We start from the raw sequence: 144,179 nt of genomic DNA, 5'->3' as shown, positions 1-144,179 counted from the left end.
AGGGTAATACTGGTCTTCAGGGCAATGTTGGGTAGCTCAGACCTGAGCTCTATAGATGAGGGGTCCAGTTGGGTACCTCAAAGTAGAGACAGCCACAAAAGGAAGGATAGTCTGGTTGACATTAGTGCAAGAAGGATAATGTCAGTGAAGGGCAGACTTCACTGAAGAAAAGTTGGGTGTTGTAAAGGTTTAAAGGACCTACATGAACAGAGATTGGGAAGAAAAAGGGCCTAGTAAGCCCTGAGGTGAGAAAGAAGGGAAAGAAAATTAGGAGAGAGGAACAAGATGGGTGATTCTGGAATGCAGGGAGGTCCATCTTTTCTCCAGGGACTCAGCATACCAGTACTGCTGCATTGCTAGCTCCTCACTCCTCTCTCCTGGTTTAACAGGTCCCTGATTGTTGCTGTACATGGCAATCATTCTGAACATAGGGCCTGGGAGGAGGCAGCTGGGCCTTATACAGACAGAGGTTTTCTTCAGGCCAGAGAATGACGAAATCTTTCCTGTTTCATGCATCCCGGCACTTGGGCTTAAATATATGGTGCGTGTCAAGGATGCCGTAAGCAAGGAAATCTGCAAAGGTGATTTTGTCCCCTGAAAATTGTGGTCTCTTCTCTAGAAGCTGTGAGAAGAGCTTCATCTTTTTAGGGAGACCCTCCAAGCACTCACGCTTCCATTTCTCTAAGACAAGTTTGATTGGAGGTGTTTGTAACCTAGTTCTTCAAAATGTCCACACAAATCTTCTCTTCTGTTTTCCCTCATAGGTTGTGTTTGTGAGCAATGCAGTGAAGGAAGACGTGGCTCTGGGTGATCTCATGAGTTTTATCAATTAAGTAGGGCAGTTTGAGAAAGTCCATGCTCAACTTGAATGTTTCAGTCAGCCACTGACTTCAGTCAGAGTTGGGGCATCCTCCATCACACGTTTCTTGTCCTCACAGTTTTGAGTCTGTGTGTTTCAGAAGCAGGTGGATTGAATAAGCCAGCCCATGGATATCCCAGTAAGCCAAAGTCAGGGCCATACTTCAGCTTTCTGTGGACTCGGGGAATAGCCTTAGTGGAGCTGGGCTGGAGCTTCAACCTTATACTTTTTCTTTAGCCTAGAAATTATATCAAAATAAAAAGATTTAGGAAAGAAGAAATCCCCAAGAGTCAAAAATTAAAAGAAGACCTACTAAATATATAGACACTAGTGCTTTGGCTACTGTAAGGGCATTAGCTATATCAGTAAATAAAAGACTTGCATATTTTAACCACTTGAACAAACACCAAGATTTTGGCCACTTGTGAGGCCAATGGATGGAATTAAGATTCCTGAATAAAACATAGGCTGCTAAAACTGTGTACTCTGTTCAGAGGTATAGACAGGCTATAAATCCCCCAGCAAAGGTCAATGTCTGGATCTGGGATTTGGGTGAAAAAAAAAAGTCTCCCTTGAGAATTTAAAACTACAGGCTACCCTCATAGGGTACAAATTTACACTACCTGTGTGGCAGACATTACTTATGTTTTCCAATACTTAGTTTTCCTTCCTTTCCTTCCTAAGCAACTAAAAGACTGTACTTCCCCATCCCCTTGCAGTGTGGGGGCCATGTGACTAGCTTTTGTCCATGGTCACTTCTGGGCCGAGGAAGTCAAAAGTCCCTTCCATCTTTGAGGTCTTTCATCTCCTGCTGTAGAGACCTAGAAGCAATAACAACAGCATAAAATGGAAAGGAGCCTGGATCCGCCTAAATCCCTGCTTAGGGAGAGCTGCTCTGAGGAGATGCCCAGCTTGAAGCAGATTTTGTATGAGCCAGAAACAAACGTTTTTTGTCTGAAGCCACAGAAATTTCAGGACTGAATTAATTGCTTGCCTGCTCTCTCCCTACACACACACACACACACACACACACACACACACACACACACACACATTTATGAAGGAAAATATAAGAAAAGGAAATCCTAGACATCTCATGAAGTAAAATCCAGTAGTATACTGAAGACAAAGCAAAATAAAAATTAAAACACCTAAGATTTATCCAAGAAATACAACCCAGTAGGTTTTATCATAGAAATGCAATGATAATTCATTATCAGAAAATATACTAATGGGATACTAGAGTTATAATAAGAAATATCTATTTGGTCTTCATCCTGGACTCTGGCACAGAGCTCCTAAAATGCTTGGAATTTCCTGTGACCAGAGCAATAAAGATATCTTTTATTATGTTAATGAGGTAACCTTTGGAAGGCACCTAATGATGAAGCTGGTCACCAGTAGAACCAGCCATATGATTAGAGGACTGGAAATTTCAATCCCTTCTTCTTGATTTCTGAGGTGGGGAGAGGGTCTAAAGATTGAGTTCAATCACTAATGGCCAATGATTTAATCAACCGTACCTATGCAACAAGGCCTCCATAAAAACCCCAAAAGACAGGATTTGGAAAACAGATTGGTGACCACATGGAGATGTGGGGAGAATGGTGGGACCAGAGAGGGCATGGAAGCTCTGCATCATTTCCCCATACCTTGCCCAATGCATCTTCTCTGCCTGCCTGTTCCTGAGTTACGTTCTTTTATAATTAAACAGTAATCTAGTGAATAAATGGGTTTCCAGAGTTCTGTGAACCACTGAAGCAAATTTGTCAAACCCAAGGAGGGAGTTGTGGGAACTTCTGACTCATAACCAGTTGGTCAGAAGTGCAAGTGATAATCTACACTTGTGACGGGTACCCGAAGTGTGGGTGTGGTGGGGGGGAAGGGCAGTCTTGAGGGACTAAACATTTAATCTGTGATATCTGGTACTATCTCCAGGTAGATAGTGTCATAGCTGCATTGTAGGACACCCAGCTGGTGTCTGGAGAATTGCTTGGTGCTGTGGAGAAACCCATACACACACATATTGGAAATCTGATGATCAGATCCCATTTAGTGATATACGATACTAATAAATAAGATACTCCATCTTATCCTGACTAATGCACTGACTGATACAAGAAACTCCTGAGAAATCAGTATAAAAGTGGAAAAATGACCTGAAATTGATTATACTTCAAGAGGCCTAGAAGAGAAAATGCAAGACTCCACTGAAGGGACCCATCCTCCAGTTGGGCCACATAGGGTTTCCACACATAAATATTCCCTCCCCTTCCACTAAGCAAGATCTTACAATAAAAAAATATGTATATACAATCAATATATAAAACCAGCCACCATGAATGAAAATTAAAATTAAAAAACATGAAGACTATTATTCTCTTGAACTTCATATAATGGAATTATATTAAACTAAGAATATTAAATTGGTTTAAGAGATAAAATAAGAAATTGAAAATCATGAGGAGGAAAACACTATTATCAAGAAACCAAAGATTTCAAAATCAGCAGAATAAAATTTTCAGAAATAATATGTAGTTTTTGAAATTACCAATTAAATGAACATGTAAAAAAACACACTATACAGAATTGGACTTGAAGGGTGGTATAGAAAAATTACCCAAAATGGAGTACAAATGAAAAGGAAAAAAAATACACAAAAGCACAATTAAGAGACCTCAAAACTAGAACAAACACATTTACTACATGTCTAATAGAAGTTCTATAAGAGAACTGCAAAGCATGGAAGAGAAATGATATTTGAAAAAATAATGACATTGAGAATCATACTGAATCTCAAACTGGATAAATAAAAATAAATAAAAAAAACACATACAGACACATCATAGTGAAACTTCTGTGTATCAAAAACTAAAAGAATATTTTAACATCATATGTAGGAGGAAATTGGCAGATTAGAGACAGACTGACATCATACCCCTAATCCAAAAGATAAGGGAAGGTAATGGGGACTTGAGAGAAAATCACTCTATCCAGCTAAACCACCATAAAGATCAAAGTCAAAATAAAGAGGCTTCTGGGTGGTTTAGATGGTTAAGTGTCTGCCTTTGGCTCAGGTCATGATCCCAGGGGTCCTGAGATTGAGCCCCACATCCAGCTCACTGCTCAGCAGGGAGTTTGCTTCTCCCTCTCCCTCTATTCCTCCCCAGTTTATGGTTAGTCCCTCTCTCTCAAATAAATAAATAAAATATTTAAAAAAAAAACAAAGTCTAAATAAAGAGATGTGTGGACAACACTGAACTTACTACCAACTTACTTAACCATACGGGAAGAAATTTATACCTCACAGACACTAAAATCCTGGATGTCTTTTTCTACTTCTCAAAATGAAGCTCAACAAGTCCAATACCTACTACATTGTATGTCTGTTTCATTTTCTTATTTTCAGAGATGACAGTCTTTCTTGGTTTTCTTTTTTTTTTTTTTTTAAATTTTTTATTTTTTATAAACATATATTTTTATCCCCAGGGGTACAGGTCTGTGAATCACCAGGTTTACACACTTCACAGCACTCACCAAAGCACATACCCTCCCCAATGTCCATAATCCCACCCCCTTCTCCCAAACCCCCTCCCCCCAGCAACCCTCAGTTTGTTTGTTTTGTTTTGTTAAGAGTCACTTATGGTTTGTCTCCCTCTCAATCCCATCTTGTTTCATTGATTCTTCTCCTACCCACTTAAGCCCCCATGTTGCATCACCACTTCCTCATATCAGGGAGATCATATGATAGTTGTCTTTCTCTGCTTGACTTATTTCGCTAAGCATGATACGCTCTATTTCCATCCATGTTGTCGCAAATGGCAAGATTTCATTTCTTTTGATGGCTGCATAGTATTCCATTGTGTATATATACCACATCTTCTTGATCCATTCATCTGTTGATGGACATCTAGGTTCTTTCCATAGTTTGGCTATTGTAGACATTGCTGCTATAAACATTCGGGTGCACGTGCCCCTTTGGATCACTACGTTTGTATCTTTAGGGTAAATACCCAATAGTGCAATTACTGGATCATAGGGCAGTTCTATTTTCAACATTTTGAGGAACCTCCATGCTGCTTTCCAGAGTGGCTGCACCAGCTTGCATTCCCACCAACAGTGTAGGAGAGTTCCCCTTTCTCTGCATCCTCGCCAGCATCTGTCATTTCCTGACTTGTTGATTTTAGCCATTCTGACTGGTGTGAGGTGATATCTCATTGTGGTTTTGATTTGTATTTCCCTGATGCCGAGTGATATGGAGCACTTTTTCATGTGTCTGTTGGCCATCTGGATGTCTTCTTTGCAGAAATGTCTGCTCATGTCCTCTGCCCATTTCTTGATTAGATTATTTGTTCTCTGGGTGTTGAGTTTGCTAAGTTCTTTATAGATTCTGGACACTAGTCCTTTATCTGATATGTCGTTTGCAAATATCTTCTCCCATTCTGTCAGTTGTCTTTTGATTTTGTTAACTGTTTCCTTTGCTGTGCAAAAGCTTTTGATCTTGATGAAATCCCAATAGTTCATTTTTGCCCTTGCTTCCCTTGCCTTTTGCGTTGTTCCAAGGAAGATGTTGCTGCGGCAGAGGTCGAAGAGGTTGCTGCCTGTGTTCTCCTCAAGGATTTTGGTGGATTCCTTTCACACATTGAGGTCCTTCATCCATTTTGAGTCTATTTTTGTGTGTGGTGTAAGGAAATGGTCCAATTTCATTTTTCTGCATGTGGCTGTCCAATTTTCCCAGCACCATTTATTGAAGAGGCTGTCTTTTTTTCCATTGGACATTCTTTCCTGCTTTGTCGAAGATTAGTTGACCGTAGAGTTGAGGGTCTATTTCTGGGCTCTCTATTCTGTTCCATTGATCTATGTGTCTGTTTTTGTGCCAGTACCATGCTGTCTTGATGATGACAGCTTTGTAATAGAGCTTGAAGTCCGGAATTGTGATGCCACCAACGTTGGCTTTCTTTTTCAATATCCCTTTGGCTATTCGAGGTCTTTTCTGGTTCCATATAAATTTTAGCATTATTTGTTCCATTTCTTTGAAAAAGATGGATGGTACTTTGATAGGAATTGCATTAAATGTGTAGATTGCTTTAGGTAGCATAGACATTTTCACAATATTTATTCTTCCAATCCAGGAGCATGGAACATTTTTCCATTTCTTTGTGTCTTCCTCAATTTCTTTCATGAGTACTTTATAGTTTTCTGAGTATAGATTCTGTGCCTCTTTGGTTAGGTTTATTCCTAGGTATCTTATGGTTTTTGGTGCAATTGTAAATGGGATTGACTCCTTAATTTCTCTTTCTTCTGTCTTGCTGTTGGTGTAGAGAAATGCAACTGATTTCTGTGCATTGATTTTATATCCTGACACTTTACTGAATTCCTGTATAAGTTCTAGCAGCTTTGGAGTGGAGTCTTTTGGGTTTTCCACATATAGTATCATATCATCTGCGAAGAGTGATAATTTGACTTCTTCTTTGCCAATTTGGATGCCTTTAATTTCCTTTTGTTGTCTGATTGCTGAGGCTAGGACCTCTAGTACTATGTTGAATAGCAGTGGTGATAATGGCGATCCCTGCCGTGTTCCTGACCTTAGCGGAAAAGCTTTCAGTTTTTCTCCATTGAGAATGATATTTGCAGTGGGTTTTTCATAGATGGCTTTGATGATATTGAGGTATGTGCCCTCTATCCCTACACTTTGAAGAGTTTTGATCAGGAAGGGATGCTGTACTTTGTCAAATGCTTTTTCAGCATCTATGGAGAGTATCATATGGTTCTTGTTCTTTCTTTTATTGATGTGTTGTATCACATTGACTGATTTGCGGATGTTGAACCAACCTTGCAGCCCTGGAATAAATCCCACTTGGTCGTGGTGAATAATCCTTTTAATGTACTGTTGAATACTATTGGCTAGTATTTTGTTGAGTATTTTCGCATCTGTGTTCATCAAGGATATTGGTCTATAGCTCTCTTTTTTGGTGGGATCCTTGTCTGGTTTGGGGATCAAGGTGATGCTGGCCTCATAAAATGAGTTTGGAAGTTTTCCTTCCATTTCTATTTTTGGAACAGTTTCAGGAGAATAGGAATTAGTTCTTCTTTAAATGTTTGGTAGAATTCCCCTGGGAAGCCGTCTGGCCCTGGGCTTTTGTTTGTTTGGAGATTTTTAATGACTGTTTCAATCTCCTTACTGGTTATGGGTCTGTTCAGGCTTTCTATTTCTTCCTGGTTCAGTTGTGGTAGTTTATATGTTTCTAGGAATGCATCCACTTCTTCCAGATTGTCAAATTTGTTGGCGTAGAGTTGCTCATAGTATGTTCTTATAATAGCTTGTATTTCTTTGGTGTTAGTTGTGATCTCTCCTCTTTCATTCATGATTTTATTTATTTGGGTCCTTTCTCTTTTCTTTTTGATAAGTCGGGCCAGGGTTTTATCAATTTTATTAATTCTTTCAAAGAACCAGCTCCTAGTTTTGTGATTTGTTCTATTGTTTTTTTTTGGTTTCTATTTCATTGATTTCTGCCCTGATCTTTATGATTTCTCTTCTCCTGCTGGGCTTAGGGTTTCTTTCTTGTTCTTTCTCCAGCTCCTTTAGGTGTAGGGTTAGGTTGTGTACCTGAGACCTTTCTTGTTTCTTGAGAAAGGCTTGTACTGCCATATATTTTCCTCTCAGGACTGCCTTTGTTGTGTCCCACAGATTTTGAACCGTTGTATTTTCATTATCATTTGTTTCCATGATTTTTTTCAATTCTTCTTTAATTTCCCGGTTGACCCATTCATTCTTTAGAAGGATGTTGTTTAGTCTCCATGTATTTGGGTTCTTTCCAAACTTCCTTTTGTGGTTGAGTTCTAGCTTTAGAGCATTGTGGTCTGAAAATATGCAGGGAATGATCCCAATCTTTTGATACCGGTTGAGTCCTGATTTAGGACCGAGGATGTGATCTATTCTGGAGAATGTTCCATGTGCACTAGAGAAGAATGTGTATTCTGTTGCTTGGGGATGAAATATTCTTAATATATCTGTGATGTCCATCTGGTCCAGTGTGTCGTTTAAGGCCTTTATTTCCTTGCTGATCTTTTGCTTGGATGATCTGTCCATTTCAGTGAGGGGAGTGTTAAAGTCCCCTACTATTATTGTATTATTGTTGATGTGTTTCTTTGATTTTGTTATTAATTGGTTTATATAGTTGGCTGCTCCCACGTTGGGGGCATAGATATTTAAAATTGTTAAATCTTCTTGTTGCCAGACCCTTTGAGTATGATATAGTGTCCTTCCTCATCTCTTATTATAGTCTTTGGCTTAAAATCTAATTGATCTGATATAAGGATTGCCACTCCTGCTTTCTTCTGATGTCCATTAGCATGGTAAATTCTTTTCCACCCCCTCACTTTAAATCTGGAGGTGTCTTTGGGCTTAAAATGAGTTTCTTGGAGGCAACATATAGATGGGTTTTGTTTTTTTATCCATTCTGATACCCTGTGTCTTTTGACAGGGGCATTTAGCCCATTCACATTCAGGGTAACTATTGAGAGATATGAATTTAGTGCCATTGTATTGCCTGTAAGGTGACTGTTACTGTATATGGTCTCTGTTCCTTTCCGATCTACCACTTGTAGACTTTCTCTTTGCTTAGAGGACCCCTTTCAATATTTCCTGTAGAGCTGGTTTGGTGTTTGCAAATTCTTTCAGTTTTTGTTTGTCCTGGAAGCTTTTAATCTCTCCTTCTATTTTCAATGATAGCCTCGCTGGATATAGTATTCTTGGCTGCATGTTTTTCTCGTTTAGTGCTCTGAAAATATCATACCAGCTCTTTCTGGCCTGCCAGGTCTCTGTAGATAAGTCAGCTGCCAATCTAATATTTTTACCATTGTATGTTACAGACTTCTTTTCCTGGGCTGCATTCAGTATTTTCTCTTTGTCACTGAGACTTGTAAATTTTACTATTAGATGACGGGGTGTGGGCCTATTCTTATTGATTTTGAGGGGCGTTCTCTGAACCTCCTGAATTTTGATGCTCATTCCCTTTGCCATATTGGGGAAATTCTCCCCAATAATTCTCTCCAGTATACCTTCTGCTCCCCTCTCTCTTTCTTCTTCTTCTGGAATCCCAATTATTCTAATGTTGTTTCATCTTATGGTGTCACTTATCTCTCGAATTCTCCCCTTGTGGTCCAGTAGCTCTTTGTCCCTCTTTTGCTCAGCTTCTTTATTCTCTGTCATTTGGTCTTCTATATCCCTAATTCTTTCTTCTGCCTCATTTATCCTAGCAGTGTGAGCCTCCATTTTTTATTGCACCTTATTAATAGCTTTTTTGATTTCAACTTGGTTAGATTTTAGTTTTTTTATTTCTCCAGAAAGGGCTTTTATATCTCTCGAGAGGATTTCTCTCATATCTTCCATGCCTTTTTCGAGCCCGGCTAGAACTTGAGAATTTTCATTCCGAACTCTTGATCTGACATATTACCAATGTCTGTATTAATTAGGTCCCTAGCCTTTGGTACTGCCTCTTGTTCTTTTTTTTGTGTTGAATTTTTCCGTCTTGTCATTTTGTCCAGATAAGAGTATATGAAGGGGCAAGTAAAATACTAAAAGGTTGGCAACAACCCCAGGAAAGTATGCTTTAACCAAATTAGAAGAGATCCAAAATCGTGAGAGGGGAGAAAGGGGATAAAAAGAGGTTCAAAAAGGAAGAAAGAAAAAAAAAGAAAAAAGAAAAAAAAAAGAAAAGAATTTAAAAAAAGAAAACACTTAAGAAAAATGTAAAAAAGAAAAAATATATATATTAGATAAACTAGTAAAAAATCATTAAAAAAGAAAAAGGTAATAGTTAAAAAAAAAAATTAACCCGAAGGCAAGAAAAAAAAAAAAAACAACAAAAAATGAAAAAGAAAAAAATTAAATTAACTGCAAGACTAAAAAAAAATCACAGGTAAAAAGCCATGAGTTCCGTGCTTGGCTTTCTCCTCCTCTGGAATTCTGCTGCTCTCCTTGGTATTGAAACCGCACTCCTTGGTAGGTGAACTTGGTCTCGGCTGGATTTCTTGTTGATCTTCTGGGGGAGGGGCCTGTTGTAGTGATTCTCAAGTGTCTTTGCCCCAGGCGGAATTATACCGCCCTTACCCGGGGCCGGGGTGAGTAATCCGCTCGGGTTTGCTTTCAGGAGCTTTTGTTCCCTGAGTGCTTTCCGTAGAGTTCCGGAGGACGGGAATACAAATCGCGGCCTCCTGGTCTCCGCCCCGGAGGAGCCGAGTGCCCAGGGCCACACTCCTCAGTGCACCCTCAGAGAACAGCGCCCAGTTACTCCCGTCTGCCTGACCTCCGGCCGCGCTCCGAGTTCACCGAGCCTGCGACCGGTTCAAGGTAATACCGAGCTGCGAGCTTACTGTCGGCTCTGTCTCTGTAGCCGGCTTTCCCGTTCCAATACTCGCAAGCTCTGCGACACTCAGACACCCCCGATCCTTCTGTGACCCTGCGGGACCTGAGGCCACGCTGACCCCGCATGGGCTTCGCTCCGGTTTAGCCTCTGGAGCGATGTCCCTCAGCGGAACAGACTTTTAAAAGTCCTGATTTTGTGCGCGGTTGCTCCGCCGCTTGCCGGGAGCCGGCCCTTCCCCCCGGGGTCTGTCTTCCCGTCGCTTTGGATTCACTTTCCCGCCGGTCCTACCTTTCAGAAAGTGATTGTTTTTCTGTTTCCAGAATTGCTGTTCTTGTCTTCGATCTGCCGATGGATTTTCAGGTGTTTGCAATCTTTAGATAAGCTATCTAGCTGATCTCCGGCTAGCTGAAGTAGTCTCAGCCTGCTACTTCTCCGCCATCTTGACTCCTCCCTTTCTTGGTTTTCTATTTTTACATTTTTTAATTCTTTTTTTAAAATTTATTTATTTTCAGCATAACAGTATACATTGTTTTTGCACCACACCCAGTGCTCCATGCCATCCGTGCCCTCTCTAATACCCACCACCTGGTTCCCCCAACCTCCCACCCCTCGCCCCTTCAAAACTCTCAGATTGTTTTACAGAGTCCATAGTCTCTCATGGTTCACCTCCCCTTCCAATTTCCCCCAACTCCCTTCTCTCTAACTCCCCTTGTCCTCCACGCTATTTGTTGTGCTCCACAAATAAGTGAAACCATATGAAAATTGACCCTCTCTCCTTGACTTATTTCACTCAGCATAATTTCTTTTATGTGTTTGGACCAGAGGAATATACCTTCATTTCAATTTCTACATAATCACCAGAATAATCTAGCTCTGTGCTTCTCAAACTACCTATGGTGAAGGATCAGTGTGATTTTTCTTTCCTAATAGATGGCATACCAATATTTTACCAAAGTCAACTGATCACTCATTTGGATGTGGCAGCACTGTCCAATTACTATAAATTACTTAATCTGAATTTATGAATTTACCGGAGATTGATAATAGGTAGTTCTTGGAACAGGAAAGACATGTGGATCACAATTTGAATAGTACCGATCTAGTTAAAATTCAATTCTGGAAATTTCACTTAAAATTATGTAATGATCTCAATTACCTACATGACAACTTTCAAATTCCAAGTAATATGGCATACAAGGTCTTTTTTTTTATTGTGTTATGTTAGTCACCATACAGTACATCATTTGTTGTTGATGTAGTGTTCCCTGATTCATTGTTTGTGTATAATACCCAGTGCTGCAAGCAGTCCATGCCCTCCTTAATACCCACCACAATGCTCACCCATCCCCCCCATCCCCTCCCTCCTAAAACCCTCAGTTTGTTTCCCGGAGTCCTTTGTGATCTGTCTCTCCGATTTCATCTCCTACATTTGTTTGCCTCAAATTTTATACCCAGAAACAATTCAGGGCTTGCAGTTTCTTAATCACTAAAAATCACTGAAAAAGGTGAAGAAACAAACTGTGAGTTGAGATTCCTAGAGCAAATCCCAAAGCCAGACTGCAGAAAGGAAACCCACAAAGTAAGCTACATTTTCCTCTACATCAGGAAGTTTCTAACTCCAGAACCATATAGCTACTGCAATAATAATTTTTAAAAGGTGCTACAGTCAAAACAATCATCATTACCAGTGCCACTGCAGAACCACACCATACCTGCTATTATCTACACAAGGAAAATTGACATCCCACACACTGCCTCTCAACACCCAGAAAGCTAGTTGCTTGACATTGGGACCTCTGTTAATGCTGCCTTAGAAAAATTCTGTTTTCCATATCTTACATGAGTGCACCTGATTTGCTTAACCCTGTATAAGATGTAGAACCAGTTGCAAGTGAGTCTATGGAATGTACATTCTAATTTTCCAACCCCCATAGCAGAAAAGGGGACACTAGATCAGTGTTTTTCATAATCCATTAATGGTTTATAAAATTAATTTAGGAAATCAGGATTCATATTTTTTAATGAAATGAAATGGGATACAATAGACTAGAAAATATTGAAGGGCACATTCAAGGAAACTAATGTTTCATGAAAATTTTGTTTTAGTTATATAAATAAAGAAAAGGTAATACAGAAATGTACTGGGATACTACATAAGTGCATTTATTATTATAGGTTCTAATCCAAAAAGTTTTATTTTTTGTTTTATTTTATTTTTGAGAGGGGGGGAATGGGGGGAGGGAAGTAAAGGGAGAGAGAAACCTTAAGCCGTCTCTCCACTGAGTGAACAGCCTGAAGCAAACCTCAATCTCATGACCCTGAGATCATGACCTGAGCAAAAATCAAGAGTTGGATGCTCAACCGAGTCACCCAGGTGCCCCCAAAATCTTTTAAATGCATTATACTAGTGCAGTAGTTCTCAAACTTTAGCCTGCAACAGAATTCCCTGGAGATAGGGGTATTAAAGCACAGATGCTGGGCCCCATACCAAGTTTTTGATTCATGCCTGGTGTGAGGCCTGGGAATTTACATTTCTAACAAGTTCCTAGGTGATGTTGATGGTGTTGATCCAAAAAACACTCTGAGAACAACTGCTCTACAACAGTGGCTCTTAACATTGGCTACAGGTTAGAATCATCTGTGGAGCTTTTGAAAGTCCTGATGCCAGGCTGCACACCAGATCAATTACATGAGGCTCTCTGGGATGAGACTGGACCATCAGTTTTTTAAAGCCCCATCCACGTGAAGCCAGGAATGAGAATCAACATTCTAGAAGAATGATGTTTAGGGGTTGAGCATCTATCTATAATTTTTTTTATCATATTTATCTAAATCTATCATCCTTTAAGTTATCACCTTCAGGAACTGTAAAAACTCTTGATCTCCAGATCATGCCCCATCCCCTGGCAAGTAGCTTCATTCACTGAAACAAATGTTGGATTTGAAATCAAGCAGAGAGAGTCAATTATCATATGGGTTCACTTCTTTGTGGGGCATAAGGAATAACACAGAGGACATTGGGAGATGGAGAGGAGGAGTGAGTTGGGGGAAATCTCCCCCTTGGGGAGGGGGAGACAAACCATGAGGGACTGTGGACTCTGAGAAACAAACTGAGGGTTTTGGAGGGAAGAGGGGATGGGTTTGGGTGAGCCTGGTGGTGGGTATTAAAGAGGGCACGTATTGCATGGAGCACTGGGTGTGGTGCATAAACAATGAATTCTGGAACACTGAAAAAAAATTAAATTTTAAAAAAAGAAAGAAATCACAAAACTACCCTTTGAGTGCTGACTCTCTTTCTTACCAGGTATGTGACTTTGGGCAGGTCATGAGGCTCTGGGGGCACCTGGATGGCTGTCTGTTAAGCGCCTGCCTTTGGCTCAGGTCATGATCCCCAGGTACTGGCATCGAGCCCTACATCAGGCTCCTTGCTCAGTGGGAAGCCTGCTTCTTCCTCTACCTGCTTCTCCCCCTGCTTGTGTGTACTCCCTCTCTCTTTCTCTCTGTCAAATAAATAAATACAATTTAAAAAAAGAGGAGGTTCTGTTTCTTCCCCCACATAATACAGAAGAAAGCAAAACGCCTTATCAACCTCACAGGATGGATATGATAATACAATACAGGCAAAAAACCCAACTTAATAAATGATGAGGTTGGTGTGCCCAAAGTTCAGGGTGCATGCAGGGTGGAGTGTCCAGACATGAAGGAAGATATTTTGATTGGTGTTAGATGTTTAAGGTTCTTATGTGCTTGAATATCCTCTTGGAGTTTGGACAATATGTTGCACAGTGGAAATTTTTAAACAAGGAATTTATATGAATCATTTGTGCTATTTTTCAAACGAGAACTCTGGTGACCAAGTTTCTCTAATGGGAAACAGAAAGAAAGGCCCAGAAAGCAGTTACAAGCAGTCATATAAGAATAAGTAAGAGAGGATGACAGTCTGAAAAGAAGACATGGAAGACAGGACAGAGATTGTGTTGCTACTTCAAGATATCTCTTGGCAGAATAAACGGACTTAGGTGAAGCAATTAATAAGAAAATTCACTTGGGCTATGTTCACATGTGATATGAAAATATTCAGAGTTTTAAAATAGAATTTCAAGAGCCCCTGGGTGGCTCAGTGGGTTAAAGCCTCTGCGTTTGGCTCAGGTCATGATCCCGGAGTCCTGGGATCGAGCCCCACATCTGGGCTCTCTGTTCAGCAGGGAGCCTGCTTCCCTTCCTTACTCTCTGCCTGTCTCTTTGCCTACTTGTGATCTCTGTCTCTCAAATAAATACATAAAATCTTTTAAAAAATAAAATAGAATAGAATTTCATCCATAAACTATCTACATAGCGATCTCATTATTTGGTTAAATATTCAAATAAAGTGCTGAATATTTTGGTACTATTTTATTTTTTTAAGTTGTCATCTATTTATTTATTTATTTTTATTATGTTGTGTTGGTCACCACACAGTACATCTAAGTTATTATTTAAATTCCAGTTAGTTAACATACAGTGTCATATTAGTTTCAGGTATACAATATAGCGAGTCAATACTTCCATACAACATTGGGTGCCCATCCGGAAAAGCACACTTCTTAATCCCCATCATATTTTGGTATTCTTTTAGATTTATTATAGATCCATTTAAGGAAATTAATTAACACTTGCAATCTGGTCAGAATTTTCTTCATGGCCCAATACAGTTATACTTCTTTCACAAAAATAAAGTAATGTTGCTCTTTACTTATGATGAAGAAAGACATACTGGTAACTTGATGTTAGCAAGACATTACCAACAGAAAAGGAGCCAAATCTGGTATTTTTACCACAAATCTGACTACTATGAGGCACACAAACTGATCACAAAATGAGACTAACAAAGCTCTTCCAAGAACCGGAGCCTGGGGAATACTGCATACTGCTCCCCTTCTTGAAGAGTCATCATACATATTAGCATCTTAAAGACTCCAAAAAGTCATGAGCAAAGAAACATGTTCTTTTCTGCTTAATGCAACATTTCCTATTCTTATAAGACTATGAAACGCTTTATTTTTAAAATGTTTTCATAAAATCTATTTGCATTCTGTAAAAACAGTGTACACTTTTGGGTAATGTAAATTTAGAAAAATAGTCTCCCAACTAAATAATACTCCTGCAAGCACAATTATACTTATATATTAATTCTATTTTGCATGTTATACAATCACTATTTTACTTGGGTATTACATACATTGAAATACAAAACAGAAATTTAAAATGATATAATATAAAATAATCTTTTAAAAGTTCTTATTTATTTGTGGCATAGAAACTCTATGTTAACATTAGACAAAGTAGATTTAAAAGCAAGAAAAAATTACCAGGGATTAAAAAGCGACATTACATAATGTAAAAGGGTCAATTCACTAATGAGACATAAGTGTTCTATATGTATATGCACCAAAAAAGAGAGCTTCCAAATATGTGAAGCAAAATCTGATAGAAGTGAAAGGAGAGATGGGTAAATTTACAATTACAGATGGAAATTTTTCAACACTCTTCTTTTAATATTTGGTAAAGCAAGTATACAGAAATTCAGCAAGGATATAAAAGAACTGAACAAAATTATCAATCACATTGACCTAATGGACACTTATTTATAGAAAATTTCACTTAACAACAAAATTTTCATTTTCTCAAGTGCATGTAGAATCACTAATATACACTACACCCTGGGTAATAAGACAAACCTTATTAAACTTAAAAGAATTAAAGTGATGCAAAGTATATTCTCTGACAATAATGGAATTAAACTAGAAATTAGTATCAGAAAGACATCTTAAAAATTCCCAAACTCTTAGAAATTAAACAAAATACTTCTGAATAATCCATGGGTCAAAAAGGAAGTAATAAGAGAGATGAGAAAATATTTTGAACTGAGAGAAAAGGGAAAATATGACATAACAAAATTTGTGGGATACACAGTCAACACACCAATTAAAACACAATTGTCAGGTTGGATTAAAAAAAACAAGACCTGCCCATATGTTGTCTACAATTATTTATAATTACAGAGAAATATATAGCATGAAATGCCTGTATTGGTAAAAAATAGAGGTCTCAAATCAGTAATCTAAGCTTCCATATTAAGAAACTGGGGAAAGGGGCACCTGGGTGGCTCAGTGGGCTAAAGCCTCTGCCTTTGGCTCAGGTTATGATCCCAGGGTCCTGGGATCGAGCCCTGCATTGGGCTCTCTGCTCAGTGAGGAGCCTGCTTCCTCCTCTCTCTCTCTGCCTGCCTCTCCCCAAACTTGAGACTTCTGTCTGTCAAATAAATAAATAAGATCTATAAAAAAAAAGAAAGAAAGAAAGAAAGAAACTGGGGAAGAAAAACAAAATTAAGTTCAACAGCTCTTTTTCACATTTGGCCTTAGGATAGTCAGTGAACTTGTATGTGGTAGAAAAGATTTTTAAGGTCACTCATTTTATTTCAATATATAGTTTCAATGTATAGTTTCTACTTTAGGGGAAAATATAACCTCCCAGTCAAATCCACTTAGCCAGTCTCACATAATCTTCGATATCCTAAAAGAGAACCAAAAAACAGTGAGGGACCTCTGTCAACCTGTCTATATTTTATGGATTACCAGTTTTCTCTTAGGAAACCATGAACACTGGGCATATGACATACAAGAGCCTAGGCAGATGGACGGAATGAGGCCATCAGTGTTAGTCTGAATGTTAATTGCTGAAAAAGTTTCTTTCTTGTTTTTTTTTAAAGAAAAAATCCTACTATTTTCTTCCCATACCCAAATGGATTGTTCACGTACCCCAACACAGAAACTTCTAGACTAGAGAATAAAGAGGTGAAGGGGCCTAGTTATTAAGCAATTTCATCTCTGAAATGATCCCATGGAATTCACTCACAGCAGACAGAATATACCAACCCTAAAGTAAAACTATGGAAAAGGTAGCTATTGCTAAGGCTCAAATAATCCTTTGGAGAACACACTGCATTTTGTTAAGTTGTCAACCCGTGGGTTTCTATTTCTCCTTATATGTTGTGCTGTGACTATCTTCTAAATACCACATTCCACTGTCGGCTTGATATTTAAAACTAGTTGGCCGCACTCCACTGCCATCCATTATGTTGCATTGTTTTACAAGAAATATGACTTCTTTCACAGCAGACATGTTGATCCCAAGGAAACTGTTTTTCACATTTTACTGTGTGGATTTTAAAAATGTATTTATCCTAGACACAAAAGAAAGAAATGTGACACAATTGAACTTACTTAAACAGTTAATAGGTTTGTACATGCTGCTCCTTTCTCTCGAGATGAATGTTTTTTAATATCTTTAAATAAAGTTTAAAACCCAATCTTTCCTGGCTCAGATGCTTGCAGAGGAGTTGGCTCCTGATGCCTTCTCATTTGGGATCGTCTTCTGTTGCTAAGAGATTTGCATATGCTTAAGATGACTTAAGATCATTGGTATAAAATATACTCAGAAATTAATCCGTAAGGCATTTTTATACAAAGAATCTTGGTCAGGTAGACTTACTTTTCTTTTTTATTATGTTCAGTTAGCCACCATACAGTACATCATTAGTTTTTGCTGTTGTGTTCAATGATTCATTGGTTGCATATAACACCCAGTGCTCATCACAACACATGCCCTCCTTAATGCCCATCACCTGGCTACTCCATCCCCCCATCCCCCCACCCCTCTGAAACCCTCAGTTTTTTCCTCAGAGTCCATAGTCTCTGATGGTTGATCTCCCCGTCTGATTTTTTCCCATTTAGTTTTCTCTCCCTTTCCCTATGGTTCTCTGCACTATTCCTTATGTTTCACATATGAGCAAAACCATATGATAATTGTCTGTCTCTGCTTGACTTATTTCACTTAGCATAATCCCCTCCAGTTCCATGCATGTTGATGCAAAAGGGTATTCATCCTTTCTGATGGCTCAGTAATATTCCATTGTATATATGGACCATAACTTCTTTATCCATTCGTCCTTCGAAAATCATCTTCACTCCTTCCACAGTTTGACTATTGTGGACATTGCTGCTATGAACATTAGGGTGCATGTGCTCCTTCTTTTCACTACATCTGTATCTTTGGGGTAAATACCTAGTAGCACAATTGCTGGGTCACAGGGTAGCTCTATTTTTAACTTTTTGAGAAACCTCCATACTGTTTTCCAGAGTGGCTGTACCAGCTTGCATTCCCACCAAAAGTGTAAAAGGACTCTCCTTTCTCCACATCCTCGCCAATATTTGTTGCTTCCTGCCTTGTAAATTTTTGTCATTATAATTGGTGTAAGTGGTATCTCAATGTGATTTTGACTTGAATTTCCCTGATGGCTAATGATGTTGAACAATTTTTCATGTATCTGTTAACAATTTGTATGCAGACTTTCAAAGAAGCTATCTTTCTTTTCCTTTGACAACAGTGGGAGTGTGAGCCTGAAATTTAAGTATACGTCATCACTACTGTGGTCAATTTGATCCAGTGTTCAAGGTAATATCAACCCTGTTAGAAACTGAATTTTCCTACTAAATCCTAAATATTTAACCTAATATAGAATGAAAAAAAAGTGCAAATACTTAACAATTGCACATATTTACACATGCTTAGTATATTATTTATCTATTACTGCATAATAAAATACCACATAAATTTGTAATGTAAAAAACCCCACATTTATTATCTCACAGTTTCTGTGGATTAGGAATCTGAGCACAGCTTAACAGGCTTCTTTGCCTCAGGGTGTCCTATGAGGCTGTAATCAAGGTATCAGCCAGGGCTGGACTCTCATCTGAAAGCTCACTGAGGGGAGAATCTACTTCTAAGCCCACTGCATAATTTTGGATAGGATTCGGCTCCTTTTAAATTGCTGGACTGAAAATTCCAGTTCTTTGATGGCTGTTAGACAGAGGACACCCTAAGCTCCTTACCATGTGGACCCCCTAAACAAGATAGCTTGCTTCATTATTACAAGCAAAGGAGAGAGTCTGAATAGCAAGATGGCATGGGAACAACCTCTTATAACTTAATCAAAGAAGTGACATCTCCTCATAGTGGAGATAGGCCATTGAAACCAATTATTCAAGGGAAGGGTATTACACAAGGCTGTGAATGCCAAGAAAGAAATATTTAGTGTGGATCAAGAAGATGTGGTATATATACACAATGGAATACTATGCAGCCATCAAAAGAAATGAAATCTTGCCATTTGCGACAACATGGATGGAAATAGAGCGTATCATGCTTAGCGAAATAAGTCAAGCAGAGAAAGACAACTATCATATGATCTCCCTGATATGAGGAAGTGGTGATGCAACATGGGGGCTTAAGTGGGTAGGAGAAGAATCAATGAAACAAGATGGGATTGGGAGGGAGACAAACCATAAGTGACTCTTAATCTCACAAAACAAACTGAGGGTTGCTGGGGGGAGGGGGTTTGGGAGAAGGGGGTGGGATTATGGACATTGGGGAGGGTATGTGCTTGGGTGAGTGCTGTGAAGTGTGTAAACCTGGTGATTCACAGACCTGTACCCCTGGGGATAAAAATATATGTTTATAAAAAAAAAAAAAGAAAAGAAAAAGAAATATTTAGGGGCTATCTTAGAAAGTACACACCACACTGAGATACAAGATCCCACCTCCTTCAACTATGGCCACTTTCAGTCTTCTCCTTTCTTAATAACACATGCATGACTTGCAAACAATTAAAAAAAACTTTAAAAAACTTTTTTGCTTACGAGTAATAATGTACCAGTGAATTCAGCCAGATTCAAGTCAAAAGAAGATTGGCATGCAATATGTGCCCTCCATAATACCCAGCACATATTGCATGGAGCACTGGGTGTGGTGCATAAACAATGAATTCTGGAATGCTGAAAAGAAATAAATTTAAACAAAAAGAAATTAAAAGTAGAGCTACTGTATGACCCTGCAATTGCACTACTGGGTATTTATTCCAAAGATACAGATGAAGTGAAAAGAAGGGCCATATGTACCTCAATGTTCATAGCAGCAATGGCCACAATCGCCAAACTGTGGAAAGAGCCAAGATGCTCTTCAACAGTTGAATGGATGAAGAAGATGTGGTCCATATATATACAATGGAATATTATGCAGCCATCAGAAAAGATGAATACCCAACTTTTGTATCAACATGGATGGGACTGGAGGAGATTACATGGGGTGAAATAATTCAAGCAGAGGGAATCAATTATATGGTTTCGCTTACTTGTAGAGCATAAGGAATAACATGGAGGACATTAGGAGAAGGAAAGTAAAAGTGAATTGGGGGAAATTAGAATGGGAGATGAACCAGGAGAAACTGTGGACTCAGACTGTGGACTGACAAACAAACTGAGGGTTTTGGAAGGGAGGGATTTGGGGGAATGGGTGAGCCTGGTGGTGGGTGTTAAGGAGGGCACATAACGCATGGAGCACTAGGTGTGATGCATAAACAATGAATCTTGGAACACTGAAAAAAATTAAATTAAATTAAATTAAGAAAAAAGAAGATTGACAGGTAAGATTTTAGACCAAATGTTTGTATTTTTCAACTCCTGGTATCAATACATATTTTTCTTTCCTGACTTATAACCTCTACTACTAGTAGAGTCTGAATATATTTTCTCCCAAATTTAAAGTAACAAATTAAAAAGTTAGTATAACAGGGCGCCTGGGTGGCTCAGTGGGTTAAGCCGCTGCCTTCGGCTCAGGTCATGATCTCAGGGTCCTGGGATCGAGTCCCGCATCGGGCTCTCTGCTCAGCAGGGAGCCTGCTTCCCTCTCTCTCTCTCTCTCTGCCTGCCTTTCCATCTACTTGTGATTTCTCTCTGTCAAATAAATAAATAAAATCTTTAAAAAAAGTGTTAAAAAAAAGTTAGTATAACAATTTCCAAACAATTGATGCCATATGATAGGCACAAGTCAGGAAAGTGTTTCTGGCCTCCATTAGCAAATTTAAAGTCAAACTATATTAGAGTCACTGACTTGGTTTGGGCTTATCCAATAAGGAGACTTTAGACAAGTATTTAAGTGTAGGCATTTTGGGGGTGGGCAGGGAAGCAGCATTAGGAAACACCAGTAGGGGAGTGGAGAAAAAAGAATGGAAGTAACTACACGTCGATAAAGTGTGTGTTTTCAAGCTTGTTACCTTTGTGGTGACTAGGGGTCATTTACAGTGAGGAACTGTGGGAAAGAGGGAAGAACATATCTCAGCGTTATCCCAACTAAGAACAAAAAGTCTGGGGTATGTATTCACTCGCTCCTTATTGTCACTGGTTGTAGTTTGTTTCCAGAAGCATAACTCTCTGGCACTTTATACTAACTTACGTGTGAAGGTTGAGCCTATTCCCCTAGCCAGAAGGGTAAAAATCCCCTCTGGCAGAGTTACTAGCATTCACAGGAGGCAGTCTTCAGCATGTAGAGATGAGTGTGGAAGCAATACAGATGGGGCACAACTAACATCTTCTGTAGTGACCGTAACTGAAGAGCACTGGGAGACCACCCAGTTCTTTTCCTGCTTTCATCAAGGGTTATACCTAAAAACTTCCCTAAGGGGACAAGCAGTTCTTATTTCAGGTCAGGTTACATCATACATTCCTGATCATGGGCTGCAAGTGGTGAGATAAAACAAAGACATGAAATGTACAGGAAGTTCTGAAACTTTCCCAGAAAAGCCTGTGCCCCCAAAACAAAGTAATGGCTCTAAGTAGCAACAACTCTAATGCTTTATTGGACTGGGGATGTCCCCTGGAAGATCACTGATCATTTGACAGCTTGCCAAGTGCCCTTGGAAGTAGCAATAGGTCACAGAAGACTCAAGGTACTCTAGGAGGTTGAAACAGATCACATCAGCCCCTCAGTAACCTGGGAGGTAATAGTGAGCCAGGTTAGCCTCAGAATCCTCAGAAGTAGTACGGAGCCACATCAAGCCCAAAGCATCCCAGAGCTTTGGTATGGCCCACATCAGATCTGAGACAAAAGTATCTCTGATTTTCTAATTCCAAGACATCTTTCAACAGGGAACAGTGGGAAATGTAATGGACAACAGGCACACTCTGATAGTCATGCATTTTTCCAGCCAGCAGAATAATAACTGACCTCAAGTTATAACTGAACTAAGACTCCTAAACAAAACAGAGCTTTTTCCAAATTTAAATTAAATCACCTTTGAAGTCATTGGTAAAATGATTAATAGCTCCCCAAAGACATGGGCTTAATTTTTTTCATTTTTTAAAAAGATTTATTTAGGTTTTAAAAAAATATATTTTAGGGAGCCTGGGTGGCTCAGTGGGTTAAGCCGCTGCCTTCAGCTCGGGTCATGATCTCAGGGTCCTGGGATCGAGTCCCGCATCGGGCTCTCTGCTCGGCAGGGAGTCTGCTTCCTCCTCTCTCTCTCTCTGCCTGCCTCTCTGCCTACTTGTGATCTCTCTCTGTCAAATAAATAAATAAAATTTAAAAAAAATAAAATAAAAAAATATATTTTATTTATTTATTTTAGAGAGAGCAGGAGCAGGGGCAGGGGGGAAGGAGAGGGACAAGCAGACTCTGCACTCAGTGAGGAGCCTGATCTGGGGATGGATCCCATGACCCTGAGATCATGACCCAAGCCAAAACCAAGAGTCTTACACTCAACAGACTAAGTTACCCAGGCGCCTCAAGGCATGGTCTTATTTTCCTTCTTTTTGTGTCGCCAGTCCATTCTTTGGGATAATAAATAGGTATTAAGTAAATGGATGAATGTCATAGTTTAACTGTCCTTTAAGGCAGAAACTATTAATAAACACTTCTTTGGAATAAAAAGAGTGAGGTGTCTATTTTCTTTCTCTTTTTTAAAGATTTTATTTATTTATTTGACAGACAGAGATCACAAGTAGGCAGAGAGGCAGGCAGAGGCGGGGGGAAGCAGGCTCCCTACTGAGCAGACAGCAGAGCCACAGAGCCACCCGAGAGCCTCATCTATTTTCAAATATATATGGGAACCAGTGAGTTAAAGTTAGACTTAGATGAAGTGCTCAAATATTAGCTAATTGAACATAAAAAAGAATACCATGCAAATAAGAAAAATGTTTAAGTATACAGTTCGAAAAAAATTAAACAGACTTTTTTGCTATGGGAATTCTCAGAGCCTTTAATATGCAAAGGTGGATTTTAAGTCATCAGGCTAGGAACATGGCATATTCACCATTTCCTGAATTTATTTAACCACTAAACTCCTTTTCTCTCCCATGGAACATTTCAAAATTCTAAAGAAGTTTGAGATGCTCTAACTCTTAAAGGTGGTTTAATGATTGAAAATCATAAGTCATAGCAAAATTGAATGTTGTGGGGGGGATTTTGAGGGAAGGGTGTGGTTGAGATAAGAGAAGAGAGATGGGACCATAATGATTTAGGGTCTCACATTAACTGTGGACACTGGTAAAAATGATGTGTCATAACACAAGACAGAACTATAAGGGGCCTGGGGTAATTTCTGCATCATGACACATCGTTTCTGACAATTAGATCTTCTCCAACATTGGATCCCATGACCAGTACTACCTTTTGACCTGGGCAACAAGGGCCCCTCACCTACAGGGAGGCCCATGCTTTAAAGTTTAGGAGACCCTGCTTTAGATTTCCTCCAGCAGTACCCTCCTTATGAAGCAAGTAATCCACAGAGCCAAGGAAATGTGTTCATTCAAACTCCACAGCCCCTCTTTTAGGTCAAGATCAAGATACTAAAACTCTCTACCCAAAGGTACCCAAGCCACTTCCAGGGCCCATGCAGGCCTGTTTCCTATGCCCATTCTCTTGAGAACAGACTGTGTGTGCTAAGGGATGACTGGTGAATTAAAAGACAGTATGGGACTAGATGGAACATAGTTACATGGACTAAAATACCTACTAAAGGCCCCTCATGGTTCAGAATAAAGCCAGAGGTGGAAGGAAAAGGGGAGTGGAAGCTGTATGTCAGGGATTTCCATTGACACTCTTGCCTAACGCCCTACAAATAGTAGGGGTGGGCCTACCTTCACAAGTACATTATTCCTGCTCAGTGGGCCCATGTGGGGAGCCAATTTTTGGTACATATTCTAGTAAACTTACTTGTGACTTTCTCATCATTTGTACACCTAAGAATTGTTAGATAGATAACAGTGGCATTTCCAAGATTTATCTCTAACATCTCACCAGTCCAGCCCTCACATTTCACAAGGATATACAAGAGAAATACTCCTGTACATGGCCATTTCAGTGATACATAACACAACCAAGAAGACATTTCTAAAAGTCTGAAGACACAATCTGTGTCACAACAGTGCACTTGCATCAATTCACAAGGAATCACTGAAAAAGTAAACAGAATGTCTCATACAGTACTCTACACTGTGATGACAGGAAATGTCACAGCTCTGCCCAGTGGATGACCTTCATCTAGCCCATATTCAACCTGAAAACTGAAAAACTGGGGTATTGAGAGGATAAAAGGCCATGATGGGTCTGTGGTATTGGAAACCCAAAAGTGGTAGGCAGAGATTCTTTTCCTCCAGGGAAGAAGATAGCCACTGAGTCAGAAAAACAGAAACCACTTCTAAATAACAAGTGACTCAGACTAATAACAGAACATAAGAAATGTCTTTTTCTCCCTATTTTTCTTTTTATTGCATTGTATCATACTATATCATATTGTATTTCATTGTGGTGAGAATATTTAACATGACATCTACCCTGCTCATAAATTTTTAAATGTATAATACATTATTGGTACAATTGTCGTACAACACATCTCTAGAACTTGTTCTTCTTGCTTTATTGAAATGTTATGCCCATTGATTAGTAATTTCCATTTCTTCTTCCCCCCAACCCCTGGCAACAACCACTCGAGTCCATGAATTTAACTATTTTAGATACCTGATATAAGTGGAATCATCTAGCATTTGTCTATGACTGGCTTATTTCACTTAGCATAATATTCTCAAGGTTTAGCCATGTTGTCTCATATTGCAGAATTTCCTGCTTTTTAAAGCCTGAGTAGTATTCCATTGTATGTATAAACCACATTTTCTTTATCCATTCATTTGTCAATGGACATTTATGTTGTTTCTACCTCTTGCTATTGTGAATAGTACTGCAACGAACATAGAAGTGCCAATATCTCTTTGAAATCTTGATTTCAATTCTTTTGGATAAATACCCAGAAGTGGGAGTTCCAGATCACATGGTAGTTCTATTTTTAATTTTTGAAGGGACATCTATACTGTTTTCCACAGTGGCTGCACTTTTTTGCACTCCCACCAACATTGTGCAAAGGTTCCAATTTCTCCACATCCTCACCAACACTTGCCTGTTGTTTTTTAGATACTAGCCATCCTCACAGGGGTGGGTGGTCTCTGTGGTTTTTATTTGCCTTTTCCTAGTGATTAGTCACATTAAGGATCTTTTCTTATGTATTTTGGCCATTTGTATGGGTTTGGGTTTTTTTTTTAAATAGAAAAATGTCTATTCAAGTCTTTAGCCCATTTTTTAATCAAGCTATTAGTTGTTTTGATTGTTTTTTCACTGATAAGTTGAAGAAGTTCCTTATATATTGTGCAGATTATCAGACAGGTGGTTTGCAAATATTTTCTCCCATTCTGTAGGTTGCCTTTTCATTCTATTGATTTTCCCTCTTGCTATACAGAGCTTTTTAGTTTGATATAGTCTCACTTGCTTATTTTTGGTTTTGTGGACCATAAAGAAATATCTTCATATAAGCCAAGCTGAAATTACTGGTCCACAGACCACCCTTTGAGAAGCACTGTGTTAAGTGCTCTATATCCCCCAAGTCTCACCTCATATCCAGGGGACCGGAATCACAGGGGAGAAGCCCAGAAGCTGATCTCTTAACAAATATCCCTAATGATCATTCTGGTCTAAATATACTATGTCTTTTATGCACACAAAAATTCACACTCTTTCCTTTTTTTTTTTTTTTAAGATTTTATTTGTTTATTTGACAGACAGAGATTACAAGTAGACAGAGAGGCAGGCAGAGAGAGAGAGAGAGGGAAGCAGGCTCCCTGCTGAGCAGAGAGCCTGATGCGGGACTCGATCCCAGGACCCTGGGATCATGACCTGAGCTGAAGGCAGCGGCTTAACCCACTGAGCCACCCAGGCGCCCACACTCTTTCCTTTTTGAGGAGGTCCTCAGACACTGACTAGAGCCCATTACGCTTATCTATACAATACTCTTAAAATTCTGATTATCCTATTTCCCAAGACAGAGTAGATTAGAAACTACTTACTTGGGATGTGGAAAGAGGTTTGTTTGTTCATTTGATTTTGTTTTTAAGCTATAATGTGAGATTTTGGTTTTAGAAAATAATTTGATACTAAATGAGGTTATTATATTTTGTTTATTAAAATTAAAAATGCCAAATCTTGCTTTTCTTTAAGCTTTTGAGACCTATAAATCTTATTATTCTATTTGTAAATTTAGTAAAATTTAATGATCACTCACACAGATGCCTTTGACTCATGATTAGTCCCATTCAACTAAATACCCTTATAAATTGAACAATTTACTTCTTAAGCCCCTTAAATATCTGACTAACAAATAAGACTTTCTCAGCACTAAATTAATTCCTTTAAACATAATAAATTAAACTTAAAAGTATAGAGAACCTTAGAGATCTCTTAAACATCCAAACATGTCAGTATAATGCCCTTAAAACGAGGGACAAATCCTTGATAAATTCTTCCAGATGTCCTTTTAAAATCTATAAAAGTTGTATTGAAAAGGATAGAAAATGTAGGATCTGTCAAGCCCAAAGTATTTAAAACTAAAACATAAAGATTCTTAAGTATTTTGAGATATTAACGTTAAAAATCCCATTTTGTGAGAGAAGTTGCAGGAGTCTGTGAGTGGATGAAGGAATTTGATAATAATTAGGCACAAACCAGGGACATGGACTATGTGATTGTGGTGGTTAAATTTATGTGTCAACATGACTGGATCATGGAGGGCCCAAATATTGAGTTAATCATTATTTCTGGCTATGTCTGTGAGGATGTTTCTGGATGAGATTCGCATTTGAATCATTGAACTCAATGAAGCAGATTTCCCTGCCCAGTGCAAGTGGGCATCATTCGATCTTTTAGGGGCCTGACTAAAATGAAAGACAAAAGAAGGAAAACTTTGCCCCTTCTCTGCCTGACAGATTGAGCTGTAACATTGGACTTCTACACTCAGACTGCGACTTACTCCATCAGGTCTTCTGGTTCTTAGACCTTCAGATTTCAACTGAATTATACCACCAGCATTCCTGGGTTTTCAGCTCGCAGATGGTAGATTGTGGGATTTCTCAGCTTCCATAATTGCATGAGCCAATTCCTAATGCAGTGATCATCCCTTCTTTAAACTTTAATATATATATACATATATATATATATATATATATACACATATATATATATATATATATATATAGAGAGAGAGAGAGAGAGAGAGAGAGAACAAGACACTGTGACTATAAAAAGGGGGCTTAACTTGATAGTTGAGATCAGGAAAAAAAATGGCCTCGTCTGGCTGCTACTCCAGACCTTGCATCCCAGCTGTTATGTCTGGACACTATGCACCATCAACTCTCAAACAACATTTGGGACGGTATGTTGGGGCAATTAACAAACCCCCAAACTTCAGTAGCTTCAAATAATATAAGTTTGTTTCTTTCTCATGGAAAGTGCAATGCAGATGTTCCTGGACTAGGGTTTTCCTCCAAGCAGAGACTTGGAGATCCAGGCACATTTAATCATGTGAGGTTGCCATCTTCAACACATGGCCTCCAAGATTGCTATGGAACAAGGGAAGACAGAGTCTGGACAAAGCACCAGTTTTTAATTCAATGATCTGAACTGTCACAACACCCCTGCTCACAATCTATCAGCAAGAATGGGTCACATGACTGCTTCAGCTGAAGGACTGCTGGAAATGTGTTCTATCCATGTGCTAGAAGAAATGGATTTGGTGAGTGTCTGGCAACTCTCTGCCAGGGATGCATAAGTGTTTCTTTAGAGCGTGTATTAGTTTTCTACAGCTGCCATAACAAATTACCACAAATTGGGCAGCTTATAACAACAAAAATTTCTTCTCTCACAATTCTGGAGTCCAGAAGTCTGAAATCAAGTTGTTGGCAGTCCATGCTCCCTCTGAAGGCTCTCGGGGAGAATCTTTCTTTGCCTCTTCCAGCATTTGGTGGTTGCCAGTAATCACTACCATTCCTTGGCTTTTAGCTACATCACTCCAGTTACTGCCTCCATCTTTACTTGGCCATCTTTCCTCTGTGTATGTGGGTCTACAAATTTCCCTCTCCTTAAAAGGACACCTGTCGTCACATGTAGGTACCACCTAACTCAGTATGATCTCCTCTTAACTTGATTACATCTGCAAAGATTTTATTTCCAAATAAGGTCACATTCACAGGTACCTAGGGTTAGGGCTTCAACATATTCAGCATATTTTGGGGGTTCACAAGTCAATCCGCTACAGATGGAGTATTAGTCTTCTATGACTATTTCTGTGTATCATTTCTGGCACAGGTTAGATGAAGGTCTTACCAGGCTGAAATCTAGGGCTGTGGTTCTCATGTAAAGCTCAGGGTCCTTTCCCAAATTTACTGGTTGTTGTCATAATTGAATTCCTTGTGGTTGTAGGACGTAAGTCCCAGGTTGGCTTTTCATTTGTTTGTGGTTTGGTTTTTAATTTTGGTGTTTTGATTTTGTTTTTGTTTTTGTTTTTGTTTTTTGCTTGTTTTGCTCGAGTTGACCAGGGGTAAGCTACATCTTCAAAGTAAGTAGAGTATTTCTCTGATGATTTACCTTCTTTTAAGGTCTTGCCTGGTTAAGTCAGACCCTATCAAGACAGAAATTTCTATTTTAATTAACTCAAAGTCAACTGATAAGTAATCTAATCACAGCAATCTCATCATATTTCTGAGTTCCAGCCCCACTGAAGAAGAGACCTTGTAGGCATGGGTTATGGGGGTTATCTTAGAATTCTGCCTACCACAGAGGTAAGCTTTTAATCACAGGAAGATTTAGAATTAATGCATAAATCTTAAGAGCTATGTTTTTTGACTTTTTTGCATTGAGGAATCTGTGCAGGGGAGCCTGGGGTACTCAGTCATTTAAGTGTCTGCCTTCAGCTCAGATGATTTCAGGGTCCTGGGATCGAGGCCTGTGTGGGACTCCCTGCACAGTGGAGAATCTGCATCTCCTTCTGCACCACTCCCTCCTGCCTCCACTTGTCCTCTCTCTCTCTAATAAATAAAATCTTTTAAAAATTAAAAAAATTCTGTATTTGTAATGTTTAAGAAAATTTGTCTAACTGGACTAGTAAGTCAGCCTTTTGACTCCTGTCTTAAATTATAATTGTACAATGAATTTGGGCAGCTGCAGTAAGTTGAAACATTCTAGTATCTTCCATTTTAAGAGAATTTATGATTGAGCCTTTTCTCAGTTACTACAAGAGGATTCTGTCTGTTATTTTTATATGATTGAGTTTTTCTGAGTTCAAGAAGTACCATTTCTGACTTCTTCCATCTGCTCAGGGAAATCAGTAGTCCTCCCCGAAGTTATAGTTAACCCTCAACCTTGATTAGATTCTTATATTTTAAAGCTGTCTTTATCCTAATGTCTGGCATCTATTTCCTGGCCCTGTAAAGTAAATGAGTTGTTCTGGAAGTAATTTAATAAGGCCATAGCAAATAGCCAACCTGTATGGCTGTAAAGTACTTTACTCTATCATTTCCTCCCCAACATCACAAACTCGCAACAAACACTCAAAGATGCCAACTACAAAAATGAATTATATTTAATTATATATTATTAGTAACACAAGTTAAATCAGCAGGCAGTGGAGAAGAAGTGTCCACCTCCCACAAACCCATCTACCTGTTGAGCATGGTAGCACATTTCCTTTCTCCAGCTACAAGGCCTGAGAAAGGCTGATAACATTTTGTGGGAGCAATCAGTTAGAAGTTAATTGTTGATACCAGGATGAGACTAGAGTGAGGCTAGTGAGGCATCCAGGGTTCAGAATGTAAGGCAGCACTCACTCAGGGATATGCTGAAGAAGATACTGGAACTTCGTCACAGTGAAGGCATAGGGTCAACACCAAGAGTGTGTGCCACCTTACATATTGCACCTTGGTGCCTTGCTTTCCTCACCCTAGTCCTAGCCTTATTGGTGACTTAAAAGCCTGCTGTTACAGAGATCTTCAAAAGATCAAGAAAAGACTACCTTCCATCTTGCAGTGAGAATTCCTGTTTTACCTGGCTTTCTTGCTGGGTGAGGCCATACCTGAAGGATTCAAATTCTTTTGACTTTATTGCCACCTTTTTTAGAGCAGCACCACCTGGCCAAATTTTCTCTGACTGATCTCTTTCTGCCGTGGAAAACCCATTACCTAAATACTAAAAATACCTTTGTGGCATATTCATTTTTATAAATATCAGAAAATTCAGATCTACAAAAAATAATGACATAAAAAATCACCTTTAATCTCACAACCCAGCAGTAACTATTATTTACATTTTGAAGGATGACCTTTCAGTCTTTTTATGCATATACATTTAAAAATAAAATCATAGGCTCAAGTTGTACATATTGGTTTCAGTCTTTTTTTTCACTATATCACAATTTTCCATTTGAAAATCATCTACAACATTGTTTAAAAAATTTACTTAATACTCCATTGTGTAATCTATATCAGGATTTATTTATTCAATCCCATATTGTTGGAAATTTAAATTGTTTCCAATTTTTCTCTACTATGAATTTCAGTATTATGAGAATTCCCCAGAGTTAGACTTTGGCACTCATCCTGAATTATTTCCTGTAGAGTTTTAATTATGGAAGCACACTTTGAAGAACAAATATGAAGATTTTTGCTACATTTTGCCAACTTTCCCTCCAGAAAGCTTACACCAATTTTTATCTTGGTCTTTTGGTTACCAATTACTCAATCAAGAAAAAACAGTAATAGTAGTTATTGTAGCCATCATTTAGAAAGAACTCAACTTCTTTTGACTTAACATACATTATCTTATAAAGTCTCCAAATAGTCCTAAAGTTAAGTGATATTATACCTATATGATGGCTAATTTTATGTCAACTTGGCTGGGCCACAGTTCTCCGATATTTGGTCAAACATTATTCTGGACGTTTCTATGAAGGTGTTTTTGGATGACATCAACATTTAAACTGGTGGAGTTCGAGTAAGGCAGATTGCCCTCCATAACGTGAGCAGGTCTCATCCAAACAATAGAAGACCTGAATAGAACAAATACTGCCCTCCTTTGAGCAAGAAGGAATTCTGGCAGCAGACATCTTTTGGACTTGAATTGCAACTCTTCCCTGGGTCTCCAGCCTGCTGGCCTGCTCTACTGATTTTGAACTTACTAAGTCTCCACAATCACATGAACCAGTTCCTTAAAATACATCTCTCTCTCTCCCTCTCTCTTTCCCCTACCCCCATATAATATATATCCATATCCATATCCATATCCACATCCATATATCCATATCCTATTCATTCTATTTCTTCCGAGAACCATAACACACCCTATTTGGCAGATGAGAAGTCCAAATCTTAGAAAAGCTGATGATGCTCCCAATTTTACACAGATGGAAAACAGTAACATCAGTATTCAAATCCAATCTATCTGACTCCAAAACCCATGCTCTTAACCATTATATGAAAGAACTATGCCAAGGTCATCAGACCATGAGCCCATCATATTTCATACTTGGACATTCCCCATCACTGTGGAGAGGTTTGGGTCATTTCCCCCAGCATCTGCCAATAGCAGTGAATAATCCAAGAGCCTCTTCACAGTAGAACATACTGAAGGGCCAAACTCAGTTACACCAGGGTAGCTACCAAACCCATAATCTCTCCCACCACCACTAAAAGAACACCTTTTGATGAACTTAGACTATAGTCTTTTAAAGACGAGACCAGGGACTTCTGTCATTAGTGACCATACCATTGCTTCTCTGTTTTTCAGATCCCAATGTAATGTGTTAGATTCAGACATTCTTCCTATTTTTGTGATTTCAGGGTCACCTATATGATGAAGTCGAAGAGCACAACCTCTTGTGGCAGTCTTATTTTGAATCAAAATAGGAAGTCAAATGTGAGCAGAGGTAAAATAAATGAAGAAAACTAGCAGATTTTGTTTCTTGTCTCTTCTAATACCAGCACATAGGAAGCCACCCTGTCTGAAATGAAAACATGAATAAACCCCCTGAAAGGAACATTCTCCTGCCCCAATACTCTCACTCCTTGCAGTTAAACAATGTGCTGATATTAAATAAAGATGACAGACCTGCACAAGCTTCTCTAGGACTGTCACTTTTTCTCACTAATTTTAAGAAAGTCCCAGAGGCCCTTAGGCATAGATGCTGAGAAATTCAAATTTTAACTACAAATTGTGCATTGCAATTGGCAGATGGGAAAGCTAGAACACTAATCTATTTCAGGAAATGAGGCTCCAGCTTTTGGTTTCATGCAAGGAGTGCTGACTGCTACTTTAAGAATTCAGACTGTAATTCAGTTCTGCATCCAATTCCATCATGTTGGTGTTCAGTTGGAAGTACAGTCTGGGAGACATTCACAAGGATGAATGTGTATACTCCATATAAAATGGAAAGCCACAGAAACTACCCCAATTTAAGTCTTTCTTATGTGAAGGTGATGAAACCAAATGCAATGTAAAGATTTAAATGTGCCCACCAAGCCCAAGACCTAAAGAGATAACCCATTCATGCCCAAAGAACCTTTAATAGCTTTGATGAATGGGGTTCCAACAACATTCAGCTGCCCCCAATTCCGCCTCAGTCAAATAGACACAATTTTAGTTTGCTTAAAGGAGAAACAGACACAAAATGGAAACTTTCAACAACAGGAATAATAACCTTAACAAATTGGGTATAGAAGCAACATACCTCGACATAACAAAGTATGTGTATGACAAACCCACAACTATCATACTCAATAATAAAGGGTCAAAAATGTTCGTCTAAAATCAGGAGTAATAGAAGCATGCCCGTTCTCATCACATTTCAACATCTATTCAACATAGTGCTGGAAGTCCTAGCTAGAGTGATTAAACAAGACAAAGAAATGAAGGCATTCAAATTGGAATGGAAAAAGTAAAATTATCACTTGCAGGTGGCATGGTATTATATATTGAAAACCCCAAAGATTCAACAAAAAAATTGTTGGAATTAATAAATGGATTCAGTAAACCTGCAAGATGTAAAATTAACATACAGAAATAAGTTGCTTTCCAATATGGTAACAATAAAACATTTGAGAAGGAAATAAAGAAAGCTATCCCATTTCACAATAGCATCAGAATCAAAAAATATGTAGGAATAAATGTAACCAAGGAAGTAAAATATCCTTATAACAAAAACTACAAGACTTTGATGAAAGATAACCTGTGTTCATGTAACAGAAGAATTAATACCATTAAAATGTCCATACTACTCAAGCCATATTTGAGGTAACCTGATGCTTATCAAATAACCAATGACATTTATCACAGAAACAAACAAACAAAAAATGACCCTTAAATTTGTGTGGAACAACAAAAGACTCAGATAGCCGAGAGAGAAGAGCAAAGCTGGAGGCATCACACTTATGATTTAAAAGTATACTACAGGTGAAAAGGAAGATGGCAGTGGAGTAGGAGGACCCTAGGGTCATCTCATCCCATGAAAATAACTAGATAACTATCAAATCATCCTAAATGTCCCCAGAAATTGACCTGATAACTGAGAGAGCAAACTCTACAACTAAAGGAAGAAGAAAGGCCACATCTAAGAAGGTAGGAGGTACAAAAATGTTGTTTAGGGAAGAAACAGATCACAGTTGCTACAGAGGAGAGGGAGCCATAGTCACAGAGTAGGGAGAGAGAAGAGTACATAAGAGAAATCAAAAGAAGAACATTTACCCAAAGCCTTTAGCTTCAAAAATGAGAGGGGCTGAATTTCATTAATTCTTGCAACCAGTGGGGCTTAAAAGCCTAGGGTTTTAAAAATCACCAGGTTGGCTAGGATACAGCCCAGGGATCAATGCACTATTCTGGAGACAAGGCAGTTAAACAACCCAGGGGCAGACAGTGTGGAAACAGCCATCTAAAAAATGGTTGGGGCACATAGGGTGGAGATTATTCACTCTTCTCAGTGTGTCCATGAGAGGCAACATTCACAGAGACATGCCTCCCAGAATTAATGAACTGACTGACACCATTTCCCTCAACACAGAGCTACCTGCAGGAAGCTGTGAAGCACTGACACTTGTTGCCTAATTTTCATACATGAAACCCCACTGCCCCTGCATTCTGGTGGGATTGCCTTCCTCAGTCAAGTTTGCTTTCATCCTGGTGCAGTGGGGCCCTTCCCCAGAAGACCAGCATAAACCCCTGCCCACACAACATCTACTGAGCAGAGAGAGCTCAGCAGGACCTCAGTTCTGGTGGAAATGGTGTCACGTCTCATTTTATAAGCAGACCAGAGCACACCTAGTTAACATTTGCCACAGTTAGGCAATGGACCAAATACTGCCCACAGCAAGCAAGGAAAGCCTCTGCAGACTAGTGGCCTAAAGGATAGAGCATCAAAATACAGGCAGCACACATCAGAGACATTCCCTGAAGCACCAGGCCCTGGGCACTGTATGACTTCTTCTTTATAAGGATATTACTTTCAAGAGCAGGAGCCATGACTGACTTTTCTAACACAGAGAAGAAGGCAAAGGCTTATACAAAATGTGAAGATAGAGGAATTCATTCCAAATGAAAGAACAAGATGAGATCATGGCCAGAGAGCTAAGCAAAACAGATATAAGTAACATGCTTGATGGAGAATTGAAAGCAATAATTATAAGGATAGTTACTGGGCTTGAGAAAAGAACAGAAGACATCAGTAAGACCCTTACCACAGAGATAAAAGAGTTAAAAAAGCATCAGAGATAAAGAACACAATAAACGAGATTGGAAACAGGCTTGATGCAATGAACAGGAGGATGAAAGAAACAGAGGAATGAATTAGTGACCTAGAGGATGGAGTAATGGAAAATAATGAAGCAGAATGAAAGAGAAAAACAAGAATTATGCGACAGAAGAATAGACTTAAGGAACTCAGTGACTTCATCAAATATAATAATATTTGTATTATAGAGCTCCCAGAAGAGAGAGAAAAGAGGGCAGAAAATTTAATTGAAGAAATGATAGCTGAAAACTTTTTTTAAAAAGATTTTATTTATTTGACAGACAGACAGAAATCACAAGTAGACCGAGAAGCAAGCAAAGAGAGAGAGAGGGACGCAGGCTCCCTGCTGAGCAGAGAGCCCAATACGGGACTCGATCCCAGGACCCCGGGATCATGACCTGAGCCGAAGGCAGTGGCTTAACTCTCTGAGCCACCCAGTGCCCCAGCTGAAAACTTTTTAATTTGAGGAGAGAAATAGACATCAGATCCAGGAGGCACAGAGAAATCCCATCAAAGTCAACAAAAGCTGGCTAACACCAAGGCAAATTACAATTAAATTTGCATTATATGGGGATAAAGGAAAAAATTTTAAAGCAGAAAGACAAAAGAAGTCCTTAACTTACAAGGTAAGACCCATAAGGCTAGACAGAGATTTCTCAACAGAAACTTAGCAAGCCAGAAGAGAGTGGCATGATATATTCAAAGTGCTGAATGGGAAAAATCTGCAGCCAGGAATACTCTACACCACAAGGCTATCATTTAGAGTAGAAGGAGAGAGAAAGAATTTCCCAGACAAACAAAAACTAAAGGAATTTGTGACCACTAAACCAGCCCTGCAAGAAATATTAAAGGGGACTCTTTGAGTGCAGAGACCAAAGTAAAAAGACAAGAAAAGATCAGAGAAAATCTCCAGAAACAATGACAAAATAAGTAATAAGATGGCACTTAATACACATCTATCAATAATTACTTTGAATGTAAATGGAATAAATGTTCCAATCAAAAGATGTAGGGTGGATCAAATGGATTAGGAAAAAAAAAAAAAAAAAACCAAGACCCATCTATATGCTGCCTACAAAAGACTCATTTTAGACCTAAAGATACCTGCAGATTGAAAGTGAGTGGATGAGGAACATTTATCACACAAATGGGTGTCAGGTGGAAGCTGGAGTAGCAATACTTCTATCAGACAAACTAGGCTTTAAAACAAAGACTGCAGTAAGAAATGAAGAAAAGCATTATATCATAATAAAGGGGATAATCCAACGAGAAGATCTAACAATTGTTAATATTTATGCACCCAACATGGAAGCACCCTAATATATAAAACAATTAATAGTAAACATAAAGTAACCAACTGATAATAATATAATAATTGTAGGGGACTTTAATACCCCACTTACATCAATGGACAGATCATCTAAACAGAAAATCATAAGGAGTGCCTGAGTGGCTCAGCTGGTTAAGTGTCTGCCTTTGGCTCAGGTCATGATCCCAGAGTTCTGGGATCAAACCCCACGTTGGGCTCCTTGCTCAGCAGGGAGTCAGCTTCTCCCTCTCCCTCATGCTCATGCTCTCTCTCTCTCTCGTTATCTCTCTCTAATAAATAAATAAAATCTTTAAAAATAATCAATAAGGAAACAATGGTTTTGAATGACACACTGGACCAGATGGACTTAATAGATATATCCAGAACACTCTATCCTAAAAGAGTAGAATACACATTCTTTTCAAGTACACGTGGGACATTCTCCAGAACAGATCACATATTAGATCACAAATCAGTCCTCAACAAATGCAAAAAGACTGAAGTCACACCATGCACCTATTCTGAACCAACACTATGAAACTAGAGTTCAAACACAAGAAAAATTCTGGAAAGACCACAAAAACATGGATGTTAAATAACACGCTACCAAACGGTGAATAGGTCAAACAGAAATCAAAGAAAAAATTAAAAAATACATAGAAACACGGGCATCTGCATGGCTCAGTAGGTTAAAGCCTCTGCCTTCGGCTCAGGTCATGGTCCCAGGGTTCTGGGATCGAGCCCCATGTCAGGCTCTCTGCTCAGCAGGGAGCCTGCTTCCTCCTCTCTCTTTCTCTCTCTCTCTGCCTGCCTCTCTGCCTACTTGTGATCTCTGTCTGTCAAATAAATAAATTTTTTTTAAAAAATCTTTTAAAAATACATAGAAACAAGTGAAAATGAAAACATAATGGTCTAAAACCTTTGGGATGCAGCAAAAGTGGCTCTAAGAGGGAAGTATAAAGCAATACAGACCTATCACAAGAAGCAAGAAAAAACTCAAATAAACAATCTAACCTTACACCTAAGGGAGCTACAAAAAAGTACAATAAATGAAACCTAAAGACATTAGAAGGAAGGAAATAATAAGGATTATAGCAAAGATAAATGAAATAGAAACTAAGACAACAATAGAACGTATCAATAAAACTAGGAGCTGGTTCTTTGAAAAACTTAATAAAATTGATAAACCTCTAGCCAGACTTATTAAAAAGAAAAGAGAAAGGACCCAAATAAATAAAATCACAAACAAGAGACAACCAACACCACGGAAATACAAACAATTCTAAGATAATATTATGAAAAATTATATGCTGACAAATTAGACAACCTGGAAGAAATGGATAAATTCCTAGAAACATATAAATTATCAAAACTTAAATAGGAAGAAATAGAAAACTTCTACATATGGATAGGTAGCTAGCAAAGGAATTGAACCAGTAATAATAATTAAAAAAAAAAAATTCCCAACAAACAAAAGTCCAGGGCCAGATGGCTTTACAGGCAAACTCTATAAAACATTTAAACAAAAGTTAGTATCTATTTTTCTCAAATTATTCCAAAAAGTAAAGCAGGATAGATAACTTCTAAATTCATTCTATGAGGCCAGAATTACCTGGCTACCAAAACCAAATAAGCACTCTACTAAAAAAGTGAACTACAGGCCAATATCCCTGATAAACAGAGATGCAAAAATTCTCAATAAAATACTAGCAAACCAAATCCAAGAATACATTAAAAAATCATTTACCACGATCAAGTGAGATTCATTGCTGAGTTGCAAAGATGATTCAATATTCACAAGTCAATCAATGTGATACATCACATCAATAAAATAAAGGATAAAAACCATATGATCCCTTCAATAAACACAGAAGGAACATTTAACAAAGTACAATATCCATTCAGAACAATTAAAACAAACCCTCTTCAAAAAGTAGGTTTAGAGGGAACATACCACAAGATAATAAAGGCCATCTATGAAAAACCCACAGCTAATATCATTCTCAATGGGGGAAAACTGAGAGTTTATCCTACACTCAGGAACAGGGATGCCCACCCTCACCACTATTATTTAACATCATACTGGCATCATACTGATTGCCATAGCAATTAGACAGCAGAATGAAATAAAAGGCATCCAAATTGGCAAAGAAGTAAAATTTTCACTGTTTGGAGATTGCATGATACTACATATTGAAAACATGAAAGACTCCACCAAAAAATGGCTAGAACTGATACATGAATTCAGTAAAGTCACAGGATACAAAATCAACATGCAGAAATCCATTTTATTTCTATACACCAATAATGAAGCAGCATAAAGAGAAATGAAGGAATCAATCCCACTTACAACTGCACCAAAAACAATAAGATACCTAGGAATAAATCTAACCAGAGAGGTGAAAGACCTGTACTCCAAAAATTTTAAGACACTGATTAAATAAATTGAAGTTGACACCAAAAAATGGAAAGACATTCCATGCTCATGGTTTAGAAGAACAAACACTATTAAAATGCCTATACTACCCAGAGCAATCTGCACATTTAATGTAGTCCCTATTAAACTACCACCAACATTTTTCACAGAGCTAGAACAAACAATCCTAAAATTTGTATGGAACCACAAAAGACCCTAAATAGCCAAAGCAATCTTGAAAAAGAAAAGCAAAGCTGGAAGCATGACAATTCCAGACTTCAAGTTATATTATAAAGCTGTAGTGATCAAAACAGTATGGTACTAACATATAGACACATAGCTCAATACAACAGAATGGAAAACCCAGAAGTGAACCCACAACTGTACAGTCAATGAATCTTTGACAAAGCAGTAAAGAATATCCAATGGGAAAAAGTATCTTCAACAAAGGGGGTTGGGAAACTGGAGGGCAACCTGCAAAAGAATGAAACTTGACCAGTATCTTACACCATACACAAAAATAAATTCAAAATGGATTAACAGACCTAAATATGAGACCTGAAATCATAAAAATTCTAGAGGAGAACACAGGCAGTAACCTCCTTGACACTGGCTGTAGCAGCTTCTTTCTAGGTAAGTCTCCTGAGGCCAGGGAAACAAAAGCAAAAATGAACTATTGGGACTTCATGAAAATAAAAATCTTCTGCACAGTGAAGGAAACAATCAGCAAAAACTTAAAGGCAACCTATAGAATGGGAGAAGATATTTGGAAATAACATTTGATAAAAGGTTAGTATCCAAAATATATAAAGAACTTATAAAATTCAATACCAAAAAATAATCCAATTAAAAATGGGCAGAAAAAATAAAAATAAAAATGGCAGAAGACATGAATAGACATTTTTCCAAAGAAAACATACAGATGGCCATCAGGCACATTAAAACGTGCTCAACAACTCTGACCATCAGGGAAATAAAAATCAATACTATAATGAGATATCACCTCACACCAGTCAGAATGGCTAAAATCAACAACAACACAAAAAACAACAGGTATTGGTGAGGATGTAGAGAAAGGGGAACCCTTGTATTCTGTTGGTGGGAATGCAAGCAGGTGCAACCACTCTGTAAAACAATATGGATATTCCTCAAAAATTGAAAATACAACTACCTTATGATGCAGCACTTACACTACTAAGGTATTTACCCAAAGAATACAATAATTCTAATTCAAAGGGATACATGTACCCCAATGTTTATAGCAACATTATTAACAATAACCAAATTATAGAAACAGCTCAATAGTGTCCATCAATTAATGCATGGATGAAGAAGATATAATATATATAAACAATGGAATATTAATCAGCCATTAAAAAGAATAAAATTTTACCATTTGTAGTGACATGGGTGGAGATATAGAATATTATGCTAAGCAAAATAAGTCAGTCAGAGAAAGACAAATGCCATGTAATTTCATTCATATGTAGAATTTAAGGAACAAAACAACTGAGGGAAAGGAATGAAAAAAAGAGAGGGAAACAAACCAAGAAACAGACTCTTAACTATAGAGAACAAACTGATGGTTGCCAGAGGGGCAGAGGGTCTGGGAGATGGGTGAAATACATGATAGGGAGGGGTGCCTGGGTGGTTCAGTCTGTTAAGTGTCCAACACTTGATCTCAGCTCTGGTCTTGATCTCAGGGTTGTGAGTTTGGGTCCTGCATTGGTCTCCACACTGAGCTTGGAGCCTACTTAAAAATAAAATAAATGAAGGGGATTAAGTAGTCCACTTGTGATGAGCACTAGGTGTTGCATAGAAGTGTTGAATCATTATATTGTACACCTGAGACCAATATTATACTGTATGTTAACTACTTAGAATTTAAATTAAAACAAAATAAAAAAAAACTAAGTATATTACAAAGCTGCATTAATCAAAACAATATGTTATGGGCATAAAAGCAGACACACACACACACACAAAACAGACACACAGATCAATAGAACAGAATAGAGAGCCCAGAAATAAACCTTCACATATTTTGGTCAACTTATATTTGACAAGGGAGCAAAAAATGGGCAAAAGACTGTCTCCTCAATAAATGGTGTTGGGAAACTGGATAACCACATGCATAAAAATAAAATTGGACTTTTTCACACCACTTACAAAGAAATTATCTCAAAATAGATTAAAGATTTAAACATAAGGCCTGATACCATAAACATCCTAGAAAAAAACACAGGAACAAGCTCCATGACATTGGTCTTGGCAATGATTTTTTGGCATGACACCAAAAACACAGCAACAAAAAGCAAAAAATCAACGAGTGGGTTTACATCAGACTAAAAATTTACTGCAGAGCAAAAGTAACAGTCAACAAAATGAAAAGGCAGCCTATGGAGTGGGATAAAATATATACAAACCATATATGAGATAAGGGGTTAATACTAAGAAACTGCAAAGAACTCATACAACTCAATAACAACACTAACAAAAACCGTTCTAAACTTGGACAGAGGAATGAATAAAAAGTGTCATCTATGTATAGTGGAATATTAGTCAGCCATCAAGAAGAATGAAATCTTGTCATTTGCAATGATATGGATGGAACTAGAGGGTTTTACGCTAAGCGAAATAAGTCAGTCAGAGAAAGATAAATACTATATAATTTTACTCATCTGTGGAACTTTAAAAAAATATTTCATTTATTCATGAGAGACAGAGAGAGAGAGAGGGGGGGGGCAAAGGCAGAAGGAGAAGCAGGCTCCCTAGGAACCTGATGTGGGACTGCATCCCAGGGCCCTGGGATCACGACCAAACCAAAGGCAGACGTTTAACTGACTAGCCACTCAGGTGCCCTCATATGTAGAATTTAACAAACAGATGAACATTGGGTAAGGGAAGGAAAAATAAAATAAGATAAAAACAGAGAGGGAGATAAATTATAAGAGACTCTTAACTATAAGAAACAAACTGAGAGTTGCTGGAGGGGAGGTGGGAGGGGGATGGGATAACTGGGAGATGGACATTAAGGAGGGCAAGGGATGGAATGAGCACGGGCTGTTATATGCAACTGATGAATCACAAAATTCTATCCCTGAAACTAATAATACACTATATATTAATCAAAGTGAATTTTTTAAAGATTTTATTTATTTATTTATTTGAGAGGGAATACAAGCAGGGGGAGTGGGAGAAGCAGACTTCCTGCTGAGCAGAGAACCTGATGTGGGGCTTGATCCCAGGACCCTGATATTGCGACCTGAGCTGAAGGCAGATGCTTAATGACTGAGCCACCCAGGCGCCCCAAAAAGTGAATTTTTTAAAACAATTTTTTAAATGGGCAGAGGAACTAAATAGGCATTTTTCCAAAGAAGACATCCTAAATGGCCAATAGATACATGAAGGGGGCGGAGTCAAGATGGCGGAGAGGTAGCAGGCTGAGACTACTTCAGCTAGCCGGGGATCAGCTAGATAGCTTATCTAAAGATTGCAAACACCTGAAAATCCATCGGCAGATCGAAGACAAGACGAAGAGCAATTCTGGAAACAGAAAAACAACCACTTTCTGAAAGGTAGGACCGGTGGAGAAGTGAATCCAAAGCGACGGGAAGATAGACCCCAGGGGGAGGGGCCGGCTCCCGGCAAGCGGCGGAGCAACGGCGCACAAAATCAGGACTTTTACAAGTCTGTTCCGCTGAGGGACATCGCTCCAGAGGCTAAACCGAAGCAAAGCCCACGCGGGGTCAGCGTGGCCTCAGGTCCCGCAGGGTCACAGAAGGATCGGGGGTGTCTGAGTGTCGCAGAGCTTGCGGGTATTGGAATGGGAAAGCCGGCTACAGAGACAGAGCCGACAGAGAGCTCACAGCTCGGTGTAACCTTGAACCGGTCGCAGGCTCGGTGAGCTCGGAGCGCGGCTGGAGGTCAGGCAGACGGGAGTAACTGGGCGCTGTTCTCTGAGGGCACACTGAGGAGTGGGGCCCTGGGCTCTCGGCTCCTCCAGGCCGGAAACCAGGAGGCCGCCATTTGTATTCCCGTCCTCCGGAACTCTACGGAAAGCGCTCAGGGAACAAAAGCTCCTGAAAGCAAACCCGAGCGGATTACTCAGCCCGGCCCCTGGTAAGGACGGTGCAATTCCGCCTGGGGCAAAGACACTTGAGAATCACTACAACAGGCCCCTCCCCCAGGATCAACAAGAAATCCAGCCGAGACCAAGTTCACCTACTAAGGAGTGCGGTTTCAATACCAAGGAGAGCAGCAGAATTCCAGAGGAGGAGAATGCCAAGCATGGAACTCATGGCTTTTTCCCTGTGATTTTTTTTAGTCTTGCAGTTAATTTGATTTTTTTCTGTTTCATTTTTTTTTTTTTCTCGCCTTCTGGTAAATTTTTTTTTAACTTTTACCTTTTTCTTTTTTAACGTTTTTTAACTAGTTTATCCAATATATATATTTTTTCTTTTTTATATTTTTCTTATTTGTTTTCTTTTTTTAATTCTTTTTTTTCTTTCTTCCTTTTTGAACCTCTTTTTATCCCCTTTCTCCCCACTCACGATTTGGGATCTCTTCTAATTTGGTTAAAGCATATTTTCCTGGGGTTGTTGCCAACCTTTTAGTATTTTACTTGCTCCTTCATATACTCTTATCTGGACAAAATGACAAGACGGAAAAATTCAACACAAACAAAAAAGAACAAGAGGCAGTACCAAAGGCTAGGGACCTAATCAATACAGACATTGGTAATATGTCAGATCTAGAGTTCAGAATGAAAATTCTCAGGTTCTAGCCGGGCTCGAAAAAGGCATGGAAGATATGAGAGAAACCCTCTCGAGAGATATAAAAGCCCTTTCTGGAGAAATAAAAAAACTAAAATCTAACCAAGTTGAAATAAAAAAAGCTATTAATAAGATGCAATCAAAAATGGAGGCTCTCACTGCTAGGATAAATGAGGCAGAAGAAAGAATTAGTGATATAGAAGACCAAATGACAGAGAATAAAGAAGCTGAGCAAAAGAGGGACAAAGAGCTACTGGACCACGAGGGGAGAATTCGAGAGATAAGTGACACCATAAGATGAAACAACATTAGAATAATTGGGATTCCAGAAGAAGAAGAAAGAGAGAGGGGAGCAGAAGGTATACTGGAGAGAATTATTGGGGAGAATTTCCCCAATATGGCAAAGGGAACGAGCATCAAAATTCAGGAGGTTCAGAGAACGCCCATCAAAATCAATAAGAATAGGCCCACACCCCGTCATCTAATAGTAAAATTTACAAGTCTCAGTGACAAAGAGAAAATCCTGAAAGCAGCCCGGGAAAAGAAGTCTGTAACATACAATGGTAAAAATATTAGATTGGCAGCTGACTTATCCACAGAGACCTGGCAGGCCAGAAAGAGCTGGCATGATATTTTCAGAACACTAAACGAGAAAAACATGCAGCCAAGAATACTATATCCAGCTAGGCTATCATTGAAAATAGAAGGAGAGATTAAAAGCTTCCAGGACAAACAAAAACTGAAAGAATTTGCAAACACCAAACCAGCTCTACAGGAAATATTGAAAGGGGACTTCTAAGCAAAGAGAGAGCCTACAAGTGGTAGATCAGAAAGGAACAGAGACCATATACAGTAACAGTCACCTTACAGGCAATACAATGGCACTAAATTCATATCTCTCAATAGTTACCCTGAATGTGAATGGGCTAAATGCCCCTGTCAAAAGACACAGGGTATCAGAATGGATAAAAAAACAAAACCCATCTATATGTTGCCTCCAAGAAACTCATTTTAAGCCCAAAGACACCTCCAGATTTAAAGTGAGGGGGTGGAAAAGAATTTACCATGCTAATGGACATCAGAAGAAAGCAGGAGTGGCAATCCTTATATCAGATCAATTAGATTTTAAGCCAAAGATTATAATAAGAGATGAGGAAGGACACTATATCATACTCAAAGGGTCTGTCCAACAAGAAGATTTAACAATTTTAAATATCTATGCCCCCAACGTGGGAGCAGCCAACTATATAAACCAATTAATAACAAAATCAAAGAAACACATCAACAATAATACAATAATAGTAGGGGACTTTAACACTCCCCTCACTGAAATGGACAGATCATCCAAGCAAAAGATCAGCAAGGAAATAAAGGCCTTAAACGACACACTGGACCAGATGGACATCACAGATATATTAAGAATATTTCATCCCCAAGCAACAGAATACACATTCTTCTCTAGTGCACATGGAACATTCTCCAGAATAGATCACATCCTCGGTCCTAAATCAGGACTCAACCGGTATCAAAAGATTGGGATCATTCCCTGCATATTTTCAGACCACAATGCTCTAAAGCTAGAACTCAACCACAAAAGGAAGTTTGGAAAGAACCCAAATACATGGAGACTAAACAGCATCCTTCTAAAGAATGAATGGGTCAACCGGGAAATTAAAGAAGAATTGAAAAAAGTCATGGAAACAAATGATAATGAAAATACAACGGTTCAAAATCTGTGGGACACAACAAAGGCAGTCCTGAGAGGAAAATATATAGCGGTACAAGCCTTTCTCAAGAAACAAGAAAGGTCTCAGGTACACAACCTAACTCTACACCTAAAGGAGCTGGAGAAAGAACAAGAAAGAAACCCTAAGCCCAGCAGGAAAAGAGAAATCATAAAGATCAGAGCAGAAATCAATGAAATAGAAACCAAAAAGACAATAGAGCAAATCAACGGAACTAGGAGCTGGTTCTTTGAAAGAATTAATAAAATTGATAAACCCCTGGCCCGACTTATCAAAAAGAAAAGAGAAAGGACCCAAATAAATAAAATCATGAATGAAAGAGGAGAGATCACAACTAACACCAAAGAAATACAAACTATTATAAGAACATACTATGAGCAACTCTACGCCAACAAATTTGACAATCTGGAAGAAATGGATGCATTCCTAGAAACATATAAACTACCACAACTGAACCAGGAAGAAGTAGAAAGCCTGAACAGACCCATAACCAATAAGGAGATTGAATCAGTCATCAAAAATCTCCAAACAAACAAAAGCCCAGGGCCAGACGGCTTCCCGGGGGAATTCTACCAAACATTTAAAGAAGAACTAATTCCTATTGTCCTGAAATTGTTCCAAAAAATAGAAATGGAAGGAAAACTTCCAAACTCATTTTATGAGGCCAGCATCACCTTGATCCCCAAACCAGACAAGGATCCCACCAAAAAAGAGAGCTATAGACCAATATCCTTGATGAACAGAGATGCGAAAATACTCAACAAAATACTAGCCAATAGTATTCAACAGTACATTAAAAAGATTATTCACCACGACCAAGTGGGATTTATTCCAGGGCTGCAAGGTTGGTTCAACATCCACAAATCAGTCAATGTGATACAACACATCAATAAAAGAAAGAACAAGAACCATATGATTCTCTCAATAGATGCTGAAAAAGCATTTGACAAAGTACAGCATCCCTTCCTGATCAAAACTCTTCAAAGTGTAGGGATAGAGGGCACATACCTCAATATCATCAAAGCCATCTATGAAAAACCCACCGCAAATATCATTCTCAATGGAGAAAAACTGAAAGCTTTTCCGCTAAGGTCAGGAGCACGGCAGGGATGTCCATTATCACCACTGCTATTCAACATCGTACTAGAGGTCCTAGCCTCAGCAATCAGACAACAAAAGGAAATTAAAGGCATCCAAATCGGCAAAGAAGAAGTCAAATTATCACTCTTCGCAGATGATATGATACTCTATGTGGAAAACCCAAAAGACTCCACTCCAAAACTGCTAGAACTTATACAGGAATTCAGTAAAGTGTCAGGATATAAAATCAATGCACAGAAATCAGTTGCATTTCTCTACACCAACAGCAAGACAGAAGAAAGAGAAATTAAGGAGTCAATCCCATTTACAATTGCACCAAAAACCATAAGATACCTAGGAATAAACCTAACCAAAGAGGCACAGAATCTATACTCAGAAAACTATAAAGTACTCATGAAAGAAATTGAGGAAGACACAAAGAAATGGAAAAATGTTCCATGCTCCTGGATTGTAAGAATAAATATTGTGAAAATGTCTATGCTACCTAAAGCAATCTACACATTTAATGCAATTCCTATCAAAGTACCATCCATCTTTTTCAAAGAAATGGAACAAATAATTCTAAAATTTATATGGAACCAGAAAAGACCTCAAATAGCCAAAGGGATATTGAAAAAGAAAGCCAACGTTGGTGGCATCACAATTCCGGACTTCAAGCTCTATTACAAAGCTGTCATCATCAAGACAGCATGGTACTGGCACAAAAACAGACACATAGATCAATGGAACAGAATAGAGAGCCCAGAAATAGACCCTCAACTCTACAGTCAACTAATCTTCGACAAAGCAGGAAAGAATGTCCAATGGAAAAAAAGACAGCCTCTTCAATAAATGGTGCTGGGAAAATTGGACAGCCACATGCAGAAAAATGAAATTGGACCATTTCCTTATGCCACACACAAAAATAGACTCAAAATGGATGAAGGACCTCAATGTGAGAAAGAAGGTGTGAGGTAATATCTCATTGTGGTTTTGACTTGCACTTCCCTGATTATAATGATGTTGAGCATCTTTTTTTTTATTTTTTATTTTTTATAAACATATATTTTTATCCCCAGGGGTCCATCAAAATCCTTGAGGAGAACACAGGCAGCAACCTCTTCGACCTCAGCCGCAGCAACATCTTCCTAGGAACAACGCAAAAGGCAAGGGAAGCAAGGGCAAAAATGAACTATTGGGATTTCATCAAGATCAAAAGCTTTTGCACAGCAAAGGAAACAGTTAACAAAATCAAAAGACAACTGACAGAATGGGAGAAGATATTTGCAAACGACATATCAGATAAAGGACTAGTGTCCAGAATCTATAAAGAACTTAGCAAACTCAACACCCAAAGAACAAATAATCCAATCAAGAAATGGGCAGAGGACATGAGCAGACATTTCTGCAAAGAAGACATCCAGATGGCCAACAGACACATGAAAAAGTGCTCCATATCACTCGGCATCAGGGAAATACAAATCAAAACCACAATGAGATATCACCTCACACCAGTCAGAATGGCTAAAATCAACAAGTCAGGAAATGACAGATGCTGGCGAGGATGCGGAGAAAGGGGAACCCTCCTACACTGTTGGTGGGAATGCAAGCTGGTGCAGCCACTCTGGAAAACAGCATGGAGGTTCCTCAAAATGTTGAAAATAGAACTGCCCTATGACCCAGCAATTGCACTATTGGTTATTTACCCTAAAGATACAAACGTAGTGATCCAAAGGGGCACGTGCACCCGAATGTTTATAGCAGCAATGTACACAATAGCCAAACTATGGAAAGAACCTAGATGTCCATCAACAGATGAATGGATCAAGAAGATGTGGTATATATACACAATGGAATACTATGCAGCCATCAAAAGAAATGAAATCTTGCCATTTGCGACAACATGGATGGAACTAGAGCGTATCATGCTTAGCGAAATAAGTCAAGCAGAAAAAGACAACTATCATATGATCTCCCTGATATGAGGAAGTGGTGATGCAACATGGGGGCTTAAGTGGGTAGAAGACGAATCAATTAAACAAGATGGGATTGGGAGGGAGACAAACCATAAGTGACTCTTAATCTCACAAAACAAACTGAGGGTTGCTGGGGGGAGGGGGTTTGGGAGAAGGGGGTGGGATTATGGACATTGGGGAGGGTATATGCTTTGGTGAGTGCTGTGAAGTGTGTAAACCTGGTGATTCTCAGACCTGTACCCCTGGGGATAAAAATATATGTTTATAAAAAATAAAAAATTAAAAAAAAAGATGCTCAACATCATTATAATCAGGGAAGTGGAAGTCAAAACCACAATGAGATATTACTTCACACCTGTTAGAAGGGCTGTCATCTAGACTAAACTAAACTAAAATTTAAAAAGAAAAGAAATTTAAAAAATAAAAATGCAAAAGAAAAACACCGGTGTATGTATCAAAAAGTTCAGGTTAGAAGGTTATTATGAAATTTGATGTACTGGATAGCTCAATGTGATGGTAAATAGGTTTAAAAATTATCTATATAAAAAAATGAGCCAGAATAGTGGGAACAAATTAAAAATAAAAGTTGTCCTATGACGTAGTGGTGGTTGTTCTCTTGTAGTCTTTTTTTTTTTTTTTTCCTGGTTGGTTTCCTGGGGGAGGGGCCTACCATGTGGGTTTTCAGTCAGTGATGTTCCCTGAGTTAAGTCCTCCCGCCCCACCTCAAGAGGGTGGGCTCTGAGGAAACCGTTTTTTTCCGGAGGTTTTTATGTTTATTCACTTTTTTTTTTCCTCTTGCCTTGACTGCTTTTGATGGTTTTTGTAGGTTTAGAGGAAAGCAAACTGCACCCTGACCTCCCTCTCAGAGAGAAGCCTCAGTCTGCTCTTCTGTGGGTGTTGCAAGCTCATATAAATTCCCCCTTGGCCACTGGCAAAGCAGGTTCCGGGTCTTGGTCACTGGGGACGCAGGATCTTCTGCTTGTACCCAAAACCATGGCAGCAGCAGCTGTCTGGGCAGCTCCAGACCACCAGAGAGGTTCCAAGCAGCGATCTCACAGAGATTTTCCCACTGGCCTGGGCTGGGAGTGCCTGGTCTTTCTGGGTCTAAGAGCGCCCAGCTTGCACGCACCTCTCTGAGGGGAGGCTGTGGGTCGCGTGTGCGTCTCAGGCTCCGAGAGCGGGGTGCAGGTCTGAAAGCACCAGGAAAAAATATACAGTGGAAAAAAGACAGTCTGTTCCATAAATGGTGCTGGGAAAACTGGACAGCTATCTGTAGAAGAATGAAACTCGACCATTCTCTTACACCGTACACAAAGATAAACTCAAAACATGGACGGGACTGGAAGAGATTATGCTGAGTGAAATAAGTCAAGCAGAGAGAGTCAATTATCATATGGTTTCACTTATTTGTGGAGCATAACAAATAGCATGGAGGACAAGGGGAGTTAGAGAGGAGAAGGGAGTTGGGGGAAATTGGAAGGGGAGGTGAACCATGAGAGACTGTGGACTCTGAAAAACAATCTGAAGGGTTTGTAGCGGTAGGGGGTGGGAGGTTGAGGGAACCAGGTGGTGGGTATTAGAGAGGGCACGGATTGCATGGAACACTGGGTGTGGTGCAAAAACAATGAATACTGTTATCCTGAAAATAAATAAATAAATAGATAGATAAACGAATAAATAAATAAATAAAAAGAAGGGCTGTCATCAAGATGACAAGACATAAGCAGTGTTGGCAAGGAGAAAAGGGAACCCTTGTGCACTGTTGGTGGAAATGAAATTTGGTGCATCCGCTATGAAAAACATCATACAGGGTCCTCAAAAAATTAAAAATAGAACTACCATGTGATCCAGCAAATCTACTTCTGTATATATCCAAAGGAAATAAAACCAGAATTTTGAAAATATATCTACATGTTTATTGCAGCATTATTCATAATAACTAAGATATGGAATCAACCTAAGTGTCCACTAGTGAATGGATAAAAAGATGTGATCTTTATGTATCTATATCCACATAATGGAATATTATTAGCCATGAGAAAGTAGGAAATCTTGCCATATGCCACAACATGGATGAATCTTGAGGGCATCATGCAAAGTGAGATAAGTCAAGCAGAGAATGACAAAAACTTCATAATACCACTTATATGTGGAATCCAAAAAAGCTGAACTCATAAGTACAGAGAGTAGAATGGTCATAATCAGGGGCTAGGGGAAGGGGAATTGGGGAGTTGTTTAAGGGTACAAACTTGTATCTAGTAGATATATATGTTCTGGAGATCTAATGCACTGTATAGTGATTATAGTCAGCAAATACTATATTATGAACTTCAAAGTCACTAAGAAACTAAATCTTAATTGTTCCCACCACAAAAAGGATGTGATAATTATGTGATGGGATAATGCTATGATAGTATTCATATTGTAATATATAAATGTATCAGATCAACACATTGTGTACCTTAAAATTACAGTGTTACATGTGAATTACATCTCAATTTAAAAATTAAAAATGTAAATAATGTTCACCAAAAGTAAATAAATAAAAAATAAATAAAAATAAATAAAATTTGATTTGATTATGTGTTTTTTGGGTGCTGAGTTTGAGAAGTTCTTTATACATCTTGGATACCAGCCCTTTATCTGTAGTGTCATTTGCAAATATCTTCTCCCATTCCATGGGTTGCCTCTTTGTTTTATTGACTGTTTCCTTTGCTGTGCAGAATCTTTTCATCTTAATGAAGTCCCAAACATTCATTTTTGCTTTTATTTCCTGACTTTGGAGACGTGTCTTAAAAGAAGTTGCTGTGGACAATGTCAAAGAGGTTACTGTTTATGTTCTCCTCTAGGATTTTGATGGATTCCTTCATTTTGAGTTTGTCTTTGTGTATAGTGTAAGAGAATGGTCAAGTTTCATTCTTCTGTACATAGCTGTCCAATTTTCCCAGCACCATTTATTGAAGAGACTGTCTTTTTTCCACTGGATATTTTTTCCTGCTTTGTCAAATATTATTTAACCATAAGTCTGAGGGTCCATATGTGGGCTCTCTACTCTGTTCCACTGGTCTATGTGTCTGTTTTTGTGCCAGTAACATGCTGTCTTGATGATCACAACTTTGTAATATAGCTTGAAATCATGCAACATGATGTCCCCAGCTTTGTTTTTTTTTTTTTTGTTTTGTTTTTTTGTTTTTGTCTTTTCAACACTTCCTTAGTGATTTGGGGTCTTTTCTGGTTCCATAAAAATTTTAGGGTTGTATGTTCCAGCACTTTGAAAAATGCCATTGGTATTTTGATTGGGATGGCATTGAAAGTACAGATTGCTCTGGGTAGCACAGACATTTTAACAATGTTTGTTCTTCTGATCCATGAGCATGGAATGCTTTTCTATCTTTTTGTGTTTTCTTTGATTTCTTTCTTGAGTGTTCTATAGTTACTAGAGTATAGATCCTTCACCTCTTTGGTTATGTTTATTCCAAGGTATCTAATGGGTTTTGATGCTACTATAAATGGAATCGATTCTCTAATTACTCTTTCTACAGTTGCATTTTTAGTCTCTAAGAAAGCAACTGATTCCTGTGCATTGATTTTGTATCCTGACACATTACTGAATTGTTGTATGAGATCTAGTAATTTGGGGGAGGAGTCTTTTGGGTTTTCCACATAAAGTATCATGTCATCTGCAAAGAGAGTTTGACTACTTCTTTGCCAATCTGAATACATTTTATTTCTTTTTGTTATCTCATTGTTGTTGATAGGTCTTCTAGTGCTATGTGAACAAGAGTGGTGAGAGTGGGCATCCTTGTCGTGTTCCTGATCTTAAAGGAAAGGCTCTCAGCTTTTCCCCATTGAGAATGATATTCACTGTCGGTTTTTCTTCAATGGATTTTGTGAAATTGAGGAATGTTCCCTCCATCCCTATACTCTGAAGCATTTTAATCAGGAAGGGACACTGTATATTGTCAAATGCTATTTCTACATCAATTGAGAGGACCACGTGGTTCTTCTCTCTCCTCTTGTTAATGTGTTCTAACACACTGGTGAATGTTGAACCACCCTTGCATCCCTGGGATAAATCTCACCTGGTTGTGGTGGATTATCCTTTTAATGTACTGTTGGATCCTATTAGCTAAGATCTTGTTGAAAATTTTGGCATCCATATTCATCAGGGATATTGGTCTGAAATTCTCCTTTTTGATGGGGTCTTTGCCTGGTATGGGGATCAAGGTAATGTTGGCCTCATAAAAAGAGTCTGGGGGTTTTCCTTCTGTTTGTATTTTTTGAAACAGCTTCAGGAGAATGGGTATTATTTCTTTTTGAATGTTTGGAAGAATTGCCCCAGGGAATCCATCAGGTCCTGGACTCTTGTTTTTTGGGAGGTTTTTGATCACTGTTTCAATCTTGTTACTGGTTACTGGTCTATTCAGGTTGTCAATTTCTTCCTGTTTCAGTATTGGTAGTTTATACATTTCCAGGAATACATCCATTTCTTCTAGATTGCTTAATTTGTTGGCATATAGCTATTGATAATAATTGCTGATAATTGTTTCTATTTCCTTGGTGTTAGTCATGATCTCTCCCCTTTCATTCATAATTGTATTAATTTGGGTTCTTTCTCTTTTCTTTTGGATAAGTCTGGCCAGTGGTTTATTGAGTCAAGAAATGGACAGAAGACTTGAACAGACACTTCTTTGAAGAAAACATACAAATGGCTAAAGACACCTGAAAAAATGTTCATCATCATTAGCCATCAGGGAAATTCAAATCAAAACCCCATTGAGATACCACCTTACACCAGCTAAAATGGTAAAAATTGACAAAGCAAGAGACAACAAATGTCAGAGGGGATGTGGAGAAATGGGAACCCTCTTACACTATTGGTGGGAATTCAAGCTGGTACAGCCACTCTGGAAAATAGTATGGAGGCTCCTCAAGAAGTTAAAAATAGAGCAACCTTATGGCCCAGCAATTGCACTATTGGGTATTTACCCCAAAGATACAGATGTAGTGAAAAGAAGGGCCACATGCACCCCAATGTTCATAGCAGCAATGGCCACAATCGCCAAACTGTGGAAAGAGCCGAGATGCCCTTCAACAGATGAATGAATAAAGAAGATGTGATCCACATATATAATGAAATATTACTCAGCCATCAGAAAGGATGAATACCCAACATTTGCATCAACATGGATGGGACTGGAGGAAAGAGTGAAATAAGTCAAGCAGAGAAAGTCAATGATCATATGGTTTCACTTATTTGTGGAACATAAGGAATAGCATGGAGAATATTAGGAGAAGGAAAGGAAAAATGAAAGAGGGAAAATCAGAGGGGGAGATGAACCAAGAGAAACCATGGATTTTGAGAAATAAACTGAGGGTTTTAGAGGAGAGGGGTGGGGGGATGGGCTAGCCTGGTGATGGGTATTAAGGAGGGCATGTATTACATGGAGCACTGGGTGTTACACCCAAACAATGAATCATGGAACACAACATCAAAAACTAATGATGTACTGTATGGTGACTAACATAACATAATAAAAAATAAAATAAAATTTTAATGTTAAAAAAATAAAAATAAAAATAGGAGTAATAGCAGCCAACATTTACTAACAGATTGCTATGAGCAGGGTACTCTCCCAAGTGCTTTTCATGTATAAGTAACATTTACAACAATAACTTAATGAAGTAGTTAAGATTCTTCTCACTGTTTTACAAATGAGGGAACAGACTTAGCAAGATCAATGACTTCCCCAGGGCCTCAATAGCTGATAAGTAAAGGATAAAGGGCCTAGTGTTTTCTGCCTTAAACTCTGCACAAAACTGCAGAGAAAAAAATACAGTATGCTCAGACAGAGAAAGACAAATACCATATGATCTCTTTTATATGTGGTATCTACAAAAAGTGAACTCATGGATACAGAGAACAGATTGTTGGCTGTTATAGGCAGGAGCAAGGGGTGGTGGAGATGGGTGAACAGAGTCAAAAGGTACAAACTTCCATAAGGTAAATAATATACAGCATGTAATATACAACATGATGACTATAGTTAACAATACTGTATTGTATATTTGAAAGTTGCTAGGAGAGTAGATCTTAAAAGTTCTCACTACACACAAAAAGTTAAAAACATGTAAGATGATTAATATCTTAACTATCTTATGGTGATCATATAACAACACATAAATACATCAAATCATTACACTGTATACCTTAAACTTACACAATGTTATATGTCAATTATATTTCAATCACACTGAAAATAAATAAATACCCTCTGAAGCTAAAAGAATGTAGCATTTAGCAATATGTACAAGATATGTAAAATACAACAATTAAGCATAACAGCAATAAACACTGAATCTCATAAAACCAAATCACATGTAGAAAATCACATGTAGAAACTACTAGAAATTCTGAAACTGAAAAAAAAATACGTGAGAGACAAATGGGAAATTTCTAAGAACTCAGAGGGAATATTCAAACTTTCAATTCAAATCTGAAGTTAGGTCTTTTCTTCCTTTAGTTGTGTCCCATTAAGGAAACTGCATACTTCTTGTTTTGGCAAGGCTTATGGGCCAAGGAAAAGAGAAGGTAACAAGTACTTCCTGAGAGCTTCTTGCATGCCAAGAAGGTTGCACACACTCCCTCTGGTAGACCTCATAAATAAGAGTTGAAATGTTATTGTCTGGTTTATAGGGGAAGTCACAGAAGCTAAGAGAGGTAGCTGGGTCCTGGCACCAGTGGTAGATAGGAAGACAGGCTTTCCTTCACTTCTATCTAGTTCCAGAGCCCATAGGAACTGTGTTCTACTCTCAGCCAAAGAAGGCATTTTTGAGGACCACAACCCAAGCACCAGAAAGGCCATATCTGTAGTTTCTTCCATGAGAAAAACCTTTATTTAAACACATATTCATTACCAATTTTCCACTCTTCATCCTGTCTTTCAAGGGTTCCCACAATCTCCTTCTCATCTCCTCTCATTTTCTGTGCCCCATGTATCCATATTGTTTTCCTGAGGTAGTAACTGCCAATTTCCTCTTAGAGAAGGACCTGTGTCTTAGTCTTAAATGTGGGAGCATGATGTAAGGGCAAAGCAGAAAATCTCAGTAATCATGATGTGGGAGGTGCGGAAAGGAGATGGGTGGAAATGCAGTGCTTTCTGAAGTACTCCTCCTAAGGCCAGGTGCAGATGACAGAAACTGTTGCAGCAGCTGAGACTGCTCAGTGAAAATAAGAAAGGGATTTAGAAAATCCTGTCTTCAACTAACTTTTTCCCCACAGATGTTTTCTTAAATGTATCCCTTTATATAGCGATAAGGGAAAACGCACTATTTCTGTTTATCTAAATGCCATTGAAACACTAGGAAACTCATAGCCAGGGCTTCCATACAGGGTTCCCAAGGCACATGCTACCCACCCCAGGAGGGCATCCGTGTGTGTTATCCTACCAGATGATACCAATTATGGGCATCTGACCAGGATCCTTTTCAGGAATGGTGCCTAAAGTCTATGATGCTAAAAGGAGGGGTGGAATAAGCTTATCTTTCACTGGGTTCTGTGCAAAGCCATGCTGAGATTTGAATGACTCTCTAGAGATGGGACAGGGACAAACCAAGAGTCCTTGAGCCTCATGGGTGTGTGTGTGTGTGTGTGTGTGTGTGTGTGTGCTGAAATAGGAAAATCTTGCTTCCTATTTCTTTTTTTTTTTTTTATAAACATATATTTTTATCCCCAGGGGTACAGGTCTGTGAATCACCAGGTTTACACACTTCACAACACTCACCAAATCACATACCCTCCCCAATGTCCATAATCCCACCCCCTTCTCCCAAACCCCCTCCCCCTGGCAACCCTCAGTTTGTTTTGTGAGATTAAGAGTCACTTATGGTTTGTCTCCCTCCCAATCCCATCTTGTTTCATTTATTCTTCTTCTACCCACTTAAGCCTCCATGTTGTATCACCACTTCCTCATATCAGGGAGATCATATGATAGTTGTCTTTCTCTGCTTGACTTATTTCGCTAAGCATGATATGCTCTAGTTCCATCCATGTTGTTGCAAATGGCAAGATTTCATTTCTTTTGATGGCTGCATAGTATTCCATTGTGTATATATACCACATCTTCTGGATCCATTCATCTGTTGATGGACATCTAGGTTCTTTCCATAGTTTGGCTATTGTGTACATTGCTGCTATAAACATTCGGGTGCATGTGCCCCTTTGGATCACTACATTTGTATCTTTAGGGTAAATACCCAATACTGCAATTGCTGGGTCATAGGGCAGTTCTATTTTCAACATTTTGAGGAACCTCCATGCTGTTTTCCAGAGTGGCTGCACCAGCTTGCATTCCTACCAACAGTGTAGGAGGGTTCCCCTTTCTCCGCATCCTCGCCAGCATCTGTCATTTCCTGACTTGTTGATTTTAGCCATTCTGACTGGTGTGAGGTGATATCTCATTGTGGTTTTGATTTGTATTTCCCTGATGCCGAGTGATATGGAGCACTTTTTCATGTGTCTGTTGGCCATCTGGATGTCTTCTTTGCAGAAATGTCTGTTCATGTCCTCTGCCCATTTCTTGATTGGATTATTTGTTCTTTGGGTGTTGAGTTTGCTAAGTTCTTTATAGATTCTGGACACTAGTCCTTTATCTGATATGTCGTTTGCAAATATCTTCTCCCATTCTGTCAGTTGTCTTTTGATTTTGTTAACTGTTTCCTTTGCTGTGCAAAAGCTTTTGATCTTGATGAAATCCCAGTAGTTCATTTTTTCCCTTGCTTCCCTTGCCTTTTGCGTTGTTCCTAGGAAGATGTTGCTGCGGCAGAGGTCGAAGAGGTTGCTGCCCGTGTTCCCCTCAAGGATTTTGATGGATTCCTTTCGCACATTGAGGTCCTTCATCCATTTTGAGTCTATTTTTGTGTGTGGTGTAAGGGAATGGTCCAATTTCATTTTTCTGCATGTGGTTGTCCAATTTTCCCAGCACCATTTATTGAAAAGGCTGTCTTTTTTCCATTGGACATTCTTTCCTGCTTTGTCGAAGATTAGTTGACTGTAGAGTTGAGGGTCTATTTCTGGGCTCTCTATTCTGTTCCATTGATCTATGTGTCTGTTTTTGTGCCAGTACCATGCTGTCTTGATGATGACAGCTTTGTAATAGAGCCTGAAGTCCGGAATTGTGATGCCACCAACGTTGGCTTTCTTTTTCAATATCCCTTTGGCTATTCGAGGTCTTTTCTGGTTCCATATAAATTTTAGAATTATTTGTTCCATTTCTTTGAAAAAGATGGATGGTACTTTGATAGGAATTGCATTAAATGTGTAGATTGCTTTAGGTAGCATAGACATTTTCACAATATTTATTCTTCCAATCCAGGAGCATGGAACATTTTTCCATTTCTTTGTGTCTTCCTCAATTTCTTTCATGAGTACTTTATAGTTTTCTGAGTATAGATTCTGTGTCTCTTTGGTTAGGTTTATTCCTAGGTATCTTATGGTTTTTGGTGCAATTGTAAATGGGATTGACTCCTTAATATTTCTTTCTTCTGTCTTGCTGTTGGTGTAGAGAAATGCAACTGATTTCTGTGCATTGATTTTATATCCTGACACTTTACTGAATTCCTGTATAAGTTCTAGCAGTTTTGGAGTGGAGTCTTTTGGGTTTTCCACATATAGTATCATATCATCTGCGAAGAGTGATAATTTGACTTCTTCTTTGCCGATTTGGATGCCTTTAATTTCCTTTTGTTGTCTGATTGCTGAGGCTAGGACCTCTAGTACGATGTTGAATAGCAGTGGTGATAATGGACATCCCTGCCGTGTTCCTGACCTTAGCGGAAAAGCTTTCAGTTTTTCTCCATTGAGAATGATATTTGCGGTGGGTTTTTCATAGATGGCTTTGATGATATTGAGGTATGTGCCCTCTATCCCTACACTTTGAAGAGTTTTGATCAGGAAGGGATGCTGTACTTTGTCAAATGCTTTTTCAGCATCTATTGAGAGTATCATATGGTTCTTGTTCTTTCTTTTATTGATGTGTTGTATCACATTGACTGATTTGCGGATGTTGAACCAACCTTGCAGCCCTGGAATAAATCCCACTTGGTCGTGGTGAATAATCCTTTTAATGTACTGTTGAATCCTATTGGCTAGTATTTTGTTGAGTATTTTCGCATCTGTGTTCATCAAGGATATCGGTCTATAGCTCTCTTTTTTGGTGGGATCCTTGTCTGGTTTTGGGATCAAGGTGATGCTGGCCTCATAAAATGAGTTTGGAAGTTTTCCTTCCATTTCTATTTTTTGGAACAATTTCAGGACAATAGGAATTAGTTCTTCTTTAAATGTTTGGTAGAATTCCCCCGGGAAGCCGTCTGGCCCTGGGCTTTTGTTTGTTTGGAGATTTTTGATGACTGTTTCAATCTCCTTATTGGTTATGGGTCTGTTCAGGCTTTCTATTTCTTCCTGGCTCAGTTGTGGTAGTTTATATGTTTCTAGGAATGCATCCATTTCTTCCAGATTGTCAAATTTATTGCCGTAGAGTTGCTCATAGTATGTTCTTATAATAGTTTGTATTTCTTTGGTGTTAGTTGTGATCTCTCCTCTTTCATTCATGATTTTATTTATTTGGGTCCTTTCTCTTTTCTTTTTGATAAGTCGGGCCAGGGGTTTATCAATTTTATTAATTCTTTCAAAGAACCAGCTCCTAGTTTCGTTGATTTGTTCTATTGTTTTTTTGGTTTCTATTTCATTGATTTCTGCTCTGATCTTTATGATTTCTCTTCTCCTGCTGGGCTTAGGGTTTCTTTTTTGTTCTTTCTCCAGCTCCTTTAGGTGTAGGGTTAGGTTGTGTACCTGAGACCTTTCTTGTTTCTTGAGAAAGGCTTGTACCGCTATATATTTTCCTCTCAGGACTGCCTTTGTTGTGTCCCACAGATTTTGAACCGTTGTATTTTCATTATCATTTGTTTCCATGATTTTTTTCAATTCTTCTTTAATTTCCCGGTTGACCCATTCATTCTTTAGAAGGATACTGTTTAGTCTCCATGTATTTGGGTTCTTTCCAAACTTCCTTTTGTGGTTGAGTTCTAGCTTTAGAGCATTGTGGTCTGAAAATATGCAGAAAATGATCCCAATCTTTTGATACCAGTTGAGTCCTGATTTAGGACCGAGGATGTGATCTATTCTGGAGAATGTTCCATGTGCACTAGAGAAGAATGTGTATTCTGTTGCTTTGGGATGAAATATTCTGAATATATCTGTGATGTCCATCTGGTCCAGTGTGTCGTTTAAGGCCTTTATTTCCTTGCTGATCTTTTGCTTGGATGACCTGTCCATTTCAGTGAGGGAAGTGTTAAAGTCCCCTACTATTATTGTATTATTGTTGATGTGTTTCTTTGATTTTGTTATTAATTGGTTTATATAGTTGGCTGCTCCCACATTGGGGGCATAGATATTTAAAATTGTTAAATCTTCTTGTTGGACAGACCCTTTGAGTATGATATAGTGTCCTTCCTCATCTCTTATTATAGTCTTTGGCTTAAATTTAATTGATCTGATATAAGGATTGCCACTCCTGCTTTCTTCTGATGTCCATTAGCATGGTAAATTCTTTTCCACCCCCTCACTTTAAATCTGGAGGTGTCTTCGGGCTTAAAATGTGTTTCTTGGAGGCAACATATAGATGGGTTTTGTTTTTTTATCCATTCTGATACCCTGTGTCTTTTGACAGGGGCATTTAGCCCATTCACATTCAGGGTAACTATTGAGAGATATGAATTTAGTGCCATTGTATTGCCTGTAAGGTGACTGTTACTGTATATGGTCTCTGTTCCTTTCTGATCTACCACTTGTAGGCTCTCTCTTTGCTTAGAGGACCCCTTTCAATATTTCCTGTAGAGCTGGTTTGGTATTTGCAAATTCTTTTAGTTGTTGTTTGTCCTGGAAGCTTTTAATCTCTCCTTCTATTTTCAATGATAGCCTAGCTGGATATAGTATTCTTGGCTGCATGTTTTTCTCATTTAGTGCTCTGAAAATATCATGCCAGCTCTTTCTGGCCTGCCAGGTCTCTGTGGATAAGTCAGCTGCCAATCTAATATTTTTACCATTGTATGTTACAGACTTCTTTTCCCGGGCTGCTTTCAGGATTTTCTCTTTGTCACTGAGACTTGTAAATTTTACTATTAGGTGACGGGGTGTGGGCCTATTCTTATTGATTTTGAGGGGCGTTCTCTGAACCTCCTGAATTTTGATGCTCATTCCCTTTGCCATATTGGGGAAATTCTCCCCAATAATTCTCTCCAGTATACCTTCTGCTCCCCTCTCACTTTCTTCTTCTTCTGGAATCCCAATTATTCTAATGTTGTTTCGTCTTATGGTTTCACTTATCTCTCGAATTCTCCCCTCGTGGTCCAGTAGCTGTTTGTCCCTCTTTTGCTCAGCTTCTTTATTCTCTGTCATTTGGTCTTCTATATCACTAATTCTTTCTTCTGCCTCATTTATCCTAGCAGTTAGAGCCTCCATTTTTGATTGCACCTCATTAATAGCTTTTTTGATTTCACCTTGGTTAGATTTTAGTTCTTTTATTTCTCCAGAAAGGGCTTTTATATCTCTCGAGAGGGTTTCTCTAATATCTTCCATGCCTTTTTCGAGCCCGGCTAGAACCTTGAGAATTGTCATTCTGAACTCTAGATCTGACATATTACCGATGTCTGTATTGATTAGGTCCCTAGCCTTCGGTACTGCCTCTTGTTCTTTTTTTTGTGTTGTATTTGTACGTCTTGTCATTTTGTCCAGATAAGAGTAAATGAAGGGGCAAGTAAAATACTAAAAGGGTGGCAACAACCCCAGGAAAATATGCTTTAACCAAATTAGAAGAGATCCAAAATCGTGAGTGGGGAGAAAGGGGATAAAAAGAGGTTCAAAAAGGAAGAAAGGAAAAAAAAAAAAACAAAAAGAAAAGAAAAAAAAAAGAAAAGAAAAGAAAAGAATTTTTAAAAAAAGAATACACCTTTCAGAAAGTGGTTGTTTTTCTGTTTCCAGAATTACTGTTCTTCTTCTCTTCGATCTGCCGATGGATTTTCAGGTGTTTGCAGTCTTTAGATAAGCTATCTAGCTGATCTCCGGCTAGCTGAAGCAGTCTCAGCTTGCTACTTCTCCGCCATCTTGACTCCTCCTTGCTTCCTATTTCTACTCCAGCTATGTAAAGAGGATATCTAGAGCCTAAGTCAGTGGCATAGAGCAGTGCCAAATTTATCAAACACATCTCTTTAGGCCAAGTTTAGAGGGAGATGAGAGGAAAGAAAGCAGGGTTTCTTGAAAATGGTCAGGACTGCCTTGTGCAAATTATTTAATAGCAAGGGAGGCTAGAACCTGAGAATAAGTCAGCAGAGCTCTCCACCAAGCAATGAAGGACTCTTGCCCTGTGACAGACAGGTAAGGGAACCTGCTAGAATGAATATGCTTTGCAGAAGTGTTGCCACAGGTCCAGTGCCAGAGCACCACATTGACCGAGCAGCTGTCAGTCCTGCTCCACCTGCACCTGGGAGTCCAATAACCATAACATGAGATGCACCATGGAATCAGAGTGACACCCCCCAATACAGAGGCCTACCCCTCACTTATGGCCAAGTAGGAACCCTGTTGCTATTTGCACCACCTTGATATAGCCTAGGTCTGCTGAAATCAGGGAGAGCAAAGAATTGTAAGAATTTAAACTCTTAGGAACAAATTAGTGTCTTAGCTATGTCAGGGTGGTCATAGGCCTCTCTCTATCCCATTCCATAAGGGATAGCAAGAATGTTTTCCCAGAGTTCTGGCAGAGATGAGGCACTTCTCCTTTGAAACCACTTGGACAAATGGCTAATAAGCCACATTACATCTGAGTGAAAGCATTGGTGTGGTACAGCTGGAATATTATCCCATGGTAATTTGGACCATGTCCCTTCACTTGCCATCAAAGATAGCTGGCTTTGGAGACAAAGCAACAGGAAAAGGAGAAGATGATGGTATGGGGGCATGAGGGAAGTTCTAAGAACAAATGCTACAAGGACAAATGTTACAAGTAGCCACAGAGGAAAAAAAAAAAACCAACAAGGATAGATAGGCAGACAACTCAAAGTAGAAAAAAAGAAAGCCCACAACTTCACTTGGGGAAAAGCAGCCACCTATCATCTCTAGCCCTTAAAGCCATATGCATTAAACCTCTCCATTTTGTGCGTGATAGTGGAGGGAATGACAAACAACCCGTAGTAACTCAAAGAATTCTAAAGGAAGAAGCATGCAATCTGAAGATACAGTAACTAATCTTAGTCTATATGTAAACTCATTTACTTAAATATTTTAAAGTTCACATCTTGAGTTCCAGAGCCTGAAACAGGAAGTATGGTGCAAGTGATTTATTGCAGAGGTAGGGGGTGTTCTTAGGAGAAAGGGACTGAGGGAAGCAGAATTGAGTGGGGAAGTGGGGGAGCTGTTAAGCAAGGATGTGACTGGAGGCTAGCTTAAACGTCGTTGCATGGTGAAGCTCTGGAACAATGTTTTCAGAAGTATATCATTTCAGAATAACAGGCTTAAGTGAGATAGAAAATCTCCTCAGATGACAAGATGCCTCCCTGAGCTGACAACACACGGGGTACTAAAAGCAAATCTACAGGAAGATGCCCAGAACTCTGAGATTTTGATTAACAAAATTAATGCAATGTACTTGACGAAAAAATAGATCATCGATCAGGAAGAGAATCTTAGTTGTAGCAAGGTTGGCATAGCTAAAGAAATTGTGGTATCCAGAGATGGTCCTCATGGAAACAGGAAACCAAAAAAGAGGGTCAGGGTCAAAATTGGCAATACCCATTTAGCATGTCAAGAGAGAGAAGGTGCGTTGGCCCATGAACACAGACAACCAGACCTTGCAGCAGGTCTTGTCCCAGTGGTAGAGATGGCGGCATCTACCTATTGAAGCAGATGCTAGCAGTTATTAAAGTCATCTAGCTACCTCCCTTCTCTCTGTTTCCTTATTCATAGGCAGCCTTCTTTTCACACTTGGGCCTCCACTGGAGCTTCCCACCCAGAGAGAATTTACTAACCACTGAAAAAAGCAACCCTCAGGATTCTCATTGTAAATTACATATGGGCATTCTAATTTGTGTATCAGTTTCCTGTGACTTGGGTTAATGGTAGTTTCATGGAGTTTGTTCAACTCTAGATCCAGCCATATACTCCTCTTCTCTAAGGGTGTGATTATATAGGCTAAAGACATTCTAAATGGTGACATTTAGAAGTATGAGTTAATTTGCAATCTCTGGATTTTCAGGCAGAAGGTCTTGACTTCGAATGAGTTCTCTCAACTGAGACCCTGCTCCAATAAGGCTCCATCCAAAGACCATTCAGCTGACCCACCTAAGGTGACCTCTTTAACCACAACAGGAAGAGTAAAGAAAAGTTTATCTTTGTGATCATACCTGGAAAATGCTGCTTCAGTCTTTGGCATGTTTTTTTTTTTTAATTTGCAGACAAACAATCATATCATGTTGCCTAGAAGATCACACAACTGGACATATCTTACTCAGGCTTTATAAGAATAGGGCACATGGCCAAAATAAAAGCTTATTTCCTTGATTTTCTCAAGCAAGGCCATTGTGAGCCTTGCTGGAGTCAGCTTCCCCTTAAGCCTAACCCAACAGAATATCCATCTACATCCATATCTACTACACTGTAGGTGTAGGCTACCCAAAAACACGATCCATGTCTTCTGCACATTTATATCCCCCAGGGTGAGGGGGATGTTCAATTAATATATGTTGAATGGATGAATGAATGAATGGATGAATGAATGAGTTTCATGGGTAAGACAAAATTTAGAAATCAGTGTCATCCGCCCCAAAAAGTAGAGACAAGCATGGCATATTTTGGAAAATTTCCCATCCCTCAAATGATTCAAATACCAAAGTCCATGAGTTAAAAGGTTAAACCTTCAGTTATCCACCCTTCCCACCCAACAGTGTTAATGAATCATCTGTCTCTCTCACTCTTTCTCTTTCTCTCAATCTTCCTTTCCCTGGGGGCCAAAATCTGCAGTTATAATTTAGTCATGCAGTAAATTGATTATTCATGTCTTGGTTTGCTTGCAAAAGAGCTAGGATTGAAGCTAGAGAGAAAAGAAGAGTGAAAAAGCCATAATTTCTTAGAAATAGAAAATTCTCACTCTTTATATCCTACAGTGGCAATGGCATACTTGACCCAATTCAATACCACATATCTTTCACCTTTTTAGAAAAAAGACAAGCCACCCCCCCCAAAAAAGGGTTGTTTCCTCCTCCCCTTCCACTTATATATTCAGCTTCCTTTAAGGAGGAAGTGAAAATTAAATTCAAGAGAAAATTAAATTCAACTTCTATTCTAGAATAACCTACAGTTTAAACATAAACTAGAAAATATTAATTTTAAAGAAGGGCAAATTTTCTATTCAATCTTTCGAGAACACCATGGTTAAACCTCTAATCATGGTTTAAAACTTCATCCAAGGTTTATATATAAATATTCTTGCCTCCTTCTTGTGTTTGCCTTTTGTCTTTTGATTAATGATTTATAACAGAGACTCATAAGTTAGTTTAATAACATGCTCATTTATCTAAAGTTATAATATCCTTGAAGGAATTTTTTGAGGCTTATAAAACAGGTTCTGAGAGATTTTCAATGATTAAATGGAACGAATGGACCTCTAAAGACTGAAAATCCCAATTTTCAAATGGTTTTCCAAGAAACTGAAAACATTTCCATTACTAAAAGTGTAACAAAGCAAAGAATAGCCTATCTGTTTCTTTTGATGCTTCTTTGTGCAATGAGATCCATGTAGGAACTAACTTCACGTCATCTAAGTCTCTAAAAGTAGCCTCTAATATGTCTAGTCTTAGAAGAGAACCAAATCCAACCTGCCAGCTCCAATAACCCTTCTTGATACTCTCAGTCAACAGGCTCTTCTGGGGCCAGTAGCTTTCAATCTTCGCTGCACATTTGAATCATTGAGAGTTCTAGTGGGGGTGCCCCATTGACCAAATCAGAATTTCCAAGAATGAAACCAAGACTTCAGTACTTTTTAAAGTTCTTTGAGCATTGTAATGTGCAGCCAAGGGAGAGAACCACTGCTCCAAGCCAATGTTTCTCAAATTGTTTTCCAATAGACCAGCAATATAAAAATAGCTGAGAGAACTTGTTCAAAGTGCATGTCTTTGACCTCCACTATAGACCCAGTAGATGGGTATTTTGGAAAACCTTCTAATATAACAAATTCTACACATGTGATTCTTATGCACATTGTATTAGATATTGCAGATTAGTTCTCTCAAATCCTTTCCAGTTCTCCTAGAGCAGTGGTTATCAAAGTATGATCCATAGTTAACACCACCACCACCACCTGGGAATTTGTTAGAAACACAAATTCTTTGGGCCCCACACCCCAAACCTACTGAAAGTTGGGCCCAAACAATTTATGTTTTAATATACTCCCAGGTGATTCTAATGCATGCTCAAGTTTGAGGACCAATGCCTTAATAACATGCTGGATGTTAGAAAGCTAAAGATTACCTTTCCCATACTTTCTTAGAGCTCAGATCTTCTTGTGACCTGGCTTATGCCAACTAGATGTACCTCTTTAGGGACCAAAGGGTACAGATAAGAGGGAGACCACACACCTCTAAGCAAGCTTAGGAGTGGAGGTGGTTGCTTTTTCTTTGAGAGTGGTAGTGGAAATTCCAGTGCTTAGTCCCTCCACTCATGGGTACTTATAATCAGGACACAGAGCTCTTCTTTGTTGACATGAGTCAGCTGAGGAAGTGTGCCCTTGAGCCAAGAGGGGCAATGGCTTCTGTATCCCCATGAGGCAGCTGAAGTACTGTAGTCCTAAAGTCAAGAGAGGGCAGAAGCTTCCTGAAGCCCCACCTCCAGATCATGCTCCAATAAAGGCAGAAATTCCTTCGGTCGGCCAGTTCTATGGTCTTCTAGGCATCATTCTTTTTTTTTTTTTTTAAGATTTTATCTATTTATTTGACAGAGAGAGATCACAAGTAGGCAGAGAGGCAGGCAGAGAGAGAGAGGAAGGGAAGCAGGCTCCCTGCCGAGCAGAGAGCACGATGCGGGGCTCGATCCCAGGACCCTGAGATCATGACCCGAGCCGAAGGCAGTGGCTTAACCCACTGAGCCACCCAGGCACTCCTAGGCATCATTCTTAAAGCCATAGTTCTCCTCCAGTTCCCATGTGGACTTCTCACATTATTGCTTACTTCATCAAAGCAACAAGGAGAATCTTCCTCCAATCTCCTACTACAGAATCACATAATATAATGTAGTCATGGAAGTAACATCCCATCACCTTTGTCATATTCTACTGGTCAGAAGCAAGTCACACGTTTCCACCCACACTGAAGGGGAGGGGAGTAAGAGGAAGGTGTGGATACTAGGAAGCAGAAAATCAATGGGGGTCACCAGATGTCTGTCTACCACATTGCTTCTTTGTTTTTTTTACTTTTTAAATTAAATTTAATTTTTTCCGAGTTCCAAGATTAATTATTTATGCACCATACCCAGTGCTCCCTGCAATACATGCCCTCTTTAATACCCACCACCAGGCTCAACTATTCCCCCCATCCCCACCCCTCCAAAAGTCTGTTTGTTTCTCAGAGCCACAGTCTCTCATGCTTCATCTCCTCTTACAATTTCCCCCAATTCACTTTTCCTTTCCTTCTACTAATGTCCTCCATGTAATTTCCTATGTATTCACAAGTAAGTGAAACCATATAACAATTGTCTTTCTCTGCTTGATGTATTTCCCTCAGCATAATCTCCTCCAGTCCTACATGTTGATACAAAAGTTAGGTATTCATCCCTTCTGATGGCTGCATAATATTCCATTGTATATATGGATGATACTTTATCAATCATCTGTTGAAGGGCTTTTTGACACTTTCCACAATTTGGTGACTGTGGCCATTTCTGCTGTGAACATTGGTGTACAGATGACCCTTCTCTTCATTACATCTGTATCTTTGGGGTAAATACCCAGTAGTGCAATTGCAGGGTCATAGGGAAGCTCTGTTTTTAATTTCTTAAGACATCTCCACAGTTTTCCAAAGTGGCTGCACCAACTTGCATTCCCACTGACAGTGTAAAATGATTCCCCTTTCTCCATATCCTCTCCAAAACTTGTTGTTTCTTGTCCTGTTAATTTTGGCCATTCTAGCTGGTGTCATTTGGTATCTCAATGTGGGTTTTTTTTTTTTTTCTTTGCAGCGTAACAGTATTCATTGGTTTTGCACCACACCCAGTTCTCCATGCAATCCATGCCCTCTCTAATACCCCCAACCTGGTTCCCCCAATCTCCCACCCCCCGCCCCTTCAAACCCTCAGATTGTTTTTCAGAGTCCACAGTCTCTCATGGTTCACCTCCTCTTCCAATTTCCCTCAACTCTCTTCTCCTCTCCATCTCCCCTTGTCCTCTATGCTATTTGTTATGCTCCACAAATAAGTGAAACCATATAATAATTGACTCTCTCTGCTTGACTTATTTCACTCAGCATAATCTCTTCCAGTCCTGTCCATGTTGCTACAAAAGTTGGGTATCCATCCTTTCTGATGGAGGCATAATACTCCATAGTGTATATGGACCACATCTTCCTTATAAGCACTTTATTCCCATTAACTCACCTATTCTTTTCAAAACTTTCACAGTAAGGGGTGCTAAGTGGTTCAGCATTTGAGTGCCTGACTCTTTATTTCAGGTCAGGTCATGATCTCAATGCCATGGGAGTGAACCCTGAATCAGGCTCCACGTTCAGTGGGGAGTCTGCCTGAGACTCTCTTTCTCTTCTTCTGCCCCTCTTCTTTCTATCTAATAGCTAAAATAAATCTTTAAAAAGATTTCACAGTAGATATTTGTGAATATTAGTGTTTTTCAGGGTTCTTGGTTACAGACTAGCAACAATAGTCATGGGTAACTTTAGTTCAGATATTTTTTATTGGAAGGATATTGGGTAGTTCACAGAGTTCAAAAAAGACATCAAGCCTAATTCGGAGAATGGACAAAATGAAACATTGGGGAGAGTAGATCGGGAGCCAGAAATTAGCAAAGTCATACCATAGGAAGAATCTGGTCAGGATACCTCCACTACTTCCTCCCTACTAAACTTCGTGATCCTTGCCTCTGCATACCTCCAAGAATAAAGTTTAAGTCACTGCCACTTACAGAAGGTCTCCAAAATGTTTTCTACTCATCAGCAATAAGTATAGTATTCAAAAATAAGCATTTAGAAATTTTATAGTACTCTGATGGAGTAATTTTCTCTCAAGAACTTAATAATATATAATTGAGGTTTGTAGTTTTATGATTTTTTTTCATTTATTATTCACTTTTCTAGTGACTCATTTTTATGGTTTGTTATAAAATATCAGTCCCCAGCAAACTGGAAATTTTTAAAACCTGGCGCTCAACAGAGATAGTTTGTAATGTTCTAAACTGTCATAGTTAGCCTTAGCTTCTGACTTCAGAGGTGAACCTTAGAGGGAGTACCTGAGTATTAGGCCTGCATAGTGGCTGCCATCATGGAGTTCAATAACCTGCTATGTAGTTCAATGTCTGTGTATCTGTGCTGGAGCCTCTCATAGGTGGGCTCCCCAGATGTAGAAAGGGGCACAGATGCCAACAAGCCAAAAACATGTCAGAGGGAGTGGGGAGGAGGGAAAGGGAAATATTTATTTTAAGGAATTGACTTACACTGTTGTAGAGGTTGGAAGGTCTGAAATCTATAAGGCAGACCAACGGGCTAGAAACTCTAGCAGGATTTCTATGTTACAAGCTTGAGGAAGAACCCCTTCTTCTCTGGAAAATCTCAGTTTTGCTCCTAAGGCCCTCAACTGATTGGACGAAGGCCATCCACATTATCAAGGGCAACTTCCTTTACTTAACGTCAACTTGACTGGAAGTATTAGTCACATCTAAAATACCTTCGAGGTAACATCTAGACTAGGGTTTGATGAAACGACTGGGCACCATAGCCTAGTCACGCTGACACATATAGTTAACCATTACGGTGACATATCCACTAAATTCTATTGACTGATTCATAGATTGTTAGGGATTGTAGTGGAGAAGTGGGGCAACTATTCTCAAACCACCACACACAGAGGCCCATGCTAAGTGACAATGCCTAGTCACTAAAACTATATACACCATGAAAACCTTGACTGACTGGCTGGTTCCCTAGGGGATGACAACAGGAGCAATTAAGGGACTAAGGAATGCAAGGATGAGGAATGGAGCATGGGAAGGAAGGGGCCACAAAGAACCAGGGTTTGGGGAGGCAGGCTTGAGGAGAAAGGGCAGTGCAGACTCCAGTTTATAAGCAGGGGATTGTGAGGCAAGGGTATGCAAAGAGACAGAGGGACATACCAACTATATTCAAAAGGAAAAAACCTGGAGAGGGGGAAGACTTGCCCCTACAAGATACTTCTTTAATGTATCACATTGGAAGGGCCAGCCTTGGAAAAATAAAAATAACCTGAAAAAATGTTAGTCAATCAGTTCATATTTCAAATCTCAGGATTTTAGTTTTCTTATGGTAATAGAAAGGAAGAAAATCAGGTTCTTCAGAAGAGAAGCTAGCCAAAGAATTATGCCCCCTGGAAATTAAAGATTATTTTTTGACTGGATTGTGTTTTTATTTGAGGCTCAGTTTTTTTGGTGTTTTTCTACTGTTGGTATGGGTGTAGGTGATTCTGACCCTTCAGCACGAAGTATCTCCATTTTAAATAAGGGACCCAGTCTTCTATAAGGCTCAGCACGTTCAGGTCGATAGTTCTACTTGCTTCTCTATTTCACTTTGAGCCAACACTGGATAGTGAGACCTGTCCCTGTTCACTTTGAATTCCATATTTGGATACTTAACCACAACTTGACTGCAAGAGTAAGGGAGCCCACTGGGTCTATTTTGAAATTTTTCCAGGCAGGTAGTTCTGGGTTTTACTTGCTTCCCACATCTCAGCAGCTCATGTAGTCACAATTCCCTGGCTCAGCTGCCCCTGGAAAGAGGGAAGAGATGGGACTGACGTTGAGCTTGAAGTTCATGCTTTAAATTGAGAATGAACTGGTGGGGAAGTGTGGGAAGGAAGGGGCTCTTTATTTCTCCCAACTTTTTATTATGAATGGTTTCAAACAAAAAAAGTTGGAAGAGTATAATACATCAAACACCCATATACTTATCATCTTGATTCTACATTTATCATATTGCTATGCTTGCTTTATCTCATATCTATGCTTCTCCTCATGCTTCTATCATTTATGACTTTATCTTACTTTTTGGATCCATTTCAAAGTAAAATGCAGTCATCAGTATATTTTACTGCTGAAGACTTCAGCATGCATAGCATTAACTAGATGGAGCTGAGTTTTAGTAACCAAAAGTAACAAGAAAGCTTTGAAATCCACCCAAGGTATGACTAAGGGATGCAAAATATATTCAGTACAACATGGTTGAAGGCAATGATTGTAGAAAAATGAAATCCCTGGGAGGAAAAACTTATATGTAAGTGCAGTTCATGATGCTACTTGTTCCTTCCTTTGAAAGATATCCCTTTAATGTTGGTCTTTAGTCATATCACACATATATCTCTATTAACACTGCATTGGTGTTCCACTGGTATAATGCAGATAGTCATCAAGATTTTTAACTATTTGTTTGTATGTGAAGTTTTCATTATTAATGAGTTTCTTTCTATCATATTATTTATTCAGTAGCAATGTATATAGACACATTTTCTAGGCAATTGCTTGTAGAATACCTGTATGCATGTGTGTATATATACACATGTATCTATATGTATATAAATATATATGTATACATACATACATGTATACATACATACATATGTATTTTAAGGAGGCTTCATACCCAGTGTGGGCCTTGAACTCACAACCCTGAGATTAAGGTCCCATGCTCTACTGACTGAGCCAGCCGGGTGCCCCATGTACTCTTTTATTTTAAATCTATTTCCCTTCCTCCTACTCTTTGTTCTATATTACATACTTTATGGACAATACCCACCACCCACGTTGACTCTAAAATTGCTTTAAGCTAAAATATCTCATGACTTTCACAAATGGCAAACAATCCAATTTTAATCTGTTGACCTAAGACAAAGTAATATTTTTGTTTTCACGAGCCTTGGATTCAGATTCTTTTGAAAGCTGTCACTAAGCCACTTGTCTCAGGAGGTAGCCTTAATAAAGATAGAAGTGTTTCTCATAATTTACTAATAATAATTAGTACTATCTACTTTAGCATCTACCAAACAGCAGGTACTACACTGGGTACATCACTGATTTCATCCATTGAACAGCGAGTTGTGGACTGCTTACTAAGTGCCAGTCACTGTACCAAGTGCTGGAGATACAACAGTGAAGAAGATGGACACACGGAGCAATTTAAATTGCAACTGGGACAAGTTTTAACAAAAAGAAAAGTGGTATTTCAGATGGATTAAACAGGGAAAGCCCTTACTTAGTCTGGAAGAATGGAGCATTGTGGGGCGTATTCCAGGAAGACTTTCCTAAGGAAAGATATTTTGTCTGAGACTTGATAGATGAGTAGCAGTGGGCCAAGCAGGAAAAAATATAAGAGAATTCTAAGCAAAGAAGAAATGATATTTAAAAACCCTTGATTAGGAAAGACATAACTAAAACCAAGCCATCCTGCTTGGAGCCTAGGAGCCTTAGGGTGCAAAAGGAAGCTAGAGAAATGGGCCGGGACTACATCATACAGTTTTAGGGGCAATGTTAAGCATCTTGGCATTCACCCATTCATTGATGGGTAGCCCCTGAAGGCTTATGGTTAAAACCATAATCCATACATTATTAGCAAAAAGTGCATTGTTGATAAACACTTACATTGTTTCCACCTTTTGGCTCTTGTGAATACTGCTGTAATAATTTTGGCGTACCAGTACCTGTTTGAGTCCCTGTTTCCAATTCCTTTGGGGATATACTTAAAAGTGAATTTGCTGGGTCATATAATAATTCTATATTTAACTTTCTGAGGAATGACCAAACTGTTTTCACAATGGCTGCACCATTTTACATTTCCATCGGGAAAGTACAAGGGCTCCACTTTCTTCACATCCTGTCAATATTATGATTATGATTATGATTGCCACACTAGTAGGTGTGAAATGGTTTCTCATTGTGGTTTTGATTTCCATTTCTTGAATGACTAATGGTGTTGAGCATCTTTTCATGCTCTAGTTGGCAATCTGTGTGTCTTCTTTGGAGAATTCTTTTTATTCAAGATTTTTATTTTTAATTGGTTTGTTTATCTTTTTGTTGCTGATTTGCGGGAGTTCTTTATATATTCAGGTTGGTAAACTCTTACCAGATAGGATTTGCCAATATTTTCTCTCATCCTGTGGACTGTCGTCATACTCTCTTAAGAGTACCCATTGATGAACAAAAGTTTTTAATTTTGTCCAATTGATCTGTATTTCCTTTTGTTGTTTGTGGCATTATGTAATGGTGCACTTATCTTGATGGACACTGGAAAATGTATAGAATTGTTGAATCATTATAATGTACACCAGAAACTAATATAATACTGTATGTTAATTATACTTGAATAAATTTTTTTTTAATTTATGGAGGAAAAACAGCATATTCACCATGCCCAAAAGTTTCAATGAAGTAAAAAACTTGGCATTTTCATGTATCTGGAAATTGATTAGTAAAGAAAAAAAGAGGTGGTCTTGATTCGAGATATATATATATATATATATATATATATATATATATATATATATGAGAATGGGAAGATTTTTATGTTATTTGAAGCCATGGTAGTTAGAGGAACACCTAGAATAGAAGTTGTGGGCCAAGGATCAGGTATTTCAACATCTAATGCTGAGAAGGATGAAAAGAGCCCATCACAAAAGACTGAGGAGTGTGTGTACCAGAAAGTGTGGTGTAACTCAAAGAAACCAAGGAAAAAGAATATTTCAAAAATAGGGGAAAAATTAGAAGGACAAAAATAAGGATATAGTCAACAATGTGAAAAGCTGATGAAAAAGTAAAATAAGATGAAGACTTTAAAATGTCCGTTGTGGGGCACCTGGGTGGCTCAGTGGGTTAAGCCACTGCCTTCGGCTCAGGTCATGATCTCAGGGTCCTGGGATCGAGTCCCGCATTGGGTTCTCTGCTCAGCAGGGAGCCTGCTTCTCTCTCTCTCTCTCTGCCTGCCTCTCCATCTACTTGTGATCTCTCTCTCTCTGTCAAATAAATAAATAAAATATTTTAAATGTCCATTGTTTTTTAGAAGCAATTACTGGTAATTGTAACAAAAGAAGCTTCAGCTCAGTAGATTTTTTTTAATTTTTTTATTTTTCATAAACATATATTTTTATCCCCAGGGGTACAGGTCTGTGAATCGCCAGGTTTACAAACTTCACAGCACTCACCAAAGCACATACCCAGCTCAGTAGATTTTAATACGGATAGGAATGACTGAACAATGAATTTGAATATAAAGGAATATATATCATCCAAGATACTGTCATGAAATATATAGTATACTTAAAATAGGTAAATCAGAAGAGTTTAATAAATGGAATATTTACAAAGTTGTTGGCAGGGTGTAGGGAAACCAGCAAAGGATGTTGATGCATCCTAGGGCTGGCAACAGCAGAATCACCATTATTACCCTTAGTCCTGAGGGCAAAGAAGGAGTAGTTGCCATTTCCTGAAGACATGAGGTATAGGAGAGGGATGTCTAATAAGTGTTGTCACCTTCTTCTGAGAAAGGAGCTGACATACGGAGGATCATCTGGGAGGAGCTAAGGGAGTATGTACCTTGACCTCTCTCTACTCTCTTTCTCTAATCTTCTGGTAGGGCCTCCGATTTGGCCAAACCCAATTTGAAGACAGAGGGCCAGGAAAGTCACTGAAGTCAGCTGTTAATATCAGCTTTCTTGGGCATGGAACCTAGTAGAAAAGCACAGAGAGTAGATCTGGGGCAAACAGAAGACATCCGACATAAACTGAGTTGTCTTATGAACAAAAGTTTCTGAGAAAGTGAGAAAGCAAGAGATCCAAAGAAAAGTGGAGGGATTATCCTTTCATTGGAAAAGAACCTCTCCCTCCTTGGAAATAGGAGCGAATGGAGAAGGCCCATCGTGTTGCCAGTGAGTTTATAAATATGATGGTGATAAGTCGATGGAATTCTGATGGGATGGCTTCTGTTTTCTCTGCAAAGGACAAACTATGTTATCTTTTAAGAGTAAAAGAGGTTAAGGAGATGAGCAGAAATTTGAGAAAAGCATTGAGAATGTGTGAAAATGAATGAAAAGAGTTGGACGAGAAGGCAGCCAGAGAAATTAAGTCAACTGACTATACGTACTAGAAGTCCAGATTAGGTTAGTGTTAAATAGCAAAAATTCAGCTGACTAAATGTGAAGACCTAATTGGTTTTATTAAATGATTCATGAATGGGGCACCAGCTAGCAAATACAAAGGAGATTCATTAAGCTGCAGAAATAGAAGTTTTTAAAGGCAGAAAGGGAACAGAAAAAAGGAAATTATTAGCAAAGGATCCATTGTTCTAGGCAAGGTTGCCCTCCTAAGGTGAACAGAAGGGGCCTATCAGTAAATTTCCTAATGCTGACCATGAAATTCCATGTTGACTGGTTAAATATGACATTCCTGGGGGTGGGAGGGTGTGAAACTGCAGTTAGGTTAGGTATTGAATTTTCATTTAGTGACACAGCCTTAAGGTAAGTGACTCCATTTTGGATCTGTGGTTTTCTTTTTAACACTAGTCACCTGAATTTAAACTGGGCATACCTCTGACTGCTTGTAGGATTTTCTCCAGTTGCTCTTCAAATATAATCTTTTTTTTTTAATTTTTTATTTTTTATAAACATATATTTTTATCCCCAGGGGTACAGGTCTGTGAATTACCAGGTTTACACACTTCACAGCACTCACCAAAGCACATACCCTCCCCAATGTCCATAATCCCACCCCGTTCTCCCAAACCCCCTCCCCCCAGCAACCCTCAGTTTGTTTTGTGAGATTAAGAGTCACTTATGGTTTGTCTCCCTCCCAATCCCATCTTGTTTCATTGATTCTTCTCCTACCCACTTAAGCCCCCATGTTGCATCACCACTTCCTCATATCAGGGAGATCATATGATAGTTGTCTTTCTCTGCTTGACTTATTTCGCTAAGCATGATACGCTCTAGTTCCATCCATGTTGTCGCAAATGGCAAGATTTCATTTCTTTTGATGGCTGCATAGTATTCCATTGTGTATATATACCACATCTTCTTGATCCATTCATCTGTTGATGGACATCTAGGTTCTTTCCATAGTTTGGCTATTGTGGACATTGCTGCTATAAACATTCGGGTGCACGTGCCCTTTTGGATCACCACGTTTGTATCTTTAGGGTAAATAACCAATAGTGCAATTGCTGGGTCATAGGGCAGTTCTATTTTCAACATTTTGAGGAACCTCCATGCTGTTTTCCAGAGTGGCTGCACCAGCTTGCATTCCCACCAACAGTGTAGGAGGGTTCCCCTTTCTCCGCATCCTCGCCAGCATCTGTCATTTCCTGACTTGTTGATTTTAGCCATTCTGACTGGTGTGAGGTGATATCTCATTGTGGTTTTGATTTGTATTTCCCTGATGCCGAGTGATATGGAGCACTTTTTCATGTGTCTGTTGGCCATCTGGATGTCTTCTTTGCAGAAATGTCTGTTCATGTCCTCTGCCCATTTCTTGATTGGATTATTTGTTCTTTGGGTGTTGAGTTTGCTAAGTTCTTTATAGATTCTGGACACTAGTCCTTTATCTGATATGTCGTTTGCAAATATCTTCTCCCATTCTGTCAGTTGTCTTTTGATTTTGTTAACTGTTTCCTTTGCTGTGCAAAAGCTTTTGATCTTGATGAAATCCCAATAGTTCATTTTTGCCCTTGCTTCCCTTGCCTTTTGCGTTGTTCCTAGGAAGATGTTGCTGCGGCAGAGGTCGAAGAGGTTGCTGCCCGTGTTCCCCTCAAGGATTTTGATGGATTCCTTTCGCACATTGAGGTCCTTCATCCATTTTGAGTCTATTTTTGTGTGTGGTGTAAGGAAATGGTCCAATTTCATTTTTCTGCATGTGGCTGTCCAATTTTCCCAGCACCATTTATTGAAGAGGCTGTCTTTTTTCCATTGGACATTCTTTCCTGCTTTGTCGAAGATTAGTTGACCATAGAGTTGAGGGGCTATTTCTGGGCTCTCTATTCTGTTCCATTGATCTATGTGTCTGTTTTTGTGCCAGTACCATGCTGTCTTGATGATGACAGCTTTGTAATAGAGCTTGAAGTCCGGAATTGTGATGCCACCAACGTTGGCTTTCTTTTTCAATATCCCTTTGGCTATTCGAGGTCTTTTCTGGTTCCATATAAATTTTAGCATTATTTGTTCCATTTCTTTGAAAAAGATGGATGGTACTTTGATAGGAATTGCATTAAATGTGTAGATTGCTTTAGGTAGCATAGACATTTTCACAATATTTATTCTTCCAATCCAGGAGCATGGAACATTTTTCCATTTCTTTGTGTCTTCCTCAATTTCTTTCATGAGTACTTTATAGTTTTCTGAGTATAGATTCTGTGTCTCTTTGGTTAGGTTTATTCCTAGGTATCTTATGGTTTTTGGTGCAATTGTAAATGGGATTGACTCCTTAATTTCTCTTTCTTCTGTCTTGCTGTTGGTGTAGAGAAATGCAACTGATTTCTGTGCATTGATTTTATATCCTGACACTTTACTGAATTCCTGTATAAGTTCTAGCAGTTTTGGAGTGGAGTCTTTTGGGTTTTCCACATATAGTATCATATCATCTGCGAAGAGTGATAATTTGACTTCTTCTTTGCCGATTTGGATGCCTTTAATTTCCTTTTGTTGTCTGATTGCTGAGGCTAGGACCTCTAGTACGATGTTGAATAGCAGTGGTGATAATGGACATCCCTGCCGTGTTCCTGACCTTAGCGGAAAAGCTTTCAGTTTTTCTCCATTGAGAATGATATTTGCAGTGGGTTTTTCATAGATGGCTTTGATGATATTGAGGTATGTGCCCTCTATCCCTACACTTTGAAGAGTTTTGATCAGGAAGGGATGCTGTACTTTGTCAAATGCTTTTTCAGCATCTATTGAGAGAATCATATGGTTCTTGTTCTTTCTTTTATTGATGTGTTGTATCACATTGACTGATTTGCGGATGTTGAACCAACCTTGCAGCCCTGGAATAAATCCCACTTGGTCGTGGTGAATAATCTTTTTAATGTACTGTTGAATCCTATTGGCTAGTATTTTGTTGAGTATTTTCGCATCTGTGTTCATCAAGGATATCGGTCTATAGCTCTCTTTTTTGGTGGGATCCTTGTCTGGTTTTGGGATCAAGGTGATGCTGGCTTCATAAAATGAGTTTGGAAGTTTTCCTTCCATTTCTATTTTTTGGAACAGTTTCAGGAGAATAGGAATTAGTTCTTCTTTAAATGTTTGGTAGAATTCCCCCGGAAAGCCGTCTGGCCCTGGGCTTTTGTTTGTTTGGAGATTTTTAATGACTGTTTCAATCTCCTTACTGGTTATGGGTCTGTTCAGGCTTTCTATTTCTTCCTGGTTCAGATGTGGTAGTTTATATGTTTCTAGGAATGCATCCATTTCTTCCAGATTGTCAAATTTATTGCCATAGAGTTGCTCATAGTATGTTCTTATAATAGTTTGTATTTCTTTGGTGTTAGTTGTGATCTCTCCTCTTTCATTCATGATTTTATTTATTTGGGTCCTTTCTTTTTTCTTTTTGATAAGTAGGGCCAGGGGTTTATCAATTTTATTAATTCTTTCAAAGAACCAGCTCCTAGTTTCGTTGATTTGTTCTATTGTTTTTTTGGTTTGTATTTCATTGATTTCTGCTCTGATCTTTATGATTTCTCTTCTCCTGCTGGGCTTAGGGTTTCTTTCTTGTTCTTTCTCCAGCTCCTTTAGGTGTAGGGTTAGGTTGTGTACCTGAGACCTTTCTTGTTTCTTGAGAAAGGCTTGTACCGCTATATATTTTCCTCTCAGGACTGCCTTTGTTGTGTCCCACAGATTTTGAACCGTTGTATTTTCATTATCATTTGTTTCCATGATTTTTTTCAATTCTTCTTTAATTTCCCGGTTGACCCATTCATTCTTTAGAAGGATACTGTTTAGTCTCCATGTATTTGGGTTCTTTCCAAACTTCCTTTTGTGGTTGAGTTCTAGCTTTAGAGCATTGTGGTCTGAAAATATGCAGGGAATGGATCCCAATCTTTTGATACCAGTTGAGTCCTGATTTAGGACCGAGGATGTGATCTATTCTGGAGAATGTTCCATGTGCACTAGAGAAGAATGTGTATTCTGTTGCTTTGGGATGAAATATTCTGAATATATCTGTGATGTCCATCTGGTCCAGTATGTCGTTTAAGGCCTTTATTTCCTTGCTGATCTTTTGCTTGGATGACCTGTCCTTTTCAGTGAGGGGAGTGTTAAAGTCCCCTACTATTATTGTATTATTGTTGATGTGTTTCTTTGATTTTGTTATTAATTGGTTTATATAGTTGGCTGCTCCCACGTTGGGGGCATAGATATTTAAAATTGTTAGATCTTCTTGTTGGACAGACCCTTTGAGTATGATATAGTGTCCTTCCTCATCTCTTATAGTCTTTGGCTTAAAATCTAATTGATCTGATATAAGGATTGCCACTCCTGCTTTCTTCTGATGTCCATTAGCATGGTAAATTCTTTTCCACCCCCTCACTTTAAATCTGGAGGTGTCTTCGGGCAAAATGAGTTTCTTGGAGGCAACATATAGATGGGTTTTGTTTTTTTATCCATTCTGATACCCTGTGTCTTTTGACAGGGGCATTTAGCCCATTCACATTCAGGGTAACTATTGAGAGATATGAATTTAGTGCCATTGTATTGCCTGTAAGGTGACTGTTACTGTATATGGTCTCTGTTCCTTTCTGATCTACCACTTGTAGGCTCTCTCTTTGCTTAGAGGACCCCTTTCAATATTTCCTGTAGAGCTGGTTTGGTACTTGCAAATTCTTTCAGTTTTTGTTTGTCCTGGAAGCTTTTAATCTCTCCTTCTATTTTCAATGATAGCCTAGCTGGATATAGTATTCTTGCCTGCATGTTTTTCTCGTTTAGTGCTCTGAAAATATCATGCCAGCTCTTTCTGGCCTGCCAGGTCTCTGTGGATAAGTCAGCTGCCAATCTAATATTTTTACCATTGTATGTTACAGACTTCTTTTCCCGAGCTGCTTTCAGAATTTTCTCTTTGTCACTGAGACTTGTAAATTTTACTATTAGGTGATGGGGTGTGGGCCTATTCTTATTGATTTTGAGGGGCGTTCTCTGAACCTCCTGAATTTTGATGCTCATTCCCTTTGCCATATTGGGGAAATTCTCCCCAATAATTCTTTCCAGTATACCTTCTGCTCCCCTCTCTCTTTCTTCTTCTTCTGGAATCCCAATTATTCTAATGTTGTTTCGTCTTATGGTGTCACTTATCTCTCGAATTCTCCCCTCGTGGTCCAGTAGCTCTTTGTCCCTCTTTTGCTCAGCTTCTTTATTTTCTGTCATTTGGTCTTCTATATCACTAATTCTTTCTTCTGCCTCATTTATCCTAGCAGTTAGAGCCTTCATTTTTGATTGCACCTCATTAATAGCTTTTTTGATTTCAACCTGGTTAGATTTTAGTTCTTTTATTTCTCCAGAAAGGGCTTTTATATCTCTCGAGAGGGTTTCTCTAATATCTTCCATGCCTTTTTCGAGCCCGGCTAGAACCTTGAGAATTGTCATTCTGAACTCTAGATCTGACATATTACCAATGTCTGTATTGGTTAGGTCCCTAGCCTTCGGTACTGCCTCTTGTTCTTTTTTTTGTGTTGAATTTTTACGTCTTGTCATTTTGTCCAGATAAGAGTAAATGAAGGGGCAAGTAAAATACTAAAAGGGTGGCAACAACCCCAGGAAAATATGCTTTAACCAAATTAGAAGAGATCCAAAATCGTGAGTGGGGAGAAAGGGGGTAAAAAGAGGTTCAAAAAGGAAGAAAGAAAAAAAAAAGAAAAAAAAAATTTTTTAAAAAGAAAACACCTAAGAAAAATGTAAAAAAGAAAATATATATATATTAGATAAACTAGTAAAAAATCGTTAAAAAAGAAAAAGGTAACAGTTAAAAAAAAAATTAAAAAAAATAATTTAACCCGAAGGCGAGAATAAAAAAGAAAAAAAAAATGAAAAAGAAAAAATTAAGTTAACTGCAAGACTAAAAAAAAAATCACAGGAAAAAAGCCATGAATTCCGTGCTTGGCTTTCTCCTCCTCTGGAATTCCGCTGCTCTCCTTGGTATTGAAACCGCACTCCTTGGTAGGTGAACTTGGTCTCGGCTGGATTTCTTGTTGATCTTCTGGGGGAGGGGCCTGTTGTAGTGATTCTCAAGTGTCTTTGACCCAGGCGGAATTACACCGCCCTTACCCGGGGCCAGGGTGAGTAATCTGCTCGGGTTTGCTTTCAGGAGCTTTTGTTCCCTGAGCGCTTTCCGTAGAGTTCCGGAGGACGGGAATACAAATGGCGGCCTCCTGGTCTCCGGCCTGGAGGAGCCGAGAGCCCAGGGCCCCACTCCTCAGTGCGCCCTCAGAGAACAGCGCCCAGTTACTCTCGTCTGCCTGACCTCCGGCTGCGCTCCGAGCTCACCGAGCCTGCGACCGGTTCAAGGTAACACCGAGCTGTGAGCTTACTGTTGGCTCTGTCTCTGTATCCGGCTTTCCCGTTCCAATAGCCGCAAGCTCTGCCACACTCAGACACCCCCGATCCTTCTGTGACCCTGCGGGACCTGAGGCCACGCTGACCCCGCGTGGGCTTCGCCCCGGTTTAGCCTCTGGAGCGATGTCCCTCAGCAGAACAGACTTTTAAAAGTCCTGATTTTGTGCGCGGTTGCTCCGCCGCTTGCCGGGAGCCGGCCCCTCCCCCCAGGGTTTATCTTCCCGTCGCTTTGGATTCACGTCTCCGCCCGTCCTACCTTTCAGAAAGTGGTTGTTTTTCTGTTTCCAGAATTGCTGTTCTTCTTCTCTTCGATCTGCCGATGGATTTTCAGGTGTTTGCAATCTTTAGATAAGCTATCTAGCTGATCTCCGGCTAGCTGAAGCAGTCTCAGCTTGCTACTTCTCCGCCATCTTGACTCCTCTCCAAATATAATCTTTTAAAAATGCTTACAAATATTAGTTTGAATACAAAAATTTCCCAAGATATGTATTGTCTTTTTTAGCTTTTTTCTATTTATTTGTCAGAGAGAGAGAGCACAAGCAGGGGGAATGGCAGGCAGAGGGGGAAGCAGGCTCCCCATTGAGCAAGGAGCCCAATCTGGGACTCGATCCCAGGACCCTGGGACCACGACCTGAGCCTAAGGCAGATGCTTAACCGACTCAGCCACCCAGGTATCCCAAGATAGGTATTATTATCCATAGTTCACAAATAAGAACATTGAGGATCAAAGACATGAAGTGATCTACTAAAGTTTACCCAGTTAATCAATGGTATTCTAAGATAGCCCAGCTTTTTCTGCATGATGCTAGAGTCACCTCACCCAAAAGAACACTAATAGAACAGACTACAAAATCTTTTCCTACCAAAGTATAATAAGCAAGAAAACAGGTGGAATATCGTAGTCAAAGGAAGACAGGAAAATAGAAAGCAAGTGTGTGAGGAGGAAGGGAAGATAAATGGCATACCCAAGACAATCTCTTGGTGCTCTGGGTCATTGGGTCACATGTAAAGCCCTTCACATGAATAATTGGTCTCATGCATACTAGAGTATGCATAGAAAGAAAGCTGATCAGAGGATAGCACATGTTTTTATCTGGTTTGTGTTACTTGGTCATATAGGATGATCATCTAATTCCCAAACTAAAACATTTTGAAGAATTAATTTGAATTAATTTGTAATTTGAAGAATACAATTGCTTGGTTTTTTGACATATTTATTTCTTGACCAACAAAACTGGACTAATTTCATTGGTAAAATTTAAAAATGTTGGGGCACCGAGACAGCAGAGCCAATTGAGTGTCCAACTCTTGGTTTCAGCTCAGGTCATGTTCTCAGGGTCATGGGGTAGAACTCCACACTGGCTCCCCACTCAGGGCAGAGTCTGCTTAGGATTTTCTCTCCCTCTCCCTCTGCCCCTCGTGCTCATGCACTCTCTCTCTAATAAAGAAATCTTTTAAAAAGAACTAAAAAATGTTATATTTAAAATATATTTAAATACAAAATTCTTTTAAAAAATAACATTATTTCCATGCAAAAGACTTTTCAAAATGAGTTTCCAAAATAAAAAATACAGGGGCACCTGGGTGGCTCAGTGGGTTAAAGCCTCTGCCTTCAGCTCAGGTCATGATCCCAGGGTCCTGGGATCAAGCCCCACATCAGGTTCTCTGCTTAGCGGGGAGCCTGCTTCCTTCTCTTTCTCTCTCTGCCTGCCTCTCTGCCTACTTGTATCTCTGTCTGTCAAATAAATAAATAAAATCTTTATATTAAAAATAAATAAATAAATAAATATGTAAGAAGAATAATTATTCTGGGTAAATAAGCTGGTAAATCAGCTTATTAGCAATATCTATTTGTAATATTATGCTTTTGACTTCTTTTTTTCAGAAAATGTATCTTTTCAATAAGGCTTAATAACATTGCCTGCAACATTATCCGAAGTTATAGTTTATAGCCAATACATTTGAAATCTTTGATAACTTCAATTTATTCTTTTCTGAAAATTTTAGTATTTTTTTAAAGATTTCATTTATTTATTTGACAGACAGAGATTACAAGTAGGCAGAGAGGCAGGCAGAGAGAGGAGGAAGCATGCTCCTTGCTGAGCAGAGAGCCCGATGTGGGGCTCGATCCCAGGACCCTGGGATCATAACCCAAGCTGAAGGCAGAGACTTTAGCCCACTGAGCCACCCAGGCGCCCCTGAAAATTTTAGTATTTTTAATTGAGAAAATATTGTCCTTACAGATGTTAAAGTATCTGGTAAATCTATAACAACTTCTATTAATCAGAGAGTATTCTCAATTCTGATTCTTTTACTGATAAATGTACAAACATTTTGGAGAGTACTATCTTTTTGTTTCCATTTAGGGTCCTTCAGCAAATATTTTTATAAGCTAAAACTCATTAAATAAATTCTCTCAATTTATGATTCTTTTGAATGGTTCACCAAATTTTAACACTGCCAAATCAAGGCTGTCCCAAGTTTCTTCTCTTTCAGCACAGATTATAAACTTCTCTAATTAGAAATAAGAGATGTATTAAGTCAAGATGTTACAAAGTGCAGCTGTAGAATATCGAAGTTAAATTGTATGCAGTTTTGGGCTCTCATGATAAAATCTGTTCAATGATAAATGATAAGTTTCAGTATCTTCCCAAATCCCAGCTTTATTTTCATAATTGCAATTTGCTGAGGGCTTCAAAAGCTGAAATTTTGGGCACTTCATTCCTTGAGTACTTTGATTAAAAATTTCCAAGTGCTTTTGAACAAAATGCAAAGAACTTGTTTGCAATAACCGTCAATACTCTGTAGGGCACTTGAGTTAATTAACAGTGTACTCCTACAAAGGCTCAAACATTTTAAAAATCTGAGATACGACAAACAAAGAGAATCATATACCACCATGTTCTATACAGAATTGTCACAGAAGTTTGTAATTCAATTGTTCTAAATGCATATATGTGTATGTAAATACACTTGTAACTATTGACAGCTAGAGCTTCTCTTTCAATTGGTGGAGTATAGCAATGTAGATGTAATGATGAATTGTATATGTTCCACAACCAGTCCCAAGTGTATTTCTGCCCCATAGGTTTCATTCTTTCTTTCTTCTTTCTTTCTTTCTTTCTTTCTTTCTTTCTTTCTTTCTTTCTTTTTTTGAAGATTTCGTTTATTTATTTCAGAGAGAGAAGGAGCATGAGCTAGGGTTGGGGGTGGTTAGAGAGGGGTAGGGGCAGAGGGACAAGCTGACTCCCCACTGAGCAGGGTACCCGATGTGGGGCTGGATCCTGAGACCATGAGATCACGACCTCAGTTGAAGGCAGACGCTGAACCAACTGTGCCACCTAGATTTCTTAATTTAGTAAGAATAATATTTTTGCCAAGATAATTATATTCCATCTAAATTTGTATTTGTGGGATGCCTGGGTGGCTCAGTCTATTCAGCATCTGTCTTTGGCTCAGGTCATGGGCCCAGAATGCTGGGATCAAGTCTTGAATTGGGCTCCCTGCTCAGCAGGAAGCCTGATTCTTCCTCTGCCTGCTCTGCCTGCTGCTTCCCTGCTTGTGTTCTCTCTCTGACAAAGAAATAAATAAAATCTTTAAATAAATAAATAAATTTGTATTTGTGTCATCATCACAACAAAATAATTTTATCCTCAATATTGGATTTTTTTGAAAAATATTTTATTTATTTATTTGACAGACAGAGATCACAAGTAGGCAGAGAGGCAGGCAGAGAGAGAGCCCGATGTGGGGCTCCATCCCAGGACCCTGAGATCATGACCCGAGCCAAAGGCAAAGGCTTAACCCACTGAGATACCCAGGCACCGCCAATATTGGATTTTTAAGCTGAATTTATAAATACGCATTTTAAACTGAGATGTTTTACCTATAACATAATGAACTTTCAAAACCTTGTCTTCGGTTGCATAAACTTGATGAAAAAATTAAGCCATTACTGAAATTACCTAATTTTCATTTTGAAGCATCTAATGTCGCTGATATAAAACTGGCCTCATTCAACTGTGTGCAAAGATCTTCTTCTGTTAATGGAGCCAACCTGTTAACAGTTATCGCTTTGCTCTTTATACTTGCAAAAGAAAACATGGAATTGAAAACGAATGAAATTAATTTAGAGGACGTCATTTGATCTAATTGGAAAGCCAGCTTCACAGATTGCCACGCAAATTCACCTTCTGCAGCTAACTTTTGAAATAGATGTTGGTGTTTTCTAAGCAGGTATGAGTCTTCTGGTTTTCACATAGTCAATGATATCACTATGACTTCTAGGTGGAAGGTAAATGTTGACATATGATTTTGCACAGGTTACACATTCACCATCTGTTTTTTCAGGTGGGGGAGAAAAATTTGCTAGTTATTTATAAAACATTTACTTTGTCTCATTGCCACAGAAAATTCATTGCTGTAGAGAGGGTCTATTTGCAAAATTTTTAAAAATTACCAAACAAAACAAGTAAATAGCTGTAGATTTACACCTTAACATAAATAATAAAATTGTAGCAAGAGTGTTCTGTTTTCTTTTGGGGCTGCAGAAGGGATTGCTGAGGCTCCATTTCCCACATGCATTTCACTCATAGTTAACCCATGGTATTTCACATTTCCTACTGACCCTTTGAACTGGCAACTTCATGCATCTTTTTTTAAGAATAATTTTTTTTCTCTGAGAAACAAACTGAGGGTTTTGGAGGGGAGCGGTGTGAGGGGCTGGGTGAGCCTGGTGGTGAGTATTATGGAGGGCACATATTGCATGGAGCACTGGGTGTGGTGCATAAACAATGACTTCTGGAACACTGAAAAGAAATAAAATAATTATTTTTTAAGAATTTATTTATTTGAGAGAGAGAGAGAGTGAGTGTGTGCGCACAAGAGTGGGAGCGGGAAGGGCAGAGAGAGAGGAAGAAGCAGACACCTTGCTGAGCAGGGAACCCAAAAGGGGCTTGAACTTTATGCATCTTGACTCTGGCACAGGCCACAGCACAAGTGGCTGGTCCACTAAACAGCAAGTGGATTAACATCAAATACATCACCGGGGGTTAGCGATCTCTAACTGATGGAGTCTGAGAGAACTTGGTTCTATAAGCAAGCAGCAGGCTGCCCTTAAAAAGGAGGTGTTTGTTATATTGCATCTGGAAAGAATTGTCATTTTTTACATTTAACCACATGTTAAAGTGAGAAGTCTGCACACTGCCCACGCATCTCACACACCACTACTTGAGACATTTCTTTGCTTCGAAATCTCTTTTACCTGATATTTTCTTTTTAAGTAGGTGCCACACCCAGCATGGAACCCAATACAGGGTTTGAAACCATGAACCTGGGATCAAGACCTGAGCTGAGATCAACTGTCGGCCGCTTAACTGACTGAGCCACCCAGGTGCCCCTGCCTGATATTTAATGTCTACGCCTGCTTTGTCGTTGCTGTTCATATCTGCATGGCACACCTTCTTCAGTCCTTTTACTTTCAACTCACATATGCCATTGGATTTAAAGTGAGTTTCTTGTAGGCAACATATAGTTGGGTCATAGGCTTTTTAACCACTCCGCCAGTCTCTGTTTTTTAAATTGATGTATTAAGACTATTCACATTTAAAGTAACAATGAGTTAGGGCTTCTACTTCCATTTTATTATTTGCTTCATTTATTGCCTATATTCTTAGCCTTCCAGTAGGTTACTTGAATATTTTCAAGTTTTATCTCCATTTGCTTAATTTATAATTTTTCCTTCAAAGAAAATGAAATACTGATAAATCTAACAAAACATGTATAGCATCTATATCCTGAAAATTACAAAATTTTAGTGAAATAAATCAAACAAGAACTAAATAAAATGTGTTCATGGGTCGGAAGACTCAACATAGTGGGGCACCTGGGCTTCTCAGTTGGTCCAGCATCGGACTCTTGATCTCGGCTCAGGTCCTGATCTCAAAGTTGTGAGTTTAAGCCCCATGTAGAGCTCCACACTGGGCATGGAGCCTACTTAAAAAAGAAAAAAGGACTCACCCTAATAAAAATGGGAATTTTCTTGGAATTGATCCATGCAATATTTATCAGAGTTTCAGCCGGGAGTTTTATGGACCTCGAGAAGCATATTCTAAGTCTATACAGCTTGACGCAGAACCTAGAATAACTAAAACAATCTTGGAAAGGAAGAACAAAGCTGGTAGAACAACCACTCTAGCCCATGCTAAGTCTAACTATATGGCTATAGTAGTCAAGACAAGGGTAGTATTGGCAGAGGAACAGCCTCATGGTCAATGGAAAAGAATAGAGAAACCAGAACTAGATCAACACAAATATGTCCAACTGGTCTTTGAAAAGGGTTCCAAAGCACTTAGTAACAAACTCTCTAAATCCCCTTTTGATGCTTGAGTGCAAACAGCTTTCAGGTATCGCCTATTCCTTTTCTTCTTTGGCCCAACCTACATCTGGGCATGCTGATAAGGAAGCTTAGGCGCTTGCCTCCCTTGGCACCTCCAGGAAGGTCAGAGTAGGAAAACCTGCCCACACCTGGGCATTCTCACCCTAGCCCCAGCCCCTAATCATAATAAATTCCAAAACCACTTGTCTTCCCTTTGAGTTAAGCCATTCTTGCCCTACTTTCCCCACAAAAAGTCCTATCATGTGAACTCTTTCCATACTGTCTTAATGCGTGCATGTGGTGTCAGCAGTCTCAACATCTCAACCAGCTTTGGATGCAGAGGTGATCCCACTCACCCCAAAACAATGGTTGCTTTGAGCAGAATTGTGCAGCCTATCCCTACACATTTATCAGAATCACTCCAATAAAAAGAAATAGTGATCACATCGAATGTTGGCAACAATGCAGAGAAAACTAGGTCTCTCATACACTGCTGGTGGGAATGTAAAATAGTACAGGTATTCTGGAAAAGACTGTGGTAGTTTCTTAAAAAAAAAATGTGCTTACTAGACAACCTAGATATTACATTCTTGGGCATTTATCCGAGAGAAATGAAAACGTATGTCCACACAAGGACTTGTACTCAAATAGCAGTAGCATCTTTATTCGTAATAGCCTGAAGCTGGAAACAACTCTACGTTCATCAACTGATTAATGAATAAACAAACTGTGGTACATTTAAACTGGAATGGTGCAAAAAGGAAAAAGAACTACTCACACTGGCAGTAATTTTAATGGTTCTGAAGGAAATTATGCGGGATGTTGGTGGGGGGCAATTCCAAAAGGTTATATCCTGCATGATTCCATTTATGTAACAGTTTTGAAACAACAAAATTATAGAGTTGGAGATTAGTGATTTCCAGGGCTTGGGTGGGGGGGAATGAAGCGAAGGTAAAGGGTAATACAAGGGATCCTTGTGATGAAGCTTTTCTGTCTTAATTGTGGTGGCGGCCACAGTAGTCTACAAGTTTGATAAAATTGCATAGAAACACACACACACACACACACAGAGGAATGTACATAAATCTGGTGAAATCTGAATAAAGAAGGTCATTGTATCAATGTCAGTTTCCTGGTTGTGACATTGTACTATAGTTAATGCAAGATGTTACCACTGGCAGAAACTGGGTGAAGAATATAAAGGATCTGTCCGTATTCATTTCTTACAACTGGGGATGAATACACAGTTATTTCAAAATTAAAACTTTAAAAAAAAACACTCTTTCAATGTCTAGGTTAAAAATAAAAACCAAACACATGTTCCAGTTTGGACAATAACTTAAGTGCTCACCCTAGTTATCTTCTCTAATATAAAAAGGTTCTAGAAATTGCTGTTGCTGGATCTACATGCTGCTGCTGACAGGGAGAAGTTGGGGGGAGGGGAGCACTCATGCTCATGGGGAGAAATTCTGAAGGTCAATGCCAATCTTAAGAGTGACTGGGGAGGTGCCCTGCTGTTAACTGTCACATGAAGTCCTTGTTGCGTTTCTTGTTTCATGAAGCAAAACAGTAGAGAAACCAACTGGGAAGTAGAAAGGGAGTCTTGCTATTCTGTTATTTCTAGTTGACGAGTCTTCTCGGCATTTGGAAATGGTGAGACTTGGTGTTCTGGTCGTTCCCACTCTGTAGGCAGAAAAAAAAATTTATATGAAAAAACATGGTAGAAGTTGAAGAAGAGTCAAGAAGTTTCAGAGACCCTGGAGAGACTATAAGCCAGAATCCTTCATTGTAATTTGATTCATTTACACTGGGATATCTGATCATTTTAGCCAGATCTAAATGATTTTGAGTCACGCTTTCCTATTTCTCCTTCTTTGTCCATACACACAAACCTCATCTTTGGTTCCCATTCCTCCTCTTCAGATAAAACAATCTCTTCTTCATTGCTTCATAAACTTGAGACCCAGTATGCTATTCTTTGCTTCTGCCCCAAAGACAGGTACACATTAAAAGGACAATTTTTGAAGGGAAATATTCTCTCAGAACTAACAACCTCTCAAAGACATGATAGTATCTTTGTTAGTCAGAAATCTTCTGGAAATAACTTTGTCCAAATGTCTCAAACTCCAAATTCATGCTATTAGCTGAGAAGGTCTTTCTCCATCCTGTTTCCCATGCTCAGAATGATTCACATGGCGCTGGCATTTGCAATCAGGATGTAAGCATACCTAATTCACTTAGACAACATGCCATGTTAGTAGACAGTTACAAGGAGAAAACTATAATTGTTTTGATGACAATAACTGAAGGCAATTGTGCCAAGTTCTAGGATATTACATTCCTCTTGGCGAAGCATGAGTAATCTATCACTTGTAAATTTGAAGAAACTGTGCTCTGTGCAACCTACAATTTTCTTTTGTACCTGCTCCTCCTCCTCCACTGTTCCCCAAGCCCCTTAATGGTAGTAGCCACTGTCACCTTCTCCCTTCCTCAGCACTGCTCAGTGTGAGACTGAGAGATCTTCAAGCACTCCTGCCTCATTCTCAACTGGAGAGCAATGGGAATCTCAGCCACCAACAAGTGAGGCACGAATTACTGGTACAACCCTCAATCTCACATCCTGAGTGTCTTTAGCTGTAAAAATGAGCTTTCCCAGCACTTTTGGCTGTCACTCAACTCCACTGGACTGGGCACACTGGATCTCTATCTGCCAGCATAGGGACAAGTCTCTAGACCCCGTGACTTTCTCCTCTTCTTGGTGATTTTTCGCACCCCCACACAATCATCACAACTCTCTCTCTCTTTCTCTCTCTCTCTTTCTCACACACACACACCCTAAGTATAGCAAGGGTCTTATGTTGTTCTTATTAGTTCCTTCTTCTTTGAATGAGGATTTCATGCAAAAATTACTCTTAGTACCAGTTAATTAAATTTATTGAAAAAAAAAAAAAGCCATCCTAAACAACATCTAGTGGAACAGAGAAAGGAATAAATTGCTCTTGCAAAGCTGATTCTGCTTAAAAACCTGGAAAACCTACTGGGACGAGAGAAGAAAGAAACTAATTCATTGGAAAGCATTACATTTATAATAAGGATACAAGCAAAACACAAGCACACCGCGGACATAAAACCACAAGAGGATAATTCATGGGGCCATACTGATTAAATAAAATGTACCCCAGAGTTCAAACAGCTGGAATAAATTATTTTCCAAAGTGGATAAATGGGATTCTTCTCTCTCACATTTATTTTTCATGTGGAAAAAGCCACCTTGAGTCAGAAAGTTTGGACAAAGAAAGTGATCTCCTTACTCCACTCCTCCCCAAAAATAGATATTAATCTGAAGCTGACTAAAGCAGGAAGCTGTAGAAAGCAACAGATGTTGTGATGAGTATTCCATTCAGCTTACTTCCCAGCTGGAAGTTTATAAAGTTCAAACATCCAGTTTCCAAAGGGCCAGGATAAGACAGACTCTGAAAGGTGAAGGCTCCTTGTCTTCATTAAGAGTAGACAACTCATAGGGCAAGCAGAACCTGACCAATATCTCCTCAATGTAGAAAATTCTTACCATAGTCTTTAGCTCTGCTACTGAAGTACAAAATTCTGCCTCAATTTACAACCCTATAACTTATCAAAAACCAATTGTCCTGCAAAGCAGACAAGGCTTCTGTTGGAGTCTGAATTTACATTGTTCAACCTCTAACCAAAGGGCTCCTGGAAAACCTATGAATGGGCTTTAGGGGATTTATTAACATTATAAGCAAAAATTTGAGTTCATGTGCATTTTTCCGAGAAGAGGGCCCAAAACTTCCAGCAGATTCTCAAAGGAGACCCTGACCCATAAAAAGGTGAAGACCATTAGACTAGTTGTAAAGAGACTCCATGACTCCTCCATTACCATAATTTCAAGGGGAAATGAGCCATGAACTTGAATTTAAACCTTAGCAAGATCTAAATTCACAGCTCCAGCTCCAGAGGGAATTTGCATGCTGTCTATATATCTAAATCCATGATGGTGACTTTTCTGGACTCCATTACTCTTTGTTGTAAGGAGACAAAATGAAATGGACACTTGCAAGAACTGACTTGTATCAAATAGGTTCCCAGCACCCACCACCACCACTATGACCTTCCAATTTCTCCAAACTCTGACTCCAGGGCCATTGGGAGAAATGGAGTGAGTGAATAAAGGGAAAAGGAAGGGGTTGCCTGTGAAGGTTTGGAGGATTGAATAAAGCTGAAAGAAAAATCTGGCTGGGAAGAAAAGCATGGAGAGAGGGCAACAAAATGAACAAGAAAAAGGAAGAAGCTTGGAGAAGGGAAAATATGGACTGGAGGACAGAGACTGATGTGAGGAATGAAAAGTACAAAGTGCTACTAAGTGTCATTAACAAGTATGACTATCACTGAACAAGACTCTGTGATATATATAATATGATGGACCCCAGGTTTCTTGGTAATAACCAAGTTGAACAAGCTCACATAGCTGGCCAGAGAAAGTATCACATACAATGTTTTGTGTGGCCCATGGCCCATTTGTAGAAGAGGAAGAGGGGCAAAGAGTGAGGGAGGATGCTGGGAGGAACCCTGTCATCCAGCTGAAAATGGTCCCAGTGGCAGTTCCAGGGATCCTTTCTAGGCCATTGGCTACAACACAAGAGGCCTATGAGGAATCAGTCAAAGACACTCCACTGCCTGAGCTGTTGTCCAGAAACCCCCACTCTTATCTGCTTCCCTGGGTCATGTAGGCTCCTAATAATAGCAGCCCATGCCCTGCACCCCCTCCAACAAAACAGGAAGAGCAACTCTACCAGGGTCCTCTGAGGTGGGGGAAATGGGTGCAGTCAGGGCAGGGAACAGCCTTGCAAATATGTGCAATAATTCACGCTTGCCCATGTGTTAGCTCCAGTAACCCCACGGTCATGTGAGCCACTGTGGGTTAATATTAGTGTGAGGAGGCCATTTTCCTGTTGCTCTAGGTCCCACCTACTTTCATACGCATCATATGTCTACAGTGTGAACATCCCCTTAAAAGTGATGCCTTGTTCAGTGCACACCCTGAATGCCCATAAATGGAGGTTTCAACAGTAACCATTAGCAGTCACCCTACTGGTAGGCACAAATACCAGGCATTGTAACACAAGATCCAAATCCTCAACAGCCCACGACAGCTACTGTTGGGTTAAGAAGCTAGACTGAGGGGGCTCCTAGGTGGGGCAGTTGGTCAAGCATCCGACTCTTGATTTTGGCTCACGTTATGATCTCAGGGTCATGAGATGGAGCCCCATGTCGGGCTCTGTGCTGGGCATGGAGCCTTGCTTAAGATTCTCTCTCTCCCTTTCCCTCTGCCCCCTCCCTTTTTCTCCCTCTTTAAAAATGAGAGAAAGAGAGAGAGAGAGAGAGAGAGAGAGAGAGAGAGAGAGAGAGAGAAGCTGGGTTAAGGACACATAACTAAGAAGGGATGGAGGCAGGATTCAATCCTAAATAGGGCAGATGCTGAGGTTCCCCTAGCTCCTCTCCTCCCCTCTACACTGTGCTGCCCTCCTCTCTAGGGGAGACTGTCCTCCAAAGAGGAACACTCCATTCACTCCACTATTGCAGAAGCCTCCGGGTTGAGGCTCCTTTTGTGGGTATTTTAGAATGAGAGCTTACTAGGACTCAAAGAAGATTATCAAGTTCCCAAGCTGTGTATCCACCATTTGAAATGGGCTTAAGAAGAGGGAAAGGTGGACTTTGTAAGTGGAATATACAAATAAGCCTATTTATACAAAGGAAATGATTAATCCTGTTGATGTAAACTTTACCCTTGAAGCTGATAGAGGGCAAGTACATGAATCAGTATATCAGCCTCCCCCCAAAGCTTTGGGAGCTGGGGAATACAGCATCTCCCCACCTTCTGCTTTCTGCACCAGAATGGCTGCTGGCCTTGGCCAGTGGCTCTAACTTTGCCTCTACCTGGCAAGTTCACAGATTCAGCAGTGGCTCCAAAACTTTGTGGTTCAAGGGCTCCATCTTGAGGCATGTTCTATTTCTCTCCGTGCCTCTGAGTTAGGGAAGAAATGTGAAGCATGATTAGGAATTTGGATGCATAGCACAGTGACTTGACCTTGTTAAATGTTTTTGTCAGTCTTCACAGCAAACATTCAAACTATAGAGCAACGACATGGTCTTGAGCCAACACAATGAACTCTGTTTTACAAGTTATAGCTCCTCCTACAAGTTATTTATCATTCAACAATTGTCACAGCAGGAAAAGTCCAGTTTTATTTGTTTGTTTGGGTCTATGATAGGATGTTTTCTCTAGGAGTTGGGAACAGTTCACAGATGCCACACCGTTCAGAAAGTGCAGATGAAACCCACAAACAGCCCCGAGAGCCAAGCCTCCATTCAAAATCCTCTGAGGTCCATAGCGGAATCCTACTTCCAAGGGATCAAACAGAAAGGCAAGCCATGATTCAACCTTCCAGACATAGATTGGCAGTCTTCACAGCAGCAAGCTCCTGGGCTAACAAAGTTCCCCTTCGGCCTCCAGACCCCTAAATCCACTAACAAAGCCCTTGTCCTCCCAGCCAAGTGCTCTCTGTGTCTCCAACTCAAGGCAGGACAAGTGCAAAGCCAATACCAGAAAGCTTTCCACCTGAGAAATGTTCTGGGCCTTCCAAGTTGTGCCAGGGTTTGAGCAGAGCCCTGAACATACCCAGCATGCTTTCCATGCTTTCCTCCATATTGTTACCTCTGTGTCAAGCATCATCAGTCCCCTTCCTTCCACTGCCATCGGCTTTATGGTTTGCCTGGTGAATTCCCACCCAATCTTCCAAGGCCTATGGTTCAAGGAACCTCCCACTCACCCAGTCAGCCTCTGCAGAGATAATAGCATGCTTCTCCTTGTGTCTTCTCAGGGATGATGACCTTTCATTGGTACTTTCATTTACTTATTTATTTATTTAAGAGTTAGAATCATTGGTACTTTCATCACATTGCATCATAGGATAATTTCTTTTTTTTTTTTAAAGGGAGTGCTTCCATTTTTTTTTATCTGGGGTATCACTATGGACTCACAGATTCTTTTTTTTTTAAGATTTTATTATTTATTTGACACAGAGAGATCACAAGTAGGCAGAGAGGCAGGCAGAGAGAAAGAGAGAGAGGTGGAAGCAGGCTCCCCGCTGAGCAGAGAGCCCGATGCAGGACTCGATCCCAGGACCCTGAGACCATGACCTGAGCCGAAAGCAGCGGCTTAACCCACTGAGCCACCCAGGCGCCCCATAGGATAATTTCTAATGTAGTTTTCCCTCACTAGGGTGTGGGTACCTTCAGGTAACATCTTATTCATTTTAGTTTCCCCGGGGACTGTCTTGATGTTCTGCAGACAATGAACACCTAATATATGTTGGAAGATATGTCGTCTTAAAAAGAGGGGAAATATTATTACCACAGTCACTAAATGATCTACATGATTAAAACATCTAGTATGGGACTGGAAAGAAAAAAGAACAATGGGGGGGAGATCAAAATTGAAAAAGAAAACAAATGAACAAACAAAACAAAACAGAAATAGACTCATAGATACAGGGAAGAATCTAATGCTTGCAAGAGGGGAGAAAGTGAGGAGAGGGAGGGAATAGTAAAATAGGTAAAGGGGGTTAAATAGCACAAACTTCCAGTTGTAAAATAAATGAGACACAGGAATGCAATGTACAACATAGGGGATATAGTTAATAACATGTAACAACCTTATATGGTGACAGATGGTAACTAGGTTTATTGTGGTGATCAGAGTGTATATAAATGTTGAATCACTATGTTATACACCTGAAACTAACATAATGTTGTATGTCAACTACACTTCAATTAAATAGAGGAAGGAAGGAAGGAAGGAAGGAAGGGAAAGAAGGTGGGAGGTAGGGGTGAAGGAAAGAGAGAAGAAAAGAACTGGGTTTCCTTAAGAATCAACTTTTTCTTTCTTCTACCCCTTCCCAAACTCTAAATAGCTGTCCTACGGAAAGATAACCACACCACAAAGAAAACAGATTCTGAACTCTTGTAGCCACATTTTTTTCCAAACAGGGTGGGAAATAAGATAAAGACAGGAATGAGGGAATTCTCTCCCACCCTTAGTGCATACTCAACACCTCCACTGGGATGTCTTCTAGCCTCTTAACTGCAAGGTGTCCAATAGGAAACTTAAGTCTTAACTAGAGGAGGTCAAACTATGGCTCTTAGGCCAAATCTGTTTTCATAAATAAAGTTTTATGTCAATGCAGTCGTACCCAGCTGTTTATATATTGTCTATGAATGCTCTCACACTACTACAGGAGGGGTAAGTAGCTGCAGAGTTGGTTTAGCCAACCTTTGACAAGGTCAAAATTATTTGCTATCTGGCCCTTTTAAGTAAGTTTGCCAAGTCCTGGATTCTTCGTTGTTTGTTTGTTTTTTTAAAGATTTTATTTATTTATTTGTGTGTGTATATGTGTGTGTGTGTGTGTGTGTGTGTGTGTGTGTGAGAGAGAGAGAGAGAGAGAGAGGACAAGCAGGGGGAACAGTGGGCAGAGAGAGAAGCAGTCTCCCTGCCAAGCAAGGAGCCCAATGTGGGACTGGATCCCAGGACCCTGGGATCATGACCTGAGCTGAAGGATGATGCTTAACCGACTGAGCCACCCAGGCGTCCCCAAGTCCTGGATTTGTAACCATGAAGACTGTGTTCTTCATTTTAACAGCTAGCCCTGCTACCTACCCAGGGGTCCAATTATAATCCTTCTCTCCTTTCACCCTCACCCACAGAACCAATCAGTTGCCAATAAAATCACTGCTGTTTCAGCCTTCCAGATTTCTAGAAACTTCCAAACTTTCAAAGTTCTAGAACTTTCTTTCCCCCATCTGTATTCACTACACTGTCCAAAGCAGCATCCTCTTTCACCTGGGCTATTGCACAGCATCTTACCTGCTCTCCCCACCACCAGTCCAAAGTGATCTTTCTCAACCAGAAATCTGATCATTACTTCTCTAGTTATATCCCCTCAGTAACCTCCCTTTGCCTTCAGGATAAGGTCTACAACCTTCAACTTGGCCTACAAAGCCCTTTGAGAGGATGCCCAACATTGCTCCCCAACTCCACCTCCAGTCACACCCCCTGCACTGCCCCACAGCCATTGCTTTAGCCACAGTGTGCCTGCTAGTTTCATCCGCCCCCTCTTCTGCACCCTTGGCTTTCTGCTTCCAACTCCTATGTATCCTTAAATGTAACTTCCTCCAAGAAGCCTTCCCTGACTGCCGCAGGTTATGCACCCCTCAGCTATACCTTCCCATACTACCTTATTTATACTAAATATGTAATAACATATTTTATATCATATCTTATATTTATAAACAGTATAAGTGTAAATAATATATGTCATATTATGCATTGCAATTTATTACAGACTTTAGCTGCCTGACTTTACTGCTAAGCTGTAAGTTTTGTAAGTATAGACATTTTTTATTCTATTTCCTGTCTCTGCCACAGTGAAAAATACTTGAGAGCTACTCCATTCTACAGAGAATGGAGGTTTCCTACCCAATATCTCCCTCAACTGCCAAACACCTGCTACCTCCCCTTTGATAATAACATCTATAGCTGGGGTAGACTCAACAAAGTCATTATCATTACTTTGTATTCTTTTTGTCAATCCACTCCCCAATCTTTCCTTGCTGTGCTCTGTATCATGGTGGTTTGAACCATGCAAATCACACTTCCCAGGTTTCTGGTTAGTTTCAGCAAGAGGGAGGCCCCAGCAAAAGACTAGAGAAAAGAGGAGCAAAGCAATGTGTGTCTCTTATACTCATTTCTATCTCTCCCTCCCTTCTTCCCTCCTTCTCTCTGCTTCCAGTTGCATCTCCAGCAGTGTCTGTGTCTCTTCAAGGTTCCAGCTGTTGGTGGGGGGCAGCCCCATTATGATTTCAGACCATGAAGGTGATCCCGGCTCCTAGGCTCTACTCACACTGCCTTTTCCATTGTCTCTTCAATCCTAGAGATGCTTCTCCAATTTGCTCTTTCAACTCTTCTAACACTTTGGTAATTTAATCTACATTATTAGATTATTTATTTATTTGTTTGTTTATTGAAGGTTTTATTTATTTATTTGACAGAGAGAGAGAAGTCACAAGTAGGCAGAGAGGCAGGCAGAAAGAGAGGGGGAAGCAGGCTTTCCACTGAGCAGAGAGCCCGATGCGGGGTTCAATCCCAGGACCCTGAGATCATGACCTGAGCCAAAGGCAGAGGTTTAACCCACTGAGCCTCCCAGGCTTTATTAGATTATTTAATTAAACTATATGGTCTATATTCTTTTTTATGGACTAGACTCTGACTGACATAGTTACTGAAGCTATTTTCTTACAGTTAGAATTCTACCTGACATTCATGTATATTGACGAACATCTATATTAATCACACAGTTTGGGGATAAGTCTCACTGAACAGAGACTGGAATCTATGTAAAGGGACATGCTGAAGAAGGAGTGTAAAATCCTAGATTTGTGGAGAGAAGGAAGGACCTCGAACAAAAGAATACTGCCTTGTGACAAAAAGTTTGGACACCAAAGTTTGTTGCAACTGACAGGCTCTTATCTATAAAGTGGAAATGCAGAAAGGGGACCTGGGGTGAAAGGGGGAGGGAGAGAGTGATACTGACAGATTTTTCTGGAAATGTCAAATTCATAAACCAATGACTTCAAGCTGAGGGGTAATTTTCAGCTAGGCACTATGAAGCCAGAACCAGGCAGAAGTGAAAATACCATCAACCAAACAGCAATTCTCAGCAGACTGCAGGAAACTCTGTTTCTACAGAGAATAATGTAGGAATAATAACCTGTGCCCTAGAACAGTGGGGATACCATTCAAAAGAGCCTGGAACAAAACAGAGCAGGAGAATCAGCTGAAACTTTGAAGGCCAAAAAGAAAAATGTAGATGGATAATAAATTAAAGAACAAGAAGAAATTCATGCAGTTGGATCTAGAAAATCAGCTTATTTGCATTTTGATTTTGAAAATATTGTTTTTAAAATTGTGTTCATTTGGATCCCAGTGATGTGTGATTTTTAATAATTCCATTAAAGTTGGGTGAAGTTTTACATTTTCACTATATCAAAAAATTATCCAAAAATAAAGTTAAGCATTTTAAAGACCATAGGTCATTCATTAAACCAAGCGATCAATCAATCAATCAATATGTTAATTTTTTCTAAGACTAAGAACATAAGAAAATATTCATGATTCATTGATACATTTAAATAAGTAGAGCCTGACACAAGGACTAGAAGGCAGCTTATTTATGATTGATTCCTAGAAGCAGGAATGTGGGAGATTGGAGGGTGAGAGGAAGAAATAGGAAAAGACAACAAGAGTACATTATTGAGCTGATTATCTCTGTGGGCAACTGAGACTCAATATCATTGGGGATCCTCTTAGAATCCATTTAGAACAGTGTATTAGAATCATCTTTCTGAAGGACAGAGGTTGAAGTATTTCTCTACCAACTCCCATCCCCATTGGTTAACAATTTCACAGGAGCTCCTGCCACTGTGCCCCTGGATGGAATGAGCAACTTTCTGTGGCTTCGGAGAAAGCCCTCATGCAGAATAGCTGAAAGACTTCCCAGATGGTTAAGAAGGGAAGTTGGCTGCATGCAGAGGTACCGTTCCCCAGAGCCAAAATCAAGTGGACCAAGGAGATTTGACACAGGGCAAAAAACAGTACTGCTACAGTATGACCCTTGCTCCGCCCAGATGTGCTTCAGCCCAAACAGGGTGCACTCTGTCACTAATTCTTCAAGGTGGCGGCTGGCCAGCTGTAGTCTCTCATAAGAGCCTGAAGACAGAAGTGTTGGTAGAATGAGCCTGGGTCCTTGATGGTGCCACTAGACCCAGGCTGTAATTCATAATTCATTATCTTGATCCTTTCCCATGGATTCCAGATTTCCTTCACTTTCATTCCTAAGTTCAGCCCATCTAGATTGCTTACCAAGGAAAGTAAATACACATTTTTAATTGCATAATTTGGATTTTCCAGTAACTCGGATCGACCCCATCAATTAAACCCTGATTGGTGATGATTTGCTGGAGAGTCTCTTACATTTATAGAGTGTAGGTAAAATGGAAAAATGAGCACACAATGCCCAGAATTAGACAAGGCATATTGGAAAAAGCTGGGGTCTCACACCTTCTGTTCTCAAATAAAGCGAGACACTAGAATGATAATATATGATATAACTATTACAATAAGTTTGACATTAAATATCAAATAATACTAATTCACATAACAAAATGAGCCTCAGCAGACCCCAATTACCACGGACAACGTTAAAGTTAAAGCCACCAGGATTGAAGTTATTTGAACAAATCTCCTACTCCCAATGACCAATTTGGGTTATTTTTTATTTTTTATTCTCAGATCAAAAACATCTCTTTCTGGCAGTAAACAGGACCCAGAGAGTTACTGCATGATCTCCAAATTAAATGGCAAGCCTGTTTGAACAAGATTAAAAATGTAAGAAAATCCAAATATGTCATCCACGCCAAGTACATCAAGTCTTGGCAGAAACGATGGAAACCCAAGCACGGTATAATTGCATCCACCACACTTGTCGGAGCTGCATTTATACTCCAATGTACTGCTTTTTTGTCCCAAGAATCCAGCCAGGTCTTAAGTTAGACATATGTGATACTGATGGGCACTACTGGTCTCTGTTCCGGCTGTTCCACGAAATCATCCAACCAAGTTCTGCTTCCTGAGTGAAACTTATCACTAAGAAGGAAGCTCAGTGCTGGTGATTTGTCACCAATATAGTTCCCAGCATGAATAACTCCATCCGCTTACCAGCTTATAACTCAGAATCATGAGAATAAATCACTCAGTGCTTGATCACTTCAGGTAATAAATCTGGCTTTTCAGATCCCTGTGCATACAAGTGCATAGCCTATTTATTTCCTCATTTCTTTTGTCATGTCTTACTACATAAATATACTGTTTATGCACCAAATTCACAAGAATTGATGTGGCATACAGTCTGGAAACACAATAGAATATTTGAAATAAAGTTATATGGTTGCAGTAGCAGTAGTGTATTTAAGCCTTTAGAGATCTTTAGAAACATCTATCAAAATTATGTTATACCTTCCCACAGAACTATGACTGTGTTAATAAATATGACAAGCCATTTAAAGTCTATGCTGTTTAAAAGGAGTGACATTTCATATAGAGATACTCACCTCAACTAAAAAATCTTCAATAAAAATGACATTTCCACCCAGTCTACTTATATTAGACAGAATTCTTTTCAAATAGAAGTGTTAACTCAAGGAGGCCTGGGTGACTCAGTTGGTGGAAAGTCCGACTCTAGATTTCAGGGCTTGATCTCAAGATTGTGAGTTCAAGCTCCTCATTGGGCATGGAATCTACTTTAAAAAAAAATCTAACTAGATAATATCCATCACTCAAACATTATAGTTCAGTGGAGAAAGGATGGCCTTTTTAACTAATTATACTGAAGCAATTTGATAGCCATGTGAAACAAAATACATTTGACTCTTAAATCACTCTTTATTTTAAAAAAATCCAGATGGATTGCAGATCCAAAGGTGAAAGGTAAAACAGTAAGTCTCTGCAGAGGAAAACATAGGAGAACAACTTGGAACTGGCAAAAAAAAAAAAATTTTAAAGAGGTCATAAAAAGCATTATCCCCGAATTTAAAAAGTAAATAGCATTATATCAAAATTAAGAACTTCTACTTATCAAGAGACCATAAAGAGAGTGAAAGGGCAATTGACAGAATGGGAGAAGTTATTCATGATACATGAATCCAGGAAGGACTCATATTCTGAATAAAGAACTCCTAATAATCGATAAGAAAAACACAGACAATTTAATAGAAAATTAGGCAAAGTGCTCAAAAATACTTTTTTTTTTTTTTTTTTTTTTACAGAGGCTATCCAAGTGAAAAAGAAAGGGGAAGAGAAGAAAAGATGCTCAACCTCCCTATTATCTGGGAAATGCAAATTAATGGCACAATGAGCATGCTTCTAATTCCAGCCAAGATGGTGTAAGACTGTTAGAGCATCTCCTGATTACAACTAAAAATGCTGGGCAAAACATTGAGGACTAAAACTTAAATAAAAGCAAGAGGGAAAAAAATCAAACTTGCAGAAGTGATTCATACAGGGGTAAATTTCTCATTTTTTCTCTTTCTTTACTCTTAACAGAATTGCTCTCAGGACAGGCACCAGTCATGAAGTTATAAAGCAGCACCGATGTGACCAACTAAAACTGAGATAAAAGGTCCATTTCGTCCAAAGAAGGGATAAAGCTCTTTTTGGTCTCTTTGCTCTTCTATCTTTGCCCCAAGGTTGGGTGCCAGTCACAGATCTGCACTGCAACGGCAGGATGGGTGGCTAAAACTTTTAGATAAACCCCATTTTCTGGCTAGAGTAACCAGGAAAGGACCCTCTGCGAGGCAGAAAGAGTAAAGGAGAACCAGAGAGAAGAGATCCGGAGAAAAGATCCCTAAGTCTCTATTTGAATCTGTGCAAGTCCTGGGATCACCCCTGAGTTTTACATACATAGGGGAGACCCAAAGAAACAGAACAGATGTTTTGCGAAGTGAAGTATTCGTCAGTCTACTGCCTAGTCTCAACCTAACCCCAAGTGGCACATATGAGGGACAAACCACAAGAAGCATAGCAAAGGCTTCATAAAGCAGAGTGAGAGTAGTGTCATCCCCAATGTATATGCTGAGATAAAACTTGCAGTCTGATTTGAGTTAATTATATGCGAGAAAAAAATAAATCAGCTCTTGGGGCACCTGGGTGGCTCAGTCAGTTAAGCATCTGCCTTCCACTCAGGTCAGGATCCCAGGGTCGTGGGATCAGGTCCAGGTCAGGCTCCTTGCTCAGCGAGGAGACTACTTCTCCCTCTTCCTCTGCCTGCTGCTCCCCCTGCTTATGCCCACTCTCTCTCTCTCTGTCAAATAAATGAGATCTTTATAAAACAAAACAAAACAACAAATACTCATACTGGAATAAAATATGGGGGAAAATCATATGCTGTTCTTTTAAGACTTTTTAAAAACTTATTTGAGAGAGAGAAAGGGAGAGAGATCACAGAGGGAGAGGGAGAAGCAGACTCGCTGGTGAGCAAAAAGCCTGGTCCAGGACTCCATCCCAGGACCCTTTCATCATCAGAGAAGACTACATTCATATAAAATAATAATATATGTCTTTACCTATCGTTTTTGCAAAAATAAAAAAGTAGGACCCCTTTTGGTGCTGGACAGGATATTGGAAATCATACTCCCTGGAGGTAATGTGAACTGGTAAGAATATCATGAGAGGGCAATTGACAATTAACATACATCTATGACACATTGAAATGGAAATCAATTTACAGAACAACATGTATAGTATTGTATAAACATACAATATATTGTGTAAATCACATATACTTGTATATATGTCTAATGTGTGTAAATACAAGTGCACACAAACAAATAAATTAGTAAATGCATAGAAATGGATCTGGAAGGATATATACCCAATCATTAACAGCGTTTATCTTTGGATAAAGAAAGGAGTATTACAGAGAAGAAATACAAGAACAGTGAAAGTCACTTTTCTCCTCCATATATGTGTATGTGTTTGCATTTTTATAAGGAACACATTTTCGTTTAGGAAAAAATTAAATTATTACAAGCAATACACTACTCAAAAAAAAATTTACAGGCTGATTCCAATATTCAGAGACACACTTAGAGTTTTAATTGTCTTATTGTTAAGCAGAAACAGGATAAAAATAAACTGAACTAAAATTTAACACAAGCAGTCTCAAAAATCATAAGCAAATAAGAAATCAAGTTATCCAAGAAAAAAAATAAGATTAATAAAGAAAACCAGAAAGGAGAACTAGAATGAAGAAAACAGAATTATTAAGTAAATCAAAGATAATCCAATTAGGTAGACAAACTTCTGCCTGGTTTTATCAGGGGGAAAAAACTACAAACACAAAAACGTATTAAATAAGGATGAAAATATAAAAACCGATGTACTAGAGAAAAAATAAACCAGCAGATCCTATAGTAATTAATAAAATATTAATGTACTTTATTCATTCATATGTTGCACTAGATAAAGCTTTTCATCTATATTTGTCAAGGTTCTTGTACTCAGATCAGTCATCTTTATATTTCTTAATACTTTTAAAACTTTGACGACATATATGCTTTTTTCTAAGCATAAAATTATTTGTTTAAATAAATGCTCAGAAATGCATAGTATTCTTATCAAAACGTTTGCACAGATAGATTTTTGTGGTGCATAAACAATGAATCTTGAAATGCTAAAAAAAATAAATTTAATTAAATTTTTAAAAATTTAAAAAATATTTTTCAATTACTCTTTCTAAGATTAGTTTCAAATGGATGAAGTAAACAAATGCTCTGAAGGGCTGGCATCTTTTAGGAGGAGTCTCAACCTTCCTGGCACTTTCAAAGTAATGTTTATAAACTAGTAAGCCCACCAGATGCTTGCTGGTTCAGCAACTGAAGGATTCACGTAAAAAACACATCCTCCTGTTTGTTGTTTGTATGTGTGTGTGTGTACAACTTTTAAATATATATATTTTATATAAATTTATAAATTATATATTTAATTTGAAAGAATTATATTTTTATAAATATGTATATATAAATATATATGCATATATGTGTGTATGTGTATATATATATATATATATATATATATATATATATATATATATATAAAATTTGAGAGAAAGCATAAGCAGGAGAGACAGAGGGAGAGGGAAAGAGGATCTCAAGCAGACTCCACGCTGAGGGCAGAGCCCAAGTGGGGCTGGATCTCAGGACCCTGAAATCACAACCTGAACTGAAACCAAGAGTTGGACACGTAACTGACTAAGCCACCCAGGCACCCCTAGGCAATGGGTAATCTTATCAACAAGGAGGCCAGTGAACACAAGGATTCCCAGAAATAACTGGGGAGACACAGAAGTGTAGAAAGGCAGGGTAGAGATGTGTCTTGCACTTCCGTAGGTGGAAACGACAAACCAAGGAAAGTGAAGTATTATTGTGATCATATTTATACTCACAAACAAGTTAGGTCTAAGGATATGAAAGTTACTTAGCATAAATGAAAACCAAGAAATTATAAAGGAAATGATTGATAGAAATGATTACATAAAAATTAAACACTTTTCTATGCCAGGAAAATAATAAGTGGAACAATATTTTGCAACATCAATTGTAAAAACTGAATATCCTTGGTATATAAAGAGCTTTTGTGAATCAATGAGAAAAGGACAAACATCTGAATATACAAATTAGTAATAAATAAATAAATAAATAAATAATGTTAAAAATAAAAAAGAAAACAGCACAATGTGCCAATAATCATAGGAAGGAATATTCAACCTCCATGAAAATCAGAGAAATGTAAATAGAAGCAATGATGGCATATGACTTCTAGTTTATCAAACACGTTTAAAATGGTTTTTTAGGGGCACCTACGTGGCTCAGTCAGTTAAGTGTCTTATCCTTAGTTCCAGCTCAGATCATGATCTCAGGGTCATGAGATAGATCCCTAAGTCAGGCTCTATGTTCAGCACAGAGTCTGCTCCTCTCCCTCTGCCCCTTTCCTCCACTCATGCACGCTATTAATTAAATAGCGTTTTATTGAAGCATACAGAAGAATACTTATCTAAAGTGCATAGCTAGCTGAATTTTCACAACCTGAATTTGTCCCTACACCCAGCACCCAGATCAAGAAACAGAACAATTACCTGCATCCTAGAAGCACCCTTATTCTCCCTTCCAGTAACAACCTCCCACCCCCACCCAAGGGTAACCACTACCTGGCCTTCCAACAGCATGATTTTGTCCAATTTTGTCTTGTATATTAATGCAATCACACACTATGTACTCTTGGGTCTGGCTTCTTTTGCTCAGATTATGTTTGTGAGATGAATCTATGTTATTGTATGTAGTCATAGATCATTCTCACTGATGTGTGAAATAATTCACTTTAGAGGGGCTCCTGGTTGGCTCAGTGGGTTAAGCCGCTGCCTTCCACTCAGGTCATGATCTCAGGGTCATGGGATCGAGTCCTGCATCGGGCTCTCTGCTCAGCAGGGAGCCTGCTTCCTCCTCTCTCTCTGCCTGCCTCTCTGCCTACTTGTGATCTCTGTCTGTCAAATAAATAAATAAAAATCTTAAAAAAAAATAATTCACTTTAGATACACTAAAATGTATCCATTCTACTATTGAAGGTCATTGTGTAGTTTCCAGATTTTGGTGGATTCCTTTCTCATATTGAGGTCCTTCATTTTGAGTTCATTTTCATGTTGGTGTAATGAAATGGCCCAGTTTCATTTTTCTGCATGTGGCCAGCCGTCCAATGTTCCCAACACCATTTGTTGAAAAGGCTGTCTTTTTTCCATTGGACATTCCTTCCTGCTTTGTCAAAGATTAGTTGACCATAGAGTTGAAGGTCTATTTCTCGACACTCTATTCTGTTCCATTGATCTATGTGTCTGTTTTAGTGCCAGTACCATACAGTCTTGATGATGACAGCTTTGTAATAGAGCTTGAAGTCCGGAATTGTGATGCCACCAACGTTGGCTTTCTTTTTCAATATCCCTTTGGCTATTCGAGGTCTTTTCTGGTTCCATATAAATTTTAGAATTATTTGTTCCATTTCTTTGAAAAAAATGGATGAGATTTTGATAAGGATTGCATTAAATGTGTAGACTGCTTTGGGTAGCATAGACATTTTCACAATATTTGTTCCTCCAATCCGTGAGCGTGGAACATTTTTCCATTTCTTTGTGTCTTCCTCAATTTCTTTCATGAGTACTTTATAGTTTTCTAAGTATAGATTTTTTGCCTCTTTGGTTAGGTTCATTCCTAGGTATCTAATGGTTTTGGGTGAAATTATAAATGGGATTGACTCTTTAATCTCTATTTATTCTGTCTTGTTGTTCGTGTAAAGAAATAGAACTGATTTCTGTGCATTGATTTTATATCCTGACACTTTACTGAATTCCTGGACAAGTTCTAGCAGATTTGGAGTGGAGTCTTTTTGGGTTTTCCACATATAGTATCATATCATCTGCAAAGAGTGATAGTTTGACTTCTTCTTTGCAGATTTGGGTGCCTTTAATTTCTTTTTGTTGTCTGATTGCTGAGGCTAGGACTTCTAGTGCTGTGTTGAATAACAGTGGTGATAATGGACATCCCTGGGGTGTTCCTAACCTTAGCAAAAAAGCTCTCAGTTTTTCTCTGCTGAGAATGATATTTACGGTGGGGTTTTTCATAGATGGCTTTAATAATATTGAGGTATGTGCCCTCTATCCCTACACTTTGAAGAGTTTTGATCAGGAAGGGATGCTGTACTTTGTCAAATACTTTTTCAGCATCTATTGAGAGCATAATATGGTTCTTATTCTTTCTTTTATTAATGTACTGTATCACATTGATTGATTTGCAGATGTTGAACCAACCTTGCAGCCCTGGAATAAATCCGACTTCGTCGTGGTGAATAATCCTTTTAATGTACTGTTGGATCCTATTGGCTAGTATTTTGGTGAGAATTTTCACATCTGTGTTCATCAAGGATATTGGTCTGTAATTCTCTTTATTGATGGAATCCTTGTCTGGTTTTGGGATCAAGGTGATGCTGTCCTCATAAAATGAGTTTGGAAGTTTTCCCTCCATTTCTATTTTTTGGAACAGTTTCAGGAGAATAGGAATTAATTCTTCTTTAAATATTTGGTAGAATTCCCTTGGGAAGCCATCTGGCCCTGGGCTTTTGTTTGTTTGGAGATTTTTAATGACTGTTTCAAGCTCCTTACTGGTTATGGGTCTGTTCAGGCTTTCTATTTCTTCCTGGTTCAGTTGTGGTAGTTTATATGTTTCTAGGAATGCATCCATTTCTTCCAGATAGTCAAATTTGTTGGCGTAGAGTTCCTCATAATTTGTTCTTATAATTGTTTGTATTTCTTTGTTGTTGGTTGTGATCTCTCCTCTTTCATTCATGATTTTATTTATTTGGGTCCTTTCCCTTTTCTTTTTGATAAGTCTAGCCAGGGATTTATCAATCTTATTAATTCTTTCAAAGAACCAGCTCCTAGTTTCATTGATTAGTTCTATTGTTTTTTGTTTTTTGGGTTTTTTTTTTGTTTGTTTGTTTCTATTTCATTGATTTCTACTCTGATCTTTATGATTTCTCTTCTCCTGCTGGGTTTAGGCTTTCTTTATTGTCCTTTCTCCACCTCCTTTAGGTGTAGGGTTAGGTCATGTATTTGAGACCTTTCTTGTTTCTTGAGAAAGGCTTGTATCACTATATATTTTCCTCTCAGGACTGCCTTTGTTGTGTCCCACAGATTTTAAAGTGTTATGTTTTCATTATCATTTGTTTCCATGAATTTTTTCAATTCTTCTTTAATTTCCTGGTTGACCCTTTCATTTTTTAGAAGGATGCTGTTTAGCCTCCATGTATTTTGGTTCTTTCCAAATTTCCTCTTGTGACCGAGTTCTAGCTTCAGAGTATTGTGGTCTGAAAATATGCAGGGAATGATCCCAATCTTTTGATACTGCTTGAGACCTGATTTAGGACCCAGGATGTGATCTATTCTGGAGAATGTTCCATGTGCACTAGAGAAGAATGTATATTCTGTTGCTTTGGATGGAATGTTCTGAATATATCTGTGATGTCCATCTGGTCCAGTGTGTCATTTAAGGCCTTTATTTCCTTGTTGATCTTTTGCTTGGATGATCTGTCCATTTCAGTGAGGGGAGTGTTAAAGTCCCCTACTATTATTGTATTATTGTCGATGTATTTCTTTGATTTTGTTATTAATTGGTTTATATAGTTGGCTGCTCCCATGTTAGGGGTATAGATATTTAAAATTGTTAGATCTTCTTGTTGGACAGACCCTTTGAGTATGATATAGTGTCTTTCTTCATCTCTTATTATAGTCTTTGGCTTAAAATCTAATTGATCTGATATAAGGATTGCCACCCCAGCTTTCTTCTGATGTCCGTTAGCATGGTACATTGTTTTCCACCCCCTCATTTTAAATCTGGAGGTGTCTTTGGGTCTAAAATGAGTTTCCTGTAGGCATCATGTTGATGGCTTTTGTTTTTTTACCCATTCTGATACACTGTGTCTTCTGATTGGGGCATTTAGCCCATTTACATTCAGGGTAACTATTGAGAGATAAGAATTTAGTGCCATTGTATTGACTATAAGGTGACTGTTACTGTATATTGTCTCTGTTCCTTTTTGATCTACTACTTTTAGGGTATGTTTTTGCTTAGAGGGCCCCTTTCAATATTTCCTGTGAAGCTGGTTTGGTGTTTGCAAATTCTTTCAGTTTTTTTTTTTTTTTTTTTTTTTTTTTTTTGTCCTGGAAGCTTTTTATCTCTCCTTCTATTTTCAATGATAGCCTAGCTGGATATAGTATTCTTGGCTGCATGTTTTTCTCATTTAGTGATCTGAATATATCATGCCAGTTCTTTCTGGCCTGCCAGGTCTCTGTGGATAGGTCCTCTGCCAATCTAATATTTTACCCTTGTATGTTACAGACTTCTTTTCCCGGGCTGCTTTCAGAATTTTCTCTTTGTCACTAAGACTTGTAAATTTTACTATCGGGTGACAGGGTGTGGACCTATTTTTATTGATTTTGAGGGGTGTTCTTAGCATCTCTTGGATTTTGACGTTTGCTCCCTTTGCCCTATTAGGGAAATTCTCTATAATAATTCTCTCCAATATACCTTTTGCTCCCCTCTCTCTTCCTTCTTCTTCTTCTGGAATCCCAATTATTCTAATGTTGTGTCATCTTATGGTGTCACTTATCTCTCGATGTCTCTCTTCATGGTCCAGTATTTGTTTGTCTCTCTTTTGCTCAGCTTCTTTATTCTCTGTCATTTGGTCTTCTATGTCACTAATTCTTTCTTCTGCCTCATTTATCCTAGCAGTAAAAGCCTCCATTTTTTATTTCACCTCATTAATAGCTTTTTAAATTTCAACTTGGCTAGATTTTAGTTTTTATTTCTCCAGAAAGAGCTTTTATCTCTCCGGAGAAGGTTTCTCTAATATTTTCTATGCCTTTATTGAGCCTGGCTAGAACCTTGAGAATCGTCATTCTGAACTCTAGATCTGTCATATTATCAATGTCTGTATTGATTAGGTCCCCAACCTTCAGCACTGTCTCTTGTTCTTTTTTTTGTGGTGAGTTTTTCCGCCTTGTCGTTTTGTCCAGATAAGATTTGCTTTCTCCTCCTCTGGAATTTCGTTGTTCTCCTTGGTGAGTAAAGTTGTTCTTGGCTGGGCTTCTTGTTGATCTTCTGGGGGAGGGGCCTGTTGTAGTGATTCTCAAGTGTCTTTGCCTGAGGTGGAATTACACTGCCCTTACCAGGGGCCGGGCTAAGTAATTTGATCGGGTTTGCTTTCGGGAGGTTTTGTTCCCTGAGTGCTTTCCATAGAGTTCCAGAGGATGGGAATGAAGTTGTGGCCTCCCGATCTCCAGCCGGGAGGAATCCAGAGCTTGGGGACCCGCTCCTCAGTGCGCCCTCAGAGAAAAGCGCCCAACTGCCCCCGTCTCCCTGGCCTCTGGTCGCACTTGTAGGAAATCGCTCAATCGGTTGCACTTGGAGAAAAGCGCCCTGTTGCTTCCATCTCCGTGGCCTCTGACTGCGCTCCGAGCTCACCGAGTCTGCGACCGGTCAAGGTAACCCCGGGCTGAGAGCTCACTCCTCGGCTCTGTCTCTAGCCGGCTTCCCCGTTCTAATACCTGCAAACTCTGCGACACTCAGACACCCCCAGTCCTTCTGTGACCCTACGGGATGTGGGGTTATGCTGACCCCGCGTGGGCTTCCCCCCGGGGTTAGCTTCTGGAGCTATGGCCCTCCGTGGAGCAGACCTTTAAAAGTCCTGATTTTGTGCTCTGTTGCTCCACCGCTTGCAGGGAGCCGGCCCCTCCCCCTGCGGTCTATCTTCCTGTCACTTTGGATTCACTTCTCCACCGGTCCTACCTTTCAGAAAGTGGTCAATTTTCTGTTTCTGTTGCTCTTCTTCTCTTCGATCTCCTATTGGATTTGTGGGTGTTTGCAATGGTTTGACAAGCTATCTAGCTAATCTCCTGCTACCTGATGTCATCTCAGCCTGCTACTTCTCCGCCATCTTAACTCCTCCCCTCTTTTTTTTTTTAAAGATTTTATTTATTTATTTGACAGAGAGAGATCACAGGTATGCAGAGAGGCAGGCAGAGAGAGAGGGGGAAGCAGGTTCCCCACTAAGCAGAGAGCCCGATGCCGGGCTCAATCCCAGGACACTGAGATTACAACCTGAGCCGAAGGCAGAGGCTTTAATCTACTGAGCCACCCAGGCGCCCCACTGTTTTTAATTTTCTGAGGAACCTTGCTACTGTCTTCAACAGTGGCTGCATCCATTTGCATTCCCACCAATGGTGTTCGAGGGTTCTCCTTTCTCCACATTCTCACCAACACTTGTTTCTTGTGTTGTTGATTTTAGCCATTCTGACAGGTGTGAGGTGATATTTCATTGTGGTTTTGATTTGCATTTGCTTGATGATGAATGAGTGATGTTGAACATCTTTTCAAGTGTCTGTTGGCCATCTGGATGTCTTCTTTGCAGAAATGTTTGTTCATATCTTCTGCCCTTTTTAAAATTGTATTATTATTTGTTTTTTGGGTATTGAGTTTTGTAAGTTCTTTTCTATATTTTGGACACTACCTTTTATCAGCTACATCATTTGCAAATATCTTCTCCCATTCAGTAGCCTGTCTTCTAGCTTTGCTGATTTCCTTTGCTGTGTGGAAGCTTCTCATTTTGATGAAGTCCCAGTAGTTCATTTTTGCTTTCATTTCCCTTGTCTCAGGAGGCATATCTTGAAAGGAGTTGCTATGGCCGATGTCAAAGAAGTTACAATGCTTGTGTTCTTTTCTAGGATTTTTATGGTTTCAGGTCTCACATTTAGGTCTTTAATCCATTTTGAATTTATTCTGGGGTATAACATAAGAAAGTGGCCCAGTTTCATTCTTTTGCATATTGCTATCCAGTTTTCCCAAGGCCATTTGTGGAAGAGACTGTCTTTTTCCCATTGTATATTCTTGCCTCCTTTGTAAAAGATTAATTGACCATATAATCATGGGTTTATTTCTGGGCTTTCTATTCTGTTCTATTAATCTATGTGTTTATTTTTGTGCCAGTGCTGTAGTGTTTTGATGACTATAGCTTTATAATATACTTGAAATCTGGAATTATGATACCTCCAGTTTTGTTTTTCTTTTTCACAATTGTTTGGCTATTTAGGGTCTGTAGTGGTTCCATACAAATTTTAAGATCATTTGTTGTAGTTCTGTGGAAAAGGGTGTTGATGTTTTGATAAGATTGCATTAATTATGTAGGTTGCTTTGGGTAGTATAGACATTTTAACAACATTTTTTCTTCTAATCCATGAGCATGGAATGTTTTTCCACTTTTTGTGTTGTCTTCAATTTCTTTCATCAACTTTTTGTACTTTTCAGAGTACAAACCTTTCACCTACTTGGTTAAGTTTATTCCTAGGTATTTTGTTATTTTTGGTGAAGTTGTAAATGCAATTGTTTTCTTAATTTCACTTTCTGCTATGTCATTATTGGTGTATAGAAATTTAATGGATTTCTATCTATTGATTTTGTATCCTATGACCTTACTGAATTCATTTGGTTCTAGTAGGTTTTTTGTTTTTTGTTTTTTGTTTTTTTTGTTTTTTTTTTTTTTGGTGGAGTCTTTAGTGTTTTCTATATAGAGTATCCTGTCATCTGCAAGTAGTGAAAGTTTTAATTTTTAATTTTAATTTCTACTGATTTGGATGCTTTTTATTTCTTTTTGTGGTCTTATTGCTGTGGCTAGGACTTCCAGTACTGTGTTGAATAAAAGTGGCAAGAGTGGGCATCCTTGTTTTGTTCCTGCCTGTAGAGGAAAAGCTCTCAATTTTTCACCATTGAGGATGATGTTAGCTGTGGATTTTTCAAATGTGGCTTTTATTCTGTTGAGGTATGTTCCCTCTAAATCTGCTTTGTTGAAAGTTTTTACCATGAGTAGATGCTATACTTTGCCAAATGTTTTTTCTGCATTTATTGAAACTATCATATAGCTTTTATCCTTTAACTTGTTGATGTTATTTATCACACTAATTGATTTGTGAATATTGAGCCATCCTTTCAACACAGGAATAAAACCCATTGGCTCGTGGTGAATGATTTTTTTAATGTATTTCTGAATTCAGTTTGCTAATATTTTGTTGACGATTTTTGCATCTATGTTCATCAGAGATATTGGCCTGTAGTTTTCTTTTATTGCAGTGTTTTCATATGATTTTAGTATTGGGGCAATATTGGCCTTATAGAATGAATTTGGAAGCTTCCCTTCCTCTTCTATGTTTTAAAAGTTTGAGAATAGGTTTTAACCCTTCTTTAAATGTTTTTTTTTTTTTGCCCACTTTTTTTTATTGGGCTGCCTGTCTTTTCCCATTGATTTGTACAGGTTCTTTATGTCTTTCAAATACTAGTCATTTATCAGTTTATATGGGTTGCAAATGTATTTTCCTCTTCTGCATCTTGAAATGTTCACTCCATGGTGTCTTTGATGAAATCAAATTTATGAATATTTTTCTTTATTACTAAAAGACTAAGTTTTTTTGTAACTTGGGTATGTGTTTTTACTTGATACATCATATTATATGTATATTGTCTTGCAACTTGTTTTTTTTCACTCATCACTATGTTTTCATGATCTACTTTGTTTATACATACAAAGTTCTTGATTAATCTGAAATAGTAAACAGTATTCCAGATTGTGCCTAAAATCAAATTCATCTAATCATTTCTCAGTGGAAGGTACTTTATTTATTTATTTATTATTTTTTTAAAAAAGATTTTATTTATTTATTTGACAGACAGAGATCACCAGTAGGCAGGGAGACAGGCAGAGAGAGAGGAGGAAACAGGCTCCCCGCTGAGCAGAGAGCCTTATGTGAGGCTCGATCCCAGAACCCTGGGATCATGACCTGAGCCAAAGGCAGAGTCTTGAATCCGCTGAGCCACCCAGGCGCCCCAACAGTGGAAGGTAATTTAGATTGTTTCTAGTTTTACTTATTTTTTGCTCTTATTCAAAAATATAATACTGAACATCTTGGTATATAAACCCTTTTTGTCACCCTGATTATTTTTGTAGGCTGAGTTCCTATTTAGGAATAATTAGATCAATCATCAAAAAAATTAAATCAAAAATCAAAAACTTAAAAAAAACTGTGAAGTTTCCCAAGTTACCCTTTAGAAAGTTTGAAACAGAGGGAGGAGTCAAGATGGCGGAGAAGTAGCAGGCTGAGAGACATCAAGTAGCAGGAGATCAGCTAGGTAGCTTATCAAACCATTCCAAACACGAACAAATCCAACAGGAGATAGAAGAGAAGAAGGGCAACAATCCTAGAAACAGAAAATTGACCACTCTCTGAAAGGTAGGACTGGTGGAGAAGTGAATCCAAAGTGATGGGAAGATAGATAAGTGATGGGAAGATAGTGGGGGGAGGGGGAAGCTCCCGGGAAGCAGTGGAGCAACAGAGCACAAAATCAGAACTTATAAAAGTTTGCTCCACTGAGGGATATCTCTCCAGAGGCTAAACTGGGGTGAAGCCCATGCAGGGATAACATGGCCTCAGGTTCTGCAGGGTCACAGAAGGATTGGGGTGTCTGAGTGTCCCAGAGCTCACAGGTATTAGAGTAGGGAAGCTGGCTACAGAGACAAAGCCAAGGAGTGAGCTCTCAACTTGGGTTTAATTTGAACTGTAATCTGTGGCACAGGCCACTGCTCTGTGGGTGGGGTCCCGACAAGATCCGGGGAGACCCCCCGGAAGAGCTCAGGGATCTGCAGGGTTCGGAGACTCCAGGCAGAGCTGTGTGCCAGAGACAGACACTTGGCCACAGGCTGGGTGAGCTTGGAGCACCGCCAGAGGCCAGGGAGACGGGAGTGATTGAATGCTTTCCTCTGAGGGCACACTGAGGAGTGGGGCCCCGAGCTCTCGGCTCCTTTGGGCCAGAGATTGGAAGACCGCCATTTTCATTCCCATTCTCCAGAACTCTATGGAAAGCATTCAGGGAACAAAAGCTCCCGAAAGTGAACCTGAGTGGATTACTTAGCTTGGCCCCTGGTAAGGGTGGTGCAATTCTTCCTCGGGCAAAGACACTTGAGAATCACTACAACAGGCCCCTCCCCCAGAAGAGCAAGGAGAAATCCAGCCAAGACCAAGTTCACTTACCACTGAGAACAGCAGAATTCCAGAGGAGGAGAAAGCAAAGCATGGAATTCATGGCTTTCTCTCCAGGATTCTTTAGTCTTGCAAAGTTAATTAATTTTTTTTTAATTTTATTTTTTTTCTTCTGCTAATTTTTTTAACTTTTACCTTTCCTCGTTTAACATATTTTAACTAGTTTATCTTAACAATACCTTTCATTTAAAAAAATCTTTTTTGAACCTTCTTTATTATAGTCATATTTTATCCTTCATTGTGTCTAACTTTATTGTTTGTATACACATAGGGTTTTTTCTTATAAAAAATTTGGGGTACAACTTCTAATAGATCAAAACACACCCTAAATCTAGCACCGGGCTTGTTCTAGTCTCCAGCCCAAGCAAATTCTCTCCACTTTTTTTTTCTTTATTCTCTCAACCAACTTACCTTATCAACTCCTTTTTTTAGAAATTAAAAAAAACATTTTTTTCATCTTTATAGTCATATTCCATCCCTTCTTTGTGTTTACCCTTATATATGTTTTTCATTCTTTAAAATTTTGGGAGGTAGTTTCTCTAAAAGACCAAAATACTCCCAAAATTAAGTGGGTGACCCTGTTCTAGTCACCAGTCGAATATATATACATATATATTTTTTCTTTTTTATATTTTTTCTTAATTCAAAAATTTTTTTTTTCTAAACTTCTTTTTACCCCCTTTTACCCCCCACGATTTGGGGTCTCTTCTGATTTGGTTAAAGCACATTTTCCTGGGGTCTTCGACACCCTTTTAGTATTTTATTTGCTCCTTCATATATTCTTATCTGGACAAAATGACAAGGCAGAAAAACTCACCACAAAAAAAGAACAAGAAGCAGTACCGAAGGCTAGGGACCTAATCAATATGGACATGGGTTATACGTCAGATCTAGAGTTCAGAATGACGATTCTCAAGTTTTAGCTGGGCTCGAAAAAGGCATGGAAGATATTAGAGAAACCCTGTTGGGAGAAATAAAAGCCCTTTCTGGAGAAATAAAAGAACTAAAATCTAACCAAGTTGAAATAAAAAAAAAAACTATTAATGAGGTGCAATAAAAAATGGAGGCTCTTACTGCTAGGATAAATGAGGCAGAAGAAAGAATTAGTGATATAGAAGACCAAATGACAGAGAATAAAGAAACTGAGCAAAGGAGAGACAAACAACTACTGGACCATGAGGGGAGAATTTGAGAGATAAGTGATACCATAAGACGAAACAACATTAGAATAATTGGGATTCCAGAAGAAGAAAGAGAGAGGGAAGCAGAAGGTATATTGGAGAGAATTATTGTAGAGAATTTCCCTAATAGGGCAAAGGGAACAAGCATCAAAATCCAGGAGGTAAAGAGAAGCCCCCTCAAAATCAATAAGAATAGGTCTGCACCCATCATCTAATAGTAAAATTTACAAGTCTTAGTGACAAAGAGAAAATACTGAAAGCAGCGAGGGACAAGAAGTCTGTAACATACAATGGTAAAAATATTAGATTGGCAGTGGACTTATCCATAGAGACCTGGCAGGCCAGAAAGAACTGGCATGATATATTCAGAACACTAAATGAGAAAAACATGCAGCCAAAAATACTATATCCAGCTAGGCTATCATTGAAAATAGAAGGAGAGATAAAAAGCTTCCAGGACAAACAAAAACTGAAAGAACTTGCAAACACCAAACCAGCTTCACAGGAAATATTGAAAAGGGTCATCTAAGCAAAAACACACCCTAAAAGTAGTAGATCAGAAAGGAACAGAGACAATATACAGTAACAGTCACCTTATAGTCAATACAATGGCACTAAATTCTTATCTCTCAATAGTTACCCTGAATGTAAATGGGCTAAATGCCCCAATCAAAAGACACAGGGTATCAGAATGGGTAAAAGAACAAAACCCATAAATATGCTCCCTACAGGAAACTCATTTTAGACCCAAAGACACCTCCAGATTTAAAGTAAGGGGGCGGAAAACAATGTACCATGCTAACGGACATCAGAAGAAAGCTGGGGTGGCAATCCTTATATCAGATTAATTAGATTTTAAGCCAAAGACTATAATAAGAGATGAAGAAAGACACTATATCATACTCAAAGGGTCTGTCCAACAAGAAGATCTAACAATTTTAAATATCTATACCCCTAACATGGGAGCAGCCAACTATATAAACCAATTAATAACAAAATCAAAGAAATACATCGACAATAATACAATAATAGTAGGGGACTTTAACACTCCCCTCACTGAAATGGACAGATCATCCAAGCAAAAGATCAACAAGGAAATAAAGGCCTTAAATGACACACTGGACAGATGGATATCACAGATATATTCAGAACATTCCATCCCAAAGCAACAGAATATACATTCTTCTCTAGTGCACATGGAACATTCTCCAGAATAGATCACATCCTGGGTCCTAAATCAGGTCTCAAGCAGTATCAAAAGATTGGGATCATTCCCTGCATAATACTCTGAAGCTAGAACTCGGTCACAAGAGGAAATTTGGAAAGAACCAAAATACATGGAGGCTAAACAGCATCCTTCTAAAAAATGAAAGGGTCAACCAGGAAATTAAAGAAGAATTGAAAAAATTCATGGAAACAAATGATAATGAAAACATAACACTTTAAAATCTGTGGGACACAACAAAGGCAGTCCTGAGAGGAAAATATATAGTGATACAAGCCTTTCTCAAGAAACAAGAAAGGTCTCAAATACATGACCTAACCCTACACCTAAAGGAGGTGGAGAAAGGACAATAAAGAAAGCCTAAACCCAGCAGGAGAAGAGAAATCATAAAGATCAGAGTAGAAATCAATGAAATAGAAACAAACAAACAAAAAAAAAACCCAAAAAACAAAAAACAATAGAACTAATCAATGAAACTAGGAGCTGGTTCTTTGAAAGAATTAATAAGATTGATAAATCCCTGGCTAGACTTATCAAAAAGAAAAGGGAAAGGACCCAAATAAATAAAATCATGAATGAAAGAGGAGAGATCACAACCAACAACAAAGAAATACAAACAATTATAAGAACAAATTATGAGGAACTCTACGCCAACAAATTTGACTATCTGGAAGAAATGGATGCATTCCTAGAAACATATAAACTACCACAACTGAACCAGAAAGAAATAGATAACCTGAACAGACCCATAACCAGTAAGGAGATTGAAACAGTCATCAAAAATCTCCAAACAAACAAAAGCCCAGGGCCAGATGGCTTCCCAAGGGAATTCTACCAAACATTTAAAGGAGAATTAATTCCTATTCTCCTGAAACTGTTACAAAAAATAGAAATGGAGGGAAAACTTCCAAACTCATTTTATGAGGACAGCATCACCTTGATCCCAAAACCAGACAAGGATCCCATCAAAAAAGAGAATTACAGACCAATATCTTTGATGAACACAGATGTGAAAATTCTCACCAAAATACTAGCCAATAGGATCCAACAGTACATTAAAAGGATTATTCACCATGACGAAGTGGGATTTATTCCAGGGCTGCAAGGTTGGTTCAACATCTGCAAATCAATCAATGTGATATAGTACATTAATAAAAGAAATAATAAGAACCATATTATGCTCTCAATAGATGCTGAAAAAGTATTTGACAAAGTACAGCATCCCTTCCTGATCAAAACTCTTCAAAGTGTAGGGATAGAGGGCACATACCTCAATATTATCAAAGTCAACTATGAAAAACCCACTGCAAATATCATTCTCAATGGAGAAAAACTGAAAGCTTTTCCGCTAAGGTCAGCAACATGGCAAGGATGTCCATTATCACCACTGCTGTTCAACATAGTACTAGAAGTCTTAGCCTCAGCAATCAGACAAGAAGAAATTAAAGACATCCAAATCAACAAAGAAGAAGTCAAACTATCACTCTGCAGATGATATGATACTATATGTGAAAACCCAAAAGACTCCACTCAAAAACTGCTAGAACTTATACAGGAATTCAGTAAAGTGTCAGGATATAAAGTCAATGCACAGAAATCAGTTGCATTTCTTTACACTAACAACAAGATAGAAGAAAGAGAAATTAAGGATTCAGTCTCATTTGCAATTACACCCAAAACCCTAAGATACCTTGGAATGAACCTAACAAAAGAGGCAAAGAATCTATACTCAGAAAACTATAAAGGACTCATGAAAGAAATTGAGGAAGACACAAAGAAATGGAAAAATGTTCCATGCTCATGGATTGGAGGAACAAATATTGTGAAAATGTCTATGCTACCCAAAGCAATCTATACATTTAATGCAATCCCTATCAAAATCCCATCTACTTTTTTCAAAGAAATAGAACAAACAATTCTAAAATTTATATGGAACCAGAAAAGACCTCGAATAGCAAAGGAATATTGAAAAAGAAAGCCAAAGTTTGTGGCATCACAATTCCAGACTTCAAGCTCTATTACAAAGCTGTCATCATCAAGACAGTATGGTACTGGCACAAAAACAGACACATAGATCAATGGAACAGAATAGAGAGCCCAGAAATAGACCCTCATCTCTATGGTCAACTAATCATCAAAGCAGGAAGGAATGTCCAATGGAAAAAAGACAGCCTCATCAACAAATGGTGCTTCGAAAATTCGACAGCCACATGCAGAAAAATGAAATTGGACTATTTCCTTACACCACACACAAAAATAGACTCAAAATTGATGAAGGACCTCAATATGAGAAAGGAATTCATTAAAATCCTTGAGGAGAACACAGGCAGCAACCTCTTTGACCTCAACCGCAGCAACTTCTTCCTAGGAACATGGCCAAAGACAACAGAAGCAAGGACAAAAATGAACTATTGGGATTTCATCAAGATCAAAAGCTTCTGCACAGCAAAGGAAACAGTTAACAAAACAAAAAGACAACTGACAGAATGGGAGAAGATATTTGCAAATGAGATATCAGATAAAGGGCTAGTATCCAAAATCTATAAAGAACTTAGCAAACTCAACACCCAAAGAACAAATAATCCAATCAAGAAATGGGCAGAGGACATGAACAGACATTTCTGCAAAGAAGACATCCAGATGGCCAACAGACACATGAAAAAGTGCTCCACATCACTCGGCATCAGGGAAATACAAATCAAAACCACAATGAGATACCACCTCACACCAGTCAGAATGGCTAAAATTAACAAGTCAAGAAATGACAGATGCTGACGAGGATGCAGAGAGAGGGGAACCCTCCTACACTGTTGGTGGGAATGCAAGCTGGTGCAACCACTCTGGAAAACCATGTGGAGGTTCCTCCAAAAACTGAAAATAGAGCTACCCTATGACCTGGCGATTGCACTACTGGGTATATATCCTAAAGTTACAAACGTGGTGCTCCGAAGGGCACATGCATCCGAATGTTTATAGCAGCCATGTCCACAATAGCCAAACTATGGAAAGAACCTAGATGTCCATCAACAGATGAATGGATAAAGAATATGTGGTATATATACACAATGGAATACTATGCAGCCATCAAAAACATGAAATCTTGCCATTTGAGACAATGTGGATGGAACTAGAGAGTATTATGCTTAGCGAAATAAGTCAATTGGAGAAAGACAACTATCATATGATCTCCCTGATATGAGGAAGTGGAGATGCAATGTAGTGGGGTTGGGGGATAGGAAAAGAAAAAATGAAAGAAGGTGGGATTGGGAGGGAGACAAACCATAAAAAACTCCAGGCTGAGCAGAGAGCCCGATGTGGGGCTGGATCCCAGGTCCCAAGACCCTGAGATCATGACCTGAGCCGAAGGCAGAGGCTTAATCCACTGAGCCACCCAGGTGCCCCTCAATCAGTCATTTTTAAATGGGCAAAAATTTACTATTTTACCTATTACTTACCACCATAAGTACTCTTTACTATTTATAATAGCCATAGGAAAACGTGCTCAGTCTCATTAGTGAACAGTCAAACGTGAAGTCACATAAACCACCACCAAACAGCCAGCAGGTTGTCAAAACTCAAAAAATATGACAGTGCCAAGTGTTTGAGAGGATGTGGAACAGCTAACTGAGCTTCCACCACACTGGGTGGGAGAGTAAAAATTGGCACAGACATCTTGAAAATCACTTTGGCATTGTTTAATACAGCTGAATAGAGGCACATACAATGACCAAGTGACTCTACCGGATCTATAACCTAGAGAAACCCACGCACGCACATGTGTACAAAGACATGCTTTTTGTAAGCTCATACCAACGTTGTCTGTAATCGCCCCAAGCTGGAAATGATTTAAATGTCCATTAGCAGTGGATAGGATATACAGTGGTGATGTAGTCATGCAGTGGGATAATATACCATGACGGAAATGAGCAAAGGTTAGCAGCAAGCAAAAATACAAGTTAGTCTCCCAACCATAATGTTTAGTGAGAGAATTGAGGCACTAAAGAGTATATTATGCACGTCATAATTCTATCTCCATACAATTAAAAAGCAGAAGAAAAATATCGTAATAGGTAAGGATAGACACCGAGCTGATAAAAATCACTAATTTTTAAAAAAGCAAATAAGTGATTATCATCAAATTCAGGGCAGTCGTCAGAGAGAGGATGTGATCAGTGAGGAACTGCTGGGAAGCTAGGGCTGCTAGAAATGGTCTGTTCTTTAACCTGGATTGGGTAACACCAGTGTTAACTTTTAAGTAATTCATTATATTTGATATTTATATTACATAACTATTCTTTGAGTTATATCACAATAAAAAGTCTTATAAAAATACACACAGACACACAGGAAATCCCAATGATGATATAAATGTATTAAATTTGTTTTCAGGATAAAAAGCACACTTACAATAGTGGTAGCCTCTTGCAAGGGAAGGAAGTAGAGTGGGGCCAGGGTTTGGGGAAGGGACTTTGACTTTATCTATGACATGTTTCACTTAAAAGGTATGTCATGAAGTATACGTGTGCAATTAAAATTTTGATGAAAGCATGAAAACAAAAATAAAAACAATGGTATGTTTTATTTGCAAGCTGTAAAATCCTATAAAATTGTCTGTGCACACAACATAGAAAGCACATGTCCATTTGGAGGAAAGTAAATTGAAATATTAACTTTGTTGCTCTGGGTCATGACATTGTAGACAGACTTTTCTTTGTGTTTTCCTATATTTCTTAAATATGTTACTATACTTATTATAATATTTAAGTTAGAAAAGATTACAAGAATCAGTAAGAAAAGTATAACCCCCACCCCTGAAAATGGGCAAAGGCCAAAAAAAAATTTTTTTCAGAAAAGAATAAATTCAAATAATCCATCAAGATCTGAAAGAAAATATCTACTCTGTAAGTGGAAATCTGAATAAAATTAAAATGTCATTTTTAACCTAGAATGGCAAAGATCAAGAATGATGGAGATCCGGGCAGTTTGCCTCAAAATATACCAAAGTGGTATATTCATTGCTCTGAATGAACAATGAGGAACAGCCAGTAGAAGCAGAGCACTCTGACCCTCTTTTCTGTCCCCCTGAAAACAGGAAATAAATTTCCCATGTGAAGCGTACCCTCCCTGCCCCCGGAGGTAGAGAGACATCCTTATCGCCAGAGATAGAGAATTCAGGGCCGAAATGGCTATGTAAACAAATTCCGCTTCGTTTTTTCACTAATTAAGACCCTAAGTTTCTTTGTCCTGTCAGTTCTTTGCGAATTTATCATCTCTTTGCCTAAAAGGTATATAAACAGCCTGCTTCAGTCACTTCGTATGTCCCGTATCTATGAAACCTTCTTACATAGGAAGTCATTTTGTTTTCCTCCTGCTAATCTGTCTTTGTGTCAATTTAATTATTAGACCAGCCAAAAGCACCAAGAGGGCTCCGAGGAAAATTTTCCTGACAAGAACATCCAGTGTTGCCTAGGGTGTGGGAATGATTTTGTCTGCTTCTTGGTAGAGGCCCAAATGGAGGCAGCCTTTGGGAACACTGCATGGCAATACGCAGTTAGAGTCATGAAAGCATCTGTCTTTGGCCCAGTAATTCCGTTTCCAGAAAATCATCATTAAAAAGATAGAGACGTACAAAATGGCTGACCTTCAGGAATGGTCTTAGCAATGTTAGACAATACCAAATATTTGAGAACAGTATAAATGTACAAATAGAAGATGAGAAAAGAGAAAAACACACATACACCCACACAGGCTATGTCATATCATGCTATTTAAGTTAGAAATCATTTTCACAAACAATTTACAATAGGGGAAAGTCCTAAAGCTATCAGATGAAGCCAGCAGAGCAGGACACGCAGAAAGACCCCAATTTGATTCCAGTTTTGAGCATAAGGGGACTACGTCTAGGAAGAAAGTCTAGAAACACATACAATGGAATATTAACAGGAGTCTTCATGGAAGATTTTTATTTTCATCGTTGTGCTTTTCTAGATCACCAGACTCTCCTCAATAAACCCATGAGAAAGCAACCCATGTTTTTAAATGTTTAAAAACTTTCTAACGGAACTGACAGTGATGCTGTGGTCTGATGATTTCTTTCGCAAAAATTACCTCTGACATTTTAACTACTTTCATGGCCCTCTCCAGCCATCTCTGTGATTCACTCTGATCTCACCCGGAGCCTCTTCCTTGCTCTGTAAATCTGGCCTGGCTTTTAGCCAAGGGCAATAAAACCTGACCTGACCCGATATGAGCGTTCAGTCAGTGGTAACAAAAGGAATTTATATCTTTGCTCTGCTAAATGCTCCCTTTTCCTTCCTACCACAGTCCTGCTATTGTCAAACTGCTATCCCCATTACCAAACTGTGGCCCATCAGGGGCTAATGGGCCAACTGTTAAGGTATTTCTTGATCTTCACGTGCCATGCCAGTTAGCACGAGCCTATTATGGAAAAAATATATTTAGTAAATAATAACTTCATAGAAATGAAATGTCAGGTTTCATAAATATTAGAAGAAGCACACTTCGTGTGGGTCAGCAGACTTCTGCATGTCGTTACTCATTATTCTCCCATGGGGTGGCAGAGCTGAGTTAATCAAGTATAGGTCAGAAACAGGTCACCCGACACCGAAGGCCTGTGAATCATGGTAGAAAATTAGAAATAATAAACACCTCAGGGTATCACTCTTATTTTGCATAGCTAAAGATGAAATTCGTCCCCTATTTTCAGCGCTGACACTTGCCCATGTTTTGTCTTACATCAATTATTAGCTAGGGTTCACCAAGTATCGCTCATCCACAAGTATTTGTTGAGTGCCCACTGGTGCCAGACATGGTTCTAGGCAGTTGATATATTACTGAACAAGAGACAGACATCTCTGCCCTCATAGGGCCTATGTTCTAGCTCAAAGGAGATAGACTATAAACAAAAACCAGAGTAAATAAATGGTAGACTTTGTAGACTGTGGTTAGTGCTGTGGAAGAACAGGAAGGTAAAGGGGATTTCGAGGAGTAGACAGTAGGGCAGGGTTACAAGGAGATGCTAAGACTTATGGGTAAAGGAACTATGGGATAAGCAGTTTCCCCTTCACGGAAGGAGTTGTTGCCCCAGCTTCTGGAAATGCTGACAACCCCTTCAGGGATCATCTCCTCTGTAGAAAGTTACCTCTCCCAAGGTCAGTCCAGATCAATGAGGAAAACATAAAGGATGGGCCATTTTGGCCTGATGGAGGACAATTCTGACAAGCCATTTCAGCTCCAGAGCTCACTCCGGGACCAGGTGAGGCTGACTTTAGACCTGTGTCACAGATCATCTTCCCCCTCTGCCGATTCCCGCTTCCTTCCCTTCCCTTTCACCCCTGTTGATACCAAGAGTACCAGTACTTATTAAAGCATCCTGCCTGCCAAACACTATCTCAGAGGCAGCTTCCCATAGAATCCAACCACAGCACTGACATATGAGCACATGTTAGAAGGAAATGAAGGAGGGGAGTGAGCCATATATATATATATGGTGGAGGAGCATTCCAGACAGAGAGCACAGCCAGTGCAAAGGCCCCGAGGCAGCACTGTGAGTGGCATCACCAATGTAAGAAGGCCAGTGAAGCTGGATGCAGTGAATTCAAATGAATTAGTAGAAGTAAGGTCTTTCGTTTTTACTCAACATGAGGTGGATAGTCATAGGTGGGTTTTGACCAGAGGTAATGACATGATCTGACTTATGCTTTATTTTTTGAGGGAGAGCAGGGGGTGGGGCATGGGGAGAGGGAGAGAGAGAATCTTAAGCAGGCTTCACACCCAGCATAGAGTCTGATGTACAGCTGTATCCCACGACCCTGAAATCATGACCTGAGCCAAAATCAAGAGTCAGACACTTAACTGACTGAGCCACCCAGGCCTCCAAGAGAAGGAATTTTTTGTGTTTTTTTTGTTTTGTTTTGTTTTGTTTTTAAGATTTTATTTATTTATTTATCAGAGAGAGTGAGCATAGGCAGACAGAGTGGCAGCCAGAGGCAGAGGGGGAAGCAGGCTCCCTGCTAAGCAAGGAGCCCGATGTCAGACTCCATCCCAGGATGCTGAGATCATGACCTGAGTCGAAGGCAGCGGCTTAACCAACTAAGTCACCCAGGCGTCGCAAGAAGGAGTTTTTAAATTTCTTCTTTTTTTTTTTTTTCTTTCCTATATCTTTCTCAAAAGATACATCCATCAAAATAGGGATCTTTTCAGGAAAACTTACTCTCATGAAAAATTTTTTCAAACCAAGGTGGCAACACAGCTTAGGGGGCAGGAGAATTCACTGAAAAAAAAAAAATGATAACCCTTGGGGTGCCTGGGATGCTCAGTGGGTTAAAGCCTCTGCCTTCGGCTGGAGTCATGATCCCAGGGTCCTGGGATGGAGCCCCACATCAGACTCCCTGCTCAGTAGGAAGTCTGCCTCTGTCTCTCTCCCTCCGCTGCTCCCCCTATTTGTGCTCTCTCACTCTCTCTCTGTCAAATAAATAAATAAAATATTTTTTAAAAAATAGCCATTATTTTCTTTTCCTTGAGGAGCAGATGATAAACGAGTCTTCTGTTATGCTCATTTGTCAGTCTCTTAGATGTCCAGGGAAGCTCTTCAGGGCTAATGTGGAGAGACATCGATGAAGTTCATGAACGTGTGCCTCCTGGAGCTCAGCTCTGTAAAGCAGACCCAGTTCCTTCCATTCTAAAGCCATCAATGCAGGCCAACCAAATGAGTGAGACTCAACCAAATCATAAAAGAAATAAAAACCATAATTAACACTGTCCAACTTACTCCCAGTCATCGAGCTACATGTATTAGAGAAAACTCCATTGTCATACTGCACAGCACACACACACATACACATCCTTACCAAAACACTGTACCAACTGAAATCTTACTCAAACTTAAAATTCCAATTCAAATGCCTTCTCTTCTGAGAAGCCTGCCCCAGTCATCCCCACAGGCAGTCTCCACAGTGCCTAGCACAAGGCTAGGCACGTAGTAGTTGATCAGTACCCATGCAATGATAAGTTGTGGATCTAAGCATTTCTATTAAGAATTGTGTGTGATCACCCCCGGTGAGTGAAGGAAAACTGTCTTAGCATAAAAGCAGAAGAATCTCAGAGCCTGAGTAGGGCATGACTGACCCTTTCCCATCTCCCCACTCATCAGCCCATGGATGTATCACAGACCACATGGAACAGAGGTACTCTGAGACCCCTGACACAGCACCATTAATCACCTGGAAAATGGGTTCCCTCTGGTGGTAGAAGGGATCCTTGGACGTAGAATCAATAGTCAAGGACTCCAGTTTCACCTAGCCTTTAGTAGTTCTTTTTTTGAAGATTTTATTTTATTTATTTGTCAGGGTGAGAGAGAGCAAGCAGAAACAGGGTGAGTAAAAAACAGAGGGAGAAGCAGGCTCCCCACAGAGCAAGGAGACCGATGTGGGACTCAATCCCAGGACCCTGAGATCATGACCTGAGCCAAAGGCAGATGCTTAACCCACTGAGTCACCCAGGCATCCCCCTGATAAAAAGTTCTTATCCTGGTTCTAGACTACATCATTTTACATTCACAGGGAACCACGAGGAAGACACTGCTTCTTGGCACCTTGATCAGAAGACAGGGAGGCTAGGCCTCTCCTAACTTGCAGTATTAGGGCTGACCCAGACAAAATTTTAAAAGAATACAAACCACAACAGCATCTATTTCTGCTCTCAGGCTTCCAGGCCAAGACCCGTGGACACGCTGGACTAACAGAAGCATTATTTCAAGAGGCCTGAAATTCTTTGAAACTGGTCTAATATAAATGCTCAGTCAAGGGCGACTGCTGCTGCCTGAGAAGAACTAACTCTTTCAGTGCCTGGCATGATTCCTTATTACAGAGGTTCTCCAACTTGAATAAGCATGAGATCACCTGTTGGGCTTGTTAAAACACAATTAAAACACAGTCTCTGATTCTGCAGGTCTGGAGTGGGGCCCCGAGAATGTAAATTTCTAAGGAGTCCTCAAGCGAAGCTGATACAGCTGGTCCAGGAACCACATCTGGAGAACCACTACTTTATTACGCTGTAGACCATCAAAATCAACCATTAGGAGGAAAACAAAGACATTTCTTTTATTTTATTAAAATGAAGACAAACACAGATGCTCAAAATAAAAGAGCTTGAGAAGCAGGCTTTTATTTCAGTCTGTGTTTGGTTCCATCTCCTGGTTCCTTTCTCACTCACCCTCTTGGTGGGGACCTGTGTTCAGCGGTTACACTGCCTTCCAGCTGGGAAAGGATGTCTTTCTTTAGAGGAGTCTTGTTTTCTCCCTCCTTCAGCTCTTGTAAGTTAATCCTAAATCTCATTAGTCCCTGGAATGCATCCCAGTTTAGCATCAGCTGCAAATTTAATTAATGTCCCAGGTAACCCTTCCACACAGCATAGGATAAGATGCTAATTAAAGCTGAGGCAAACCTAATCCCCTATTCCTCCTGTTCCTACCTCCTGTTACTAGTATCCTAGCAGTCCTTTGCAGATTTCAGCTCCAACCTAATGTTAATGCCATTTGTAGAAGATGCAATCTTTTTTATTCTTTACATCAGCTGAACATCTGTGGTTTGATAGACTGATGTGAAGGTCTCCACCCTGGCTTAACTCTGAGTTATACAAGCTGATTATTCTCCACTGTTTACTTAAGGTACTCAAGAAGGCCCACACTTGGGAACAAGTCAGCCACAGAAATCTGGCCCCCATGCTACTCATGTTTAGTATCAAAATCTCCAGAGCCCAAAATCACCTAAAAGCTGTTCTAGGAAATTACCAGGTTCAGAAATAGAGGTAGGGCCAAAGCCATGCAATGCAGGGATATACGAAGAGCACTGCTCCAGGGAGAGAAGTGACCGCAGAGGTGCCATGGACTCATCGCCATGGGATTCCCATTGTCACACAAAGTCCCCTGCCTACCTCCATCCCAGCCACCTCTATATCAAGGCTACCAAAATCAAAATCACTTTCACAGTTTCAAATTCACTTGTTCAAATTCGCTGGGATTAACAATAACTGTCATTTTTTTTTTTGAGAAGGATCAAGAAATAGAGCGGGCACATGCAAGATAGAGGTCAAGAGAGCAAAAACGGGGGAGCAGCAGGCAGAGGGAGAAGTTGATTCCCCACTGAGCAGAGAGCTCAAGGTGGAACTTCATCCCAGGACTCTGGGATCATGACCTGAGCTGAAGGCAGACGCCTCACCGACCCAGCCACCCAGGCGCCCAGCAATAACCTTTTAAGACTCAAAAAGAGCAGTGGTCTCAACCCTCACTGAGCATTAGAATCACTTGGGGGAGCTTTACAAATCCTGAAGCACAGTCCAGGCTCTGCACCAACTAAATCAAAATTTCTTTGAATGGAACCCAAACACTAGTATTTTTTTAAGCTCCTCGGGGTCACTAATGCACAGTCAAGGTTGAGAATTACTGCATTCGAGTGAATTCGCCCAACTTTATTAGTCCCCTAACCCCCACTCTGAGGTGTCATCCTTCGCTGAGAGACTGGAAGATTTATTTGGGGAGGAGGACAATTTCCATATAAGGAGCCCTCTCCTTACATGCTGAGTTGGAGAAAAAAGGGAAGGGAATTAGGAGTTATCAGGTTTGTGGGGAAGATCTTAAGGTTGTTCCAGGCCAATATTTGTAATGCCAGGGCCTCTCAGACTGAGGAAGATGAGTGGCACCTTATACTGCCTTTAAAAAAAAAAAAAAAAAAAGATTTTATTTACTTATTTGAGAGAGAGAGAGAAAGAACAAGTCGGGGGGGGGGGGGGTTGGGCAGAGGGACAAGCTGACTCCTTGCTGAGCAGGGAGCCCAACGAGGGGCTCAATTCCAGGACCCTGGGATCATGACCTGAGCCGAAGGCAGACACTTAACCAACTAAGCCACCCAAAAGCCCCTCATACTGCCTTTTGCTTCTGTTCCCTGTGGGTCGCTGCTCAGGCTCAGATTTTCTGTATTTATTTTGGTGCGGTAGCTTGGTCAACAATAGGATGAATGGCGGGCTCACAGCCATGTGAGACATTGTTTCTGTGGACAATAAGAGTGTCCCATCCACAACCTTACCCGCGTCTACGTTTGCTAAAGGGACTGCTTTCTTCCCTTCTATTTGCCTAAGCCGCTGGAGCCCAGAGCTCATGAGGGCCAACCTGAGCATTTGATCCCTGGGTAGGCCAGTCACCCCTCAGCCTCCCCTTTTGCTCTGGTCACTGCTCTCAGGAGTGGTGACCGCTGCTCACAAAGAGAACTGAAGAAGGAAATGTAGCTGAACAAGCACATGCAGAGAGGCAGCTGAAACAACATCCCAAGTGCAGGCGCCTGGCAAATCTGTCATGTCAACATCAAAGACAAAGCGAATTTGTTCATTCATTCATTTGGCGGTGTCTTTATGTTCAAAAATAACTGCTTTCCAGCTCATTTCCCTTGAGAACATCTAACCACAGCAGGACCTGAAATAACTGCCTTTAAGGGAGTACTAGCATGGCTTCCTTTGGGTTCCTGTTATGAGTTGAATCGTGCCCCCCTTAATTCATATGTTGAAGCCCTAACCCCCAAGTACCTCAGAACATGAACTTATTTGGACATAAGGTTGTTGCAGCGGTCACTGGGTAAGATGAAATCAGGCTGGAGTAGGGGGGCCCTAATCCAATATGCCTGGTGTCCTTATAAAAAGGGAGACATTTGGAGACAGATGCAAACAGGGAGAATGCCTTGTGAAGATGAAGACAGTGGTTGAGGTGATGAGTCTACAAACCAAGGGATACTGAAAGCTGCAGGAAAAACCACAGAAGCTAGGACAGAAACTTGGTAGAGATTCCTCCCACCCCAGCCCTCAGAAGGCACCAACCCTGCCAACAGTCGGACTTCCAGCCTCCATGTGGATGAGACGGTATGTTCGCATTTGTAGTGCCGTGTTATGGTAGCCCTAGCAAACTCATCCAGTGCTGGTCATTCCCAAATAACCCAACAAGGTTTGTCTTACATGATGGCCATTAGTCTGAACATTCTAATTGTTCTTCTGAAAAATACTCTCTTCTATTCAGAGCACTTCCATGGATTTTTTAACTTAATTACCAATTTATGGTGCACCTTTCCTCACTTCTCACTAAGCACCCTGAGAAGTAGGGTTGCCCAACAATTGAGAGCTCTGCCTCAGAAGCCAGACTGGGTGGAGGACCAGTCCAACAGTAGGTCTGTGACCCTGTGGGGAGGTTATTTAATCTCTCTGTGCTCAGTTTCCTCATCTATAAAGTGGGGGTAATAGCATTTTCCATGTAAATTTTTGGTGAGAGTCAAGTAAATTAATATGTGCAAAGCAGTTATAAGTGTATTGGGCACATAAAAATATGGAAAAAGCCCGATTTCCATCAACAGATGAATGGATAAAGAAGATGTGGTGTATATATATGCAATGGGGATATTACTCAGCCATCAGAAGGAATGAAATCTTGCCATCACCAACAATGTGGATGGAGCTAGAGTGTATTATGCTTTACAAAATAAGTCAGTCACAGAAAGAAAAATCCATATGATCTCACTCATATGTGGAATTTAAGAAATGAAACAGGTAATTGTAGGGGAAGGGAAGGAAAACAAAATAAGACAGAATCAGAGACAGAGACAAACCATAACAGACTCTTAACTATAGCAAACTGAAGATTGCGGGAGGGGCGGTGGGTGGAAGGGTGGGGTAACTGAGTGATGGACATTAAGGAGGGCATGTGATGTAATGAGCACTGGGTGTCAAGTGCAACCCATGCATCACTAAACTCTACCTCTGAAACTAATAATATGCTATATGTTAATAATTGATTTTAAATTAAAAATAAAATACAATGATTAAGATCACAGTTAAGAATTTTTTTTAAGTATTTGGCACATAATAAGCACTATGCAAATTTTTAAAAAGATTGATTTACTTATTTGATAGAGAAAGTATGAGCAGGAGGAGGGGCAGAGCAAGAAGCAGGCTCCCCACTGAGCAGGGAGCCCCAGGGAGCCTGATACAGGGCTTGATCTCAGGACCCTGGGATCATGACCTAAGCTGAAGGCAGATACTTAGCCAACTGAGCTACCCAGGCACCCCATTCACTATGCAAAAATTAACAACCACCATTGAGAGCAGAGACATTGTTAATTTTATTTGGCCCAGTGTCATTCACAGAGTTTGGGACATAGTAAGTGCTCAGTAAATGTTTGTGGGGGGAGGACTGCATGTTTGACTCCAACAGATTAGTACTTTCTTCTTTTGTGCTACTTCTACTTCTAGGACTTTCTGCCTAACTAGAAAGTCCACTATGGCTTTCTTATCATCCAGAAGCTCAGAAAATACTGATTCCTCTCATCAATATGTGTCAAGAGTGATTGCAGAGACACGTATCAGAACCTCCACTTTTCAGAATCCTCAACCATTCAGCCTTGCACAGGATATCTTCTTCACTTTTCCTTGAAGACTAACAATTTTGATTGAGTGATAGGAAAGACCATGATTCATATTTATAGGTCCCCTTAAGTTGGGAGGGGCTAGAAGAATTTTTTTTGCAAGTCACTCCATTTTTTCAAGTATGTGCAGTTCTGACCGCTGTCTTTGAGAGATTTCCATTGCTACTCAAATTTTTATTCACACCAGTCTAAATATGCTTGAATAGTTTTCTTCCAAAATTCCCAGCTGGAGTAATGTTCAATTATTTTCTCATCAGAAGGGGTGGTATATAGGTAACTTGATCAGCGAGTAAAAATGTACATCTTATCTAGTAAGAGGGACCAAAATCAAAAGACAAAGAAAAGTATCTAGTTTCATCAAATCTGCCTATGTCCTTTTTCCTAGAACAAGCTGTGCAAAACCAGGCTGGAGCACCCCCAGCTGGTGCACTTGTGAGGACAGAAGTGTTGTTCAGAGATTTAGCTGGAAAAGCCTACTTCAGAGCAAACTGCTGATGGGAGCTAAATTTATGATGGATTAAATGTGCTCACCAGACCTTCCATCCCTCCTAAACACCAAATTATACATAACCACAGACTGATAAAGAAAGCATTCACACACATAGGTGCGGGCATGTACAGATGAGCACAAACAGCCATTTTGACCCCTTGGATCACCCAGTCAAAAACATATGGGGTGGATGACACAAAAATAGTTCTTTCTGAAGATATTGGTATTAAAACAGAAATTATAAGGAAATGGAAATTATACCACTGAATTTTGTAAATCCTAGATGTTCAGGATCATTTCCACATGCTGGGCATTAATTCCTGTTCAGACCACCTCCCAAATCTCCCCCATCTTAAGCTAATATGCCAGCACTACCCTGATCTGCTCAGGCAATCCCCTTGAGGAACTCAGAACTTATCCAGCAGATTGTACCGTTGGCTCAGCTACAAAGTGCCAAGGGCTGGAACCCAGTGGTGAACTGAAGGAAGAGAGATGTGTGTCAGACAAGTTAGGGAGCTTTCTGGACCCCCTAACTGCTCCCAAGTAAAGAGTTTGAGTGAAGAGAGACAAGAAATCAGCCAGGGAGGTTGGAATAAGAACACAGAGTTATAGAAGCTAACTGAAACCCTGAGAATGGTACTGGATTTGCACTTCTCAGCAGAGCTGCGAAGTAGGTCTCTCATTATCACCCTAGAAGTTCTGCATTTCTGAGGAGGTCACACAGATGTGCACACGCTGTTATCCTTGATTCCATCTTGGTTTCTTAAGTCCTAGAACCACTCCATTACAAAGAGACAAATCCCCTGAAATTGCTTCCTAGGGGCAAGCCATGAAGAGGAGGGTGGTCTGCACACAGGTAATGGGGTGGGGACACCAGGGAGAAGTGTAGTGATATTTTAGGTGAATGGAGCCACCAAGACAGAGGCTCAGGGTCTGAGAATGGAACTAATATCCACGGGGCACCTAAGAACTATCAAACATTCCCCTCCATGGAATGAGGTGACAGCCACTGCAGAACCTGGGCAACCATTTTTCCTCCTCTCTTTTCTTTCCAAAATTCCACCAAAGGAAACCCAGAGTCCCCCCAAACTATGTCCCATAAAACTCCCAAAGTATCTCTCTGAAGACTGGGGAAGGAGGGGGCAAGGCATATTTCCAGACTCCAGGCTTTTAACATCACCCAAAGGGAGAAAGAAGCCAGCGTTCATCAAGTCCACTTGTGTTTTCAATTACACGTAACAACTCCTGGCTCTGGTCTACATCTCCTTCTCCTCACCTCCCCTGACACTATATATTGTGGTTTTATTAAGTCATCAATATCATGGCTTACTTTACTCCTTGTCAGAAATTATAGCCCAACTACTTCTTGTCCACTGTGAATGAAATTGGTTCTTACTCTGCAAGGAAACTTTCTAGGATCTAAAACTTCCTGTGCCTTATCTTGGGAAGTCACCATTCACTGTCTAGAAACACCATTGTGCCTTCTCTTATATAAACGGGGACAAAGATATAACAGGGTAAGAAGTGTCAGGAATTGGCCTGAGTAGGGAAAGTGAAGGTCCACTAGTAATTTAGGTCAGTGTTTTCCCAACTCTAATATGTGGCAAAATCATCTAGATATTTTATAAAATGTGGGTTCTGGGGTAGAGCCGGAGATACCACCTTTCTCAGGACTCCTAGGTGATAATGATGCTTCTGGTCCATAAATTACAATTAGAGTAGCAAGAGCTTTGAATGTTGATTTGCAAAGAGACATTAAAAATCATTGAACATGGCATCAAGGACTAATTAGGTACTATATAGTGGCTAACTGAATATAATAAAAATAAATCAGTAAATCAATAAATAAATAAACAAAACAAATAAATATTTGCCTTTGTCCCTGTTGCCAAACAGAAGGCTGCTGTGCCCAAAGAGGCTTGCAAAATAGGGTTTGTTCTCTCCCAAATATGCGGGAACACATACGGACACTGATCCCCCTGCAATGGCATTTAGTGTCTACCAGAAACTTTCAGGGCTTGGATTATTATCCAGGGTACAACAGCCTCCCTAGAAGGAGCCCTGTGTTCATGGGGCCTGAGGCACCTTTGGGTCTCCCCACTGGGGGCAGGCTGTGGCAGAAACACCACCTGGGAAGTTAACACCTCCACAATGGAATGAGGGGCCCTGCTGTGTTGAGCTGTGTTTCTGATGGGGCCAAATACATTTGGCTCTATGGGCCCTAGGCAAGACAGATGACAGCTGGCCCTGAAGCTACAACCCAGGAGACAGGTCCTGTGTGAGCTGAGCCACCCTCTCCACTCCCATACCCCATGGCCCAAAGGCATTCCCAGCCTCTCTCTCTGCAGACACCTACCTAGAGTCATTGCCTCAACTTTGTCCCCAACTCTGCCTTCTCCTCTGGCAAAAACCTTGCCCAAAAGAGCTACGTCCTGCATATAATAATGAAGACTTTCACCTAATGACATTCATGCTGAACGGGACCCCCATTCTAAGTGCTTTGTAGACAATAACTCAATCTTCATAAGTAACCCATGAGAGAATGTGATTTTAAAGCTGGATCCCCCCAAATTTCTGAAAGCCCAGCTCATCAAGAGGTGGAATCTATGTCCCCTTTCACTGAAACTTGGTGAGCTAGTGACAATTTTGAACAATAGAGTACAGCATGGTGACACTACGTGACTCTCTAAGTCATGAAAGGCCATGTAGCTTCTGTTTGACTCTCATGGAATACTTCCTTCCAGGTGATCCTTCTTGGAACCCAGTTGCCAAGCTGGGAGAAATCCAAGCCACTTGGAAGCACCACAAGGAGGTGCTCTGGTCAACTCTCTCATCCTCCCTTGAATATAACCGAGAAGTCAGATATGTAAGGAAAGAAGCCTATAGATGATTCCACACTCCCCACCAAGCCTTCAAATCACCCCCACCTTTCATACCTTCCCATCTGAGTCCCCAAACAGCAGGGAAGAGAGATGAACTGTCTCTATTATGCCTTGTTTGAATTCCTCACCCACAAGTTTTGTGACTATAATAAAATGGTTGTTGTTTAATACCACAAAGTTTGGGGAGGTTTAGTCAGAACAGATAGGTACTATTGGTAGATCTATTTTATAGAGGAACAAACTAAGGCACAGAACGCTTTAGCAACTTTCCCAAGGCCAAAGAGCAGTCAGGACTTGAACCTACTAGATCTGGTACCAGAGTCTGCGTTCTTAACCTCTACGCTATCCTACCAAAAAATGGCTAACTTACCTCCATAGATCCTTGTTTATCTTACTCTCAAACAAAGAACATGCCTGAAAAAGGCTGGCCCCCTTCTTGGTTCCATCCTCACAGCCTGAGGAGAAAAGAAGAATCTCATGCAAATTCAGGTTTCCAAGCCTGGAAGAGAAGTATGTCCTAGGTCCTAAGACAACTCTTCACCCTCTCACTGGGACACCAAGACTTTTCCATGTGCTTCCCCCGCCCACCCCACCACCGAGATTGGGGAGGGAGGGCTTTGGGGCCAGAGGCAAAGCCTTCATTCTGGCACCAAGTAGGAGGAAATTGTCTTCCTCTGATGTCCACGGTGGACTTGCATGACCAGCAGGTATCCAGCATTCTCCCACCACACACTGAGAACAGACCATCTCCCAGATGTGCTCTCCCACTGTTTTCCCTCATCTTACACATACCATTAGCGACTCCATAGGTGGCCAGAAGCCTATAATCTGATATTGTTTAGGGCTTTTTATCCTCCAGGACTCACATGTCCACAATAAGAGGTTTATTCAGGAAGAAGTGGGACTCAAAGGAGCTGTGGTGCACCATGAAAGGAAGCTTAAAACCTGAGGAAACAGCTCCAGGAAAGGAGATAGTGATTGAGGAAGAAAAGACTTCCTGTTAGCCCTAAGTTTTTTGGGGTTCAAGGCTTAAATGATGTGGGTGTCCCTCTTAAGAAAAGAATACAAAGTTTCAAATACAAAATTCGGTTGGAAAGTGAATATTTATTTAATGTAAGAAATAAGCTGTAGTGAATGGCAAAATGTAAAAGACCAGTAAGTACCACAATGTCAATATCATAAAATCCAAACAATACCATCACATATCTATTAATTAATCACTTGACATACCTCCATACTATTTGCTTGCTTATTATTTTTATTTTTATTATGTTCAGGTAACCACTGTATAGTACATCATTAGTTTTTGATCTAGTGTTCAATAATTCAATACTCACATATAACACCTAATGCTCATCTTGTTTATTTTTATGTATTTTGGGTTGTATACCTATATCAGTTATCTATTACTGCCAAACAGCCTGAAGACTCAGTGGTTTGAAATAACAATGATTTATTGTTTCTTGTGATTCTGCGGATGGGTCTCCTGTGGGCTGACTTGCACAGTTACAGTCAAGAAAGGCTTGATGATCCAAGATGGCCTTCCCCATATCTGGGGCCTTGATGCTGGCAGTTGGCTCAGCTTCTTTCTCCTTACAGTATCTCATCATTTAGCCTGGTCTTCCTTACCTTATTACAGGAGCATCCCAAGGGGGCAAATTGAAGCTGCGAGACACAGGATGCAATGCCACTCCTACTGCATTCTATTGGTGAAATCAAATCACAAGGCCAATGCAGATTTCCATGGATTCCACCTCATGATGGAAGAGCTGCAAAGTCACTTTGCTAAGAGACGTGACCACAAGGAAGCCTCATGCTTTGGGGCCCATTGTTCTAAAAATCAACCACAATGCCTTTGATCACATTGCCGGACAACAAGGATTTTGGAATGTAATTTTCCAACAGAAAGAATGAAAAGGTAATTGTCTTCCTTCTAGCCCAAGCAATCCAAATTTATTTTTTGTAGTTGGTAGTTTAGAAATGTTCCTTTCATCTTTTAAACTCATGTAATATGTATGTTTTTAGGATAGTTATAAACTTTGAGAAAACTTCTATCAAAATTCTTCCAGGGTGTTTCAAGTTTTCTTGTTCAGTTGTTGACTCTTTAATATTCTTTGAATTGACAACACTCATTGTCTGGTACGTTCACACTGTCTTATTGTGTGTCATGTCGGGAACTGTGTTAACTTCCTGGATGTCAGTATTTCCTGTCAAGTCAAGAGGAATTTAAAATTTTTCCCATGTGTTCTTCAACTCCCTTCTCTTCAGTAATTGGTTTACCAACAATCCTATTCATTGCTTTTATTAGGAATTTTTCTCTGCCTCTTAAAGAGCAGCCTTGTATTTTCTTATCAATCACAACACCTGGTTGATCAGTTCTGTGGGTAGTAAGATTACTCCTGGGGTTATTCCCATACTGGGATGGCTAGAAATAAATATATTCAAAAGTGGCCATGTTGAATTTTACCTGAGCCCTGTGCTCCTAGAAAACAGAGGTCGTTAATAAATCTCATCACACTTTTGTGTTTGGAGAAACAACTTATGACCAAGTATTCTCCTTAGACATGACTCATGGATGCCCTCCTTGTTTACCTATGACAGGTCTAAGGCCAGTCAAAGATCTACCTGGTTCCCATTCTTTATCTCCTGATCAACTCAACTATTGTCCCCACCAATCAATTGGAACATGATGCTTGTTAACCAAACTTTGGGTAAGCTTTTTTCCTTCCTCCAAGCTCCTGAATTTTTGCTTATCTCCAGCCTGAGAGAGCATACAGCTCTTCCTAAGAGTAAATTGGCCGTCCAGTAGAATATTCTCAGAGCTACTTACTGTTCGAACCACCTTCTCATCCCTCTTGCCCACACTCAATTCTTTCTAGCCTTGTTTGCTTCTCCTTATCAAAGAGAGCCCTCTTTGCTTAGCCCTCCCTATTTGCAGTAGTGCTTTCCCCAAAATCAGTGACAATTCTTTCAAGGACAATCTCACCTTACCAAGTCTATATTAGTTTTTTATTTGACAAAATGACTGATAAACACCTAATTATAGCCCATTAAACCCAAATTAAATGTGTCCCCAATTCAACTTCCCTTTGTGGCATGAAAAACAGCATAATAAGGCCAATCCAGGAAGTTTTTGACAGAATGTTTATAAGCATTATGATTAAGACTGTTATTAAGGAAGATAATAAACATTGCATCTGATTTATAAAACTGGATAAACATGTTTAGAAAAAATATTGAGGCATAATATATAATATAATGCCAATATAATGTAAATTGTATAAGGCATGTAACATATATAATCATCCTGAAGCATAATATATAATGAATATATCAATAATATACCAAAAATATCAAGTGAAGAGAGTCCAGGGATCTGGCGTAGGTCCTAGATGTCTGCAATATGTATCAAACTCCGTAAGCAATCCTACAGGCATCCCTACTTGAAAACTGCTCACCTAGATTCAAATGTAAAAATAAGGGCTGTGGCCAAATAAGCATTTTAAATAACACCCAAAATATGGGCTGATGACCCCATACTGTTATTGTCTGATAGCATCACCCAAAACAACCTCTGAGCTCTAGGAAACAGAATCAGATCCTAGAGAGCAAGGACATTGACAAATCTTTAGCAACCTCCCAACCAGCGGCCAAAATCTAAAATACTTTTGTGAAAAAAAATTAATGCAAATGTCACCTAGAAATAGCTGTGTATTTCTTCTGATTTGACAACTTTTCCATGCAACTAATCAATAGTAACTCATCAAAGAGACTTAATTATTTCTAAGACATCTTTTTCATAAGATGAAAGAATAAATCTTTGTATTTTTCCAGGAGCTTTTAGAAATACCTGAAAGATGGTTGGAGGTATAAAAATATACCCAGAGGGTTGTATTTTATTTTATTTTATTTTATTTTATTTTATTTTTTATTTATTTATTTTTTTATTTAGGATCTTCTTTGGAGAAGGCAAAAATCGGAAAAAGTTATTGGACTACACTTACCCACTTGATCATGATGGGACCATGGGTAGCTAAGAAATCATAGTTACCTACTTAAGCAAAGTGGCAAAGAAACACTTTTTAAATGTAGAGATTTTAATATGCCTGTAATGAATTTTAGCTCTTCAGTAAGTGAGGAACTTTGCTTTATTTTAAGTGACCAAAAGCATGATAAAGTCAACATACAGCATGGAAGAACTGTCATCTAGGCAGAGTGCAGAGAAAAAGTAACTATTCATACTGTAGGTAAAGGCAAAAAGGAAACCAAATAAATAAGCAATAAAACTGAGAAAACTTTGCTCAGAGTTTAGCCCATTTCACAGCTGATCAGATTCAAGGATTGTAAACCAAGGCAAATAACATTCACTTCTCAAATTTTCTTTTGTTAAGCGTGTACATGTTCTGGAACAAACTGACACTTAACTTTAGGGCAGATCTCAGAAGGTTTATAGATCAGAACTAATTTGGTAACAATGCTAAGGTATTGTTAACATGTAATGTGTTCATCACTGGTGTCTTTACTCAGTAAGTGTTTCCACATTTAAACAATTTCTCAGGGGCCCCTAGGTGTCTCGGTTAGTTGAGCATCTGACTCGATTTTGGCTTAGGTCATGATCTCAGAGTCATGAGATCAAGCCCCCTTGCTGGGCTCCATGCTGGGTGTGGAGCCTGCTTAAGATTCTTTCTCTCTCTCCCTCTCCCTTTGCCCACCCCACATGCTCACACTTTCTAAAAAAACACAATAGGAGACAAGATGGCGGGGAAGTAGAAGGAGGCGCCCTTTCAACCTGTACCCAAAATTGAGCTGATTACCTTCCAAAGAACTCCAATCACCCACGAAATCAGCCTGAGATCAGAATTATACACGTCTTGATCTCTACCGGAGAAGAAGACGCCAGGTAAAGGTAAAGCAGAGGTAAAGCGGCAGGTAAAGTGCAGTGGGAAATATAATAAGAATGCTTGGATCAACAAGGAGATCAAAGAAGAACTGAAACAATTCATGGAAACCAATGAGAATGAAGACACTTCGGTCCAAAACCTATGGGATACAGCAAAGGTGGTCCTAAGGGGGAAATATATAGCCATCCACGCATCCCTCAAAAAAATTGAAAAATCCAGAACACACCAGCTGTCTCTACACCTTAAAGAACTGGAGAATCAACAACAAATCAAACCAACTCCACACATAAGAAGGGAAATAATCAAAATTAGAGCTGAGATCGATGAGATAGAAACCAGAGATACAGTAGAACGTATCAATGAAACTAGAAGCTGGTTTTTTGAAAGAATCAATAAGATTGGCCACACTAATCCAAAAGAAAAGAGAGAAAGCCCAAATTCATAAAATTATGAATGAAAAGGGAGAGATCACAACTAACACCAAGGAAGTCTAAACAAGCATCAGAAGTTATTAGCAACAGTTATATGCCAATAAGTTAAGCAACCTAGATGAAATGGATGCATTCCTGGAAAACTATAAACTCCCAAAATTGAACCAGGAAGAAATTGACAACCTGAATAGACTGATATCTAGTAACGAGATTAAAGCAGTGATCAAAAACCTCCCAAAAAACAAGAGCCCAGGACCTGATGGATTCCCTGTGGAATTCTACCAAACTTTCAAAGAAAAAATAACACTTATTCTCCTGAAGCTGTTTCAAAAAATTGAAGCAGAAGGAGAATTTCCAGACTCTTTTTTTGAAGCCAGCATTACCTTGATCCCCAAACCAGGCAAAGACCCTACCAGAAAGGAGAATTTCAGACCAATATCACTGATGAATATGGATGCTAAGATTCTCAACAAGATCCTAGCAAACAGGATCCAACAGCACATTAAAAAGATTATCCACCATGACCAGATGGGTTTCATTCCTGGGCTACAAGGATGGTTGAACATTCGCAAATCAATCAATGTGATAGAACAAATTAATAAGAGAAGAGAGAAGAAACACATGGTCCTCTCAATTGATGCAGAAAAAGCACTTGACAAAATCCAGCATCCATTCCTGATTAAAACGCTTCAAAGTATAGGGATAGAGGGAATATTCCTGAACTTCATAAAATCTATCTATGAAAGACCCACAGCAAAGAGACCCCAAATCGCTAAGGAAATGTTGAAAAACAAAAATAAAACGGGGGGCATCACGTTACCTGATTTCAAGCTTTATTACAAAGCTGTCATCACCAAGACAGCATGGTACTGGCATAAAAACAGACAAATAGACCAGTGGAACAGAGTAGAGAGCCCAGATATGGACCCTCAAGTCTATGGTCAAATAATCTTCGACAAAACAGGAAAAAATATACAGTGGAAAAAAGACAGTCTCTTCAATAAATGGTGCTGGGAAAATTGGACAGCTATATGTAGAAGAATGAAACTCGACCATTCTCTTACACCATACACAAAGATAAACTCAAAATGGACAAAAGACCTCAACATGAGACAGGAATCCATCAGAACCCTAGAGGAGAATATAGGCAGTAACCTCTTCGATATCAGCCACAGCAACTTCTTTAAAGATATGTCTCCAAAGGCAAAGGAAACAAAAACGAAGATGAACTTTTGGGACTTCATCAAGATCAAAAGCTTCTGCACAGCAAAGGAAACAGTCAACAAAACAAAGAGGCAACCCACAGAATGGGAGAAGATATTTGCAAATGATAATACAGACAAAAGGTTGATATCCAGGATCTATAATGAACTCCTCAAACTCAACACACACAAAACAGACAAGCATATCAAAAAATGGGCAGAAGATATGAACAGACACTTCTCCAATGAAGACATACAAATGGCTATCAGACACATGAAAAAATGTTCATCATCACTAGCCATCAGGGAGATTCAAATTAAAACCACATTGAGATATCACCTTACACCAGTTAGAATGGCCAAAATTAACAAGACAGGAAACAACATGTGTTGGAGGGGATGTGGAGAAAGGGGAACCCTCCTACACTGTTGGTGGGAATGCAAGTTGGTGTAGCCTCTTTGGAAAACAGTGTGGAGATTCCTCAAGAAATTAAAAATAGAGCTTCCCTATGACCCTGCAATTGCATTACTGGGTATTTATCCCAAAGATACAGATGTAGTGAAAAGAAGGGCCATATGTACCCCAATGTTTATAGCAGCAATGGCCATGGTTGCCAAACTGTTGAAAGAACCAAGATGCCCTTCAATGGATGAATGGATAAAGAAGATATGGTCCATATACACTATGGAGTATTATGCCTCCATCAGAAAGGATGAATACCCAACTTTTGTAGCAACATGGACAGGACTGGAAGAGATTATGCTGAGTGAAATCAGTCAAGCAGAGAGAGTCAATTTTCATATGGTGTCACATATTTGTGGAGCATAACAAATAGCATGGAGGACAAGGGCAGATGGAGAGGAGAAGGGAGTTGAGGGAAATTGGAAGGGGAGGTGAACCATGAGAGACTATGGACTCTGGAAAACAATCTGAGGGTTTTGAAGGGGCGGGGGGTGGGAGGTTGGGGGAACCAGGTGGTGGGTATTAGAGAGGGCATGGATTGCATGGAGCACTGGGTATGGTGCAAAAACAATGAATACTGTTACACTGAAAAAAATAAAGAAATTAAAAAAAAAACAGAAAATAATTTCTCACTTTCAATTTCCAATACAGTAAATATCATTAGTTATAGTCCAGAAAAACAACAAAAAATGACCTTTTGAGGGTGACTTTGGAGATCAAAAAACAAGCAAAAAATTAAAACTTTGAGAACGCTGCTTTTAAGACAAAACTACTGTTTTTCTTGAAACATAGAAGCACATACAAAAGTGTATTTTTCTGAAACTATTTCTCCTTAGTTTTAACCACCTATATTCATTAAAAATATGGGGACCCATGTGGAAACCCAGAGTTGGTATAAAGATTATTTTGAGCTGAAGACATTTGAGATTCAGCATATGCAGGGAAAAATTTAAAATAAAAAATAAAAACCAAAAATTTTTCTCAGAGCTTCCCTTATCTGACTAAAACAGGAACTTCTAGAAAATAAGCCTGTCATAAATTCCTCTTCAGATTGGATCTATTCCCAGAAGGGAGAATGCTGACAAAACCTACCCTAAATTCCTTCTCCAGGGGAGTTTTATAGCCCATGAAGGAGACTACTCATACCTCTATAGACAAACATCACTATAAACTCTCTTATCTCCTGCTTTTCTCCTAAAAACCTATTTATCTTTCCAAAAATCATTTGTTTTCTCATAAATGCCTTTGTCTCCCTCCCCTTCACCTATGAAGATTGTATATAAATCCCCAAATTCTAAGCATCCCTTTGAGTTTCTCATCACTGAGTTCTCCCGTGTACATGTTTTTGCTCGGGGTTTTTTTCTCATTAATCTAGCTTTTGTCAATCTAATTTGCAGGTCCCAGTTACAGAATATAAGAGAGTAGAGGAGACGTTTTTCCTCCCCTCCATAACTATCTACCGAAGTAACTTCTATTTCACAGAGAGAGCTGCAGGGGGAGTGGGAATAACTGAGAAATGCCTGTCACATACCAGGATTTTAATGGATTTGTAGAGCTCATGATTACTCATAACACAACTTTCTACAGCCACACACATTTTTTATACAAACTCTCAGTATGATAAAAATGAACACATTCCTTAACAGACTCAAAGACATAGCCTCTCTACAGGCATATAAAAAAATAAGAAGCAAAACATGTAAACTAAGTTATGCTTCACAAGCATTCTAACTTACTTAGAAATGATCTAGGCATCCAACGAACATCCATTAGTTCA

At 39.3% G+C, this 144,179-nt stretch overlaps 1 pseudogene; it reads right to left on the bottom strand.

The window, feature by feature from the left end:
- Positions 1–508: 508 nt before the first annotated feature.
- Positions 509–1,019, bottom strand: LOC131822039 (glutathione S-transferase Mu 1-like; annotated as a pseudogene).
- Positions 1,020–144,179: the final 143,160 nt, after the last annotated feature.

The sequence above is a fragment of the Mustela lutreola genome, chromosome X, assembly GCF_030435805.1.
Source record: "Mustela lutreola isolate mMusLut2 chromosome X, mMusLut2.pri, whole genome shotgun sequence".
Taxonomy (NCBI): Eukaryota; Metazoa; Chordata; class Mammalia; order Carnivora; family Mustelidae; genus Mustela; species Mustela lutreola.
Note: the sequence above shows the minus strand (reverse complement) of the source record. Positions and strands in the feature narration are given on the sequence as shown.